The sequence below is a fragment of the Vipera berus genome (genome assembly GCF_964194415.1).
Source record: "Vipera berus genome assembly, chromosome: 2".
Classification (NCBI taxonomy): Eukaryota; Metazoa; Chordata; class Lepidosauria; order Squamata; family Viperidae; genus Vipera; species Vipera berus.
In genome coordinates this window covers 22,123,850-22,268,028 of record NC_138203.1, presented here as the reverse complement: position 1 = coordinate 22,268,028, position 144,179 = coordinate 22,123,850, and the positions used below count along the sequence as shown (strand labels likewise).

At 38.9% G+C, this 144,179-nt stretch overlaps 1 protein-coding gene across 1 annotated transcript; it reads right to left on the bottom strand.

The window, feature by feature from the left end:
• Positions 1–70,730: 70,730 nt before the first annotated feature.
• Positions 70,731–143,733, bottom strand: NNT (nicotinamide nucleotide transhydrogenase). The gene is made up of 22 exons (XM_081320814.1): positions 143,531–143,733; positions 139,582–139,783; positions 128,974–129,203; positions 124,646–124,863; positions 123,076–123,163; positions 121,060–121,148; positions 118,172–118,359; positions 117,293–117,426; positions 115,249–115,440; positions 111,723–111,876; positions 110,459–110,620; positions 107,414–107,524; positions 106,727–106,872; positions 103,792–103,987; positions 103,210–103,443; positions 101,945–102,105; positions 94,879–95,058; positions 90,845–91,004; positions 87,542–87,623; positions 76,608–76,726; positions 75,496–75,611; positions 70,731–72,757 (listed from the first exon to the last, which is right to left on the bottom strand). Exons 2-22 carry the CDS (start codon positions 139,730–139,732, stop codon positions 72,608–72,610), a joined length of 3,261 nt encoding a protein of 1,086 aa, XP_081176940.1. The 5' UTR covers positions 139,733–139,783; positions 143,531–143,733; the 3' UTR covers positions 70,731–72,607.
• Positions 143,734–144,179: the final 446 nt, after the last annotated feature.

Here is a 144,179-nt window from a genome sequence, read left to right as displayed (position 1 = left end):
GCCGAGAATGATGTTTTTGTTTCAGACAATGCCTGTGTTGACAACTGACAACAGACAAATGATGCACCATTTAAACAGCAGCAGAAAGATATATCTAAATTTGTGTGGTGGGAGAAAAACCATGAGTTAAATATAAAGTCTTACAAGATGCAAAGGAAAGAGAAATATTGCATCTACCTGATTTGAAATTGTATTTAGTAGCTTACTATAATAATAATAAGGTTGGAAGGGACCTTGGAGGTCATCTAGTCCAACCTCCTGCTCAGGCAGGAAACCCTATACCATTTCAGACAAATGGTTGTCCAGTCTCTTCTTAAAAACTTCTAGTGTTGGAGCATTCACAGCTTCTGGAAGCAGGTTGTTCCACTGATTAATTGTTCTGTCATTTATTGTCATTAATTGTGCTGTCATACTATTTGGTTTGGATGAAAAATGAGTGCTACTGAAAAGTAGAAGGCTCTTGAAAGATGTGATCTGAAATTTGGATGGTATGGATATTTGTGATACAACAAAGTCAAGATTAATGTAGAATTTTAAAATCATTATGTTAGAAATGCCCTATTGAGAATATGAAAGATATAAGCCCTGGTTGAACCACAAAATATCTTTGTGGCTGTCAGCACAAGAAGCATTTTATAGACAAGAAATAATAAGCAAACACAAATGGCTAACCCACTGTGAGATATTAGAATTTTGTCAAGAGGAATGTAAAATAAAATCAAGAGAAGAACTGGGGGAAGAAGGATATAGTTGTCAATTGTTCTCTTATTTACAGAAAGATTTAAAGTTGACAAAAGTATTTATGGTTTTGAATATTGTAGGACTGAGTTTGAACAGAATTGTGTACAAATAATGAACATGTAATTGCCAAAATGTATAATCCTTTATTGAAATTTGAAGCAGAAGAAGAATCTCTGATAAAGTGGACTAAAAATTATGGTTATAATATACAGATGGAACAATGGGAAAATATATGGTTGAAAGAACTTACATTTACAATATGTTATAATCTTAGAAAGAAATATTATACAATGATGTACCATTGGTATATGACACAAGAGAAATTGCCTAGAGCAGGGGTAGGCAACCTCAACTCTTTTATGACTCATGGACTTCAACTCCCAGAATTCCTGAGTCAGCATAGCTGACTCAGGAATTCTGGGAGTTGAAGTCCATGAGTCATAAAAGAGCCGAGGTTGCCTACCCCTGGCCTAGAGTGTTAAAAAAACACTTCAAATTTATGTTGGAAATGTGAACCACAAGAGGGGACATTTTGTGATGTTTGGTAGACCTGTACAAAATCTAAAAAAGTCTGATTTCAAAGACACACATTGATTCAGAGGATTTTAAAGATTACTATACAACTGAGATTAGTAGTTTTTCTTTTGGGATTGATGGACAAACATAGACAAAAATTATGGAAGGGGCCAGAGGTGGGGGGTTGTATATGATAAATGGACCAAGATGGAAAGATTTGACACTACCGACAATGGAGGAATGATTAGTGAAGATGATGTAATGGAGATGGTTAAATTGATTTCTTTGATCAGAGAAAAGACAGTATCTACATTTATGTCTGACTGGAAATCCTTTGTAAAGCAAGAAATAAGAGCTTATTGTTTATGATTTTGATAATTAAGTAGGATAGATTACAAAAAAAGAGAGAGAGAGTCATGTTGTAACCATAGAGCAAGAGGTAAATTTATGAGTGTTCTTGTAAGTGCTGTGAAGAAAATCAGAAGCCACTTCTTTGTATCTTTTTTCTTTTCTATTTTTCTTTTACTTTTTTAGAACATTTTTTCACTTTTAGCTTTCTCTTTGACTTCTTTCTATTTATTTTCTTTTTCTTACTTTATATTAGTCTGCATTAGTTTTATCTTCTTTTTAAAAAAACTAATAACATTGTTTAGAAATGATATCCTGTCCGACAATCTAATATATGCATATATATTTAAAGTACATTTAGATCACCATATACAATAGCCAGGCAATATATATGGGCCATATGAAATCCCTAAAACCTCTAGAATCTTCTAACATTGCTGAAATTCGGTAGCAAACCTTCAAATAACTAGCCACACAATAGTCTACTTCTTTAAAAAAGTGTGTCCACTAGTTCATCAATGCAAGAATGTCACAATTGGAAATATTCAGTACTTCTCACCTCTCTTTTATTGTTTCATTCCCATCTCATGTGCCTCCCTCCCTTCCTCCTTGTAACAACTGTTGCCCCAGGAATGTATTCCATGCCTATGATGAAGAAAATGGGTGGTTCACTAAAGCTTAAAAAAATCACAGATGTGTGTTTCTTAAGATACTACTAGAGCTCTGCGATTTTGTTACAAAAAAATCAACAGGTTTCACTCTGACATCATCTAGGTTCAATTTAGTTAGAAAGCTTTTGAAATCTGGCTTGAAATATATCTAGTATGACCCTTCCCTGACATAGTCCATATAAAACTCCCTTCTTGCTTGGAATAATCACTGTCTTATGAAATTGTTCACTTGAGACATGATTATATGCATATATGCTTGCTTGAATATTTTGGGGTGAGCAGAAATAAGTGCTAAATGTCTGGGCGAGGTGGCTCTTTTCTCTCTTTTGGGGGGGTCAGGGAGGTTTTAGAAAAAACAGCAGATAAGACTTACTAACTTCAGTTTCATCTTCCATGGAGAATGCTCTTTGTTAGTTTATTAAGGAACCCAGCTGGGATTTGAAACTTTCTTTGAAGAAAGCAATGTTTGGGAAAGGTATGAAATCCCATCTTGTCTTTGAGCTGTCACTCACGCTTTGAGCCTTTTGCCCGATGTTCTATTAGCCATTCTTACAATGGACTTCTGATATCTGATTCCTTTTCTGTAGTTTCCCATCTTTTGTCCGCCACTCTATTCCCTTTACAATAACACTATTCAGATAAGGTATGTCTTTGAATTGTCAGCTACTACTCTTTCTCTTCCCCACCCTTTGTAAAGATATCCTCGGCACTTTGGAGCATACAAAGCAGAGGTCCTTTATTGCTGAAATATTACAGATCACTTTTCAAAAAGAGTCCAGTGAGCTTTAGTTAGGAGATCTGTGTGTTACTGGGGTGTTGGTGTGTGAATGTTCTTTCTTTCTCTCTCTCTCTCTTTTTCTATTTTTTTCTTCCAGAGTTCACCTTGTTAATGATGAAAATCCTACTTTGATTAAACAAAAGAATGGAGCACAGCCACAGATAGAGCTGCTGTATTTTCTTGTGGATTACAGCACTAAAACGAAAAATGTGAAAGACTTATACAGAGATAAGACACCTTTTAAACATGCTTTTTGTGACTCATAACTCTTACAAATCCTCATTTGGTTCCATGCTGGAAAACTTTAAGAGTTCATAGAGAAAAATAAAAGAAGACTTGAATGGGGAGGAACAAGAAGTTGAGAAAATAATTTGTAAGAATAATAAATGTTTTTGAACAACAAAATCAACAACAAGAACCTCCTTCCAAGATATTTATTTTATATTTTATTTTATTCATCAAAGAAAAATTACAAATTAAGTGAAGAAAATAAGAAAATCAAAATGTGTTAGAGATGATTGGCACACCAATGCACTTACACATGTCCCTTTAGCAAGCCCTTAAATATCGAGTGAGGTCCACAGAAATTAAGTCAGAATTAAAACTGTGAAAGTTAATGGCTAAGACAACTAAATCAGGTAAGATATACTGGACTTTGACAATTCTGTTACAAAAATTGATTTTTTTACAATCGAGTTTAGAGTGGTCTACATTAAGTTTAAAGCATTTGTTTGCACTTGTTACATTACGATTAAAGCCCAAAAAGTCATTTACAGGTAAAGCATTACTGTGTACAATTTTGTATGCCATACTTAAGTCTGACCACAAGCATCGCAGTCTGGAAACTTGAAATATAAATAAACAGGGAGAAAAAAGTATGAAAAATATAAGAGCAATTGTAAGACAAAGATCACTTCCTTTGAAATTTACTCAAAAAACATTTCAATGACATTTTGTATGTTTGCCCGGTCAATTGATTTGGGGTTTGGGGTTTTAACATTGTTTTTAACTAACTTACTACATTGGGCACAATCATTTAACTTTAAATCTTGTATCCTGTATTCTTATTTTTATTGCCCTATACACCGCCCTGAGTCCTTCGGGAGAAGGGCGGTATATAAATCAAATAAATAAATAATAAATTGTGACAAAAAACAGTCAAAGAAACTGTACAGCCATGCAAAAAGAATAGCAATAGAATTGGTTTATAAACTGAAAGCAAGCCAAATTAAAAATCAGAAAACCTAACTGAAAATAAAATAAATCATTTTCAAGAAATATATTAGCATCCTACATAATTCAAAGCAATAAAAATTGAAAAATGAGTAAACTAAAGCAAATTTGAAAAAATAAAATAACCTAGACAGCAAAACAGTTACTGAAGTTATGAAAGAATTAAAGCAGCGAGTAGTTCAATCAAGCACTTTTAATGGAACAGGTCATTTGAAACATCAGTTTCTCTTTTTTTTTCAAAGCTTGACTGAAAATACAAATTGAATATCTTAAAAACAAGGAAGAAATGTTGGAATTCTGGGGAAAGGCCTAGAGCAGGGGTGTCAAACTCAATTTCATAGAGGGCCACATCAGCATTGCGGTTGCCCTCAAGGGGCCGGGTGGGTATGGCCAGGGTGGGTATGGCCTACTGGATGGGCGTGGCTAGAGTGCGTATAGCCTACTGGGTGGGCATGGCCAGCTCTACATCGACCACATCAAGGGTGCCTATGGGGGCCTGGGCAGGAGTGGGACAGATCTGAGGGTCTCTGGCAGGAGGAGGGTCTCTGGGCCAGGGCCAAGGCAGTGGGGGCCATTCCCTCACTGTTTCCAGGATGGCTTCGCGGGCCGCATGAAACCACTTCATGGGCCGGATCCGGCCCCCAGGCCTTGTGTTTGACATGTCTGGCCTAGAGTAACCAAATTAAGTGCAATGAAATAGCCAGGTGAACGTTTGAAATAGAAAAATAAATAAAATCTGAACAAATGGAAAATATTGTCCTAACAGATATTGTAAAAGAGCAAGCTAAGAAAGTGAAGAATTAGAATATACCAGGAAAAGGTTTTGAATCAAACATCTGCTCATTTTAAATTCTCATCTTACAAATAGTTCCAGACAATTGTTGCAGCAAGGAAAAATAGATAACTGGTTTATTATTGATGAAGGGCAAAACAAAAGAAAAAGCACCCAACAATTTTTGCCCAATTACTTGTTAATCTAAAACATTCAAGCTGTTACCACAATCATTGTTAAGTATATCTGCAAACACATGATTTCAAATTATTTGTAACTTGCAGAGCAAAACTGGAATTTCAAAAAATTAAGAAATATAAAAGATCAACTTTTGACTGACAGAACAATATTTAGGAAAACTGAAAGATGTAAAACAAACCTCTATATCACCTATACTCAGGGCTTTTTTCTAAAAAAAAAAAGTGCCGGAACTCTCATCTTGTTAATCTTTTATTTATATAATTTTATTTATATATTTATTTATATAATCAAACAATTATATATTCAATTCTTAACATACATTTAATTTATTGTATTTAAGGCAAATGTTCATAGAAAATTCCAAACTTTTGTCCAATTCTCATCTGGCAAATCTTCTTGACTCCTTTCCTTGCTCTTAGTATCTATGGCCAAATGTCGTCCTCTGGGTAACCACAGATCAATGTACTTTGAAGGATCAAAAAGTCTCAGAGGTAGTCCAACAAGTTTGATGAACAAAAGTGCTGAAATTGTCTTAGTCTTTAACGAAGCTCTTGTTGGGGTGGCAATTAGATTCATCTGTGAAAACCCACGTTCACATTCACTTGAAGAAATAGGAATGGTATTCAGAGTCTGTATTAAATGCAACAGTTTTTCTGGATATGTCTTTTCAAGAATGTATTCACGAAATCCATGAATCATTTCTCTTTCATTTAGTTGCAGTCTGATTGATAAGTTTCTAATTTCCACTTCTCCAAATGTCATTGAGTATTAACATCTTCAGACCAATGTTTTTGATCAAGTACGCAAGACCAATACGTTTTTGCTATCAAGTAATCTTTTTTCAATTGACTCTTTCAATTTTGTATAAAATATACTTGGGTCAATGGGAGGATCCTTTTTTGAATCTCTTTGGTGAAGTAAAACTCCATGAAAGCGAAGATCACTTACAGCAGCAACAGCACATTTATAATAGGGCCCAAAGTTCTGTCTTCTTTCTTCAAAAACTTGTACCAGTATTTTTATTTTCTTATTTATTTATTTATTTATTTATTTTATTACATTTCTATACCGCCCTTTCCCGGAGGACTCAGGGCGGTTTACAGGGTAATTAAAAACCAAAAATACAAAAGTTAAAAACCAAGTTTAAAAAAGATTAAATTTATCCCTGTATAATAAAACCCCCAATTAAAATAAATTAATCCTCAGCCTGGGCCAGAGAGCTCGAAGAGCCAGGTCTTCAGGCCCTGGCAGAATGAACGGAGGTCGGGGGCAGTCCTCAGCTCCACTGGCAGCTGGTTCCAAAGGGCGGGCGCCCCCACTGAGAAGGCCCTATCCCTGGGTGTTACCCGCCGGCAATCTCTTACCGGTGGCACCCTGAGAAGACCCTCCCTGTGGGAGCGCACAGGACGAAGGGAACTTGATGCCGGCAGCAGGTGTTCCCTCAGATATCCCGGACCCAAGCCATGTAGGGCTTTATAGGTCATCACCAGCACCTTGAATTTCACCCGGAGGGCAACCGGAAGCCAATGCAGCTCGCGGAGTAGAGGTGTTACATGGGAGTATCGGGAGACCCCCATCACAACTCGCGCGGCCGCATTCTGCACCAGTTGCCTTATAGAAGTCGATGTTGCAGTCCTGTAGATCCAAACTTAAATCTGACAATTCTTGGAGAGCGTCACACATCAATCCTAGGTCCAATAAAACTTCTCTAGATGTTATTTTTCTTTTCAAGCCATCATAAGTGCATTTATCATTTTTATCTCTTCTAGGATCATGCATTGCTTGTTCAAAATGATACACAAGGGATTCAAAATTATTCCATACAGCCAAAACTGTATGCAAACTAGATGACACCCATCGGGTACTTAAAATTCTTCGAATTTTCAGCAGCTCAGTCCCCAGTAATTCTGCACATGAATGCAACTCTCTGCTATTCTTTGATGAAGCATGGTATATGACATACAGTTTATCAATAAATGATTGGAATCTATTTATTCCTGAAGTTTCCTTGGCAGCATCACCTACTGATAAATCTAGTCTGTTGTTAGCACAATGTCAAACTTTAATAGAAGGAAAATGTTCTGACAGCAATTTTTTCACTCCACTTTTATATCCCATCATCACAGCAGCGCCATCGCATGCCAGAGAAATCAAATATTTTTTCAAATAATCTTCTATCATCCCATAAGAGTAAAGACATTGGAGTAACTTTTTCAAGTTCTACCAAGTCCAAAAACAAATTTACTGATGAATTCATTCCCATACCTTCGATACAGCATCGAACAAATACTATGAGAGTAAGGGTTTTTTGCTTATTGTGGTTGATTCGTCAATTATCAATGAAATTTTATTACTGGATCAAACAATTTCTTTAACCACAGTTTTTCTCATTTCTTCACCTATATGATTAACAATATAGAATCTTAAAAGGGCTTGCCATTGTGATAGAAGATTGCTACCACTGCTCCAGGGTTTGGCTAACTTAAATATGCATAGCATAATTAGATTTATTATTGCTGCTAAAGCTATGGATTACAGATTCACATTTCCCATGGATTGTCTTCTGTCCACGGGAGGGAAGCTTGGTAGATTCTAAATTTCATAATTTTAGTTATTCCTTTGTGGCAGGATATATATGAGAACAAGCTGCAAAGGTCTTTACAAACATGTTTCTCACATATTTATATTTTTGAATCATAAATATTAAATCTTTTTTCTTTTCAATGATCCAAACTAATGCTTTAGAAATATAATTTCCAGTAAAAGCTAAATTTAACGTTACTTGTTAAAGATATTTACTATATTTCAGAATTAGTATTCTTTCAGTCACAATCTTATTCCTATTCAATTTGGCTGATTTTAAAATGTGATGTAAAATCATAAGCACATAAAAAGAAAACAGCAGAAACAGCTGCAAATTAACTCAAAAGTTCTATGCTTAGCAACATTTCCATTTAATCCAAGTCCTTGCTCTTTCCAAATCTATTTCAAGGTTTACTTTCTATATACACAAACAATGGGAAATGAGTTTCTGGGCTGGTTCAAATTTTTTACACATTCCAAAAGTTTCAGGTAATGTATCTGTTCCATATAAATATAAAAGCATGATAGGCTCTGTATTTGTACAATGGCCGATTATCTCAGCGTACAGAAATAACTACAAACAGAAGTTGCAAGCCCTCTCCTTTACTTCAGAGTCATCCTGGTGAGATAGTTAGCATATAAATTTAATAAATAACATTTTTTTTCAAATGCCCCTATCAGGAATTGAATTTGAATGAAGTTTCAGAAAAGCAAATGTTCTGTGCTGGTGGTACTAAGCTCCCAAAGATCTAGCATGGGATAAATGAATTCTTCCTAATAAAAATAACTTCCTGCCTTTTTCTAATCATCATTTCTTCCCTACAGCAATTTGAAAAGTAAAACAAAGTGAAACAAACCACTACTCCCTCCATGCAGGGAAAATTTCCTTGAGTCATACTTGGATATCCTATTTGCAAATAATATCTTACTTACCTAGTTGAGATGGTGTAGTTGGGGAGCAGGGAGGAGTGCAAATTCCTGCCTTCGCTGCAACTTGCCTGTGCAACATTTGCCTGCCGGGTCTTTTGGTAAGCTCAGCAGCAATTCCAAAAGCCAATAGCATAGCTGACTCAGGAATTCTGGGAGTTGAAGTCCATGAGTCATAAAAGAGCAAAGCCTGCAATAGGCTTAAGCCAATAGCAGCACAGCTTGTGCAAAAGCTTTTTTATTTTTTGCAAAAAAGGTGCCGGAACGCTGTTCTGAGCGTTCTATGAGAAAAAAAGCCCTGCCTATACTGATTACAGAGAAGCATTTGACTCACCTACCTCACAGCATAATTTAAAAAAAATTGAAATTAATAAAGTGACACCATTTTAAACATCCCACTGAAAGCATGGATAATAATACCAATTATTTATCTATAAATAAACACTTCCTTTTTAGGAAATGTGAAGATGGCCTTTTTAAGGATTTGCATTTCTCACAACCATAAAACAATCAAGTAAGAGGAACTTCTTTTCAATTATCATTATCTCAGTTACCACAGTATCATATTCTATCATAGTATCATAGGCTAAATTTTAGATAGCATAGATCAGGGGTGTCAAACTGCCGGCCAGTGGGCTGGTTTCATCATACTGAAGCCGCAGCCACCCCATTGCTGGCAATGCAAAAAGAGTCACTATATGTTGCAACACGTCACGTGACGTGGTGAGTTTGACACCTGTGGCCTAGATGAATAACTCCTGGATCTCTCCATAAAACTATTGGTTACATTATATTTCTTAGGTTCAACATCACCCCTCAAATAGCCTTTTATATGGAATATTATGTGGAGTTTCAGATTTGCAGCCAATCTAGATCAGCCAACAGATTAGATAAGCAATCCTTCTGCTGAGTTGAGGTTAGCCCCTGACACAATGGCTTGTCCAAAACCTTCCATGTGTGTTACAATCATTCTCCACCAAATAGTGATCCTATTCAAGTAGAGATAAGTGCCTTTGCAGAATTTCAGAACAGCTTCTTCAGTTTGAATTTGGACAGGTCAGGAGAGCAGTGAAGAGATAACAAATTCAACTTTAATATAAGAGGAGAGGAGAGGAACCTTGAGAGATCCTTTACCAAAGCAAAAAGGACAAAAATGTGGTGTGAGCTGAACATGCAATCATGCAAATAGTAGGTGTAAATATCTTGGACAGACACCCTCTTATTCACATAAAGCATAATTAGACTTATAGTCCATCTTAATAAAAGTACTTTTAAACTTCTGTCAAGTTTATTTCTTTGTCTGGTCTACACTGTGGGGCTGACAACTAGTTACTCATGGCCTTATGAAAATCAGATTGTCTCATTGCTTCTAACATTACTCAAACATCTGGTGTGAGAGATGAATCAAATACCTTCATCTGAGTAGGTAATTTCAACATCGTAGACAAAAAAAATGTTGCAAAGCATGCATGGAGCAATGAAAGTTCATAGCTTTGCCATCGAATTGCTTTTAAAATTATTGGAAAGCTACTTAGATCCTTCCATAGTTTCTGCTTACAGAATCAAGCTTCCCATTTATAGTTATGGCAGGGTTCCCACTGACTTCTGTAGGGTAAGAATTTCACCCACAGCAATGTTTACTTGCAGATAAGGAAACTGGCATAAAGGACACATTTTTATTCATTTGTGATAATTGGGAGAATGTGATGGGGAAGTAAAAGATTTGCTCCCTTGGCTTTTGCTGCTCTGTTTCTCTTGACTTTTTGCAAGAAAGCTGATCTCAAATCTCAGTAAATTCAAGATACAAAAATGGAGTAAATAAGTTTTTTTGTTCATGTCCATTCCAAGAATTATTGTTGACTGTGCCTCAATCTTCATATTTGTCATTATTTGGACTGTTACATGATCCACCTTTGCTGCTTTACACTACATGTTTTTTCTAGCCTCTGAGTATTGCATATTTTTAATATTTGTAAATAAGATATATAAACTTAGAATGCAGCTCATTTTCCCCTTAAAAAAAAACTACCATGTGCACAATTGTTACTGTCCAAACTAAAAAGTCCACTAAAAATCACTATCACTTACCAACAAGATCCTAGCCATTTACAAGTGGGGATTCTAATAATAAATAATAAATAATAAACCTTTATTGTCAAAGTACTTTGAGAACAACTTAATAGATATCTTCTCATAAGCAAAGGAATAATACAGTTTCATGTAAACATTGGAAAAGAGGTATTGTATTGTGCAAACAGAACTGTATGCAATTATATATGTAAATTTTGATATTTCAGTTATCATGTTGAGAGGCACCTATGGGATCAAGGAGGGAATATGTGAACCAGAGTATTATTTTCACTGTAGACAATATTGGTGGCAAAGTAAGATGAGCAACAGAATGACGAGATCATAGTTCAGAAAAAAATACCTGGTCCAAGCCATTGTTCTCTACCTGAATTTTATCAGCTGAGGGAGACATAAGGTTTAGTTGAATCCAGAATGCTCAGTGGAACTCTGCTGCTATGATACCAATAGCCCTTAAACCTATATACCGCTTCAGAGTGCTTTATAGCCCTCTAAGTGGGTTAAAGAGTCAGCATATTGCCCCCAACAATCTGGGTCCTCATTTTACCAGCCTCGGAAGGATCAAAGACTGAGTGAGCAATGAGTTAGCCTGCAGTTCTGCATTCCACCACGGCTCTACCTGTAAGAGATACTTACAGGTACCAGTAGTTTTCAACTTATGATCATTATTTAGCAACCATTCAAACTGAAAATGTGCTGAAAAATGTGGCTGATGACCAGGCCCTGAACTTATGACTTTCACAGCATTTCTGCAGTTAGGTGATTGCCATTGGCAACTTTCCCAAATGGCTTTTGATAGGAAAAGACACTGATGAAGCTGGATTTGCTTAATAACTATGTAATTTGCTTAACAAACTGCACGATTCACTTAACAACCATGGCAAAAATGGTCATGAAATTGGTGTGACTTAATGATGGAAGTTCTGGCCCCAGTTGTGGCTATACATTGAGGAATATCTGTATACCAGTAGAACAGCATAATTACTGTGCTAAAAGTCTACCAATTCTGCATGTGAAGATCAGCCAACCCAAACCAACAGCTGAAACATGAAGCCATGGTTAATGGGATATGGGCAATACACAGAGAGAAAATACTGCTGCTGTATCCTAGACACTTACTGTTATAAATCTGTCAGAATAAAATTCATACAAATTTTGTATCTGGTGCAGAAAACTTCCATACTAGTTATTTCAGTGGAAGTATGAAAGAGATTCTGTCCCTTGTTTGTAACAAGTTTACCCAGTTCTTACTAAAGAAGATGAAAAAGAGCAAAAATAAAATTATGGTGTCAAATCATGTATTTTAAATAGAAAAGCACCAGCAACAGAAGAGACTATGATGCTTAATCTTACTTCTGCATCTGCTTAACATGGATCCATATACAACATCCATTAATGTTGTACTGTATAACATTAATATAAAAAAGGTGAAAATGTACAAGCCCAAGATTCTCTTTCATTCTCCTGTCACTAAAGTCACTTTCTGGAGATTCTATTGCATCTGTGCAAATTGTCTGAACCTGTCTGGAACTGTTCCCCATAATCAAACAGGATGAAACATCTAACTGCAAGTTCTTACCATGAGTGCTGGTCAGTGGACTGTAAGAGAAGGCCAATCCTAGCAAGCGTAATATCCCAGCCAATCCTTGCTCAAAGACATCCGTTAGTCTTTGTCTTTGGATATGCACTTACACAGAGAGAGAGAGACACAGACACACAGACACACACACAAAGAGAGAGAAAGAGGGAGGGAGGGAGGGAGGGAGGGAGGGAGGAAGTGTCTGGGTTATTGCCTAGTGATCTAGATGGTTCTCTCTGAACTCCTAGTTTCATCTGCTCATAGCTCATGTCTAATTAAGTGCAAGGGTGCACTGAGTCCATTATTAGAAAATCTGGGCACAATAACAAAGATATTCTTCACCTGTTAAAAAAAAGTATGCCACTTGAGCAGTTTTAAGTATAATGTTATCTAATCAGTTTTAATCGCAATATACTTCAGCCAAGGGGAAATGAAATTGGCTGCTAATAATGAAGCTCATGAGTGATAATGCAGATTTGCCACATAGTCAGCAGGAGAAAGAGAGAGAGAGCTGCATAACTCCTGCCAGCAAATGAACAGGAGTATATTAATCTGGACAGCATAGTTAGGAAATTATATTAAGGTCAACTCACCAAGTAAACTATTTTTGTATCTCACAAATGTCTTTAGATTCTCACCGCAGTTAATTAATTTGCTCTAGAGTAATGATAAGAGAAGAGGAAACTTGAATTTCCTTCCTAGAGTCTGACAGATCAGCTCAAAGGAATAATACTATATTTCATATGCTAACCAGTGAATGTGAGAAAAAATGCTTTCCAATAATGTTGTTTTTTTTCTTTTGCATTTGTTTATCAGCCTCATTCAATCTGATAAGCTGCTTTTGAGAAATTGTTTAAAAGGGGGGGAGGTGATATTTTATTGGATGTATGTCTGGTGTTCTTGCATTTATCTGATGAATGTATCTTGCACTTACCTTTGGAGATATCTCTGCAGCCTCCACAGCTTCTCATACTCAAAACTAAATCCCCAGAGATATCTTCAGAGTTGTTTTAGAAACAGGAAGCAGAGGTAATCAGGGGTGTTGCAGAATGATGATGCAGATGTGCAGTGAAAACAACATCTGTTATTACCTTGCAACAATAAGGTAAACTGAGAACACCACAAAAAGAGATTCTAGAGCACAGGGTTATCCATGGAGTCTTGACCGCACCATCATACCTGACTTTTTTTTCCTGACCATACCTTAAAGACAACCCTCCTATAGCACCCCTCCTACAGCTCTGAAAAATATAACAAAACATTACATGGGAATTGTGGGAAGAAAACTCAGGAAAAATATTTTGGCATATTAACCCAAACTATACAGTTCCTGACAATTGGTGAACCACTCATCCCCAAGCAGAGTCTTCTCAGTGAAAAATCTTCCAGGTCCAGATTGTTTCTTTTCACTGGAACTCTCTAAATATAAAGAAATTTAACTGGCTTCCTAAACTCCGGTATGCTCCTCTATCATTGGCTATCTTTTGGTTCTGACTTTTGCCTTAACTTCTTCCAGATTGTCCTTGGATTGTCCTTCGTTCTTAACTCTCTTTAAATTCTTTTGTTCTCAATTTCTTCCAGTTGGGTCAGATTTGGCTTCTGTTCACAGCCCAGACCTGACACCCTGGGCCAAAATATTTAATTCTGCAGCTTGGAACTCTATCCACTTTCCCTCTCCTATACACACAAACAATTTCATCAGAGTTTCTATATTACTTTCATTCTTCTTTCTGTCCCAAAGATCTCTCAGGAGAAATGTAGATGGCTGCAGGTCCATTGCTCTTTTTTTTTTAAAGTTACAAAATAGAGAAAAAGAACACACATTAATGCCATAGCATCATAAAAGAAGTTGGACAAATAGAAAAAATACACAGAATAAGCATCAGAAAATGAGGGAGATAGAGTGCCAAAAAGATTATTAAAAAGGGAAGCTAGAGAAATGGTAAGTCTAGAGTGTTTGGAATTATTTTCCCAATATGGTCCTGCATTGGTTCTACAAATTAGATTAGCACTGATTTGTAAACCATGATATATGATTTAGGACAGGATTTCATAACACTGGGTCCATGGTGTGAAGACTAGATTGGCCAGAAATAAAAGGACTGAGACAAGACAAGTCTGTTACACTAACAATGCACAGATATCAACCACTTCTCTCAGCCAAAAATAAATGTCCATAAAAAGTCAGAAAACAATGGAAAGTTTTAGATCTTGCATGTGCTATACTGTGGCTTCAATCTTACTGCTTGCAGTTGATGTTTTTTTAAAAAAAAACTAATTGAACACATTAAGAGAAAATATAGAAACAAATAAGAAGAAGAACAAAAAAGAAATAGAAGGCTAAAACATATAGTAAGTGAAAAATTGCAATCATAAAAGACCATTCTAAATGGTCAAAAGCTTTTTCTGCATCAAGAAACATCATGGCCAATTAGTTTTCTGATTTATTTTTTATTTATTAAATGCTGACCCTGCCTGATTTCTCGTGATTCTGGACAATTCATAGATAAAAACACAGAGTACAATAAAATAATACAAGAATAAAAGCAAAGAACAAAAATTGGCACAAACTGGCACAAGCAGCCCATGCCCAAAAAAGGACTTCACTCAGCCCCACCTCTATCTTCAATGTTCTCCAAAGTACCTTGGGGTGGGGGGGACTTAATTCCAGAGGGCAGGCACTTGCTAGTAATACACAAAATGTATGATAGATGTAGTTACCATATTTCTCTTTGAAATAAATATAATCTCATCAAATTATTAAAAATATTTTCTTCTGCTTTTGAGGATTGATACCAGGAAAAAAAATCTCTTCAATAATTACTAGTATTCCATAGTGTAGATAAAGAAACATCACAAGTTAAACTGATTTGAAGAAAGCTCTTTAGTTCTTTCACTTATAAAGTTTTTTATTTTATTTTTTTAACCTCTACATACATATGTTAGTTTTTCAAACAGCGTGCGATCTGGATTCATAAAACGCTAATACATAATCAAGTCCTATTCTTTGGTTCTCTTTTCTAACCATTTGTAGAATAAATTCCAGCTTTGGTAATATTCTGTTTCTTCTTTATCTTTCAGTCTCATAGTTAATCTGTCCATCTCTGCGCATTCCAGTATCTTTTTTATTACCTCTTCTTCTGAAGGTATTTGTTCATTTTTCCAACATTGCGCATAGCTTATTCTTGCTGCGGTTACAATATGTAAAACCAAGTATAAATTTTGCTTATTGATCATTTCTGGTACTATACCTAATAAAAAAAATCAGTATTAAAAACTACATGTTCTCCTAATATTTTTTCTAGCCAAGCATGTATTTTTTTCCAATAAGCCTTTACCTTGTCACATGTCCACCAGATATGATAATATGTACCTAAGTTATGTTTACATTTCCAACATTTACCTGATACATTTTTAAACATTTTTGCTAGTCTAGCTGGAGGTAAGTGCCATCTATAAAACATTTTATACAAATTTTCTTTATACGCAGTTGACATTGTCAATTTATGATTTCTCTTCCACAATTTTTGCCATTTTTCTAATTCTATATTATAACCAAACTTTTCCGCGCACCTTATCATTGTCCCTTTAATTTGTTCACTTTCCATCTCTAAAGTTAACAAAAAATAATACAATTTCTTAATTTCTCATCCGAAGTTTATTTTTATTTTTTTTTAATCCCATTTATATCCCGCCCTTCTCCGAAGACTCAGGGCGGCTTACAAGCTTAGCAGTAGCTTTCATTCTATGTATATGCCTGCTTGTTAGGGCTTTCACACACACCCCAAGCGGCATTATTACCAAGTCAGCTTAATTGCCCCCAACAATCTGGGTCCTCATTTTACCTACCTCGGAAGGATGGAAGGCTGAGTCGACCTTGAATAATATCTTATCAAACACATTTTGTTCTTTATAAAATGCATACATTTTCATATCTTTTTCATACCTATTTTGTATTTGTAAGCGTACCCACCATGACATGTTGATGCCCTGATGTTCCAGCTCTTGTTTCAATTTTAATGTCCCATCAGTATTTAAAATATCTCTATATGTCGAAGTTTTTTCAAAATCTAACAAATTTGTATGTGAAAAAGCTTCAATTGTTGATAACCACCCTGGAATTTTTACATCTTTAGTTCTTGATGGTACTTCAGCTTAGCCATGGTGGCGAACCTATGGCACGGGTGCCACAGGTGGCACGCAGAGGCCTCTCTGTGGGCATGCACGCCATTTGCCCCAGTCCTAGGCCTTCAACTGGGTTTTATAAAACTTTTTCACTTTAGGCATCCACCGCCATGTGCAAAAAAAAAGGTTCAATCAATCAATCAATTTCAACTTCTCGCGGGGGGAAAAAAGATCTCGGAAAGTTGGAATTGATTGATTAAACTTTTTAGTCCCACCCAGTCTGTCGTTACCACCGCAGCCATGCCCACCCAATGAGCCACACCTACCCAATGGGCCACGCCCACCCAGCACCCAACAATACATAAGTGGGTTTTGGGTTGCAGTTTGGGCACTCGGTCTCTAAAAGGTTCGCCATCACTGGCTTAATGTTTCCTTGTTATAATAAAAGCTTATTAAGTCTCCACCTTTTTTATCTGAAATGTCCTCTGTTTAATTTTAAAATTGCTACACTATGAACTGTGCATGTAGGAGCTGCCACTTTTACTTTGATAAGGTTGGTCAACGAATTAGAAATTTAACACATGCCTATTCTTTAATCAGTTTTATGAGCTGAAGAATAATAAATACTATTTCTCTTTGGGGGATATTTGTATCCCCATATATCAAAGCAAGATGGAAGTAACAAATAGTCTAAAACATTTTGAGGGAATTTACCAGCATTCCTCTTGAATGAAATAGTTTTTTCTGTGTATGAGGGGGGAATTTATTCACTTATTCAAGAACTAGAATATTTTGTTCTGCAATTTCTAGCAGTAATTGAAAAAAAATATTTCAGTTTATTATGTTGTCATTTGAAGTGTAAATTGAAGTAATGATTATTTTTCCAGATTCAGTATGAAAGCGTAATAATCTTCATTTCTCATCTTGGATTAGTTTCCGTTTCTTCTTACAAGAGCGATGTCAGTTATTTGACTTGTACTGCCCAATATGGAATCACTGCTGGTGGTGGTCAGGTGATCTATGAATGATCATTTTTCCAAGGATGGCTTTCCACTGAGTTTTCCCTAGCAATGGAGTCAGAGGCTGCCAGAGCAGAGTTGGATTATCACAAATAACAAGATCCTAGCAAATGTCTAATTACTTACATCATTAGTCTTAATGCTTCTGCCTTGATTTATAAAGCAAAAAAATAATTTATTATAATTTTCAAAAATGTTTGACTGGCCCATAAGGTACACTCTTTGACAACTGTTGCTCTAAGGACAAAGGCTTCATACTATCAGGTGATGATGGCAAGGCTTAAGGAAAAGAAGATATTCAGAGAAAAGACTTGCTATGTTGTTGAATTTTCTTTCTTTTAATAATAATTCATTCCATGTATCCTCTACATTAACTTTGAAGATCAGGATGAATCAAGACCCCCACAGCAGCCAGCAAAAGCCTTTCCTTTTTCTTTCTTCTCCATCCTGGCCTTTAAAATACCATGAGTAGCTGGACAAAATCTGTGTCCCAACCACTTTATAAAAGAAGGACTCCTTGGGACTTGCACGTGGTTTTCTATATTGAAAGAGGACATTGCTATTGTGTAAAAAGAACAAGGCAAGAGAAGGTTGCAAGTGACAGAGGAGGAGTCTGCTAAACGGAAACTGAACAGAATGCAGAAAGCCTGAAATTTACACCAACTCTTTCAGAAATGCCAACAACCAACAGCCTGCCAGCAGCAGGTAATGAATTTTTCCCCTCCCAGCCAAAGCATGAAAGATATGAGACACTAATGTCTCTGTGGAATTCTTGGTGCAACATATCCAAATAAACGGGGACCAGCACTAGACAAACAATGAGGCAAAAACAAATACTCTAATCAAATAACCATCAAGGAGGAAATTATATCCCCACCACAACTGGCAAGGCAAGCTACAGTATATAAACAGGAAGCAAATCACTCACGCTCATGCTGATGATGTTACCAAGTAAGCACAATGCTGCTGTCATGCTGTTCTTATACAGATCATATCAATATTCAGAAAATATATTTAATTCAGCCTGCAGGGATCATATAACTTCACAAAGAAGGCAGAGAAATGCATGCTTAAAAAGCAACAGTCACAACTACCTGTCGTATCTAATATCTGATGGAGAAAATGAGACCTACCCTAGTCCCACATCTTGGAGATTATGAATCTTAAGACTAGTAACATGTTTTCTTTGAAAAATGTGATAAGTACATTAATGTTTGTTGCAGTCAGATGCTTTTGTAAGTATGCACTTTAGCGCACAAATCTGTAAGTATTCGTGAAATTCGTATCTAAAGCAAAGTAGTTCATTGAAGCTTTAAAATTATATTGCAGTTTTATCCATTTCAAATGCAGCAGAGAAACTGTATGGGAAAAATATGACTTAAAATTCAATATATTTTTTCAGCCCCTTACATGTTCTATACCTGTCTAAGTCTTTGCATTTCTAATCCTTATTTTTAAGTAACCAAAATTTCTAAAGCAAATTGTTACTTAAAACTAAAATCAGGGATTTTTAAAGGAAAACTGTATTTTAAAACTTTTCAATAAAAAAAAACAAACTAAAATCAGGTCCTGCCAGTGCTGTTCACAACCAGAATTACTTCATATACCAAACATCACAGAAAGATAATCTGCTGTTTAGAAATAGACATAACTATGCTATCTATGTGAAATAAAGGCATAAACATTTCACTATCAACTCATCAGAAGTTCTTAAGCAAGCATAAAATATCTTCTTGGCACCAGGTAGTCATTGTATCCCTAGTGGAGCCTCTTTATCCTTAGCACCACAATCATGGATTCAATTTAAGATAGAAAAGAGATGCCTGTTTATATTCCCAGAGTTTTCTTTTCTTGATTGAACAGACAGTAGGTTTCGTCTATCTGACAAGATCATTTGCAAAACACTAGGAATATTTATAGGATCAATCACCCATAACAGTTACAGAACTACATAAATCAAATGGATAAATGGTTGCAGTTGGGTCTTGTTTTGAAATACAAGAAGAGTCGAAAAAATAATTTTCTAACATTTTTTGACAGTGATAGTGTCAGCCCTCCCAGGTAAACCAGACAGGAAAAAGGACTAGATGAATTAATTCTATTTTACTGTCAGGCTACAGTAACAGAATTTTGCAAGTCTGAAAGCAACAAATTTCCCACTCACCACTTTTAACTGCCTGATTCATTAGGGCAGGTCCTTTCTCAGTTCCTTTTTGGGACTATTAAGTGATTGCCAGCTCATGCTCCTCCTGCCTGATTGTTTCCTGGGCATAGTCTTCTTTTTTCTCAAGGCCACTAATACTTTACAAGATGGACGAGATGTTCAGATGTCATGGAATTTCCAAAGGTTTTCTGTGTTCAAAACTGCATTGTCACCAAAACAATTTTGAGCATTTTGCAAAGTTTGTGTTCTGTACCAGCCTGCTACCGGCCCTGCAGAAAAGGCAGGGACAACCCCTTTACAAACAGCAAGAGGCTGGAATTAAGCCTGCCAAATTTATTAACATAAAACAGAGCAAAACAAGACACCAACCATGAAACAGGAACTATGAAACAGGAACTATTCAAGCGGTTGCCTTCAGCAAACCAGCCCTCCCACGCATTCCCCTTTTATACAGTTCAGGGCGTAGCTTCTCTCTGCCTCCTTCCGAGGTGCCCCATTGCCTTCCTCTGTTTACTCCTGATTGACTGCCTCCTACGTTGGGCGTCCTTGGACAGGGCCAGCTGTGGGTCATCTTCATCCACGCTGTCAGGCTCACACAGCTGGGTCTCTGTCGTGACCAGGTGGGAGGGGCCTGGCTGAGGGCTCTCATCAGCAAGCTCTCCAACCCCCTCAGCAAGCTCTCCAACCCCCTCAGCAAGCTCTTCAACACCCCCCTCCTCCTCTGAGTTGTCTGACCCAACTGCCGAACCCACAGGCTGACCCTGAATCACAACAGTTTGTCTGGAAGAAAAATAAACATGTGCAGGACAATTTATCTTCAGCAGTATTTTACAATTTATCTTCAGCAGTATTTTACATTGTGTGGGCTGAATGATCAGTTTGGCCCAGCATGAGTGTGGGCCACCAACCTTGTACCAAGAATAGGAACACATAACATTGTCCTCAACTCATTTGGAAAGCAATCTCTGCTCAACTTTTTCTGTCACAGGCCAAACATTTTTTTTGTTTTATTATGTGACACCTCAAGTAGTGTTGTCCACTTCACCTACCACACTTCATTTTATTGTAGACAAACACCCTTGTCCTCTGGTCACTATTGCCCTTTTGCTACTTTTTGATCCCAAGTGACAGAACAAAAAAGCAAAACTGTGGTGTCAACTTTTTTTTTCTTTTTACTAGTCTAGGAGAGGTAAAGAAGCTGGGAAAGCCACCAAGAGCTATGATCAACATCAGGACACCACCATGACCAAAAGGGCAAAAGGAGTGGAAATCCAGAAATAATTTCTTTAGCTAGCTTCATTGTCAACTGATTTGTGCAGGGATAAACAAGCAGCTTAAGGTGGGTCTAGGATAACTTACTGTGGCCGACTCCCTCCAGCCAACTCACCACAGGACAACTTGCTGCAGGATAATTCAACACAGGATAACTCAAGAGAGAGATAAGTAAGTTGCAGCAGGCCTTTTCTTGCTTTAGGCTTGAGCTTTCTCAGGATTGAAGTCCTCAAGGCTGGGGTGAGCTGCAATTCCATTTGTTCCTCCTTTGAGGTATCCTGTGTCCTGTGGTGTGTTGGCTGTGGTGAATTGGCCAGAGGGAGTCAGGCATGGTGAGCTGGCCAGGATGAGTTGGCCATGGCAAGATGGCCATGGCAAGTCAGCTGGGGCAAATGAGCCATGGAGAGTTGTCCATTCCAGTTAAGGCTGCAATATGGACATGCCCATATGTGCTAGAAATTCATTTAGCAGGAGGAAAGTAACTGCACTAGGAGTGGGAGGGGGAGACAGAATGGAGCTAAGAAGCAGAATATCTGAATAAAATAAAAATATACATATTTGGGGAAAGAAGATACAGTGACAGGAAAGGTGGTTTGAGAAGAGGATTTATACAGGAACAGGAGTTCATTTGGACAAAAGGCAAAATAGCAGTATGAGGTCTAGTATTTTGAGTGTAATACCATTAATGACAAAAAGTAAAATAGCAGCATGAGGTCTAATATTTTGAGTGTTACACTAACAGTTTCAAAACCCAGATTCAAATATAATGCTGGCTATGAAATTCACTTAAACTTACCTACCTATAGATATACAATATTTTAGGACAGAAGAGGGGGAGAAACTTTTATGCTACCATGAGCACTTTAAAAGAAAAATAGAATAGAAGTGTGATAAATAACTTGTTCATTCTGAAGTAGGTTGCTTAATGACAATGGCAGTTTAGAGCAGGTAGACAAACTGATGTACTCTAAGTGTTTTGGTCTATAACTCCTGCAGACCCATGCTGTTAGCCATGTTGGCTAATTGAAATGGAACTGAAGGGAATTGAAATGCAAAGTATCTAGAGGCAGCAGTTTACCTGTTCCTGTCTTGAGTTAAATAGCCATTGAAAGCTAATGCACCAGGCTGAATACTGGGCCAACAGAAAACAAGAACATAGCAGATCAGGGGAATGTTTCAGGAATGTGCTATTGGTTAAAAATCAAAGGCAAAGAGATAGTGAATAGGAATTACGGGAAAAGCTAATTTCTAAGGAAACTAGTCAGAGAATAATCTGAGGCATATTTACCTGAAACAAGGGCAGTACAAGATGAAGGGAGACATAGGAACTGAAGATTGGAGAAGATAAAGAGTTGAGAAAAGGTGAAGAAAATGAAGATACAGTGAAATTTCAGACAAGGCATAAATATGGCAGCCAACAGAGTCCAACTGGGAGGGAATACATAAGCAAAGGGTGACAGACTCTATAAGCTAGACAACCACCGAAGTACAAATCCAAAGAGAAAATTGGTGGATTTTTATATTTTGTATAACATTGTATGTTTGATCTAACTTGTTAGTATTTGGCTGCAGGCCTCGAGTATCATATGTGTATTCCAAAATATTTATTAAATATACTTTAATCTGCACTTTTTCTGGCAGTTTTCATAGCTATGTGAAATTATATTGATTTTGGCCTTGCTTACTTAGTTATTCTCATAACTGGATCTCTGAATATATGCAGATTCATTTTCCCTCTAAGGGATTAAAATATGTTTTAGCATAAAGTGAAATTAAGTGAACTAACCTTGGTTATGCATGACAAGCCATGGGGAGCAGACTTTATTTATCTCAGTGAAAAAAATCAGGTCAGGATAATTAATATTCTCAGCATTCAATTTTTCAGGATTGCTTCCCTGAATTATAATGTTGGTTCATATATGCAATTTGCCTGATATTCATGACTATTATTGTAATTCAATATGCCATAGTTTGTTTAATTAATTCTTTAAGCACTGAAAAGAAATCTAGCATACCTGCATTTACCAGCACACATAAGAAACATCATTCCCAGTGACCAAACCAATCCTCAATAATTTCCAGGAACAACTAGGTGAGATACTCTTGAGATACTCAAAGAGTGCAAAGACCCTTTGTCCCTGTGTTCCTTGAATCTGGAATGGTAATCTGTGGTGAAACATGCCCCTGGAATTTTTTTTATATATTTGGAAAGATCAAGAATATATCACCTAGCTATACCCTATCACACAGGAGGAGGAAGAGGAGGAGGGAAGAGAGAGGCAGAAATGTTGTAGTAGTCTTAGGGGCTCATTTGGGCAGTTCAGAACATTTTCTCTGTGATCCAAACCAGAACTGGGCAAAATAACAAGCGGAGGTTGGTGGAGAGGGCTGGGGGGGAATGGCCAGGCACCACTTTCCTCCCAGACAGCAAAAGAATTTGGAGAGGGTAAGATGAAAGAGGCAGTGTGCATTTTTCCTTGGGCACTGCAGCTGGTGGGAGAAGTGCTTAATGAATGCTCTGGCAGAATGCCCACGTTGACCTGAACCAGCCTAAGCTGAGAAACGCAGCTTTGGGGAAACTCGTGTTTTAGTTTCAGCAAAATCAGCGTCGGCAAGGGATCTTTGCTTATTTCAAGCTCTGTGTTCGCATGTAAGAAACTACTGACTTCCTCCTCCCCACCGCTCTTTTTATTACATGGAGCTGACATACCATTGAGGATTAGACAGAAATACAAGAGGAATCTTACTCTTACTCTCAATTACTATGGTGAGATAATTCCTTTGGGTTTGTATCATATTCCATTTAATGCCCTCCATTTCCTGAAATTTCTTTTTTCTCCCACCTCAGCTCTCCCTTCCAGGACAGAAGGCCTCTCAACTGACATGCCAACAAGGTAGCCTTTCTGTCATGCCCCATAATGCTTGGCTGACAAGGTATCAGGTATACATTGTGACTGGGATTAACTAATGAACTTGCTAATTAAAGCTCAGTTTTCAACACTCTTGGAAGATTAACCAAACCAGACCTTGAGAAAATTGGGAAGATGGGGAAAGTTACTTTCAGTTTGGTGTACATTATTTGGTAAATAAAAGGCTTAATCATTTCAAAGGAAACAATGGCAATGGGAAGGAAAGGAAAAGAAAGGGAAAGGAAAGGAAAGGAAAGGAAAGGAAAGGAAAGGAAAGGAAAGGAAAGGAAAGGAAAGGAAAGGAAAGGAAAGGAAAGGAAAGGAAAGGAAAGGAAAGGAAAGGAAAGGAAAGGAAAGGAAAGGAAAGGAAAGGAAAGGGAAAAGGAAATTCTTCAAAGTGTTGTGTAAATGGCAACAAATTGTCCAACAGCATGGGAAGACTGAGTTTTTGTCTACAACTATTGAGTTATATGACTAAGGTGGTTCCACCAGCCACAGAAAAGAGGCATAAGTCTTTTTTAAGAGGATGGGACAGCAGTAACACTCCATTCCTAATTTCCATGCAGGCTCTCTTCCCTATGTCTTAGCCCTCTAAATCCTAACCTCCAGTCCATGGACCAGTACTGGTCCGCATCATGCTAGAAACCATTCCGTGTAAACAAGTGAAACCCCATCCATGGGATGCAGGGAGCATGCGAAACCAAACCCCTTCCAGTCTACAGGAAAACCTCTTTCCATGGAACCGGTCTCTGGTGCCCAAAAGGTTGGGGGCCACTGCCCTAAATGTTTTCTATCCCAGCTGAGAGGAGAAAACAATATCAACAAGGAGAGGTCTGCAAGAAATAAGCTTTAGTATTTTTTTTATTGAGATACTTATTATCCTTAAACACTGATGGAGTATTTTTTTTAAAAAACAGTATTTTTAAAAAATACTGTTCAGAGAACGAAAAAATATCCTTCTTTGTTCCTGTAGTTCTCTTTCTATTTGATGCAAGAGAATGTTCTTTTAGTCATCCATTTCCCACTCCCATTTCCCTCTCACTGTCCTCTCAGATGCTGCATCACAACCCAACTGACTAAGGAAGAGTTGGCAGCAGCTAAGATTTTGATGGAGAGAAAAAAATGCTTTTTGCAAGCTCTTGTCCAAGACATACTTCTGATTATTAGTTACAATGACAAGCAAATTCAAAACTAGAGCCAATTGGAGTTTGCTGGAGTTCTGCTTTTTGTTTTTCCTCCTAGAATGCCTCTTAATCCTAGCATTATTTTATTTATGAGGGAAGAGGAAATATTGGTTGCTCCAGAGGGCCTTCCGAGGCTCTGTGAGACTCAGCATTTGCCCAATGATGCCTCATGGTGGCCCCCGGACAGAATCAGACCATTTGCTTTCCCCTTGGTATTCCAAGCATTACAGCTGTTATTATAACAGGCATGAACTCCAGATGACACTTTGAAACTTTCCCCTGTGGCTAAGCTAAAAGAACAGTGATCCTGTCCAATAGCACTTATATCCTATTGTTTCTTTTATGGGTTTAATAATGGGAGCTCCCAAATGCTTCCCCTTCAGTTCCACCAAATATGAATGAATATGTTTGAGCTGGTTGGTGGCCTCACACTGATGAGTCTTAGTGATTTAATTATTTGGGGGCCCAGGAAATCTCTGCTTCCGATGGTTGCTCTGTACCAGACTTACAAAGCTGCATTAGACTGCCACTCCCCACACATGCAAATTTAGTGTCTGCAAAAAATAATAGATGAACAGCTGTGAGGGTGAGTTTCTCCCACAATAAATGATGTACACCCTCTCCCAGACTTCCTTACCATACATTTCTCTCTTTGTCAACCGTCTCATCTCTAACAATAGAGACCACCTGTATGGATGAGAATTTTGTGTAATCTTCTTCTCAGCTTTTTTATGGATACATCAAAATATACTGCCAATTAATGCCAGCTGGGACTGTTGGCCCAAGGCCACCATGCACTCACTTCACATACATGATAACCACTTTAGATCACACAAAAAATGAGGCTCTATTTCTGCTAAGAGGCTGCCATGAGGGGATTGATGAACTGATTTTGATTTCTACATCTTTAGTTATTGCTGCTCTTTCTCTTGGGTGAGGCGGATCAGTTCTAAAGCCCCTTTCACTGGAAGATGCTCTATAGCAGCATTTGGCAACTTTGGCAACTTTAAGCGCTTGTGGACTTCAACTCCCAGAATTCCCCAGCCACTGGGGGAATTCTGGGAGTTGAAGTCCACACAGCTTAAAGTTGCCAAGGTTGACAAACACTGTTCTAGAAGACTCTCAAAGATGCTTTTTCACGACACAACTGGACTTTCTTGTTTTTCTTTGAAGACGTTTTGCTTCTCATCCAAGAAGCTTCTTCAGCTCTGATTGGATGGTGGGGAATGGAAAGCTTTATATTCCTTGCACACAGCTAGTCATTTGCATTCTTTCAGAGAGTCATTGTGGCCACCTGGAGGTTTATCTGTGTCCTCAGTGATGGTGCAAATGGGTGTGGAGCTTTCTTGGAACTGCTGAAAGGACTGTATTGTAGACTGGAGATAGATGATGTCGTATCCCACCCCCTCTGTTGAGAGAGGGCTGTTCAGTTTTGACATAGATGGCTTCTTTGACCCCTCTTTCAAGCCAGCAGTCCTTTCTGTCCAAAATGGGGACTTTGTGGATGTGGATGAGAAGTAAAATGTCTTCAAAGAACAACAAGAAAGTCCAGTTGCCCCTTTAAAAAGCATCTTTGGGATAACTGTGATGTGGATGACTGAGAATCTCAATAGAAGCTCAATTAGCTTATAACTCTCTGTCAAGATGATGCTCTTCAGAAACATTGAGACGTTGGCTCGATTCAACTGTTCTGAAATGTTCTCTCTTGTCCCAAGGCTAGCAAGCAACCTTGCTACCTTAAATCTTGCCCTTACAGCACACCTGGAACAGAACAGAACACTGTGATGGATGGTTCTCTCAAATGAAATTTCAGCCTTGCTCAGCAGCATTCCCCTTAAACTCTTCTAAATAGCAGCCACAATTCTCTGACTGCTCAACATATTGTGATTTTTTTTATCCTATTGTACCATCCACCAAATAAACTTTTAAAAATTATTTCTCTGATTCAACCATTCAATCAATAGGCAGCAGCAAAGTGTTTTATAAGAATACAGTATAAAAAGGTCATTTCAATTACATTTCCAATTAAATGCCTAAGCTAGAAACAGTCTATTGATTGTTGAGACATTGCACTCTCTTTGATCCCCATTTTTAAAAAATGGAAATGGAAGCTGGGTTCCAGTCTCTCCCCCAAAAGAAAATTGAAGGTGGGAGAAGAGATCAGCCATCAGATGGAAATGGCCAGACAAACAGAAAGCAGGAGAACCAACTGAAATTCCATGTTTGTCAATATGGAGCTCTCCATTTCAGGTGGTCTCCTATGGTGGATTCTTCTTTAAACTGCACTCAATTAGCTTGACCCAGATTCAAGAGAGACACAACAGTACTGGATCCTAGACAGATGGTTTCTTTATATCTCCCTATGAGGCTTGGGAATATGTTTTGTTTTGTATAAAAGTAACATGTGAGTGCTTCCTATATTCTATTTTGTTTCTATCTCTATACTATTACTATGATATTTACATGCACGTCTCTACCCATCTCCTCATACACCTGTTTCAAGGTTGCAGCTTTATTGGCATCTCTGCAATGCTAATATTGAGGAGAAGATTCAAATGGAAGGGAAAGAAGGCCGTACAAGGCCCTGAAATTTTGCTAAGAGCCTGTTCTTCCACACCTCCCCCATGCACTTCAATGCAACTGGAGGTAGAATAGGAGAGAGAACACTCCTTCCAGAGCAGTTCAACAAAAGTTATACTTGCATTTCCTCAGTTGTGGGGGGGGGGGAATAGGCAGTGACATCCAGACATGTCCTTTAGAAATGGTTAGTGGACTTTCCTTGTGCCAGGCAGAGGATATATGAATTTAGCCTCTGAGTCCGAGATTTTCCACTGAAATTTAATACATCTGCAAGGCATTAGCCTGAAGAACAATAGGTTGGGGTTGGTCCCAGGCCAGCTTAGAGATGCTACAAATTGAAATAGAGCCTTTCTACATGTGCTTGCTGAGCTATGGTTAATTCCTTACTTATAAGACTTATATGATGAAATATTTTGCAGACATCTTAACTTCTCCAAAGTTGTGCTTTTTATTAACTGAGGAATTATCTCATTTATTTGTTATTTATTAATACATTGATTTTCCTTTAGCGCAATATTAGTTGGGAGCATCAATCATTCTTCACATTTAGTGTATTGCCTACCTTACATAGACTATTGATAGACATTAAAATATAAAATAAATAGATGTAGGGAAATTATTGCAGGCTGCAGAAGCGCAGCTGAAACAATTGTTTTTCAGTCTCCTGAAACAAGCCATGATAAACCACCTGTTCAGCACAAGGTAAATCAGCTAATTGTTGGCTATTAAGATACAGCTGACATAACCAAGCCAGGGGAGTATCTTGCAGGTTCAGAGCCAATGGGAAGTGGGATTCTTTGTTATACACGAGCTCAATCCAATGAGTGTGATTTCCTTGTGAATAAAAGGGAGCTTTGGACATTGCTCTGGGTTCTCATCCCGAGGCAGGAAAGACTCTGTCTTTTTTTCCATGAGAGACCACCACAAATAGATTATTAAGAGAATCTAAACTGTTAAAGATGTTAGTGATTTTTTTAACTCTTGGAGCACAGAAGCTATGCTAAATTCCCATGCATAAATAATCTGTCATAATGTGTATATCATATGACAACAGAAACCACACAAAAAATAAGAGGAGAAGAAAATATACAGTCCCTGCCTTGAATACTGTAGAGCATTTAAAGGCAAAGATGGGTCAGGATAATGTTTATGTGGGTTTATTTGCCCTGCCAGTGCATTGGAACTGTGGAGGATTGTGAGAGATTTCTAGACAGAGAATTAAAAGGGGGAATCTACTATTTTTGTTTTACTGTTATGCTGCATTATTATGCCTTCTAGACTTTATCTAAGGCTTCTAATATTGCACACTATAATTAATGAAATGTGAAAAAGGGGGGAATATTATGGATTTAAGCAATTCCACATCAACTAATATTGATAGCTTTATTACTAAGCTCTCTGTTTGCTAATCCTCTTTTCAGTCATGCAGATTTCTGGTCATTACCCCATCTTGTTGCAGCAGATCTCACAAGTTAGATGTGTGCTTTTATCTCTCTTGAATCTTTCGCTATTTAGCTTTGTTTCCATTTTGAGTAGAGAATGTCCTCTTACCCAATTCCTATGTCTTATAAATAATTTTTTTATTTATCTTTTTATTTTATAAAATGTATTGGCCTCCCATCTTACAATAGGGTAACTCTGGCTGGTTTATAGTCATAAAAATATATCTACATTAAAACATTAATAAATTAAAACCAAACATTAATATCTATGGATATTGGGGAGGATGGGGGTGGAATGGGGGGAAGTGTGATCTGTTCTTACTCAATCAGTCCCCTCCACTGTGCTGTTGCCCCATTGGGACCCCAGGCCAACTGACAGAGCCAGGTCTTTAGGCCCTTACAAAAGGATAGGAGGGTTATATATCTCAGTTATGTCTCATCTTAATTATTTTATTTTTATTTATTTATTAAATTTGTTTGCCGCCCATCTCACTGCAAGGCGACTCTGTTTTTGCTTTACAGGACCCTTAAAAAGCCTCCAGTGTTGCTGTTTTCTTCATAGGAGTATTGCTCCAATCTCAGGAACCTTTATCCTGAGCTGTTTGGGAACCTTAGGAGTTGGCTTCCTAGCATATCTGAAAGATAGGAGCTTAAAAAGAAGGTAACATCATAAATCCTAGTTATATCAGAAGGAATCTTCCGTGATATATCATATTTAGACATCTTTTTTCTCCATGAATTATTTTAGGTCCTTTTGAAAGTCATCTGACCTATTGACCATTGTTGCATCTTCTCCTGTTAACCATTAATTTTACATTCTATAAGCAAATATTTCCTTCACCCAATTCTATAAGAAACTGTGAAAAATCTGTCCTCCTGATAAAACTCTTACAAAATAAATATTGAGTAAATTGTATTTATTTGAAAGACGAGACTCAGAGGGGAAAAATGGTAGAAAAGTCTGGGAAAGATACTTCCATTCCTCCAATGGCAGCAAATGTTAAGGAAAATAATTAAGTGATTTGCTAGATAGAGGAGAAATGGAACTTTGCCCATTTTTGCAATATGGCATCTCACAACCATGAAAAACACACTATTTTATGTACTCAGCATAAAAGGGTCTATGTATTTCTGAAGTGTTGAAAAAGAATAACAGCATTTGGAAATTGCAAGAGAGAATCAACTTAATAATATGTGATAAGATAGGCCACAAGTGAGTAGGCAGAAGAGGTGTCAACTTTTTATTTCCTGATAATGTCCATGAAATAGCAAAAGAAACTAGCCTGTTCCATCCACTTTCTTTATCCCATACATACAAAAACAAGTATTCTGCACACACAGCTATAAGCTTGTATGATCATTTCCTTTCTTTCACATTCTGTATAGTTAAGACTTTCTATCTCATTTCTACAATTGATTCATTCATTTCCACCAACAGCAAGCGTTTAATGTTTCCACTTCCTTTCGGAAAGATGGTTGATAAGCGTAACTTAATTTATAGTTTTTATGGAGTGCTATTTCCATGACTTTATATTAGGAATGTAAAAGCGACAATGACAAAACAAAAGAAAGGGATTTTGGACTTGTAACCTGTCTGCACAATTATTATGCTACACAAATCAGCAATATCATTTAATTCTGTCAGAATATAAATAATCAAGCATAATAAGTACATCAAAGGCTGCAGAGTGTAGAGACAGCCAGTAAAGTCAGTTATTAATTATAGTCTGAAGATCTGAAATCCTACAAGATCTGCAAACCATCCCTGAATAAAAAAGGAGACAAACTGGAAGTGGTTCATTATGAGGATAGCAAGGATGGTCATCAGTAAGAACAAAGAAAGGTGGACCACTGAATAGTTTTATTTTGATAAGATGAGCAAAGAGGGGACATTATGTCATTCTTTGAATCCTTGAAAGGTCCTCACACATAAGATAGTATAGTCATTTTCTCTACTACCCTAGAGGAAGAGGTAGATCTCTTGAGTTGAAATTAACAAAAGACAGATTTTTAAAATTTCTAAGAAAGGTTAGAAATCTCTAGGTTCAAAGAATGTAAGCAGATCCTGTACCTGACGGATGAGCAAATTTGGAAAAAGTTTCTTAAACAGAGAAAGTTTGAAAGCTACGACCTTATTCCCTTAGGAGAAACAAAAGGTACTGTAAAGTAAAGCAAACACTGTCAGTTATTAAGTACTTCTGACTTAAAACCTTTACAAACGGGAAAATTGTGATGAAAACCAGGAATGAAGAAAAATGGATCAATTTAGGAAGTGCAGTTTTTGCAACAGTTATGTGAGAAAGACCTCAGACGTGGGCGAATGCTGTTTAAGGAGCAGTCAGATAAGGAAGTCTATAGCCCTCAGTTGGATAATGAGTGCAGCAAGACATTCAGCTCCTCTGAATGTAAACAAGACAGTGACAGATTTGTACTTTCAGACTTGCAAGATTGATGTCAGCCTTCCCAGGTAGACCAGACAGGAAATATGACCACATTACTAATTCTACTTTATTGTAAAGCTACATTAACAGATCTTGCAAGCAAAACAATAAAATTGGGGGGGGGGAAGGGAAAAGAAGAAGGAACCCAAAAAAAGTTATGGAAACTGGTGCCTTTATATTCTGTATAAGAAGTCAGACCGACGTGTGTGTGTGTGTGTGTGTGTGTGTGTGTGTGTGCGCGCGCTTTCAAGTCAGTTTTTCACTTCTGGTGGCTGCCTGGACAAGACCCTGCAGTATTTTTGACAAGATTTTGAAAGTGGTTTGCCATGGTCTCCTTCCTAAGGCTGAGAGAGAGTGACTAACCCAAGCTCTGTCAGCTGACTTTGTACCCTAAGGTGGGACTAGGACTCATGGTCTCCCAGGTTTCTAGCCTGTGGTGCCTTAACACTACACCAAGCTGACTCTGTCCATACTGATACTGTTGCTTTTAAGTCCAGCTCTTTACGTGGTGGTGGCATTCATAGAAGAAATCCATTCATAGTTTATAATTCTGTCTCTTTTTGTAGACTAGACTTTTCCAGGACTGGATGAATCTCCTTAACATAGGACCATTATTTATTTGATGGTTTATGTATTATTTATTTATTTGAACATGCAAACCTCCTGATTCACAACAATTCCCAGTGACTCACAACAATCAAACAAAGAAATTACAATAAGATCAATAAAAGAGCAACAGACCAGGTGGAAGGAAGACAAAGTTGGATTTACTTCACCCCAAATATATGCTTGATCAGTAATTTAATACTGTTCTTCCCTTCAGCATTAAGCATTGGAGCTGAATCACTTCTTACTATGCTCCAAAGCAAAGAATTAACTCAGCTTTTAGTGATGCTTCTCATTTCCATCAGTAAATCAATCGTAGCAGACATATTTTAGAGGCCCAGTTCTTCCCTATTTTTATGCCGCCCCTTGGGGAAGAAATGTATTAACTTAATCTCACACAATATTTATACTGCTGTCCCAGATTGCTTCCTTATCTTTTTTTTTAACACATTGACAGCTGCATTGTATAACTTTGCCATTTTGTGTACACATTTCAGCATTATCCTTTTCAAATATTTCACACTCACAAGAATTTCTTACAATACTCTCTTCCTTGGAAGTGTTCAGCTCAGAAAGGAAACAATCCTAAAAAGTGCTGAGCATTCAGGTTTCTTATTTTTAGCTATTAATTAAAATACTGCTCAATGGAGACAATAGAATATGGAAAAAAACTATTTTATATTATACACTGCCAAGAGCCCCTTTCTGAGTAAGATGGGAGGTTTGGAAAAAGAAGAAAGAAAGAAAGAAAGAAAGAAAGAAAGAAAGAAAGAAAGAAAGAAAGAGAGAGAGAGAGAGAGAGAAAGAAAGAAAGAAAGAAAGAAAGAAAGAAAGAAAGAAAGAAAGAAAGAAAGAAAGAAAGAAAGAAAGAAAGAAAGAAAGAAAGAAAGAAAGAGGGAGGGAGGGAGGGAGAGAGAGAGAGAGAATTTGTTCTGGCCTAGAGTCGCTTCCAAATAGGATACTAGTTATCACTATTATTGATAATTTATTGCTCATGGTTTCTGTCAAAGAAGATCTAAATCAGGCATGTCAAATTCGCAATATCACGTGATGTCACATGATGTATCGTGATTTTTTTTTCCCATTGCCAGCAATGGGATGGGCACGGTTTCAGTATGATACATCCATCCCATGGGTCGGCAGTTTGACATGCCTGATCTAAATGCTATATTCCTGGGCACTTAAAAATGAATAATTACAAAATAAGCACGTACAGCATGATATTGTAAATGTATGGCTCTCAAAACTCTGGATTCCTCCTGTTTATAAATCTATATTTCCAGCCTGTCCATTTGTGTTTGTCTAATATGAAAGAGAATCCAAGAATAGCTGAAAAAATCCGCTTTGCATATGGATTGGGTTATGTTCGTGTGGGTCTATTGTGTTGAGTCAGGCATCTATTGTCTCATTCACCTATTTAGGTCTTTATATATGGATGACCTGGTCCCAGTGATGTGAAAGTAATGCATTCTTTCTGAGACTGTATTAAAATGCATTCAGTCATCTGGATGTTTTGGCTAGAGATGGGTGATGGTAATGACTTGTGGTCTAATCAAAGCACATAGGACTCAATAGAGCAAATAAGGAGGCTAGTTCCTGAGTTAAGATCCTTACATTCCCATGCCGAGCAAGGAAAAAGAAAGCATAGAGGAGGAGAAAGAAGTGGTAGCACAACTGCGCACCATGGAATTGTACCTACAAGCAGTGGTGGGATTCAGCCAGTTTGCACCACTTCGGCAGAACTGGTAGCTACTTTTTTGTTTCCCAGGCCCGGAATGGACTTCTGGAAGTGGCATCCACACAGAGAACCGGTTGTTCACATGTTTGAATCCCACCACTGCCTACAGGTAGTCCTCAAATTAAGCCATAATTAGGACCAGGATTTCTATTGCCAAGCAAGGTGCTTATCAATGGTGCCTGATTTTGCCACCATTGTTAAATGAATCACTGCAGTTGTTAAGTGTATCATGGGATCATTAAGCAAAACTGGCTTCCCTCATTGACTTTGTCAGAGGTCAGCTGGGTGATCACATGACCAGCAGATGCCACAACTCTTGTTAACACAGGCCAAGTGCCCAAGTTGCTGTGATGATAATAAGTGTGAGAACCAGTTATAAGTCCCTTTTTTCAGTGCTGGTGTAATTTCCAATGGTCACTAAATGAATGGTTGTTAGTTCCCTATACACTAAAATAATCTAAGAACATGGGAGCTATGTTGGTCAAATCAAAATTCAATTACTCCATTTTGAGGTTGGCAAAGATTAGAAGATTACAAAAAGAGCTGATCGCATTTTGCTGCTATCTTTCTCCCCAGCATCTGTCAATCAAATATATGCTGCCTATGAATTTCAGTAAAAATACATAGATTTTCCCAGCTTTATGGCTATAAAATAAAACTATGCAAAGCCTCTGACAGAATTTATGTGCCCGTTCTTTCAGAAACCTAAAATAAATATTTTTAAAAATCCATATATATATATATATATATATATATATATATATATATATATATATATATATATATATATATATATATATATATATATATATATATATATGTATATGTATATGTATATGTATATGTATATGTATATGTATATGTATATGTATATGTATATGTATATGTATATGTATATGTATGTATATATATATATATATATATATAAAGGGACACGGTGGCTCAGTGGGTTAGGACGCTGAGCTTGTCGATCAGAAGGTTGGCAGTTTGGCGGGTCGAATCCCGAGTGACGTGTAGCAAAGTGAGTGCCTGTTACTCATCCCAGCTTCTGCTAACCTAGCAGTTCGAAAGCACGTAAAAATATAAGTAGAAAAATAGGGACCACTATGGTGGGAAGGTAACAGCATTCTGTGTGCCTTTGGCGTCTAGTCATGCCGGCCACATGACCACGGAGAAGTCCTTCAGTTTAATGGATTCCCAAGAACCTATGCACAATATTGCAGGCATACTAATTGTATAAGTAGGGATGCGTTGTGTATTGCTGCTGGTGGTATATGTTGTACGGGAAAACTGGCTGCAAATTTTTAGCAGTTCCTGGGGAACATCAGATGGTGCATACAATGATTAATGAAGTTGCATAATTCAAAAACTATACCAATAGTTGTATTGGTCAATACTGGGTGGAATTTGGTTCTCTGATTTGCAGAAAGAAATTCTGATTATTTGAAGAAATTCTGATTATTTGAAGAAATGTCGGATTACATTTCAGGACAAGATACTGAGCCAAATTCTAGTACTTTGTGGGAGCAATGCTGCGCTATAGGCATCTGGTGCAAACCACAACATTGGGGGAAAAACAATGAAATGTGATCATGACATTGCAGTGCAAACCCTTTCGTTTCATACTTCAGTCCTGACATTAATTACTTACATCATGTGGTTTGTGTCACAACATGGCAAAGTTATGTTTCAGCTCTTGGCCCCCCTTCCTTTCCACAAATGGCTATGCCTATGCCACATTGATTTCAATGAGATTCTAGTCCTGCTTCAGAAATTTCATTTTGGCTTGTGCCATATCACCAATAAATTTCAAAAGCCTTTTCTTATCATTCTCCCACAGGAATCAGTTAGGCCTGAAAAGTTCACATTTGGTTCAGAGTCTAATGTCTCCCTTTGCATGCCATTCCCAGGTTGGGCTGGTGGTCTCTTTGTATGCCACATGGCCTGTTTCTGCTGCTCTGGCTGCTAGGCATAGCTAATTCTATACAACTGATGAATGAGGAAAATATTTATGGAATTTGCAATGTACAGTGTATGCATTTTGTCTCTCAACTCTGAAAAATAATCTTTTAAAACAGAAGGTTTTAAAAAAACAGCAGAACCTATACCTGACTGTTTTTCTGCCAATTGTAGTCTGTTTACGTCAGAAACTGTCACAATGAGATTCAGATCAACATATCATCTCCATCCAAATATAAAATCGCATCTAAATACTTCACTGAATTTCACAAGATGGAAGTAATGTGAGAACCAACTAGCTGAAGTCTTTAATCTGGTAAGATCTTATTAGGTTTAATAAGTTGCTCCTATCAAAGTCAATAATTAAGAATTGCATGTTTCGGTAATTCTTAAAAAGATTCACACTGCTGACCTTCCATATATTTGGAAAATACAATAATCCAATCTGAGTGTCTAGCAGATGCATGAATGCAATGGAATTTCAGCTCCCCCAGCCTGGTCTCTTTAAATACTTTGCAGCTACAACGCTTAAAATGTCTGAGTGGAAAAAATTGAAAAATGAAATTATTAGAAGTATACAGTTTTCCAAGTTATGTTCCAATAGCTAAGGGGCTACCACAAACAAGAGGGGGTCAACCTATTCTCCAAAGCCTGAAGGCTTAAAGCACCTGAAGGAAGGACAAGAAGCAATGGATGGAAACTAATCAAGGAGAGAACCAATCTAGAACTAATGAGAAATTTTCTGACAGTTATAATAATTAACCAGTGGAATGATTTGCCTCCAGAAGTTGTAGGTGCTCCAACACTGGAGGTTTTTAAGAAGAGATTGGACAGCCAATTATCTGAAATGGTATATAGTTTCCTACTTGAGTAGGGTTTTGGACTAGAAGACCTCCAAAGTCACTCTGTTATTCTATTATTCTGTTAAATACCACAGCCACAAAATTCAGTGGATGATGCAAAATGGAAGAACCTTCTGTTGCCATTTCTAACACCACTCAAACTGTGTACTTCTAATAATTTCATTTTTCAATTTTTGATCTGCCTGATGTGGAGCTCACAGTAGAACATATTAATATTAACATATTAATATTAGGGGTGCCCATATTTTTTTCTGAGGTGGTGCCAATATTATAGAATTCCCTGCCCCCTGATATCCTATCAGCTCTTATCTTAGAAGACTTCAAGAAATTATTAAAACAGTACTGTTCAAAAGAGCTTCTGATTTATAGATGTTTCCATCTATTTTTATTGCTTTAGATGGCTTCTTTTATAATTTTATCTCTAGTTTAAATTATTTATAATGGTGTGAATATTGTTGAGATTGTAATACACCAGGGGTCTCTTAATATAGAAATAAATGCTAATGTGATCACAGAGGACATGGGTTAAAAAAAGGAATTAAAGAGGGAAGGAAACAATCAGAAAGTGAAAAAAAAGTTTATAATCATCCAGTTGAAGGGTATGATTGCACAGTAGTGGCTGACATCTTTATTTTTTTATTCTCTCTATATATATGTCCCTAGTCCATTTAGAAAGAAGAATGGGTAGTAATCTTTTAGAAATAATTGTCCAGTTGAAGTAGGTACCCTTGAAAATATGATTCAGTCTTTGAAATGACCAGAAGGATCAATGTTATTCCTAAAAAACACTAAAACTGGTCAGGTAAAATATAACCCTAGTAATTATTTGAACTTTAAGAGTCTCCACAAACTTCATTGACTTCAACAGATAAACAGACAGAAAAATAATTAATATTGACATAGGATGGAATGAGGAGAAAATTAAGCAGTGTTAAGCAGAATTAAGCAGAATTAAGCAGAAAGGATTTTCTGCTTCAAGAGTTCTCGAAGTCTTTTAACAGCCCTGAAGAGAAGAACCCAGAAGAGATTTATGGAGTGAAAAAAGAACCTGCAGATGGAGGATAAAATATTTAATACTTTGTGTTATAATGGAAACAAGTCTCGCCCTTGCAGCTGCTTTTTCTCCTACTTTCCTCTCCCACCCCTACAGTTATTCAGACAGCATTAAAATGAATTTTTAGGAATGACTTTAAATCCCTTTTTGGCTGTAAATGTTACAGGTAACCTCAGACCTGTAAAAATTGAGAGTCTACTGTGGCTTGATCAGATCTGGGTTTCTTCATGCAGAATACTACTTTATGTTGTTTTTACTGCTTTTTCAAAAAAACAAGTCACAGCACATCCTTTTAGTCATCAAAAAGCTGTGAATGTCTGGATTCAAATTCATCATTTTGCTATGAGACTTGAAAGGAATTTCAAAAACAATGTTTACTGGAAGTTAGCAGCTACTTGAAATTGAACTTTTCCTGTGTGTATACATTACCATGCTCTGATCCCACAGGAATTATACACAGATATCCAGCTTGACTGATGGAAAACATGATCAGGAACAGTTGGCAAACATCATCCAACTAGAATGACTTCAGTGCCAGAAAGTGTAAGGTTCTTTCCACATAAATTGGATGTTCTGCAGATGACATTCACTTGTGCTCAATCTGGACTCTCTGTGAAAGAACTTCACCCATCATTTCCCACTAGATCATCTCATCCTATTTTGAGTAGCCAATATAGATTGGGGGGAAAATACTATTTATTTTATTTTATTTTTTTATTTTTATTACATTTATATCCCACCCTTCTCCGAAGACTCAGGGCGGCTTACAAGCTTAGCAGTAGCCTTCATTCTATGTATATGCCTGCTTGTTAGGGCTTTCACACACACCCCAAGCGGCATTATTACAAAGTCAGCTTATTGCCCCCAACAATCTGGGTCCTCATTTTACCTACCTCGGAAGGATGGAAGGCTGAGTCAACCTTGAGCCTGGTGGGATGCGAACCTGCACTAATTGCAGGCAGCTGGTGTTACTTAAGGAGGCATTAGCCCACTGCTCCACCAAGGCTCTCTCTGTACTATCATTTACAGATAAGATCTTGAGATTATCCATTAAAGATCTTAATCTCAAACTCTGAGAACTCTTCTGTTTTGGTGTTGGTGAAAGTTATTGCAATTTTTAGCTATATATATTGCATTGGGATGTAATTCCCAACCTTTTTGGCCAGTGGGCACATTTAGAATATTGAGAGAACGGTTATGGGCACAACCATAAAATGGCTTCTACAGTGGGTAGGTCCAAAAGAGTGGTATGGTGGCCTAGTGGTGAAGATGCTCACCTCCCATTCAGAAGTTGACAGTTCAACCCTAGATAGTGGCAGCTGTTTCTCTCTTAGGGCACAAAGAAAAAAATGCTGCTGTGATTCCTGACACATAGGTATCAAGAAGGGCATCTGGGTAGTAAATGCTCAGTTTCATCCTATCCCTGCTCCCCGTCCCTGACTCTACCCTGAATTAAGAGACTACAGGGTTGTAAAAGAAAAAAAAGTGAGTGTGGCCAAATCTACCCATATTAGAGGCAGGCAAAGCACTGGGCTCACTTCCCCCACCTGCTATTAGTTTCTCATAATGCCTCTGGAAACTGTGTGGCCTAGAAGCATGCTTGAATTACCCCCTATGGCTGATGCTGATGTTGCAGTACATTATCTTCACCTGGATTTTTAATTTTTTTTAAAAAAAGTTTTCACTGGGGGTTTTTTTTTGTGTGTGTATGTTTTTTGTTCCTTTTTAGCAGGAAGTTTGGTAGGCACTAAATAAATATGCCAATGGAAACAATGGTGTCCTCAGTCCCATATGGGAAATTCAGGTCTAAGAAGGAAGAGTTGTTAGCTTGATAATAACTTACTCGATTTAAGACATTACTGAGGCATTCAAGTGGAACAGAAAATAGACAATTTTATGGAGGGATGTACTTAGGAAAATTATTGAGAAGTAAACATAATTTAAAATAAAACATGAGGTGAGAATGCAAAAAATGTTGCTTAAGCCTGCTTAAACTCCATGCCCAAATTTCCACAAACTCTGAAAGCTAAAAAAATAAATAAGTGCCAAGAGTGAAAAATGCAAAGTACAAGAATTTGGAATCAGAGTATTGCAATGGTCAGAATCCAAAAGGGAAGATAAGAATACCAAAGGAAAACAAGAATCTTTATAGAACCACCAGCAAATAATAGAATTACACTCAATGGAGCCTTGCTTTATTACTTGTAGCATCTAAGTTCACAAATCATGTAAAATCAGATCAATGGATTCAAATCCTGGGCTAAGCCAAAATCACATAAAATGTATTATGGCTTAATATGGGATGTGGATCTACTTAGTTTGTGGTCTGTCCTAATCTCTTGGAACCAATCATTCTGTCTGTTGGCCTACAGCTTGATAGAATCTTTATACATCAGCAGCCCCCAACCTTTGGGGCACTAGGGACCGGTTCCGTGGAGAGAGGTTTTTCTGTTGATTGATACATTTGGCTAGTATCAACAAAATTATGCCAAATATATCAGCTTTATAGTAAGTGCACAAAAATAAGTGTACTTAAGTTTATTAGTTTTGATACTTTGCTTTAGAAGAGGTCTTCTTTAATTTCAATATAGCATTATTTTCAAAGAAGTGTTTTCTTAGTACCATTTTACATAAAACAGACTTCTCTAGCCAGAGGAGAACCACAGTTTAACTATAACTCCCAGCAATCCCCATCAACATAGTAAAATGAACCCTTTAGAGAAACATAGATATGAAAAGGGCAATTTCATCTCCACCCCGAACCAACCCAGTGATGCCCTCGATGTGATGTCCCGTTGCCTGGAAGCGGTACAGATTTGGATGGGAAAGAACAGGCTCCGGCTCAACCCGGCCAAGACTGAGTGGCTTTACGTACCGACATTTCGTTTAGTCCAAGAAGTTCCATCTTTGATTATAGGAGGAGAGATGTTACCTCCCGTTGATAGAGCACGCAATCTAGGCGTCCTCCTGGATTCACGACTCAGTTTTGAAGATCATATTGGAGTCGTGGCTAGGGGGGCATTTGCCCAGATTCGCCTGGTACACCAGTTGCGCCCCTTTCTGGACCGAGATGCCCTACATACAGTCACCCACGTACTCGTTACCTCCCGTATAGACTACTGCAATGCTCTCTACATGGGACTGCCCTTGAAGACCACCCGGAGGCTTCAGCTGGTGCAGAGTGCGGCTGCACGGGTAGTGATGGGAGCACCCCGATACTCCCATATTACACCCCTCCTGCGTGAGCTGCATTGGTTACCGGTTGCCCTCCGGGTGAGATTTAAGGTGCTGGTACTTACCTTTAAAGCCCTACATGGCTTAGGCCCAGGATACTTGCAGGACCATCTGCTACCGGGAACGAATTCCCATCGTCCAGTACGCTCACACAGAGAGGGCTTCCTCAGGGTACTGTCAGCTAGACAATGTTGGCTGGCGACCCCCAGGGGAAGGGCCTTCTCTGTGGGAGCGCCAGCCCTGTGGAACCAGCTCCCCCCTGAGCTTCAGATGGCCCCAGATCTCCAGTCCTTTCGCCACGGCCTCAAAACACTCCTTTTTCAACTGGCTGACCTGGACTGACAGGGATTTAATTATGTTTAATTTTTATTTTAATTATGTTTACAATTTTTAACTCTAATTTTTAATTTATTTTAATTTTTAATTTTAATTTATTGTACAGAGGCCTTTAATTTTAATTTTATCTTAATTTCTGTATTTATTGTATATTATTGCTGTTAGCCACCCTGAGTCCTTCGGGAGATAGGGCAGGATATAAGCCCCATTAATAAATAAATAAATAAATAAATTAAGAGCATGTGGTGGTTCAAGACATAAATATGGATTATCAAGAGTGCAAGTGGATATTTGTAAGAAATTTCTCACTCGTACTGATGAAGTTGGAAATCCTCCTTGAGGGATGAAATGAGATTGTACTTGTAGGAGATAGCTGTAGGAGATGAGGCCAAGCCCGAGGGAGGGATCAAATGCGTCATAAGTCACGAGTCCCTGTGCGCCTGCGAGAGATCAGCCCACTTTGAATGCCTCTCTTATCTCCTGCTCATTTCCCTTAACCGTTAGTTGGTTAGATTTTTGCAGACAGCTTAAGCTTGTAATAAATCTTTATACTCATTTGAACTGCCTGAAATCTCCTAATTTCCCCAGTGCTTGACAGTACTATAGCAGTTAAAATTACATAAGCTGCAGCCAGAAGAGTCCTACAAATATCTCACATGGTAGATGTAAAAATCCAAATATCATGGTAGATATTGCTGACAAGACAGAGTTATGTTACACCCAGATTTCTGCATCACTTCCTTAAAAAGTGCTGGGAATAGAAATTCATACAATACCAATTTGATGCAGATGCTTATATTTCAATAGAAGATCTAGAAGGGGCAGATATGAAAATTCATCTTCATGTCTTCTTTTGAAGAACTCATACTCAATTGGTTAATGACATTTACATACATTTTTATTTTATTTTATTCATTCCATTTTATTTATTCATCAATATTTTATCATACCATAATTATTTATACATATGAATGGAGCTCATACCATAATGAGACTGAAGAATTATTCAGGGTTCCAGTTCACTGGAAGTGGTCTCATACACCCCTCAAATCTCCTTGCTGCAGAAAATTGTGCAGTCAGCATTAGACAGTGTCTTCCTTTAGCAGATTTCTGCAAAGAAGAAAAGATCTGGACTGTGTATTTCATATTTTGGACTGAACAGAAAAGTAAAACCCAAACAATGCTAAATGTCTATGGAAATTCTCATCCAGGTCATGGTTGTCCCAAAGGTACTTTTTCAAGAAGTAACTGGACTTTCTTGGTTTTATCTGAAGTTTCACTTCTGATAATCATAAATCCTTCCATTCCCCACCATCCAGTCAGAGCTGAAGAAGCTAGTATTTTGAATTAATAGAACCTCCAATTTCTTCATTAAAGAACCATTGTAGGTATTGACTAAAAATAAACACTGATAAGACTATAGTTTCACAAATTGAAATGGGGGTGTCTTTTTTTATCCTTTCTGGAGATGTTTTACAAATTCTCATTTCTCTCTATATTCTATAGTATATAAAACCTAGTGGTCAAAGAGAAATGTTTTTCAGACCTTTATTGTCTAAGCTGCAGGTATTCATGACTATTTATATTTCTATTTTCCCACACTCCTTCTGGTGCCTAGGGAGTCATTTGCAAAGCCTAATAATAGTATACATTATTACAGTGCCCTTAATGATTCCCTATGGCACCAGAAGAGCCTGGGAAAATGTAAACAGAAACTAAATTATACTAATACAAGTGCTCCATTTTGGCCTAACAAATCAGGGGCATATTAATTATGGAAGGGGATATACAGTTCTTAAGAGGAGGACAATATATTGAAATTCACATTGATTTTGGGGCAAAGAAACTCAACAGAACAAGTCAAAATACATGCTCACATTTCAAGGAAAGTTGGTTTCACATGGGGATCCTATCTCTCGTATCCCAAAAATGAAGAAGGAAGAGAAAACCAATGGATTTGTCTGAGAGGCAGATAAAATTAAAATTTCCTGTCCTTTCTTGTTTCTCCCTGATATTATCAAGTATCTTAAGCTGCTTTACCTGACTGCTATTTTTATACTAGTCCTTGGAGAGGAGTTGTTGTTGTTATTGTAGGGACAGCCTTGCATGGTTGCAGAGTTTATTGTTTTTCCACTGCGCTTACCTAATTCTCACAGTAAAGCTCTCAATACAGGATGTCACAAGGGAGCTTGTTTATCAAGTGGCTTGTTGCAGAGCCAGACAAAGATTAGGGGGCTAATAGTGAGTGATCCAAGGACATCTAGCTGACTTCCTTACATAAGAAAGACTAGATTCCTTAGCAACCACTTTAATCAATATGTTTATTATTTTATTTTATTAATATTAGATGCTGTCTATCTCACTGTCAAGCATCTCTGGGCAGATTCATTCATTTATATATCCATTCATTCATCATATTTAATAGCCATCCATCTCACAAAATGTGTCTCTGATGGGTGTATAATATAATAAAAAGCAAGCCATAAAATGAGCATTGAAAACATTCTACAATTAATAAAAACAATATTATTAAAAAACTATAAGAGAAAATATTCAGTTCTACAAGCAATGTAGCCATCTCACCAATTCACTATTTCCTTGAGATCCCCAAGCCTGTGGTCATGACCATATTTTGACAGATTTCTGGAAGTACATCAAGGAAAGGACCAATCTCACCGCAAAAGAAATCATGTTCCACAGGGCAGGTGCTCTAGATCCCCATATGCACACTTGTTTCAAAGTAAATTCCATTTAATTCACTGCTAAATTAACACATCCATTTTTACTACTGGATTGGGCGATCCACTACCTGTGGACCATATACAATCACAACCCCATATTTGCAGCTCTCAAGGTCTGCTGATTGTACAACTGAAATTTGTTAGCAAATGCCAAGGGGTTTGGAGGGCTTTCTAAAACAGGTGCATTAGCCTTCTGAAAGGCTTAATTCACTGTTGTGCCTTTAGGGGCAGAGTTGCTTTTCATACATTGAACCTCTCTGATAATTCTGGTATTATTTCTTGAAAGATGACACTAACCCTGAAGGAGCAGTACTACAATTTGGGGTGTCTTTCTGGATTTACGACTGCTGCTTTATGAGCAGGTGGAGGCCTCGAGGCCCAGCTGATATACCAGCTGCAACCCTTCCTCAATTGGGAGATCTTGTAACAGTGTTTCATGCTGGGTGTTTGATTCAATCTCTCTCTCCTCACCAACACCAAATGTTCCCAACCATACAGAAAAGAGAACCATGCATCTGAGCACCCCACTCCTACCTGCCCCTCAGAAAGTCCAGAAAGACACTACAGTCAATGACATTGAAAACTGCTCAGTGATCAAAGAGAGCCAAAGTGGGCATTGAAATAATGCCAGATGGTGGCAGGCAATGCATAAATAGCACGATATTGTTAACTGCATTAATGCAGGCATGCTGAAAGTCAACATACACCTGGACATTCTCTTTTCTTATGTTTAAAATAATAACAAAGTTATTTGCAAGTAAGTTAGTGTAAGGCACAGTAAGGTAAGGTGTGTGTGTGTGTGCATGTTTGCATGCGTGCGTGTGCATGTGTGAATCAAAAAGCATTCTCTGTAAATACATTAAATTCAAACTTTTTTAGTTGCACCATAGTATATCCTCAATGAATTGGTTAATCCATATTCCAGTTGTCAAGAGTAAATTATTATTAAAATATGTCAGAAGAGAAATAAACATAGATACATAGTCCACATAAAGGTAAAGGTAAAGGTTCCCCCGCACAAGCGTGCTAGTCATTTCCAACTCTAGGGGCCGGTGCTCATCTCCGTTTCAAAGCCGAAGAGCCAGCGTTTGTCTGAGGACATCTCCGTGGTCATGTGGCCAGCATGACGAAACACCAAAGGCGCATGGAACGCTGTTACCTTCCCACTGTAGTGGTCTTGCATTTTTACGTGCTTTCGAACTGCTAGGTTGGCAGAAGCTGGGACGAGTAACAGGTGCTCACTCTGTTATGTGGCACTCGGGATTTGACCCGCCAAACTGCCGACCTTCCGATCGACAAGCTCAGCGTCCTAACCCACTGAGCCACCACGTCCCTTATAGTCCACATAATTAGAAGTAAAACTTGTATAGCAGTGACCTCAAAACTGGATGTCCAATTCAGCTATCCAGGCTCTGACATTTGTGTAGATCTTATAGGGAACTAGAGAACACAAGTTGTGGGCAATCTTGCACAATATGTTTAATAGTTTGCATTATCAGCACCACATTTGCAGCAAGGGAAATCTTTCCTTGGGAGCAATAGTCACTCACATCCGTAGTATCCTTAACCTACAAGTGTTCCCTGAACAGTGCTATATGGGTGACAATGAACAGATGCAATCGTACTGCCCTTTTGGGCCTCAGGGCCATGACAAACAGAAGTGCATAAAATCAGATTAGTAAATTAATATTAGAATATACTATATAAACTACTAACTGGCCCTCAGTTGTAGTCTTTGGCAAAGAGCCTCATATCAAGATATAAGTCTGAATGTTCTATATATTTTTGATCATTAATAAAGCCAACAAGAAACAGATAAGCAATACAAATCACTTTTATTAAGGCTTATCAGTAACATTTTTTTTCAACTCTCTTATTATCTGTGCAGGATAATTTGTGCTTACATTCCACTGCCACAGAGAGTCAAAGTCAGAAGATGTACAGACAGCATATATAAAGATGATTCCTCCAATCAGGTTCCCCAGACCTGGGGGTGGCAACCCCTCCCTAATATGAAGTGTATACTCTTAAATAATGCCAGGGCATAATACCAGTGCCCTATTTCTGCAAGGGTATTAGAAATATTTGTAGACTAGCAATAACAACCCCAAATATTCTGAGAAAAGACCACTTAAAACAGTAGATTCCAGTAACAAAGAAGATTTTAAAAAAGTGGAAGCAGATTAAGAGGGAGAAAATATCTATGGATAAAACAAGACTGGAAAAATGGACACACAGATGGGGCAAAGAATGAAAACATCAGTTAGGAATCAGTTAGTGCCAAATGAAGCCCTAAACCAAAATAAAAAACAATAATCAATGGATTTTTCAGAGACCAGATTAACTGTAGAGGGAGGGGTGAGGTTTGTCTTCAAATCCACCACTTGTGATCCTTCAGTGTTTAAGTAAATAAAATCAGTAAAAGATTGAGTGGACTTTAATACAAAGAGAGAAATTTTATACTACCACTAACAAAAATAGTGAAATACCCTAAAATCTTGTGAGCTACACAATTTTAACATTATTTTAAGAAATACTGGCCTACTGAAGATTACTGAAATCTTGAAAGTTTGCATGATCCATCTGTGTCTGAAAATATTACCAGGTCCTGATTTAATCAGTTGTTAAAACAATCTAAGCTTTTGGATTGTTACAACGGCAGTGAATCCTGAAGATTAACTACTTCTTCACATTTAATCTCTCATCTACAGTATCTGTTAAGAGCTGACACTGAAGTAGTAGCACACATAATCGTATAATCTCTCAAAATCTAAAAGCATATGTGGACAAGCATTATATGATACAGTATATATTGAATTGATGGAACTGAAGCATTTCAAACTGCATGCAGTGAGAAGAAACCAATAATAAATGCTTCTTAATATATAATTCTCACTGTAGATGGAAAACCTATCTTTAAAAATGAAATTCTAGACTACCTTTAGCACTGGCATATTAATTCTGCACATGTCATATACATGTATAGGAATGTCCCAGAATCAGCAGAAAGATCACATCGCCAGCCTTTCTGGAATAAGATTCACCAACATTAATGATCTGGTGGGCATGTTTGGGAAATTTAGAACATGTTGTGATCAGTGGTGGGATTCAAATATGTGAACAACCAGTTCTCTGTGTGGATGCCACTTCTGGAAGTCCATTCTGGGCCTGAGCAACAAACAATTTGCTACCAGTTCTGCTGAAGTGGTGCGAACCAGCTGAATCCCATCACTGGTTGTGATGTTCTTACAAAATAACTCTTAAGAGTTGTTAAGTAGTGGGCTCTTAGGTGCAGGAATGAATACACAAGGCTGAGTACAGGATAACTCATACTTTATTTCTTGCTAGAACTGTACTGAAGCATGGGCTGTAACCAGCTGCAATATATAGTCTAGCCCCTAGGCGGCAGCCAATAGGTTTGAACCCACTCTTGCCACCTGGGGCTAGCCAATTGCAGGACAGGAGACGGTCTGGGTTGCTGAAGAGCCGTTAGCTGCTCCAGCAACCCACATGGTGTATCACCAAAAACCAGTACATAACACCCCTCCCCTCTTAGATTAAACTATGAGAACCACAATTAGTCTTGACAGTTGTTAAAACTTATTGATCAACGCACCCATAATAAATTGATAAATAATAAAAATAATAAACTAATATAATCACTGTGGACTACAATGAGATTAAACAACGTCTTAATGATCAGGCTTCCATTTACAGTAATAGGCACTTACACAAACACTAGTTTCTGTAGTTAGTGGCAACAAGCTTTACAACAAAATACATCACTTTATTTTACAATGTAATCTGTGAGGTACGCAGGAGGCTTGGATGGCCTAGAGGAACGTCTTGGAGTTCCCATCACTTTGTGGTCTGCCAGCTTACCTGGTGGGCTGGGTAGATTCATGTCCCTTTGTGCTTCTAAGTCAAGGGGATTCGAAACACTCTGGCTGGCCTCCCCAGGTTGGCCCAACCCAGAGTCAGTCTGTTCGGCAGAGTAGGCACAGCGGTTGCTGAAGCTTGGTTGGCTTGCTTTGTCAGGGGGTCCATGTTGCACCCCTGTGCTCCCCGATTCTCCCTCTGGTTTCATCTCAGCTGAGAAGAAAGAGTCCTGGTAGTCCATGTGAGGGCTGGCTTGGCTGCAAGTTTGAGGACCTTGGGAGGGACTTATGATGCAGTCCTCGCTTAGTGGCCATTCTGGAAACATTTTCCTGAGCTGATCAATGTGTCTTCTGACAACTCGCCCTCCCTCCAACCCCACTTCATAAGATAGGGGTCCAGATGCCTTGGTGATTTGACCAGGAACCCACAAATTCCCCTCACCATAGTTCCTGGCCCAAACCCAATCACCCATGTGCAGCCCGCTTGGGGGTTTTGGTTGAGAGGCTTCTGCTGCCACTCTGTCTGGATGCAACCTGTCCAGTTTAGTAATCAAATGTCTCCCCCAACGTAGTTCTGCAGGACTTTTACCTGTGGCCGTGCAGGGCGTAGAATGCTGGCAGAGTAAGAAATCTGCCAATCTGTGATCCAGTCACCTGTAACAATATGCTTGAATGCGTCCTTCGTTGTCCTCACCATGCGTTTGGCTTGACCATTAGAAGATGGATGAAACAGTGCAGATGTTGCATATCTGATGAGATTAGCTCTAAGGAAAGCCTGAAATTCAGCAGCAGTGAATTGGGCCCCATTGTCAGAAACTAAGACATCAGACAACCCATGTGTTGCAAAGAGTTTTCTCAGCACCTGGATGGTCCTAGCAGTAGTCATGTTAGGAACTGGAATTACTTCCAGCCATTTTGAGTGGCTATCCACTATTATCAGGAAGATTTGCCCCTGAAAAGGCCCAGCATAGTCTATGTGAATCCTAGACCAGGGAGTGTGTGTTTCCTCTCACCTGTGAACTGGGGCCTGTGGCATTTCAGGCCTAGATTACTGGCATGTATAACAACCATGGACTTGACCTTTGATGGCCTTATCAAGGCCAGGCCACCAAAGGTAGCTTCTAGCTAAGGCTTTCATTCTGACAATGCCTGGATGGCCTTCATGTACCGAGTGTAAGACCGTGTCTGTTAGGGAAGTGGGAATTATGACTCTGTTCCCCCATAAAATGCACCCTTTATGTGCAGACAACTCATGCCTCCTGACAAAATAACTTTGAAATTCAGAGCCTGGACGTTTTTCCAACCAGCCCATGTATACCCATGACAACACTCTACTAAATATTTTATCTGTGGCAGTTTCAGCAGCAATGTCCCCTGCATGGAGGGGAAATTCAGGTATGTTCTGTACGGACAATATTCTAGCAGCTGGAGCCGGATCTGGATCCATTAGTGGCAGTGGTAGTCTGTTGAGGCCATCAGCATGGCCCATTTCCTTTCCTGGTTTATGAATTAACTTAAAATTGTATGCAGACAGAAAAATAGACCATCTCATCATTCTTGGAGATAGTATGTGGGGGGTTTGTTTGTCTGTTGTGAACAGTCCCAACAGAGGTTTTTGGTCAGTGTAGACAGTGAAATCCCTGCCATATAAATAATCATGATTTTTTTAAATTCCAGCAACTATGGCCAGGGCCTCTTTGTCAATCTGGGCATAGTTGCGCTCAGCAGAGGACAAGGTCCTTCAGTAAAATGCTATAGGAACCTGTTTCCCATTTTTATAAGTGGCTTAAGACTGCCCCCACCCCATAGGGAGATGCATCACACGCAAGACATACAGGTTTAGACTCTATGTAATGAGTTACAGTGGACTTTTCTGACAGAAGTGCTTTCAAATCCTGGAAACTTTTTTCGTGTAAGTTAGTCCATTTCCAAGGAGCTTTTTTGTCAAGCAGCCTGTGGAGGGGCTCTGCTATTGCTGCCTTATAAGGTAGGAATGTGTGATAAAAATTTAGGAGACCCAAAAATGCTTGCAGCTCTCCTTTTGATTTGGGCCTAGGAGCCATTTTAATGGCCTTCACTTTAGAATCAGCGGGGTGAATGCCATTAGCATCAATGCGGAAACCCAAGAATTCTGTTGATGAAACCCCAATACTACACTTGTTCTTTTTTAATTTGAGGCCTGCTTCACGAAGCCTCTGCAAAACAGCCCTGAGCCTTCTGGCCAACACTTCTGGGGATTCCCCAGCAATAAGAACATCATCAAAATAAGGGCAGATGCCCTGGATACCCTTAAGTGTACATTCCATAATCCCTTGGAAAATACCCGGTGCAACACTGACTCCAAATTGTAAGCATTTGACTTTGAATGCCCCTCTATGAGTCACGATCATTTGTGCCGCGGCTGTGGCCTCATCAACCGGCAATTGCTGATAGGCCTGTGCTAAATCAAGTTTAGCAAAACTAGATCCCCCTTGCAAAGAGGCTAAAATATGGTTCACCACTGGAACCAGATAAGCATGCTGCTTGAGGGCTTTATTTAATGTGCATTTATAATCAGCACAAATGCGAATTTCCCTGTTGGCCTTAAGTGGAGTGACAGTAGGAGTTTCCCACTCCCCATCATCAACAGGCTGTAACATGCCTTGTTCTACAAGCTTATCAATTTCACAATCAATTTTATGTTTGAAAGCAAAGGGGACCCTGCAAGGTTTAACCCTGATTGGGACAACGTTGGGATCTAACTTAAAAGAAATAGGCAGGCCTGTGTATGTGCCTAGGGTTGAATCAAAAACATCTGCATATTCTTCGCACACTGACATGAGGTCTGCAGTTTGTGTCCGGTTTATGCCAGTAATCTGAATACCTAAGGCATCAAACCAATCAAGTCCAATGAGACTCGTTCTCTGGCCCCCTACTACTATTACATCCAGGTGCCCCCAAAACCCTTTAAATTTTACCAATACAGTGGCTTCACCCTTAACTTTAATGTGAGCATTTTGAAAATCCGTTAAAATGATATCTGAGGGTCTTAGTTTGGCCCAATTGTTACTGCGCCTACACACAAAGTTGAATGTGTCTTGCAAAATGATTGAGACTGCAGAGCCGGAGTCCAACTCCATCTTACATGGAACTCCTTGTAGCTCTACTAAGAGCTTAAGTTTGGGTTTGAGAGGGCGTCAAGCCCCAGTGCGGCATACGCTTCTCTGGCTTCTGAAGAATCCCACACTAACTGGACACTGGGCCCCAGTACCTTTCCTAGTCGGTTCCTGTTCTGTACCAGCCTGCTACCGGCCCTGCAGAAAAGGCAGGGACAACCCCTTTTACAAGAAGGCAAGAGGCTGGAACTAAGCCTGCCAAATTTATTAACATAAAAACATAAACAGAGCAAAGAGAGCAAAGAGAGCAAACACGAACCATGAAACAGGAGCTATTCAAATGGTTGCCTTCAGCAAACCAGCCCTCCCACGCATTCCCCTTTTAAACAGTTCAGGGCGTGGCTTCTCTCTGACTCCTTCAGAGGTGCCCCATTGCCTTCCTCTGTTTACTCCTGATTGACTGCCTCCTGCGTTGGGCGTCCTTGAACAGGGCCAGCTGTGGGTCATCTTCATCCATGCTGTCAGGCTCACACAGCTGGGTCTGCGTCGTGACCAGGTGGGAGGGGCCTGGCTGAGGGCTCTGTGGAGCCTCAATATTATTCTCAGCAAGCTCTCCAACACCCCCCTCCTCCTCCTACTGTTAAGTAGTGGGCTCTTAGGTGCAGGAATGAATACATGAGGCTGAGTACAGGATAACTCATACTTTATTTCATGCTAGAACTGTACTGAAGCTTGGGCTGCAACCAGCCACAATATATAGTCTAGCCCCTAGGTGGCATCCAATAGGTTTGAACCCACTCTTGCCGCCTGGGGTTAGCCAATTGCAGGACAGGAGACAGTTAGTCTGGGTTGCTGGAGAGCCGTTAGCTGCTCCAGCAACCCACGTGATGTATTACCAAAACCCAGTACATAACAAGAGTCATTCTCAAAACCACTGCCATGTTGGTTAGAACCAATTACTACAAATTTATCAGGATGGTCTTAGCCATGTCTGCCATATCACACCTCTTAATTTTGTCATTGTCTTGGGACACATATTTACAAGCAAAGAACCAGGCTGCAGTCACCATCAATGAAGTTTATTTGGAGTCTAGAAGCATTTTTGGAAATAGAGATGCTGCTTAGAGTCTTTCCTGTATGCCAGTTTCTGTTAATGATTGTAAAAGTTCAGCTGGGACAGGAAATCTGGTGAGTTCCCACAGAGGTGATGCTTGTATTGACATTTCTGAATTCTATACTATAGATCCAGGATCTGAAATACAGTACACAAAATATTTTTATCTAAGTTTTGTTACAAATGTTGAATTTAAATCTATATTTTTGAGTTCAAAATAGCCAATGCAAGAGTTTGTTCCAATCTGACATCTCCAGATGGGCAGCTTTCTAAAGTTGGGTATTGCAATTCCAATAAATTTGAAGAAAGCTAGACTGGGAAAGGATATTTTATGGCAATAACAACATATTTGATACTTTTAGCAGATACTACTGTTTTCTGTAAAAAACACTACTGTGCTCTGTTTTTTACCATTTGGAGTTTCTGCTTTCCATCTACCTGACATTTCATATTGGCGTGCACTCAGTTTAATACTCAACTGAAATATACAGTAAGACAAGAGTTTGCTTTGTAGTAGATACCTATGTCTCAATTCAAAACAGTCACTTAAATCCAGTTGGAACGAATCTATAGCAAAAAAGGGGGGGTCAAGGGAGATGGGGGAGACTTGCACCATAGAGTCAGGTAGTGTGAGAATGCAATTAAGATAATATATAGGTTAAAATCAGTAGGTTATCACTATACAGACTTTGGTATGACCTAAGGAAATGTTTCTCAGCCTGGTTTATATTTTGTAATCTGGTTATAAAATGCAGTATGGAGAGGAAGCTGTTTCTCAGTCTGATGCTCTCCTAATCTGTTAGTCTTTACTTCCCATAACTCTCAGACAACATAGCCTTTGAATTAGGGGGTCCAAAGACCAATATATATGCAGAGTGAATGCCCGTTCCAAACCTTTGGAAATTGGGTGCTGTACAATGTTTTTAGAAAGGTTAATAAGTGAAAATAATTGTGCAAAATGGATAAGATTGGTTCTACCAACAATTAAAACACACACATACGTGTACACACACACTTTTGGGGGGTTGGGATTTATCTTAACCACATGAAACTCATTTTAGGGCTTACACTGCAGTTTTCATGTGTTTACCCTTTTAAAACAGCAAAATATCTCTCCACTGATTTTTTGGCAAACTCCTCTTTGAAATTCTGGGATATAGTCAGGATATGTTGTAGGAACTGGGAGTTGGGGGAGGTGGCCATTTGCTCAGGGTGAGAAAACAATACATTATTAATTCTACCAGCAAAATTTCTTTTAATGTTACAAATGCTAAATCCAATAAACTCCAGATGTTATCACATAGTCACTGACAGTTCTATTTTTCTTCTCCTGACCTGCAGTATTATATTCTGACTACACTGTGTGCTTCCAACAGCAATATTTTTATGTCCATAATATAATTATATTATGTTGAACAGTTTAATACATTATTTATTTGCAGTATAGGAATCTAAAATTCCCTATGAAGCCCACAGTATCTGTTCTACACTGTTTCTAAATATTATAGCTCAAATTTACTAATTCCAAGAGCAGTTGTTTCAAGCCAAAGATAGAAGTTTGTCTTAAGAACTGAATACTGCACTAACATTTTTTGGAACTTTTCTTTTTTTGCTGTGAATTTTCCAATTTCCCTTCCCAAAATTTTACAACAAATAATAAAATGCACCCAATGACTTGTTAGCATTTACTTAAGCACATATAAGCAATATATTTGGCTTATTTTTGCCAAATCAGAATCCTGGTCTAATTTATATAGTTTACTTTGATAAACAATAGCTTTTCAAAATTTCAAGTAGGTCTTTTTTCCAGTTTAAAATAGAAATTCCAGTGGTTAAACTTGGATCCTCAGGCCTAATAAAACTGTGACCCTGTAGATTTGTTCTATGCGTTTACAACAAATGACATTTTACTATATGTTTACATTTTAAGAATATGAACAAATAAAATTCCTGCAAAATTCAGCTAAATTTAAAATTCCTTTAAGACATGTTAATTTATATCTTATAAATTATATCTTATATCTTATATCTCTTCAACTGAAACTAACAATATTACATTTTGGCTACAGTGACTGTGCTATCTAAAATGTCAAGCTCCTTGTCCTTAAAAAGCATCTTATGTTGTGCAGATTTTATAATCATTGGATCACACAATATATACAATTACTTATGGTGAATCATGGATACTTTGCTAGTTAAAAATGATCCAACTCACCAAGACAGGATTTAACAGATTGACAGCCAGTGTACTATAAGAGTTAAAGTAGGTGGTTTGGGATAGAAAACTAGGATCTGCATCCCCAAATGATTATGGAACTCATTGTATGACTGAGCTTATCATTCCCCTTCAGCCCAATCTTTTTGTGGAGAAAACAGAGGTAATATTCATGTATGCTCCAATCTCTGTAGAATACAAGTTACAAATGCAGTTGTGATGGAATTTGCACCTGGTGGAGTAGAAGGGTGGACTTTGACAACACATAGCTTTCCCAGAGATGGATGGGGGAGGATGGAAAATGTTCAGGGTTATTTTACCTTAGAATCTCTCAGGATATATATAATAGAGTGGAGAGTTATAGCTTTAGTTTGGCAAGATTCTGTCTGTTTGGTGTAAGCAAATAAAGGATTGGACATGATTGGATTTCACTGTGTTGTTTCTGGACAATCAATCAGAAAATTAATGGATGGATGAATGGATGAATGAATGAATGAATGAATGAATGAATGAATGAATGAATGAATGAATGTCCTAATCAGCTTTCCCCAACTTTCTGGCACCTTCTATGAATGAAATATGAATTAACATATTTCAGCCTGAGCACATAAAAGTCTAGGCCTGGAGTTTTCACCTCTAAAGCAGGCTCAATTTGTCCAGTAGTAATTAAAGGGTTATACTATTTAACACCCCTCCAAGTCATAAAATCTCACTGTATTTTTTTTAGGAAACCCTAACACCTGGATGTATATACATGGTACCTGGGTCCTCCACATCCAAGCCTAGAATATACATACTTCCAATCTAAGAACCTACACATCATATCCAATTTCTAATTCAGCATATTTATTAAAAGATCCATACAGCAGTCAGAAACAGAGATCTTGAAGTGTATTGGATGTATTACTCAAACTTATTACTCAAACCTATTACAAACTTTAAAGTCTGAGGATACTTAAAGGTCAGTTTCATGGGGTTTCTCAATAAAGTCTGGCCTTTAATTTCCTTGCCACTTATTCCGAGAAATGGGCTGCCATTGAAGAATTAGGTGAGATTTCCAGCACAAATCTAGTAGTCAACACAAATTTACCTATCAGGTGTTTTTTGTTTTGTTTTTAGGGCAGTAGGAGTAGCTTTCAAGGAGGTTGACTTGGCTGATCTAGTGGTTTCAAGATACTTCTTAGAGATTTTGTTTAGCATCAGGCTGAATCACAGGAAAATCAGCCTGTGAGGTAGACTCAGAACTGCTTTCATCTGGGCATGTCCTTTGTGTAGAACAGTGTTTTTCAACTTAAATCCACACATCTTAAATTTGCCAAGGAAGGTTGAGAAACACTGGTGTAGAGGAACAGTTTGGCAAGTGGGGAAAGGAAGCCAGGATCCATCACAGCTGTTCTTCATTGCAATTTAGGAAAATGATGGGAGAGAGAGGATGAAAGAGAGAGAGGATTCTGAAACTCATGGCAGCAGCATATAAGCTCCTAGACCACATGTGGTCCCCATAAGTTTTGGATTCAGACCCCAGAAAACTCAAAATGTTGTTATCAATTTGTTAAGTTAATGGGACAGAAGAGTAAATGTATTAAATGCTTGGCTGGAGATAAACATATGCTATATAATATATACTATAATTTTAATTCAATTTAAATGGAAATGAAATCAAATTTAATTTTGTCCTGATCCCACCCACTACTTTTTGGAGTGTAGCCCCCCTCCCCCCACCGGTCTGGAAGGAGTTGTATAATCCCAAACTACAGTTCTTTAGACTCATTACAAAGCCAATTGAAGTCTATGATCAAGTTGCTATTAAGCAATCTTTTTTTCAATTTTTTTCCAATTTTGGATAGTTTTTTTTCCTTTAGTTTTCGTTGTTGTTGTTCTGGAACCACCTGCGTATTATTGTCACATCTTGGGCTTTCCACAGAAATTGGAAGGCTGAGGCAGAAATTTGATTGGAAAGCTCAGAAACTGCTTACATAAAGAGAGGGGAGCAGGAAAGATACAAATGTTTCCAAGCTTTTTCATGGGGTGGGAGGGTCATTTAAACTTTGCATATTTGTACTGTGAAAAGGCCCTTTGTTTCTTTAGCTGGAAGGACTATGATACAAGACATCCCCTTGGCAGATCAACAGCTTGAACATGCTGGGAAAATGTGTAAACAATGTTTTTTCATCTGTAAAATTAGAAGTAAAACAAGCAGGCTTTTCTAAAGGTTAGAACACTCTCACCCACTTTCTCCAGCACGCATATCCACCTCTTCCCCGGAAATCCACACTTGACACTTTCAACCTCAGCTGCCCCTGCTTTCATTGTGCAACTGATGGAGTGTGTTGAATGTCAGTGGCAAGAGGGCGGATTGGACAAAAATAGCTGCCTATTCAGGTCCTGATATCTGATTCCGACTGCAACAAAGCAGTTTGTTTCTTTCACTTTCCTGAAAACTGGTTCAATCTGCACAGATTTTTTTTAATATCACATCAAATGAAAATATTCTAAACAACCATTGGTTGGTTATAAGGAAGTTTCTGAGTTGGAAATGTTTCTCAATTTGGTAGAATATTACTTTTCGTTACTATCTGCATCTGAAGTCTGCAGGCAGAGTGGTCAGCAATTGCACCATTTCATTGCTTGCCTAGAATCTCATACAGTTGCAATGTAGGAAAGCTATGATTAAATGTCCCTTCTTGTCCCTCATCACTCACACTCAAACGGTTGTGCTAAAGTTACAGACTGAGCAATATAAAGCTAAATCAGCACTGAATCCCCAAGTGTCCTGGCAGAGCACCGCAGCAATGAAGCCAAACAGTCATGTTTGAAAGTTAGTGGTTTAAATTACCTACAATGATACCACAAAGCCCTTTGACAAGTGCATTATGGGAAATTGAAGTGATGGCTCAAAGCCATCAGGCTGCCTTATTTCCTATGACACAGCTTAAGGACCCTTCAGGTATGTATCTGACTCTCCTTGGTCATAATATCAAGCAAAATCTTCATCATTTTAAGGGTTGAGGCAAATATAAAAAGCTTTCTTTCTTTCTTTCTTTCTGGCTGCCAATCTCACAAGAGTGACTCTGAGCAGCATACAATAAAACCAACAATAAAAACATTCTTCAAAATCCATTAAAACAGAAACAAGATCAAGAGAGAAAGATTCAATGTCTCTCATACGATCCAATCAACATGTGATCCTCCTCATATATTAGGAGGAATTATTTTCAAAGATACTTGCATCTGCCCTGCAATTTGGCTACTCAGAGTTACAACTGATCAATGGGGCTAATGTTCATTTTAATATTCTAATGGTGCACTTTATAAGAATCATTTGATCCCAGAGATGGATGCAATTATTATAAAAAATAAGAAGAGTTAGCTCTTTATGTATTAATGCAGAACATTGATTTTAATAGACGGGACTATGGAACTACAGTTGAGGGTTAATGAAACTTTTTCCGGTTTCCAGCATAAATTCACTTTTACCCATATCTGTGTCAGCTTGCACTTTTTTTAAAAAAAGTCATCCAATATGCATATTTTGCATCCATTATTTCCATATTCCTTTTTAAATCAATAGAATTTGTTCTTTTAATATATATTTGTTTTTCCATAAAGTGTGCTTTAGCTTATTACATTATATGCATTTTACATTTCTTTAGGGATACATTAAAATGTGCAAAACTGTTAATGTAAACTAAAATCATACTTCATATTAACATTAAATTGTCTGCTGAATAAATGATTACCTTTTCCTAACTAGGTTTATTCTCTAATCTCATCTATTCTTCACTACTAAAATGAAGATTCAGTCTGGCTTCTGAGGTTATTCTCATGGGATCAAATTACATAAGAGGCCAAGCTATGTTTTTCTTTTTCTTTAAAATCCATCTTGTGGTGTTAATTGCATCAGCAGTGGAAGACATGTATGTGTATGTCTGCATATTTGTCTGGTAGGCTTTTTTCCCATACCATTTTTCAGATCTAAGTTCCTCAAATTAGCATTTGTTCTGGTAGCAAATATGAATTTATGAATCTGCAAACTAAATGAATTGTACAGTGTGTTCAAAGTATATCATTTACACAGACCATAGAATTCATCATCTTTTTACAGAGGCATAGTTTGCCCAATTTTAGGATACCATCAATGAAAACCACAAGGTAGAGGGTTTGAAGTGAAGATTACCCGCCCCCCAATTAAGTATCCCATCAGCCATGGAAGTTTGTGGTGGCTTTGACCCAATTCACTTTTTTCAACATGGCCATTGTTAGAGTAAATTTGGAGAGAGAGGAACTTAGCAAGCTCTCACCTGGCTTCAATATTTAGATTATTAATACCAGCATTTTAGTTTTTGCACTGAACTCACTTTGAAACTTCTGGAAAAATGAACATCCATTCTTAATGCAAAAAAATGAATAGAAGTTTAGAATAGAATAGAATCTTAATCAGAATATTGCTGGAAGGGATCTTGGAGGTCTTCTAGTCCAACCACCTGCTCAAGCAGGAGACCCTATACCATTTCAGACAGATGGCTGTCCAGTCTTCTCTTAAAAACCTCCAGTGATGAAGCATCTACAACTTCTGAAGGCAAGCTGTTCCACTGGTTAATTGTTCTCATTGTTAGGAAGTTTCTCCTTAATTCCAGGTTGCTTCTCTCCTAGACTAGTTTCCATCCATTGTTTCTTTTCTTGCCTTCTGGTGCTTTGGAAAATAAATTAGCCCCCTCTTCTTTGTGGTGGCCCCTCAAATACTGAAATACTGCTATCATATCACCTCTAGTCCTTCTGTTCCCTAGCCTGGCCATACCCAATTCCAGCAACCATTCTTCATATATTTTAGTCTCCAGGCTTTTAATTATCTTAGTTGCTCTTCTTTGCACTTTTTCCAAATTCTCAACTTCTTTTTTGTAATGTGACTAAAACTGGATGCAGTATTCCAGGTGTGGTCTTACTAAGGATTTATAAAGCGATACTAATTATTTCATGTGATTTTGATTCTATGCCTCTGTTTATACAAACAAGGATTGTATTAGCTTTTTTGGCATCTTTAACTCCAAAAATTGCAAAGCTTTCTATTTTTTCTTACATTCTCTGCTAGCATGCTACTCTTAGCCAGGTTCTCAGATAAATTTGTGCTCCAGTACTGTGATTCATTGATTCTCATTCCTTCCTTTCCATCTCTTGAAAGTTATTACTGAATGTCTTTCAATCCCAAACCAGCTTCCCACTTCACTGTCATTTCTAATGAAATACAAAATTGGGGGGAGGGGTAAGTAAGATAAACGTCTATAAAAACTTCACTTATAACATCCAGACATTTCAGTCAGTATCCAACATTTAGCAATCATTTCCCCACTTTCTTAAGTGCTTGCATATGTCAAACAAAATTCCTTGTTTCTCTTTCCCCCTCATTATATTCATTATATACCCTGTTTTGGACTGTCCTCTTTTGTTCACATTTAAGCTATTATTAAAAAATACCTTTTTGGGTTCTTGCATATCCTGGATAGTGTTTTATTTGCCTTCTTTGACTGTTGTATATTGCTGTAATTTTTTTTTGTTTTGTTTACCACACACCTTAATTTGGAAGACCATGGCAGGATATCAAATACAGCTGTGCAGCATTTTAGTTTCAAAGGAGAAAAAGTTATTCAGAATGCTTGAGGGACATTTGCATAACACCTGTTGGCAATTCCTTAAGGCAGCTGCATCTTATCCTGGGACTGTGTGGGATGTCCTCCACACCTGTTTGGTTCATGGCAGGTGCTCCATACCCTAAAGACCAGCCCTGAAGCACTGTACAGCCCTAGTGTTAGACAAGGTTACCTTCTAACCATGCATCTTTAAAACTGTAAAGTTTTAAAACAGCCCAGATTCTGGAGCATTCTGAGTAATCTGTCACCATTATCAAATGATAATGAACAATGAATAATGATAATGATAATGATCAATGAACAGGGTGGAGTCTGGCTGGTAGGCAAAGTATGGCAGGAAGGAGAAGGGGATGGGTTTTATGTCTCACACTGACAACAAGCATAGGCCTGGAGTGGAAAGGTTTGGTGGTTTTTAAAAGTTCTGTTATGCAGAAATCAGGTGTGAGACTGTTTGAAATTGGGTTCCCTCTCTCTGCTATTCATCTTCTTCCTTGCCTGATCTGTTAGAGCCCATTACCAGCTTAGCACTGGGTTCTCTTAACCTGCTAATATTTGGGGAATTGACCTGGTCAGAGTCAAATTCTGTGGCAGCTCAGAGATTAATGGACGTTATGAATGTTCTAGATCCCATTGCTCAATGTCACTAGAGAGGATCAGGAAATGGGTCTTCACTATGACAGTTCCTGCCTTCTGGATCAGCCTCTCATCATGGTTATTTCTTTGAAAAACTGGTCTTTTCCCTCACACCTTGACAAGAGTGAGGGGGAGTCTCTTTTAGGATTGAATGTCTTCATTTGAATGTTATCTCTTGTTATATGTTACATTGATTCCTGATGTTTTTAATGTATAAACTCTCCAGAATCTTTATGGGAGCTGAGTGGTACCCTAATTCATATTTTGTAAATCATAAATTGTTAGTGTAACTTCAGAGCCAGCTTGGTGTGGTGATTAATGGATCAAGCTAGAAACCAAGAGACCGTGAGTTTTAGTCCTGCCTTGAGCATAAAACCAGCTGTATAACTTTGGGTCAGTCACTCAGCCCTTAAAAACAGGCAAAGGCAAGCCATTTCTGGAAAGCCTTGTTAGGAAAACTGCAGGGATTTGTCCAGATAGTTACCAGGAGTTAACATGGACTTGAAGGCACACATGGTATGGAGACAGAATATTTCTGGCACATACTTAAAATAATTTTCCTTGAGACACTTAGAAAAGAAAAGAATAAATGAAACCTTCCTCATTTAGATGCCATGCTCCCAATTTGGATTGGCCACCTGTAGTGATTTTTTTTTACTAAAAGAAATCTAAAAAATAAATAGGATGCTCATTTTCCCCCAAGCCAGCAGACAGAGGAAGCCAACTTAACCACATAAGGAAACCAATTCTGCTCATAAAATGTAAGGTGATGGTTCTACCACAACTTCATAATATTTGAACCAATCAGTGGTTAGTCCCATGAGCAGAATGATGAAAAGTTTACAGATTCAGTTGTGTAGGCTACTTAATTTATGCCCCATAAATGAGATAATTGCCCTCATAGATGTGGTAAAGGATGTTTGTGTCCCAGACATGGAATGGAGGAAGTGCCATTTTGTTCAACCAAAATAGGAAAAGGGCTCTTTTGTTTTGAATTCAAAGAGGGGAGGTTAAATTCAAGGCAGTTCAAATGCAAAATGTTTTGTACATCCCTATCAGAAAACTAAATAACCAGACTCATGTGTGTTGATGCATTCTGTCCATTAGAGCCTTTTAGTTACTGACTCACAGTAACTAAATAATCATAATAATCATAATAATCATAATAATCATAATAATCATAATAATCATAATAATCATAATAATCATAATAATCATAATAATACATCAAGAAATTGCAGCTTCCTGCAATTACTCCAACAAAGCTACAAAAAACCGCTACTTGGAACATCTTACATTTTAAGGAGATACCTAGTTGATACCTAGGATGCTGGCAGCAACCCGTGTCAACCATTAGTGCCAGCCAATTTGAGTGTTCAGTTGTCTGAGTTTCATGTTTTATGAATAAAAGTTTTATATAATAATAATAATAATAATAATAATAATAATAATAATAATAATAATAATAATAAAAAACATAACACCGCAGACTTAACAACTGTCAATAAGAAAGACAAAAAACTCTGGATAGTGGAGTCGCAGTGCCTGGAGACAGCAGAATAGACAAGAAAGAACTGGAAAAGATAACAAAATACAAAGACCTACAAATAGAAATAGAAAGACTGTGGCAAAGTCAAGCAAGGGTAGTACCAAAAGTAATAGGCACCTTGGGCAATCCCAAAACAACTGGAGCACCACTTGAACACCATTGGCATTGACAAATTCGCCAATAGTCAATTGCAAAAGGCGGCCTTACTAGGAACTGCTTCCATCCTGCGACAATATCTATAATACCATCAAACATCCACATCTGCTTATCCCAGGTCCTTGGTAAGGACTCAATAGGTAGACAAAAATGCCAAATCCAGTCTGAACATCTGGTTGACTGTGCAATGATTAATAATAATAATAATAATAATAATAATAATAATTATTATTATTATTATTATTATTATTATTATTATTATTATTATTATTATTATTATTATTATTATTATTATTATTATTTTAATTGTATACCGCCCTTCTCCCGAAGGACTCAGGGCGGTGAACAGGGCAAACATATAAAAATACAAGAATACAAATATTAAAAAAAGATTAAACAAGGTGCCCAAGACTAACAACAATAAATTAAAATACACTAAAAACAATGTTAAAATCCAAACCCATCACCCATCAGGCCAGGCCGGCTTGTTCAAACAAGTAAATCTTCAGATTGCGTCAGAAGGAGTGAAGGTCGGGCGCCATCCGGAGCTCAACCGGCAAACAGTTCCACAAATCCGGCATGCCCACAGAGAAGGACCTCCCCCTGGGGACCACCAGACGACATTCTCTGACCGGTGGCACCCTGAGGAGGCCCTCTCTGTGGGAGCGCACAGGGCGGAGGGAAGTTGATCCCGGCAGCAGGTGATTCCTAAGGTACGCCGGACCCATGCCATGTAGGGTTTTAAAGACCATTACCAGCACCTTGAATCTCACCCGGAAGACAACTGGGAGCCAATGCAGCTCACGGAGCAGAGGTGTAACGTGGGAGTATCGGGAAACTCCCAGCACAACTCTCGCGGCTGCATTCTGTACCAGTTGGAGCCTCCGAGTGGTCCTCAAGGGCAGCCCCATGTAATGATGATGATGATGATGATGATGATGATGATGATGATGGAAGGTACCTTGGAGGTCATCTAGTCCAACCCCCTGCTCAGGCAGGAAACCCTATACCACTTCAGACAAATGACTGTCCAGTCTCTTCTTAAAAACTTCCAGTGTTGGAGCATTCACCACTTCTGGAGGCAGGTTGTTCCACTGCTTGATTGTTCTAAATGTCAGTAAGTTTCTCCTTAGTTCTAGGTTGCTTCTCTCCTTGATTATTTTCCATACTATTGGTAGCTTAGCATGGAATTGGGATGTGGGCTTATTAATTTTTTTCCAAAGCTTGTAGGATCGTTGGCATGGCAATCCCTCTTCAAACACTCCTGTAACCTAAGCCACCCAGAGTTACTTGGATAATGAGATGGTTAGCATATGAATTTAACAATACCCAAACAAAACATTTCCAATTTCTTTAGCCACTTCATTAATTGAAAAGTAGCTAAATTACATGCATTAGGCATCTTGTATTTCTGTTCATAGAGTGTTCATAGAATGTTGCAATCTCTAATCTAAAACAGTGTCATCCAAAAATGCATGCTGTTGCTGCTGTTCTTAGAATTTGTCTCCTGTAGTGTTTGTTTTGTACTTTGCTCACCTATGTCTTACAGCAAATCTCATCCATGCATAATACAATGAGGGGAACTAGTTTTTCAGCCTGCTCATTGCAGAGCTTGAAACTGAGAGGAAGTCATTGGCCCAAGATCACCCAAACAGAAAGAAATAATCTTTTTCAGAACAGCCTTATCTTTCAGGTGTTATAGTATTCCTTTGATACATGTGATCTAGTCTTATAATATTTTATTGGTTTTCTAATTTTACAATTAAACATTTAAAAAGCAATGTGGTAGCTGGGTTAATCAATAATTCAATAATATACATAAATCTTTAGTACAAATCTCAAGTTACAACATCAGAAATTTCCTCTCTTTTTCCCTTAATATCTACTATCTCATATTAGGCTAATATAGTTCTTATTAATATCAACTACATAAAACCATCTTTGTTACATTTATCAATAATTGTTAGCTTATACATATCTTAATTGTGTTTGCATTCAATCCTTATATACAATCAATGTCCTGTTATTACTTTTTTCCCAAGCTTTAATTTCCCATCAATATTCAAATTAACATTTGGTATTTATAATTTCCAAGCTTTAGGTAACCAAAGTTTCCCTTATCTCAACTTCTTCTTTTTTCCCTTTTCATAACAAAATCTAATATTCTAAATACACATCTTATCTATTTGCTTATAGTCTTGTTCTGTTTTCTAAACATTATCTATTTTCCACCATATTAAACCAAAAGTCTATTAGTCTTGTTACACATCTTACCTATTTGATTATAATATTACTTTATTTTCTAAAAAAATCTATTTCCCACCATATTCAAACCTCTAATCAGTAATATGAAATCCCCTCTAATAAATCAAAACCCTAGTTTCCTTCAGCCTTACTCTGGCTTTCTTCCTTTGCCAACTGACCTTCCATGTCAGTGCTTCTGAATCATCAAGCAGTTCTCCCTCTCTATATATATTTTATATATATATTATTTGAAATAAGAAAGACCATTCGATTACAGTTTTTTGGAAGAACTAGCCCATTTGTATTCATTAGATTGCCTCCCTATTACTACAGTTTCCCACAATTGTCCTGATAGATTTATCTTCCATTCAATCTGTTCTTCTTCCTTTTCCTCAAATTTCTTCTGATTTATGTAAAACGTCTTTTCCATTTTCAATGTTGTCACTCCCTTTTCTGATTTTTCCATTGGCTGGATCTGTTGGTCAATTGGGTCCTCTGTCTTACTGTTGTTCCACTTCTGTTATTTTCTGCATGGTTAGTTCTTTGGCTGTAGTCAAGATCTGAGTTTGTATATCTAAGCTGGCATCTTGTTCCTTTATGTTGCATCTTATTTTGTCATAAGCTGAAAGAATGGTTGTATGTATTGATTTCAACATAGAAATGATTTTTCATGATCTTCATCCATATTCTCTTGATAATGTGTTAAGTTGAAGACTTTAAAATCAAACGTTAAAAATAGTTTTTTGTTTTTATAACTGGGTATGGCACATCTATTTCATGTGTTATAGGTAATATTTATAGTGAAAATTGTTTATCAAGTAAGAATTTATAGTCCAAAGTATTCCATCATCTCGTATAACAGATGCTTCTCATGTAAAGAAATAGGAAAGCAATTCCATACATATAACTCTGAAAATCAGTAAAGGTTTATATTCATAGTTCAAAAAGGCCAGATATGCTGCCCAGAAGTTCCTTTTTACAGCTGAGTTTTTCACAGGTGGTATCTGTCAAGGTCAAAAGAGTTTTTTTCTAGAGTCTGGGCTTCAAGCCAAGTCTCTTTTAGGCAATAACAAGTTGTAATACCATACTTTGCCACACAATGTCACCAATGCCATTTAAAGCTTTTTAAGTCCAAAGTTTTTATGATAGTTTTTCAAGGTTTATTTCTTTTTTTTAGATAAAAACAAATGTCTCCAGTAAGAATAGGAACTTTTAGTCCCCAGGTTTCAAAAGCATATGCATCCAATTAGATTAGAATTGTTCTTATAGTTGCTCTGTTTCCCCTGGGTAGTTAGTCGCCACTGTTCTTAGCCGGTAGGGTAGAAATTCCCTTCCCTCTCTCCTCACAGGGGAAAAAATACTTTGGGCAGCTTTTACAGGAAAAGATATTTAAAGTCTTAAAGAGAAGACCAGATCTCACCCAGTTTCATCCACGTTGCTTTAAAGGTGCTTGGTGGTGATTTTGACTTCAGCTGTCAGTAGCTTAGTGACAAGCCATATTTCTATGGCTGGTCTTTCCCCCACCAGTTTGGAGGCTGCCCCAGATCAAGCAGAAGGGCTGCCACCCTCCCACAATCAACCAGGGGGTCCCCTCCTTGCTTGTCGCCCCTACAGGGTGAACCTTGACCCTTTCCAGGGTCCCCCAGTGGGACGAATTCGAATGCAAAAGATGGAGCTCATCTTCCAGCATCCGCGGTGCCGCAATGGCAAACTGGAAGTTCTGATCTACTCTTAACTGTCTATTTTCAGGATCCCTCCCTTCATGTAACCTAAACAGCTTGTCATTTATTTCTTATCTTTCCCCAGGCAGTTTTCCTTGGAGACAGAGTTAGGAATGGTGGCCTTTAGAACTGAAGACAAACATTCCAGACAATTGTTAAGGAAGTTAAATATATCCGTGACCCAAAATAATTGCTGGTGGATAAAACTGAAATGGTATTCTGAAGGGGAAAAGAGACAAATTAATAGAAATGGCAAGCTAAATGTTTTAAAGAGTTTGTCTTCCTCATTCTTCATCATATCCACGCATGCCATTTTAAACCTGTGATTATTAGCATGAAAAAAACCATTCTCTAAATTTGCAACAGTGTTTTTGGTATAAACATATTTTTTGCAATTTAGCTAATTGTGGGTATACGGGTGGTAAAATGACCTAAATGACTGATTAACCTCATTACCCAGCTGTTGTGGTACATTCTACCTTCTCATTTAACAAGGATCACATGTTTGTAGACTGAAGCTCAAAGTAACAGAATTATTTGTTTCTCTTAAGAAACTTCAGACCAGCTGGATTATACAAGTCACTGCTAAAGGAGCAGAACGTTGGTCACTAGTCTACAATTGCTGGAACAGCAGCCAGTGAAAAAACAAGCAGCAAGAAGAGATCTGCATATTTAAACAAGAAGGGGTACCCTGACACATCATTCAAATTCTGCAATGCAGAAGTTTTCCTGGCAGCAGAAATGGCACAAAAGATGTAATTAACTCTGCTTTTGGCAGAACCTGTAGGATCGAAAGAGTTTAGACTTCTATTGATATGAGAGTTTCCACTTACAGAGCCAATCTGAACCTTGGCATTTAAGCTAGTTTGACCAATTCAATAAGCCAAAACCTATGGAGCCATAATATATAATGTAGTGTGTTGTATAAATTCAATCATTGATTTGTAAATAATGGTTAATGTTTGCTTATTTTGTAGAAATTAGGTAATTATTAAATAAACCCTAATTTGGTTAAAAAGGTTGGCATGGTATGTGAATTAAGATGCTTTTCTGAAAATACCATAAGGCAGGAGTGAAGTAAGCAGAATAAGAGTGTACTAGAGTAGGGATACATATATCTAGAGTGGGTTGCCCCAGGGCTCTGTTCTGGGCCAAGTGCTCTTCAACATCTTCGTCAATGATTTGGATGAGGGGATAGATGGGAAAACTCATCAAATTTGCAGATGACACCAAGCTGGCAGGAATAGCCAAAACTCCAGAAAATAAGCTTAAGATACAGGAGGTTCTGGACAGACTTGAACACTGGGCGTTATCTAACAAAATGAAATTCAATGGTGAAAAAAGTAAGGTTCTACATTTAGGCAAGAAAAACCAAATGCACAGGTATAGTGTAGTGTAGTGTAGTGTAGTGTAGTGTAGTGTAGTGTAGTGTAGTGTAGTGTAGTGTAGTGTAGTGTGTAGTGTAGTGTAGTGTAGTGTAGTGTAGTGTAGTGTAGTGTAGCTCAATAGTAGCAACTGTGAAAGGGATCTTGGAGTCCTAGTGGACAATCACTTAAATATGAGCCAGCAGTGTGCTGCAGCTGCCAAAAAAGCCAACACAGTGCTAGGCTGCATTAACAGAGGGATAGAATCAAGATCATGTGAAGTGTTAATACCACTTTACAATGCCTTGGTAAGGCCACACGTGGAATACTGCATTCAGTTTTGGTCACCACGATGTAACAAATATGTTGGGACTCTGTAAAGAGTACAGAGAAGAGCAACAAAGATGATCAGGGACTGGAGGCTAAAACATATAAGGAACGGTTGCTGGAATTGCGTATGTCTAGTTTAATGAAGAGAAGGACGAGGGGTGACACGATAGCAGTGTTCCAATATTTCAGGGGCTGCCACAAAGAGGGAGTCAAGTTATTCTCCAAAGCACCTGAAGTCAAGACAAGAAGTAACAGATAGAAACTAACCAAAGAGAAGAAACCTAGAACTAAGGAGAAATTTCCTGACAGAACAATCACTGGAACAACCTGCCTCCAGAAGTGGTGAATGCTCCAACACTGGAAGTTTTTAAGAAGAGACTGGACAGCCATTTGTCTGAAATTGTATAGGGTTTCCTGCCTGAGCAGGGGGTTGGACTAGATGACCTCCAAGGTCCTTTCCAACTTTATTATTGTTGTTTTTGTTATCTTGCTATGCTTCAGATTATGTACTACCAAGTTGATGTCATCTCTGATCATATAGGCCTTCTCCATGATGATTTAGTAGATTAGAACCACGTTTATATTTTTTATCCTGTGGATGGACAGACACAAGCAATTTGTAATTATCCACAATGCCCTAAATTCATAACAGGATTTTGTGGGAATTTGTGAATGATGGTAGATCTGTGATATAGAAAAGGGCACATGGAGGACACTTCATTAATGTTCCTCAAATCTAAAATCAACCAAATCTTAGAATGGAAAATATGCCAATTTAAAAATTGGCTTGGTGGAATTGCAATGAATGGCCATGTTTCCATGATCCTTGTCTACTCGAGTCCCCATGACAGAAGGTCCTACCAGATCAGGTTAATCAAATTGTTTTAGTGTCCGAGGCAAAAAAAAAATCTTACTTATACCTCTTGTGGACTAAAGTATCAGTAGTAAAATTTTCTCTTTCATTTAGAATCTGTTACCCATGGAAGCCACTTTAACTCTTCCTAAAGATGACAGTGATCCCAAGACATGTATCCATGTGATGCCTTCCAGATGTTCTGGATTTATCATACTGACCATGCACTGAATTCCATATAACTTTTCGAGAATATATCTAAATGTAATGGACAAATAATGGATAAAAGGAACCTACCCTGATTGCAAATTCCAGAACTCTTTCAGAGCAGCTTATTGCTTAAATTGCTAAACATATAAATACATTTTAGGAATGTAGCACTCTAATTTTAGGAAACTATCAAAAAAACAAGAAAGTGAGAAGTTTGGAAATTGCTGATGCATGCTGAATTAACAATTTACACTGTTAAGGAAAATCCAACTGGGACTTGCTTCAAATGCTCAAGGATGTAAACAAGGTACTATATAAACCATTATCTTCACGTTGAGGCTGGGCAGAATTTTCTATTCTCTTGTGCAGTAAATAAAGTTTAACTTATCATTATGAGTGTGGTTCTCCACTCACTAAAGGGTTTGAGGAATTTTCCCCAACAGTGGAAAGGTCAATCTACATTTATCTTCTATTACTGTCAAGGACTTGGGCCAAGATGTTTTGAAGCCTGAAATAAAGGAAATGCAATTTTTTTTGCTTCTGATGCTTAAAAGCCAACTGAGTTTTCAATCTTGAAAAATTTTACTTTTCAGTTTAGTAAAGGAGTGATGCAGTATGTGAGAGAAACAATTTAGTAAAGGAGTGATACAGTATGTGAGGGAAACAATATACATGAGAAAATGGCACATGCAGTACTCAAATGCAAGTGGTAATTATTTCCCTAGTAAAGACATTAGTTTTGGTATACAATACTGATCTTTTGGTGGATGCAGAATGTTCAAATAGCTCTTAGTTTTGAATCAGTAAACTCAGTCTACTACCCAGTTTAAGAGAACTAGTTTGGTCTAGTGTTTAGGAGACTTGAATTCCACCTTAGGCATAAAAGCTAGCTGGGTGACTTTGGCTCATTCACTATTTATTTATTTATTTATTTGATATTATATACCGCCCTATTCCCAAAGGACTCAGGGCGGTTTACAGGGCGAGTTAAAACAATACAAATAAGTACACTATCAATTCATATCAGGCTTGGGTGACAAGCCACAAGGTCAATTCCTGTCACAACCTCTTTATAAAACTGCTTAACTACTTTCACATCGATTCCCAATGAATTCCTGAACACCCACACATAGAAAGACATACAGATGATCCTACACAAAAGGTGCCAGGCTCTGAACAACCTCACTAGCAATGGACAATCATGAATAGGATTTGCACCCCAAATGATGTCTGCCAGAATTCACTGTATAAATGTATACCATAAATGTACACTGTATAAATGGAGTATAGCATCCTCCCCACAGTGTGACTACAGGGTTCCACCTCAAATCACATCATGACTGGCTATAAGCTGAGGTCGTATACAGATCCAATTTCTGATTTCTTTCAAATAAATGATGTGCTTCAATTATTAGAAGGCTAGACGTTGTTATATAAATATAGATCTTTTTTAACATTAATATTTTACTGTTTTTCTGATCTAAGTGGAATGTTAATATACATTGTAAGTTCATGTATGTTATGTCATATGATAAATACATAAACATGTAAAAAATTAACACTAGATGCCCACTAAAATCTACACCTTTATTTGAAAAAATAATCAGGCAGGCAGAAAATTTTGCAGAATAGATATTTTGTTCACTTTTTTATTTAAATAATTCTCTCCTGTTACATAATATAAACCCAATTCTAACATTGGCAATTGTAATTTGCATTTTCTTAGAAATGGTTTGCGTATCTTCAAATTAAAACAATATATTAAAACAAGACAAAGGCTACAGCTTTAAGGCAGCATTAAATAATCCAAGGTTAACTTCACTGATGCTCTTCTTCTAGGTCACATTCGCGTGCAGGCTGTACATAGAAATGTATAGCACCAACGCAATGAAAGTAAGGTCCCCAAACAAATCTTGCTAAAACAGAGCTGCCCTGTTGTGGCTCAAGTTTCCTTATACAGCAGAATAATCTACTGATGTTTCACTATTAGTTTTTTCTATGCAGCTAAAAAAGGACAGAATTAAAAAAGAGAAACACTGAACATCATCTAGCTGAGTGCTTTTTCTGAAAAGTTCTATTAAAACAAATGGAATTTCATTAAAAACATTTATTTTCTCTTGATTCTGTGGATCTGGAAGCTCAAACTGGATTTAGTTCACTGTTATAAGTTGATATTCCACATAGAGGAAGCTCAACATATGAAGACAGGAGGTAGCTAAATGGGTATAATTTTCATTTGCTATTAAATTAAGAGGTCATAAGCCCAATGATAAAATCAGGATTTATAAACAGTCAAGTTGGGCTAAGTTTAACTCACTTCATAGTAGGCTGTTTTGCCCAGATGTTAAGGCTTTCTAACACAGTTACAGCTATTTATTTTGCCTCTGTCAGTACAGATGCTTGCTACATCATTATGCAAACATAACAAATTCATTTCATTTACATCTGAGTTTCACTCAAGTGCACTAAACATATTCAAGACTGCGCTGGAAGCCACTAAAAAAATCTATTTATCACTATACTGCAGCTTCCAACAGTTGTATTATTTAAAGTAAAAAGACCAGTCATCTGAATTTTGTGTTTGAGATTGTGTACGTGTGTGTTTCTCAAAGCTGACTGCCTTAGCACATTTGTTCAAATAAATTATGAACTTAAAAGGTATTTCCAAGAGTCTGAAATTTCATTTTATACCAAACATATGTTTAACACCTTCTGTAAATGCATTAAATGTACTATAAATGTATCAAAATGGATTTCAAAAGTGGCCATCATCATCATTACCAACTTTATCATCATTTTTTTGTTTAGAATCATGTAAGTAGATGCTCATAAAATACTGTAGAGAATAAGGAAGATGGCTTTGACTGAGCTATGCAAAAGCCATTACTTAAGCAAAAGGGATTGAAGCATTTTTTTTTAAAGTCCACAAGAAGATAACATTCAAAAGTGGCTCAGGCAGATGCCTCCCTAATTCACTGAAGTGTAAGAAGGAAGAGGAGATGCAGCACAATCAGATACACAAGATTCTGTTATTACAGCCAAACTCAAAGTAGTCTTCCTGCAGAGCTAATTTCCAGGTCTGGTCTACGTAGTGGGGCTGATCAATATCCTGTTCAGGATCTGAAATCTTGATTAGCAAATTGTTTCCCTTATATCTTATGTCACATAAAATAGATTCTCCAAATTCCTGAGTCTCATTGTGTTAAATTGTGGTTGCCAAAGGAAAATTCCTCTAAAATAGACTGCATTCAGCTGTATGTATTCCAGGTTCTGATCTGCTCAAGAATGTTCACGTCAATGTTTCAATGTTTTGCTTTTTGTTTTTCCTGCTCTTTTGTAAAAAACAAAAATTCTCTGCATTTCTGGACCTTAATGTTCCTTTTTTTTTAGATCTTCATTTCAAGAACACTTGCTAACCTTTACCTTTTAACATGGATACATAACACTTTTTAGATATATTTTTTGTTCATACTGGCCAAAGAGTATATTTTAATATTTAATTCTGGTATAACTCCCTCATTTTGGCCTGCAGACCATCACAAGTCTTCTTAGCATCCCCTAGAAGCATAGCAGTGTTGGGCTTGTAAAAGATGGGGTTGTCAACGGCTGCATATCCAACACCTAGAGATCTCTTCATAACAATCACCTGAAACAAAGACTTTTGCGTTATATATACAGCATCTTTACAGACATTCATAAAATCAACATTAAGAAAAAGATGAACTAATATGTTAGGTTGTAGAAATCTGTTATTTGTTTATTAAATTTATATGCCATCCATCTCACTATCTAAACTGATTCTGGGTGGCTTACAATGCTATAAAAACATAAAAATAAAAACCTTAACATCAACAATAATTGAACAAAGGCTAAAAACCAAGAGGACAAAATGGTGCTGGGTTGGACTTTTATCCTTCTATCACTCGACCAATCATCTTCAGCCTAGTATGCCGCCATCTGAGCCCCAGGCCAACTGGCAGAGCCATGCTTTAAGGCCTTCCAAAAGGCCAGAAGAGTGGAGACAAATCTCACTTCCAGTGGCAAAGTGTTTCAGAGATGGAGGCCAAGACACAGACCATCCTAGCTCCATGGACCCTCAGGGTTTAGACAAAGTCTGTGTGTCCCCCCCCCCTGCCCCTCCAGGTACTGCAAAATGGCAGCACAACAAAATTTGGGTTGCCCAGGATGGAAATGTAAAAGCTAAATACCTCATTCTGTGGTATTGGATAATCTCAGCCAGCATTTTCATGTAGATGTTAAAAAGGAGCAGAGAGCGCACCATACTAATGGTACACCACAAAGGAGTGGCCATGTGCTGGAACTTTCATCTTCAGACTTATACAGTGCTATTTTAATACTGCCTTTGATTGATTTATAGGCATCTTATATACTGTTTTTTCTGATTGTTGTTAGCCACCCAGGGTTCATATGTAAGATGAGGCAGCAATATGTATTTTCTTAAATAAACAAATGTAGCCAGCTAATTAACTCTTTATCAAATGTAACTCAGAGATGATATGTATAGGGTAGATTTAATTATATCACACAATCACAGATACTATAAGTGGGATAGATTTAATTCCTTTACAAAACTAAGGATAGGACAGGCAATCTATAGGCTTTATAGAAACCTATTCCAATCTCAAAGATTGAGGGCAATAGAAGAAGGGGACGACAGAGAATGAGGTGGCTGGATGGAGTCACTGAAGCAGTAGGCGTGAGCTTAAATGGACTCCAGAAGATGGTAGAGGACAGGAAGGCCTGGAGGAACGTTGTCCATGGGGTCGCGATGGGTCGGACACGACTTCGCAACTAACAACAACAACAACAATTCCAATCTCTTGCTGAATTTAGAATCCACTAAATCTACAATAGGAGACATCCAGTATTTTTTTAAAACCCAGCAAGAGAGAACCCATCACTGTTCTAGAAAGACCATTTCACTGTTTTAATAGTTCTTGCCATCAAGAAACTCCTCATAATAATCATCATGTATTTTCCTTTCTTTTAATTTCAACCCATGGTACCCTAATCCTGTTCTTAGCTTTTAAGATATCTGTAGATGACTACCAGATGTGCATTCAGTCTTTTGTTTTACAAGCTAGTCCCTGGCTTCTTTAAAATTTCCTCTAGGTGGTTGGTTTTCAAACTCTTTATTATTCTGATAATTTCCTCTGAATCTACTCCAGCTTTAACTCCCAGAACTAGATAAATATTCCAAGTGTGATATAACCAGGACAAAGCACCATAGAGCCATTATCTGTCATAATCTGGGCACCATCCTTTCCTTAATACAGCCCAAGATGCCCTTGATCTTTTTAACTGCTGCATCACAGCAATGTTTTCACCACATGGGGTTCCCTGAAATTTTATGCTTCTGATTTTTATCTCTCCCTCTCATTACAATGAGTCTTAGGCTGTTATATTTTTCCAAAACATTCCAAAACGTATTATTTCTTCAAAACACCATAGAAAGGATTCTATTTGTTATGTAACATAATTTCTAAGGATTATCTATGGATTGTGGTGATAGAGGATATACAGAGCTCTGGCTGATAATTACTGGCCCTCATTTTTTAAAAAGCAAATATAAGGAAGAAACCTTTCGTCAATTACAACTAAGGAAAGCTAAAAGAGCCTTGGTGGAGCAGGGGGCTAATGCCTCCTTAAGTAACACCAGCTGCCAGCAATTAGTGCAGGTTCGAGCCCCACCAGGCTCAAGGTTGACTCAGCCTTCCATCCTTCCGAGGTAGGTAAAATGAGGACCCAGATTGTTGGGGGCAATTAAGCTGACTTTGTAATAATGCCGCTTGGGGGTGTGTGTGAAAGCCCTAATAAGCAGGCATATACATAGAATGAAGGCTACTGCTAAGCTTGTAAGCCGCCCTGAGTCTTCGGAGAAGGGCGGGATATAAATGGAATTAAAATAAAAAATAAAAAAATAAAATAAAAGGTCTTTTAAAAATAATTTTGATGGTATCCACTTTTTCCACCTATCAGTTCTTCAAAGTTTGAATGATCTCAAGACGATATGGGGTTCTTGACCAATGGATCAAAGAATGCAGCTGACAACACAATTGCTTTTCCCCATAAAAATCATGGTTTTAACTCTGTACTTTTAGTATACCCATCAGTCCACTAAAAATAGTGGGGTGAGGGGAAAAAGGGTGCTAATAGCACGGCCTCCAGTGGACAGTTTTCAAATAATTGTATTCTTTTCTTTTAACATCTTACGTACTCCTCTACACTTATTAGCATTTTGACTTAAGCTGTTCACAGCAAAAAAAGAAGAGCTGCGGGATATCAGCAGATCTCTGAATAAGTAAATGACTTTAAAGAATTCAATAAAGTGTGGAATTTCTACTATGATGTTTTGTCACTCACCTGCTTTGCCTTCCAAACTTCAAGAACAGGCATTCCAGCAATGATAGAATTTGGATCTTCTTGGGCAGCTGAATTAACCGTGTCATTAGCTCCAATGACAAGGACCAAATCCGTTTCTGCAATAAAAATAGAAGGGAAAAAACACATATTAATGAATAGAACTCCAATTATTATAAGTAACATCTTAAATTCTGGATTAGACATCTCGCCTTCGCCCAGGTTCGCCTGGTGCGCCAGTTGCGGCCCTATTTAGACCGGGATGCCTAACGTACGGTCACTCATGCGCTCGTGACCCCTCGTTTGGACTACTGCAATGCTCTCTACATGGGGCTGCCCTTGAAGACCACTCGGGGGCTCCAACTGGTACAGAATGCAGCCACGAGAGTTGTGCTGGGAGTTTCCCGATACTCCCATGTTACACCTCTGCTCCGCGAGCTGCATTGGCTTCCAGTTGTCTTCCGGGTGAGATTCAAGGTGCTGGTATTGACCTACAAAGCCCTACATGGCATGGGTCCGGAATACCTTGGGGAGCACCTGCGGCCGGCATCAACTTCCCTCCGCCCAGTACGCTCCCACAGAGAGGGCCTCCTCAGGGTGCCACCAGTCAAAGAATGCCGGCTAGTGGCCCCCAGGGGGAGGGCGTTCTCTGTGGGCGCGCCAGATTTATGGAACCGTCTTCCGGTTGAGCTCCGGATGGCGCCCGACCTGCGCTCCTTCCGGCGCGATCTAAAGACTTATCTCTTCGAACAAGCTGGCCTGGCCTGATGGGATGGGGTCGGGTTTTATTATTTTTAATGTGTTTTAACTTATTGTAAGAGCTGTGGGCATTTTGTTTAATCTCTTTTAATTTTTGTATTTTGTCTTTTAATATGTACTGCCCTGTTCACCACCCTGAGTTCTTCGGGAGAAGGGTGGTATACAAATAAAATTATTATTAATAATAATAATAATAATAATAATAATAATAATAATAATAATAATAATAATAATCCGAAGTCCCTCATCCCACTAAGAACTATGCATGGGCAAGAATGATACTCCCTAAAACTAGATCTTGGAACAAACAACACATTTGTTTTACAAAAATGCAACTGTTATCATCTTTCACTCACCTGGAAAATCTTCATTAATTTCATCCATTTCTAGAACAATGTCATATGGTACACCGGCTTCTGCAAGCAATACGTTCAGTTGACCAGGCATACGACCTGCCACAGGATGAATACCAAACCTAAGATGATGAAAGAATTGGTGGGCTCATTTACTGAATGTTCAAAAAACATCATAAGTGTGTTAGCCACTTTGTTATTCACTATCACAGCAAATTTTAATGGTATAAATCCACAGTTGAGAGACAGGAGCCTAAGCTTAAGAAAATAATTTATTCAATGTTACATCCAAGTAGAGTTCAATAGTTCAATATAGTTACCAAAGATCTAATTGATCATACTATCCAATACCCTCTCTTTCTGTCCCTCTCTTTCTGTCCAACCTACCTCCCTAGATATCCTGGGTTCATCTGGCCTTTGAATGGCATACAGAAGGGCATATTCCAAAAACTGTGCAAGATTACAGGAAATATTAAATCTGATGAAGTTTAAATTGTATTAATATAACAAGTAATATGATTGTTCCTAAAGAAATCAATATAGTTTGTCCTGTTGTATAAAGAATTATATTTTAATGACAGCTTTTGAAAGAGTAGCCTTTGGCTTATAGGTTATATATCTTTTGGTTAGCAGAATATAATATACTAGAATATTGGAACAGAGAATGAGTTATTCCGAAAAAGGAAATTTTCTTTTTATAACAAGTATGAAGCTTCTGTGTTATTTCAAATATAACAGTTCTTGACTTACAACCGTTCAGCAACTGAAATTATAATGAGGCTGAACAAAGGGACTTATGAGCTGTACCTGAAGTCATGGAATCTAGTCACATTTACAAAATTTTAGCATTTGGCAATCAGCCTGTCCTTAAAACTGACCACAAGAATGCTGCAGCCAGCTTCTCCCGCTTATCTTCTCAAACATCCCACCCCTTTAGGTACCTTGGGCCAACCCTCTCACCCAGCTGACTCTCTGCAGGTCTTGGCCCTGCTTCTCATAATGCAGGCTGGCCATTATGGTCGTAAATTGTGGTCATTAAGTGAGGCATCCATATGATCAACTTGCTTAATGATCATACCTCCTCCATGCCACCCCCCATCACATCTCGCTTTATTTGGGAAGGAGAAGATACCAATCTGCCAAGCAGCCTTCCTATACAGAGGCTGCATGCCACTGTCCCGGAAGCGGGTGCCACTTTGAAAAGTAGCCTTGATTTTCACAATCTGAGAATTGTGGCTGCTCCCAAAAATGATGCCCGCTTCCAGGATGGCACCACATGGCCTCTGTACAGGAAGACTGCATGATGACTTGGTAAGTGGATCAAAGGAGGAGGGTTGGGAAGCACACCTAAGGTCTGCAGGAACCCAGCCATGTGGGAGATAGTCCTAAGAGTGTGGGGCTCAGCGGAACAGGAAATGGAGCACAGGGTGCTTCACGGGGTGGGGGAGGCCCAGGTCTGGCCCACCTATGAGCTGGGGGAGCTGCTGCAGTGCTGCAGATATGCTCCCAGGGTGTATCCCATCTTCTGAGCCCCTCCCCCTGTTTAACAACCACAAGGAGGAAAGCAGAGATTATGATCATTAAGCAAGTTGATCATATGGATGCCTCACATAATGACCACAATTTACGACCATAATGGCCAGCCTGCATTATAGTCACAGGCTATGCCCTACCTCTACGAGTATTTTCTGTTTTCTGATTGTTCATGACCTTGTTAAGTGAATGGCTTATTTACTATGTTACATTTCCAACTGAGATTCCTTTTCAATTGCTTTTTGCCTTATAGATTAAAATGTACAGATGCTGCAACTATCTTCATAAGCACTTACACTGCGAATGGAGTAAAACAGCCATAAGGATGATGAGCATTTTGCTTACAAAAAACATTAGAAAACTGCACAGAGCCATGAGACAGAGAAAGGGCAAGGTGGGGGGAGAGGAAATATCTGCTATCATTCTACCGAAGACCAGATGTAGAATCAGATATACAACAGCGGACCAAATAGGGCAAAATATTAGGGAGCTTAAAGTTTCAGCCAGCCACTAAGTAACTCAAGCCATGTGAAACAATCCTGATTCTTTCCAGAAAATGTGAAGTGCAAGAGTTTTCAGAATTTCTGCACTGAAGTATATTAGAATTCAGGCAACTAATAACATTATATTTAAACAGTTTTTAATTATGGTGCATATTTGGATTTTATACACTATTAGCAATTCTGAAAGCAACATATCCTTTCTTGAAATCATGCCAAGTATTTTGAAAGAATATACACATCTGCAAATTGAGATCTATCAAGCCTTCAAAAGTAACTGCATTTTTTTTCAAGGCACAGGAGTTTTTGTTTACTTGAACTGTTGAAGTTCAGCCAAGAGAAACCCAGTGAGTCCAATAAAGATGTTCCTTAACAATAGGTCACTGGCAAGCTTCTAATTCAGGCTTCCACACTAGTCTGAGATACAAGGAGACTGTCAGTATCATCATAATAGATTATATTTCATTCAGATTTGCCTCTGTTATCAAGGACCGGATCAAGCCCTTAAAAATGCTCATCATCCTTATTTGGTTTTTAATTTTGCCATCAAGATACATCAAGATGGTGTCAACTCTTAGTAGCCACAAACACAGGTCTCCAAATTGATCTGTCCCCAATCTCACTCTTCAGGTCTTTCAACCGTGCACCAATTACCACTGTAATCAAGTCTATTCACCTTGCTGCTATCATTCTCTTATCTTTCTTATCATAGATGATTTCTCAAGACAGCTAGACTTTTCAACTCTTTGCATAATGTGTCCAAAGTAGGATTATTTGACTTATTTGTGCCTCAAGTGTTAGGTCTGAATTTATTTGTTCAATGATCCATTTGTTTCTTTTCCTAGCTGCTGATGGTATTATTATTATTATTGTTCTCAGGAGTCTTCCTAACATCAAAAAGGGTCGATATTGCTTCTTTAAAGTCCCACTTTCATTTTCAAAGAATGTCACAAGCGAAACTACTGCCTTCACAATTTTGTTCTCTGTACTGTACATCACAAATACCTCAACTCTTTTTATTTCCCTTTAAAGCAAGGGTGGAAAAACTGGAAGTCATATCATCACATGTGGCTCCTGACTGAGCCTTCCCCCCCCCCAGGTCCCTTCTAACCACTTATGCCAAAATTTGGCAGCAATATTTCCCATCAAATTGACGCTAGAAACACACAAAGCCTGAAACAGGTGTTACGTCATTTGGTCAATCATTTCCAACAAAAGCCCAAATAATAAAAAGCCTAAATTAAAAATAATCTAAAAAAAAAGTATCACAGCACTGTAATGAGGTCTTCAATTCTTGCTCCACAAGATTGCCCATCCATTCTTCACAATGCCTTGACTTCAAAGTCATGTGTTCCAGATAAGCCTTGCATGGTTAGTATGTTCTTAGGGTTTTTTTTAATCCATATTGTATTCCTGAAGCATAAAAAGTGTGTTTCCAAGAAAACTGGCAGCAGAGTTCAAACACAGAATGGAAAGAGAAAGGAGTGTGGCAGTATATGATGCAACAAACTTATAAAACTCTTCATAAAGATGAAAAATGTTATGAAAAAACAACTAGACATCAAGCAGATGTAGCTTACTAGCATCACTTGTGTCTCCAGAAATTTGGCAAAAGCTACAACAGTTATTTGCACATGGATTATTAATGAAATTATAGCAAACAAGTTCTGGGATAAGTTAGACATATGAGCTTGCATTGTGCCAATAATCACTGCGTATATTTTCCAGCTTTATGTAATAATGAATCTGGCTGCCTGCCAGCAGAACAATCTTGTGCACACAAACTGGACTGTCCTTCTATTCAGTATAGAAGACCCAATGTCCACTATGCCAGCTATATCTGTTATCAACAACAATAGCCATTTCCAGTGAATAAGGAAGGCACAGCAAAACTCATTCTGATCAGCAATATGGTCAGGTTTCAGGAAAAAAATGGCTGTAACTAAACAGTCACGAGGAGTCAAGTATAAACATCAAGTAAGCTTACTTGAAGTAAGTATTTCCCAACCTTTCCCAAGCATGGCTGGCTGACGAATTCTGGGAGTTGAAGTCCACACATTTTCAAGTGGCCAAATTTGTTCAACTCTAGTTTAAATTAACGTCCAAAGCAGAAGTTCTGCTTATTTTAAACTATGGTCTAGAGCAGGAGTAGGCAACCTTGGCTCTTTTATGACTCGTGGACTTCAACTCTTAGAATTCCTGAGCTGGAAGTCCACGAGTCATAAAAGAGCCAAGGTTGCCTACCCCTGCTCTAGAGAAACCAGCAAAGATTAATCACAGTTAAGATATTAAAACTGCTGTTATTTTAAGTAAGTGAAGGCTCTGAATTTTACAGTAATGCTAAGGCTGGAAAAGGCGATAGATCCCCAGGCTCAAAGTCTTATTTCCTTAATGCTAAACTATGGTTTATCTGAAAGGGACGCGGTGGCTCAGTGGGTTAGGACGCTGAGCTTGTCGATCGGAAGGTCGGCAGTTTGGCGGGTCGAATCCCGAGTGCCGCGTAGCAGAGTGAGCGCCTGTTACTCGTCCCAGCTTCTGCCAACCTAGCAGTTCAAAAGCACGTAAAAATGCAAGTAGAAAAATAGGGACCACTACGGTGGGAAGGTAACAGCGTTCCGTGCGCCTTTGGCGTCTAGTCATGCCGGCCACATGACCACGGAGATGTCCTCGGACAAGCGCTGGCTCTTCAGCTTTGAAACGGAGATGAGCACCGGCCCCTAGAGTCGGAAACGACTAGCACGCATGTGCGGGGGAAACTTTACCTTTACCTTACTATGGTTTATCATTACATCCAAAGCAGGCCAGTGTTATTTCTCCAATTTCATGGAATTGGGAAACACAGGTTAGACTATTATTATTATTCTAAGCAACGATAAGTTAGCCACACATAATTTTTTTTAGATCCATGGAAAACTGCAGAAAAAGCACTGTCAGTGTAAGAGCATTGAAGCTTGTCAGTAGTTTTGTGCTGACACAACGTTTGTATTGCACACACTGATCTCCTAATATACTGATACTGAAAAAATACTGAGCAGGCAGTATGAATAAAAAAAGGCTTGCGGGTCATATACAATGTCACATTGTATTGAATCTGAAAGAAATAATGAAAGAAGAAGCAAAGAACATAATTACATGATCGGCATTTTAAAATAATTCCAAATTGCTATTGTAAGAGTGCAGCTCTGCACATTTTTTCTATTTTCAAATTAAAATATATAGATCATTACTATTATCTTTATGTTATTTTGGAAACAAGATTTTAGAACATCTCAATACAAATTTAAATAGGGGTCAGGACACAGAATAAGGAAATTATGCAGCAATGTATTGAAATTTAGCAAATTTGAGTATATCTTATGCTCAAGGGAGATTACAATATAATTCTGAAAAACACAAGCATACAATTCTGGTCACAGCCTCCAAGTCACTCTTGGCTTATAAAGAAGAGAGGAGGGACAGAACATCACTCAATAAATTAAGTTTTACAAGTCCTTGAATGAGCATATAGAAATAGAAATTTACAGCGCCATGCAGATGTTTGTGATACCACTGAAAAGTAAGTCCAATGAATTATAAAATACAAAAGCATATCTAAGGATGCAAAAATCCTTTCTCAACCATAAGAAAGACAGAAATAGTGTTACTTTAGGCTCTCAGACTATAGCACAATAAACACTTTATTAACAGTTTGCTGTGTTTATATTTTATTAAGTGGGGATATATTTATACTTAACTCAGGGGGAAAATTCATTTTCTGCATTACTGGTTTATGTATGCTCCAACTGTTACATGAATTCTAAATTTTAAGATTGTGTTTAATACAATATATTACTGAAATAGCTCAGAATAACATTTTATGAAGAACATTCTATTGTTTTTAACAAATCAAAAGAGCATTCGGAGATCCAGAGTCTTAGTGCAGTTGAACTACTATAACATCACTGCTGGGAAATCTGATTTCATGACCAAATTCTATATACCCTTATTAGGGTGGTAGGGAGGAAGAAGCAAAAAGGAAACAACAAAAAAACATCTTTGCCAGGAATCAACACCTAGATAATCAGAGATTAACACTAAGATTAACACCAAGAAAAGATAATCAAAAAACAGATCTGCGAACAACTAGAAGCAAACAAAGTCATAACCAGGAGCCAGCACGGGTTTGTTAAAAACAGATCATGCCAAACCAATCTTATTTCATTCTTTGATAAAGTGACTAAACTAGTAGACCAGCGAAATGCTGTGGACTTAGTATACTTAGATTTCAGTAGGGCATTTGATAAAGTAGACCACAACCTATTCCTTGGTAATCTAGAAAAAGATGGAATAGACAACATCACCACCAGATGGATCTGTAGCTGGCTGACAACCCATACTCAACGACTAGTCCTCAATGGCACTACATCCAAATGGAGAGAAGTAAGCAGTGGGATACCACAAGGTTCCGTCTTAGCCCAGTACTCTTCAATATCTTCATAAATGACTTAGATGAAGGAATTTAAGAGGAACTCATCAAATTTGCAGATGATACCAAACTGACAGGAGTAGCCAACACCCCTGAAGACAAATTCATGATCCAAAAAGATCTAGAACAATGGACCCAATCCAACAAAATGAGTTTCAATGTGGAGAAAAGCAGTTTTACATTTAGGCAGGAAAAATCAAAGGTACAAGTACAGATTGGGTGAGACCTGGCTTAAAAACAGTAACTGTGAGAGGGACCTTGGAGTCCTAATGGACGGTCACTTGACTATGAGCCAGCAGTGTGCAGCAGCAACTGAAAAAGCTAATACTATCCTGGGTTGTATAAACAGAGGCATAGAATCAAGATTGCATGAACTATTAGTACCGCTTTATAAAAACCCTAGTAAGACCATACCTGGAATACTGCACCAATTTTGGTCACCATATCACAAAAAAGATGTTGAGAGTTTGGAAAAAATTCAGAGAAGAGCAACTAAGATGATCAAAGGCTTGGAGACTAAAACATAGGAAAAACGGCTGCAGGACTTGGGTTTGGCTAGTCTAAAGAAAAAAAGAAATAGGGGAGACACGATAGCAGTATTCCAGTATCTGAGGGGCTGCCTCAAGGAAGAAGGGGTCACTTTGTTCGCCAGAGCACCAGAGGGAAGGACAAGAAACAATGGTTGGAAACTGATCAAAGAGAGAAGCAACCTGGTATTAAGGAGAAACTTCCTGACAGTGAGGACAATAAACCAGTGGAACAGCTTGCCTCCAGAAATCGTGGGCACTCCATCACTGGATATTTTTAAGAAGAGACTAGACATTCACCTGTCTGAGATGGTATAGGTTCTCCTGCTTGATCAGCGGGCTGGACTAGAAGACCTCCAAGGTCCCTTCCTGCTCTATTCTATTCTATTAATGCTAGATAAACAATCAAGTAGTAAACCATATCTCAGTCAAGGAAGTATTAACTCAGACAAACAACCTAACAGTGAACAGCCTAATCAAGAAACCACCAAGAACATTCCCATGACACTGACAAGGCAAGCCACCACAGTAGTCCTCGATTTATAACCACAATGGAACCCAAAATTTCTGTTGCTAAGTGAGATAGTTGCTAAGTGATTTTTGCCCCATATTAGAACCTTTCTTGCCAGTTGTTAAGTGATTCACTGCAGTTGTTAGATTAGTAACACAGTTGTAAAGTGAATCTGGCTTTCCCATAGACTTTGCTTGTCAGAAGGTTACATGACTCCGGTTGCCAGATATCCTAATTTTAATCACGTGTCCATGGGAATGCTGCAATAGTCATAACTGTGAAAAATGGTCATAAATCATTTTTTCAGTGTTTTTGTAACTTCAAATGGTCACTAAACAAATGGATGTAAATCAAAGACTGCCCGTAGTATATAAACAGGGAGCAAACACTCTTCTCTTCTAGCACTGGTGTTACCTACTTGGGTAATGAAACATCTTCAAGAAAACAACCAAATTCAGAGGACCCCACTATCCACCCAAGTTTATGCTCCACTTATGGTTTCCTTGACTTGGAAACTCAAACTGAGGGGCTTCATCCGGAAGGTTATTAGCTTTTGGAGTTTATAAGCAATCAACCATTTGAGGTCCACTCAGTAAGCACAGAAGATGCAGGAGGGAGCAGATATTTCCAAGACAGCACCCAGCCCTACGACATACTGAGACCAAAGACATGAACACGTCACTAAACCATGTCTGCATCTAGTCCTATGTCCTTGCTTCTTGTTCTGTCTTTTGTTTCTTCAACTCAAATTGGCTGGCTAACATATTTGGATTTTGACTCCTGGACCATTGTGGATTAACCCTCTTAAATTTGACTTTGGACTGAGTCCAGCAAGACTTCTGCACAGCTGGCCTTTATGTCTGACTGCTTGCTACTTGCCAGTAAGCCAGTTCAAATCAAGTTGGCATACATATGCTCAGTCTGGAACAGTACATCATTGTTGTATGCTAAGATTTAATCTTGGTTATTTGTTATTTTTCAATTAAAACACCAACTGATGAAAATAAATATTGGTGAGAATATACAGTATACTATACAGAGTTTTCCCATACTCTCTGTCAGCTTTCAAGTATGGTTGTTCCTACATTCACCTGAAAGTTACTCAGCCAAGACTTCAAGGAAAAATAACATTTTTTAGAAGAACATACTGCATCCATTTACAAGGCGCCTATTATATGAAGTAAGATAGTAGGAATTGAGAAGAAGGGAGAGAAGTAGAAAAAAAGTATACACACACACACATAATTTTTGACTGAATTTATTAATACATCAAAGATGGAATTTGCTATGGAGAACTTTATGATAAATGGTGAGGTTAGGAAATATTTTAATAAATTCAGGCAGGCTTTACCTCTACCCTGGCATCTTTCTGAATCAGAAAATTTGGCACAAGTACTAATAAACCACAACTGTATTCCATTCAGAACATGCTATAGCTGTGGAGAAGTTTTGCCAAAAAAGCAGTGCCTTGCCATCAGGCAACCTGTCAGGCAGTGTGACAGACACTGTCTTCCTTACCAGCACACAGATATTATGCACTGATGACAACTGTGTGTCCATGCTGGCATTTTATCTGTCACAGATATGTAAATATGTCATTACATCTGGATGCAAAGTGGGCAGAGACCTAAGGCTCCATGGGCCTACGGGAAGGAGAGGGTGAACAGCTGCACTCAATAAACACCATGATGAAAGACCCAACTTACCACAAACAGAAAATACAGATTTCTTTCATTAAAGCCCTCTAGGTAATGGTTGTGGCAAACGCTTGCCAAAACGGGCTTTAAGAACTAATGCAGTTACATCAAAAAGTTCCAGTCTCTCCAGCACAAAGCTCTGATATACAAAAGCTGAGGCTTTTATGCTTTCTGTCACAGAGTAAAAATAAAATCAAAGTGAAAAACTAGCCCACACAGGAGCCAAAAAGAAAAAAAAAGATTAAGGGAGGGACAAGGAAAAGGGCAGTCAAATTCTGTTTGGCTGGTGGGTTAATTCCTGCTATAAGAAGCAAAGTGATGGTTTCTTAGATCCAACCACAAGTATGTTCACACTAGAATTTAACTGCTAGAATTATCCTTGAGTAACTCACACAATAGCAGCATTCATATTTTCAGTAGTAGAAAACTCAATTCGAGTGTTGAAAGACCTAAGACCAGTTCAAAGATTCAGAGTGTTAAATAGGAAATATGAACAGATCTGGCATTTTAAGTCAGTACTCCTGTTCACATGAAAAGGAGAAACATGTCCTTAGTTGCCTCCATTCTAATGGGGTACATAACAAACTTTCCCCAACCTGGTGTTCTCCAGATGTGCTGAGTGGGAGGTAGGAAACATCAAGTTGGAGAAAAATAGTTCAAAAGACCCAATCTTGGCTTTAAAGTGGGTAAAGGAAAGGTGAAGTATAAGAGGCAAAGAAGCTCTATTCTGAATGAAGCATGAAACTGATCACAACGCAAATGTTCACAGTTAGAGCCTGTTCACAGTTAGAGCCTATTGCAAGACAGGCAAGGTATGGCAGCAAGACAAGCAAGGTATGGCAGCAGAACATACTGAACAAGACTCACAGCAGATATTTTCATACCTCAGTTGTGTGTATTACCTTATTAATTTACCAAGCATCAATGTGCATTATAAAAAAATCTGCTTCCTGATATGCTTTTAATTTAGTTTTGTAATCTTAGGACAGAGTATGGGGGACTCTAAAGGTAGTCTTCAACTTACAATCATTTGTTTAATGACTGTTCAAAGTTACAATGGCACTGAAAAAAGTGAATTATGACTGTTTTTTACATTTACGATCCCCATGGTCATGTGATCAACGTTCAAATAGTCGGCAATTGGTTCATATTTGATGATGATTGCAATGTCCCAGGGTCATGTGATCATTTTTTGTGATCTTCTGACAAGTCAATGGGGAAGCCAGATTCACTTAACAATCGTGTTACTAATTTAACAGCTTTGGAGATTCACTTAACAACTATGACAAGAAAGATTGTAAAACGGTGCAAAACTCACTTAACAACTGTGTTGCTTAGCAACAGAACTTTTGGGCTCAATTGTGATCATAAATCGAGGACTATCTGTATTTGAATTTTTGGTCACATTGGTTACCTTACATATTTTATGGTTAAAAAATGAGGTTAAAAAACATAAATTAAAGGAAATGGCTTTTTACCAACTTTTGAGAATACTTGCCTTACTTTTTACTGTAAGTAAGCAAGCCACCTTGAGAGATATCAGCATTTAAAAGATGACACCATTAGAAAAGCTCTCAAATAGATTATATAAATTTTGTATTTATCAGAAATCAAAAATAAGAAAAAGAGAAATTCTGCCAAAATAGTGAGCCCTTAAAACAGACAAGGGCATTATAAAAACCACCATCCTTGTTATCCACTGACCTGACTTTCTTGCCTCCTTCCCTCAGCATTTTCACTAAATCAGCAATTGGATACTGAGCCTTTGCTGCACATAGGCCATAACCTGCAGAAATGAGGAAAAGATCCGATAAATGATGTCTTTGAATAAAGCTCTAATTCTCCCAAAATTTAAACCCACAACTTTCATGTTCTGACTATAAAGATACAATTTGCAATAAATGATTGGTGCATATTCTTAGTTAAGCACCTCTTGGTGAGTACGCTAACACATTGGTCCCAAACCTTTCCAGCTCCATGTACCAGCAGCGATGGTGGCCAGGGGAAGGGGATGGTTATGTACGTGCGCCCATCGCTTGGAACTTCACATCTTGTCTGCCGCTTATGCGGCCCGGTTCACAATGGGCCACAGCCCCGTACTAGGCCAAGAACTGGGGGTTGGGGATCCCTCTTCTATTGTCTTTTTGTTTTCTCTTGCAGTACAGCATGGTCCAGATCCCATTAACTCAATAGTATTGTCTTGTGAAACCCAGGAAATATGTTTGCTCTGTTGCAGCATGTGCCTGCTGAAATGTTATTCCCCCACCCCAAAGAACCCAGATAATTCCCATCCTGGTGGCTTGCAGGAATCTATTAAAATCCTGATTATTCTCCCATGTTTGGGAGCAAAGTGAAGGTTGAACGCTACTTGATTTTTTTTTTAATTACGTATCGGTTTAGCGGATTTCATAATCCCCTTTCATCAGTTTGTATTTCTAATTGTAAGCCACTCAGAGTCAGTGGAAGTCAAGTGGCCCCAAACCTTTGTAAATAAAATAAATCTCATGGCCAATTTTCCCATGGTGTACTGGTTTAAGTCTGCCTTCACCCATGGAAGCTCAGTGGATTATTTTGGGGCCACAATCCATCAATCAATTAATCACCTTACCCCATGAAGTTATTTTGGGAAAATAACTTTTTACTTTTATTTTAGAATAGAATAGAGCTGGAAGGGACCTTCGAGGTCTTCTAGTCCAGCCCCCTGCTCAAGTAGGAGAACCTATACCATCTCAGACAAGTGACTGTCTAGTCTCTTCTTAAAACTATCCAGTGATGGAGCGCCCACGATTTCTGAATTGGTTGGTTGTCCTCACTGTCAGGAACTTTCTCCTTAATTCCAGGTTGCTTCTCTCTTTGATCAGTTTCCAACCATTGTTTCTTGTTCTGCCCTCTGTGCTTTGGTGAACAACCTGGCTCCCTCTGCCTTGTGGCAGCCCCTCAGATACTGGAATACTACTAAATTTTGTTTACTCTCCAGCAATAACTTGGCTATAACTTGAAATATCATATAATGTTTGCACAGATTCAGTCAACCTACCACACAGTACTTTTTTAGGAAACAGTTCTATGAGCATACAATTGTTGCTACATAGAATGCAATTATCAGAAGCAATGTCAAAAGTAAGATGGGAGAAAGTCAAGATAAGGACTTTGGGTTACAACAGAGGTCCCCAACCCCCAGTCCATGGACCAGCACTGGTCCACAGCATGCTGTGTAAACAAGCAAAGCCCACAGCATGCTGTGTAAACAAGCAAAGCCCCATCTGCGGGATGCAGGCAGCACACAAAAACATGGCCCCTTCTGGTCTGCAGGAAAACCTCTTTCTACAGAACCATTCCATTGCCCAAAAGGTTGGGGGCGGCTGGGTTATAGGACTCCAAACATAATTTATACTGCAGACTAGGAGTCAGGCAGCATACAGGTTTACGTTATTACTGTAGTTTCTTACACAGTCAGCTAGATGTTTGAACAGTATTTGGCATTTTTACCAACCCAATGAGCCTTTCCCAAGAACCTGGGACAGGCTGTTGTTCTTTGATTATCATAAAGGTATCATTGTAGCATAAGCTGTTCCCAGTAAAGCTGCCCTCTATATTGTTGACAAATGCAAACAAATGGGTTTTCCTTCTCATTTCCCCTATGTTAAGTTGGCATGGATCTCAATTTGTCCCTTTGGAATCAGGCAGCAAAACTGGGCATTTATTTCATTTATAATCTGGGCTACATCATCAAACAAAGTCATGCAAAGATGTGGCTGGATAGGTGCACCATTCCCCTTTTCAACCCTTAAGCTAACTCATTTAAACTTTGCTGTGATATGATTCTCTAATATTGCATTTTATTTATTAGATTAGCATCTTATAGAAATTTCAGATGGTATATACACCACTCTATCATCCAAATTTTCATCACAATAGCACCAGAGGTAAGTTTGGGTTAAAGACAATGAATGGTGAACTTCCACTGCTGACTGCAAACTTGAACCTGAGTCTACAGCACACCAGAGGAGCAGGTATAATTCAATAGTGTTCCTCAACATACAAGCGGAGGAGAGGCCATAATGAATAATTCAGTCCTCAAACACTACACGCTGACGTAGTTGTTCTGCCGGCAGCAAGAGCTGACTGCTGGCACACCAATGGATTCTTTTGCAAATCGGGTCTGTTTACAAAGGAGGCAGAGGAGGAGAGGTACCAGGGCTTTTGAAGCGAAGGAACTGGAGGAGGCTGTCGGCAGGCCCAGAGGAAGGGAGAGGGGCGTTTGGAGGAGTTGGAGGCAGCGGCAGCATGCTCCAGGAGCGGAAAAAGGAGTAAGGTCCCTTTAAGGAAAAGGTGGAGGAGACAGGATCAGAAAAAGGAGAGGAGGCAAGGTTGTCATGCAGGAATACAAGCTGATTTGAGGGCTAATCCACACGGAGCTCAATTTCCATCTGTCCTTTTTGCCACTGTTCACTCCCTAGAGACTAAAATGGACGATCTGAAACTTGAGCTGGCCAAGAACAAGGAGTGTATATCAGAGGTGGTGGCCCTTTGAGAGCTGTATGCAACAAATTTTCATTTTGATGTGTGCTGATTGATGTACATTTAAAGTGACAATAAAGTTTATTTTTATTATTGTTTTGTTGTTGTTATTAGTTCTCCTTTTGAGTTCTGTATGTTCTACATTAAAATCCGAAGGAAGAAGTCTTTTGACATACCCTTGTATACTCTTTAACAAGAAGCCCAAGAGTATAAGGGATTTTTTTTTCTATCTGTTAGACTAATTGCCTCTTGATGTAATCCCTACAATCTTACTTTTACGTGCTCTGTTATGAGATGTATGCTACTGAGAATTCAGAGGAGAAAGGAGCTTAAAACTCACACGAATGTAGCTATTTTTAACAAACTGCGGGCATAAAGTTAGTTTAATGACAGCCTCTTGCTGGCCTCTAGGCTCCAACAATTTGTACACTTGGAAATGCTCAGTTTACATTCAACAGTTACAAAATATGGGCAGCCCAATTTCACCTGGAGTGATTATGATGTTATTGGCTTCCTTTATCATATCAACTGCACTGTCCATATTCACTTCTGTATGAGTGCCAGTAATTTCCATTGGCTTCCCACCAGCAGTTGAAGTAGTACCATATCCTCCAAGAATCACATTAGCAAGAGAGCGATTCATAGCCTAAGGGAGCAAAAATAAAGCATAACTGGGTGTTTTGAATAAGTTGACATTTAAAACTAAGCACAATGGACACAATTCCACAAAACAATTATTTCAGCAAAGTGTGTTTTTTGGTAATGTCCACCCTTCATCCCACTCCAAGTTTTGATTTCCCATAATATTCCAACCTCAAGATGATGCAATTATGCAAATACCAAACATGATTCTACCTAAAGGCACTGGAAGATATCAAAGGTCTTTCTTTGGAGAAATATGAAAAAAGAAAAGAAGGCAGAACAGACTCGAATAGATAAAAAAAATTAAGAGGATTACTGAAAAAAGCATTAAGGTCAATGCATTTACTGTTTTCATGATATAAAAATAATAAAATATTATTTTAAAAAAATATTTATTTAAAAAGGAGGGGAAGAGAAAGCAGTACCATCATCACGTAGAGATTATTTTACTAGGCATTTTGTTTCTAGGAACTCATTTATGTAGATTTATCGACATCTAGTGGCCGTCAGTTGAAAGAAAACTGTAAGTTAAAAGGTGAAACTTTTTAGCAACTTGTCTACAAGAAACAGCCTGTGTTTATGTGTAATTCACAGATATCATGTTTCCAACATTGTTTTAACCTATATGTGTGTCTTGTTATCAAATGTGTAATCAGAAAATGTAAGCAGGAACACAGAAAATTCACACTTTAGATACTGACATGAATACATCCAGTATTAGACAGTTTAGGGGGGAAAAGTACAGCAGCTGAGGAATAACAATGTTATACTAACAATTCCCCAAATTTCTAATATTATAGTATTTAATCAAACTGCTGCCCAGTTTATTTTTATGCTCAGGAAACAGAATTGACTCAGATGTTATTAGATAGTGACGTGAACATACAGTATGTGCTATCTAATAACATTTCAATCAGCTGTTTCCTAAGAAAATATAGAAATACTAGAGTGTTATGGTATTGCTTGAACCCATGTGAACTGATTCACTGAACAAATCGTTTAGATGAGGTAAAATCAAACTAGTCAAGGGCTACCATCTGCCAAACAACCCAATAGTGGAGTAGTTTTTCTGCCATCAGGAAGAAGACCTAATACAGCTTCTTTCCGATTGCTACTTCTGCTTTAGCACCCATTCATATTCACTCCCAATCTTGCACCACCATCACTTAAGCTCCTACTCTTGTGCTTTATCACTTGCAATCATTTCTTAAACTACAATGTGTTTTTGGGGTCAATATGAGGCAGGGGAAGCTTCTATCTCAAGTACCTATGAGACTTCAGACCTAGAAGACTTCAGTATTCCATATATTTAGTTTGGATGCCCCATTCCTCTGCTGGAATGGCCTTAAATATCTTCCTTCTCATTTGCAGAAACCTGGCCCAAACAGAGAAAGCGAAACACATGCAAACGCTGCCATATAAAAATTGAAAAGCAGCAAAATAACAAGAAACAAGATAACCTAAATCTCACAATACTAAAAACACACTCCTATTAAACCATTTTTTTTAACTTACCTTAACTTACCAGGCAACTGCATAAAATGTCTGGCTGGCCTCTTGTCCCAGCCCTCTTTATCCATCCTACCATTCCTACCACCTATGCCAGGCTTTTACCCAGTGACTGCACCAGCATCCTCACTACCACTCAAAGCCTAGCAAAAGAGAGAAGCCTTTCGCTTCTCAAAGGAGCAAACCAGAAAGGCAAAGTTATTTGGTGCCCTTCCTTGAAGATCAACACACTGTGGAATTGGCCTGGAACCTGCTTTTGGTTTGGACTAAATTTCCACCCAATCTTTCAAAGGCCTGAGCAAGGGCTTTTATTTATCAGGTCTCTGATGAAAATGATTTAATGACTTGTTTGTTTACGACAATACAATTTTTCAACTAACAGATAGAATTTTGTGATGATGATGACAACAATATTGGTGATAAGAAAGAAACTGTGTAGACTTTCTGTGAATATATTACAATAACAGATTGTTAATAAGAGTCCTTTGAAATTTAATTGTTTAACCTGTTAAATATTTTTTTATTTTATTTTCATATATGTAAGGTATGGCAGGTCAATTGGGTTGCAAATAGATGTACAAGCTCGTAAATGTTGGACCTACTTTGCAAAGGGGGAAGCTATTGTTACTGCAATAGATTTGTCAGTGACCAATTAAGGGGGGATAATATGTGTTTTTGCCTGTTGTTTTTTTAAATTCCCTTTTTTAATGTTTTTGTCTAGCTTTGTTTTGTCCCTATTTTTTATTTTGGATTGTATATTTTAATGTTTTGAATAAAATAAAATTGCAAGGAATTTTGTGAAGATAGATGGTTGCCAAAGGTCAACATCTCCATCCTTCCTGATAATCCACCTACTAGAAACCAATGCATTTTCCAGCTTGCGTATACTTAGTAGCTTATTTCCACAAGCATTGATGTGAGGTTTCTGTCTTCTGTATGGATTTTCCCCTATGTGGAAAACACAAATACTAACACTATACCAACAAATTAATACTTTCCTGCATAACATCACAAGCTCTTTCAAGAGGCTGCTTAATATTATCTTCTAAAAGAGGCTTCCAAGGGAGCTAAATAGATTTCAATGATAAAGTGGGATTCCTAAGAATAAGGGAACATTCTGGAGATCCCTAGAATGTTCTGTTTCAAAAAAAAAATTCACCTACCTAAACCATTGCTTGGTTTATGCTCATTTATATTTTGGCAAATTTTGGCTTAAAGCATTCTGTGTGCTGAATTTGAATGATAACATTTAACTGTAGCAAGGAATGGAAGCTTCATTTGAAAACTCCAAATCTTCTGAAGAAGCTGAAGGTGGGCAAGCGAAGATTTTAACCAGCTCTTCTGGTTGATTGTGACATGTAAACAATCTTAAAAACAAATGAAATCTTTATCACTACTTACTCCCCACTTTCCACAGCTGAGCAAACTAGCACCCAAAGCAATATATTGTACTAACCATCGAATTAATTCTAAATGAAATATGCTGATTTAAAACAATTTAATTGGGTTCCAAAAGTTAAACTTTTTGATATTTTCATCTGTTGAGTTGAGCTGAATCGAAACGAGCCCCTGCCCAATTACAGCTGAAGAAGGAACAAAACTTAGACTTGTTTATTCAAACATTTGCATTGTTTAACTAATTAACTATTATAATTATTTTAAAATATATTGCTTAATTGCTCTGATAATGTGTTTAGGTTTGTTTGTCATTATTTTTTGTTAAGTCATCTTGGACTGTGTGGAAATGGACAGCACAATAATGATATAAATAAATAAAATGAATAAGTACAAGTCTGATTTCAGTCTACATAGTATTTAAAAACTTACAAGTATAAAAAAACTTCTGAAACAGACAAACAGACAAGTTGCTATTCCTGCTATGACACCCAATCCCAAAACTTCAGGAATGCAACTTTCTTTCACAAAATAATCCTCTTCCTCCAGATACCTGTCTTACTCAACCTTTAAAAGCTTTAAAAGCTGCAAAGAGGATTTTCATTCTACTGAGTATTTTTAAAGTATCTACTTAAGTTTCTGTTCTGCACCAATCTTCCTATTTCCCTCCTCTCCCTGTTCAAATCTGATTAAATTACCTGTGTAGTTTTATTTATATGATATTGTTACCATTGAACATCAGATAGTCACATGGAAAAAACATAATTTTGTCTTACATCTAAACTGGTTTTTGACATTCACGAGGGTACCAATACTAGTCAAAAGATATACATGCAAAAATGAGGAGAGGGAACAAAGGAGAAAAGGATAAAACGTCCAGAAAAAGAACAAAATATACAATAAAAATATTTTCTCACAGACAGGGAAAGAATAACAAAACAGTGCTGGAATGGACATTTCCAAAATCTCCTTACCACACACATGATATGAGACAGGATGGCACCAGAAAAACCAATTAGGGCACCCACAATGGTTAATAAATTGTTGTTAAGCAGGAATCCTTCAGCACAGAGTGCCCAGCCGGAATAGCTGTTTAAGACAGTAATAACAACAGGCATGTCAGCTCCCCCAATGGCTGCTGTCAGAGTAACTCCCTGCGGAAAGGAAACAAAAGACAGAATTGAAAAATTAATGCAGACAGTATTATTAGCTCAAAACATTTCTAAATAGAATCCGGAGTCAACAGACATACTCTTACTTTAAAACAAAATCCACAGAAATGTTTAGATGTACCAAATGTGCCATCAAAACAAAACAAAATTTAGATGATTATACAGACAATGCTCTACTTATCAACAGGTGGTATTCCAAGAGACAGTTTGTAAGTCCATGAAGCATAAAAAAAAACATGCACAGTAAAATTCTTACTTTATTTATTTATTTATTTATTTTATTACATTTATATACTGCCCTTTCCCGAAGGAGTCAGGGCAGTTTACAGGGTAATTAAAACCAAAATACAAAAGTTAAAAACAAGTTTAAAAAAAAATTAAATTGTCCCTGTATAAGTAAAACCCCAGATTAAAATAAGATTAATCCTCAGCCTGGGCCAGAGAGCTCGAAGAGCCAGGTCTTCAGGTCCCGGCGGAATGAACGGAGGTCGGGGGCAGTCCTCAGCTCCACTGGCAGCTGGTTCCAAAGGGCAGGCGCCCCCACTGAGAAGGCCCTATCCCTGGGTGTCGTCCGCTGGCAATCTCTTACCGGTGGCACCCTGAGAAGACCCTCCCTGTGGGAGCGCACTGGACGAAGGGAACTTGATGCCGGCAGCAGGTGTTCCCTCAGATATCCCGGACCCAAGCCATGTAGGGCTTTATAGGTCATCACCAGCACCTTGAATCTCACCCAGAGGGCAACCGGAAGCCAATGCAGCTCGCAGAGTAGAGGTGTTACTTTACAGTATGCAAGCGGATCTGGAGAAGGCAAGAAAGGATTAGGTTCCAGCACACTGCTTACATTAGCAGTGTGCCAGAAACTAACTCCTTTCTATCTTCTACTGACTTCCAGGGCCTTCTAGGTTAGAGCTGTGGACAGGTTTGTTCATACTGGCAAAAGTTTGTAACTTGGAAGTTCATAAGATAAGTCTGTATATCTCTGAAAGTCTGTATATCTTTTCATTAATACAGAAATTCCTTGACTTATGACCTCAGTAGGGACCAGAAAATTCATCGTAAAGCAGTGCGGTCTTTAAGTAAGACATCACCTTACCACAACTTGTGACATCTCCTATCAGTTTCTCCAATGACTTTGCATGTTGGAAGCCAGTTGAGAAAGTTACAAATGGTAATCAATGTGAGAGTGGGATAAACACATAAACGCACAATGATTGTCAAGTGTGTTGATCAAGTGTCTACAGGGATGCTGCAACAGTCATTAAGTGTAAGGACTAATTGTAAGTCATTGTTTTCAGTACTGCTGTAACTCTGAACACTCACTAAACAAGTGTCAAAATCATAAATGATCATAAGTTGAGGATTCTCTGTATTCATAATTAGGCTTTTAATATATCCATGAGGGGAGCCTAAAAGAATTCCACCTAACATTATTCAATACTTTCTCTCCTTATAAAGAACTCAGCATAAACTCTGTGTATCCTTGAAGCCAGTTCTAACCTCAAAAGGAAGCCTCCAGAACTGGAACTTCCCCAATAAATTCCCAGCTTTAAACAGATTAAGTTTTTCTTAATCAGTAATTGAAAATTTTCTTTAATGATGACTTTCATTTCCTTTCTCTATCAATATCTGGTCCCTGTTACATAAGCTTTGTTTTCCATAGTTTTGTTTCCCATATTATTTCTGCTATCATTCTCTGAAATGATTTCTAATTTTATATATATTTATATTTATACACACTAACACAAAAGTCTTTAAAAATGTCTCCACTGAAGATGTATCATCTTAATTCTTATTTATGTCTCCTTTTCATTAAAAAGCTCTTTAGAATTCTCTGTACTCAAAAGGATTGATCAGGTTATTTACCATACCCAGTGAAAATTTGGAATATCTCTGTTTGGTTCGGATAGACGAGGACCCAGAGTGGTTTAACAATGAACGAGTTTATTGAATACACAAAGTCAACTGTCAACTGTCAAATGTTGCAACCTTTTATAGGGGTAGTGTTTGAACTGTAACCAATCAATGGAGCTTATTTTCCCGCTCCTAGGTTATTGCAACCAATGATTGCACCTGGATCTCCCGCTCAAAACCCTGCTATTCTGCAATCAGCTAATTCCCTTATTAATAACTATTTACATACACAACACCCCTTACCCCCCAGTTGTTGTTATTTCTTTACAAAGTCCTTTAAATATTTTGGTGGCCTATGTATTCTAGAAGGGTATCTATTGCTCTGGCTGCTAGGGACCTCTTTTCCTGATTGACTGCTTGGCTGCTTGTCAGTGTTGGACCTAGGCTCTGGGTTACTAGACTCTGATGTTTCCCTGTTGCAGTTTTGTGCATTGGTTTGTGTTTGATTCTCAGTAGTCACTGGCCTACCTCGCAGGGGTACCTCCCAGTCTATTTGGCTAGATTGTTGTTGTTGTTGTTGTGGGGTAGCAGGGGAAGAGATGTTTTGCCATTCCTCTACCACACTCTCTGGCATGTTGTTATTACTGAACCTGGATGTACTTTTTTCCCCAAATGTGCTTTGGCCCCCCTCTACAGGCAAGCACCCACTGGATCTCTTCCTCAACTGATCTGTGTGTCTTTTACAGATCCTATTCCCTTCCGCCTCAATAGTGTACGACAGGGGGCCTAAAATTTCAGTCACCACCCCTGGAACCCATTTGTCCCCTTGGGCGTAGTTCCTGGCCCAGATCAAATCCCCCACTTTAAATGTTCTGTTAGGAATGTCCAATTCAGCGCTTGGTAGAAGTCTGTCAGGGTGTAATCTGTCCAATTTGGTGGTTAGTCTCCTTCCCCACCTCATTTCAGCTGGACTTTTCCCTGTAGCAGAACATGGGGTCGTATGTTGGGCCAACAAGAACTCGGCCAGTCTCTGATGCCAGTCACCTCGAATGATTCTTTTTAAGGCGTCCTTCGTGGTCCTCACATTCCGTTCAGCCAAGCCGTTGGTGGATGGGTGCTGATGTCCTGTGCTTAATCGAGTTGGCCTTGAGGAAATCCTGAAATTCAATAGATGTGAATTGTGGCCCATTATCAGACACGATTAAATCCGGCAACCCATGAGTGGCAAAGAGGCCCCTTAATGCCTGTATGGTTCTACCTGAGGTTGCTGCACTGACTGGTACTACCTCTAGCCATCTAGAGAAGCTGTCAACCACTACCAGAAATGTTAACCCTTGGAAAGGCCCAGCAAAGTCAATATGAATCCTGGACCAAGGATTTCTAGCTAACTCCCATTTATGCGTACGGATGTGTTGTTGTTCAGGCCTAGAGCGTTGGCACAGATGGCAATTGGCAACACATTCCTCAATGTCCTTGTCCAGTCCTGGCCACCACAAGTGACTCCTAGCCAACGCCTTCATCCGTACTATTCCAGGGTGTCCTTCATGCAATTCTAGTAAAATGGCTGATTTGTGGAGTCCTGGAATAACCACACGATTTCCCCAGAGTAAACATCCCAAATGAACTGACAGTTCATCTTTCCTTCTAAAATAGGGAATGTATTTTTCATCCGGGTTGGCGTTTGGCCACCCACTCAGGACCCAGTCCATTACCCTCTTTAAAGTGTGGTCCTTATTTGTTGCCTCAGCTATGTCTTTAGCAGTTAGGGGCCAATCTGGAATATCCTGTAGGGACATTATTTGTCCCACAGGTGCAGGGTCTTCCTCTGTTATGTTTAGGGGCAATCTACTAAGGGCGTCAGCATGTCCCATGTCCTTGCCCGGTCTGTATTGGAGGGAGAATGAGTATGCTGAGAGGAAAATGGACCACCTCAGCATTCTAGGCGACATTATTTGGGGAGTCTGTTTATCCGTGGTAAACAGTCCCAACAGGGGCTTGTGGTCTGTCAGTATAGTAAAGTTCCTACCATAAAGGTAGTCGTGGAACTTTTTTACTCCTGCCACTATTGCTAATGCCTCCCTGTCTATCTGAGCGTAATTCCGCTCTGCTTTGGTTAGTGTGCGTGAATAATATGCAATTGGTCTTTGTATTCCATGTTTGTCTAAGTGGCTGATTACAGCCCCTACACCATAAGGCGAAGCATCGCACGCCAGGTAAATTGGTTTGTTTTCTATAAAGTGGGTTACAGTTGATTTACTGGACAGAATGTCCTTTAAAGTTTGGAAACTTACTCTGTGTTTGTTCAGCCATTGCCAAGGAGTCTTCTTATTTAAGAGTCTGTGTAGGGGTTCTGCAATGGCAGCCTTGTGGGGCACAAACGTGTGGTAAAAGTTTACCAAGCCAAGGAAGGCCTGTAGTTCCGCCTTATTCCTTGGTTCTGGGGCCCATTTAATTGCTTTAATTTTGTCAGGGGTAGGGTGGATTCCATTTTTGTCAATCCTAAACCCCAAAAAATCAGTGGATTTAACCCCTATGCTACATTTTTCCCTTTTTAGTTTCAATCCAGCCCTCCTCAATCTACCCAGTACCTGTTCCAGCCGCTCTACTAACATTTCCTCATCTTTTCCAGCTATCAGGACATCATCAAAGTAAGGGCATACTCCAGGTATGCCCTTTAAGGTCCTCTCCATCACTTCTTGGAAGATGCCTGGAGCTGCTGCAATACCAAATTGCAGTCTGTGGACTCGGAACGCCCCCTTGTGGGTAACAATTGTCTGTGCCTCTGCAGCCTCTTTAGAAACAGTCAACTGTAAGTACGCATGCGCCAAGTCTAGCTTGGCAAACATGGCGCCGTCCTGGATCGTGGCGAGGACCTGCTTCACCGTCGGGACCGGGTAAGCATGCTTTTTCATTCCAATGTTCAGGGTGGCCTTGTAGTCAGCGCAGATTCTCACATCCCCATTGGGTTTGAGGGGTGTGACAATCGGCGTTTCCCACAAACCACCCTCAACAGGTTCTAATACCCCTTGGCCTACAAGCCTGTCGAGCTCGGCCTCGATTTTTTCCTTTAGGGCGAAAGGTACCCTTCGGGCCTTAAGCCTGATTGGTTTTACAGAGGGGTCTAGGTTAAATTTAATTGGGGGCCCTTTGTACCTACCCAAAGACCCATCGAATACGTCTGCAAATTCATTGCAGACTGATTCGAGGGTCTTATTTTTAATTACTGAATTTATCCCCCCAATCCAAATGCCCAGGGCAGGGAACCAGTTAACCCCTATTAAGCTAGTCCTATGTCCCTCCGTAACTATTAATTCTAAGACCCCCTTAAATCCCTTAAATTTAACGCTAAGGCTGATCTTTCCTTTTATTTTTATGGGGCTTTTTTGGAAATCAGTTAATTGAATATTTGTTGAATTAAGTGGAATTTTCCTTCCACTTATTTGTTCGATCCTCTCAAGGGTTTCAGTGGAAATTATTGACACTGAAGCCCCTGAGTCTATTTCCATTCTGCAAGGGACCCCTTGCAGGTGGACTGTGATTTTTAATTTTCCTCCAGGAAAATTGTAACCTTTTCCCTGTCTCCTCTGGCTGACACGCGCCACCTCCCCTAGATTTGGAATTTTAACCCAGGGTTTAGGGGTCTCCTTGCCACTGAAACAAGGGGTTACCTTACCCTCGGCCCACACATCGACTTCGTGAAGGCGGTTGTCACGAACACGGCTCCTACAGATGGCCTGGATGTGGCCGATCTTGCCGCATGCCCTGCACTTTGCGGTACGGAATCGGCAAGATGCGCGGGGATGGTTGCCTCCGCAGCTGCCACACCGGTTCTGGTTGTCCATGTCGCGCGGTCTGGTTGTGGTGTCCCGCCAGGGTCGTTGTGTCGCCGTCGCTTGTCTTTGTGGAGTTGCGGTTTGTTGACGACAGGCAGGTTCAGGCCCTTCACTTCTGGGTTGTCTTGGCGCCATTTTTCCGAACCGCCTGGAGATTTCGGCTATATCTTCTTCCCACTGCTGGTCCGCCTCCCCGCAGTCCACATAGCCCTCTTGATTGATCTCGGACGCCGCTGCCATGCTGCTGCGGGGGGGGTCGCGATACCCGGTGGACTCGTACGTTAGAAGTTCGTCAATCACTTCCTGCAGATCGCCAGTGGGTTTGGCGATTATTCTGTTTTGAAGCTGCTCATCACGCAAGCCCAGTACTACACGGTCCCGAATTCTTATTTCTAAATTATCGTATTTACATCGTACTGCGGCTTCCCTGACGGCAGCGACAAATTTTTGTATGGATTCTCCCGGTCTCTGGTTTCTCTTCTCAAAGATGCGCCGCCAGAAGAGTTCGGACCTCCTTGGTGTAAAGTGGACCTTTAGTTTGGCTAGGAGGTCGGCGTAAGGCACGCTTGAGACTGGTTGCGGTTGACACAGTCCGACAGCGCTTCTGTAGACCGGTGTGCCACAAATCGTCAATAGCGCTGCCGCTTTTTTACGGTCGTCTGTGATTCCGTTCACTAACAGGAACCCTTCGACTTGCCCTATGTATTCTTCCCAATCCTCGGGAAAGTTTGGGTCGAATTCCTTCAATGACCCAATTTGCGCCATTCGGAGAATTTTCTTTTCTGCCGCGGCCGCTCGGTTGACTGTGACTCGTTCTGACTCTGCCGCCTTTGCGCGACGATTCCGCCAATTCTCTGGTCTTCTGTCAATCCCACCCTCGTCGCCAATTGTTTGGTTCGGATAGACGAGGACCCAGAGTGGTTTAACAATGAACGAGTTTATTGAATACACAAAGTCAACTGTCAACTGTCAAATGTTGCAACCTTTTATAGGGGTAGTGTTTGAACTGTAACCAATCAATGGAGCTTATTTTCCCGCTCCTAGGTTATTGCAACCAATGATTGCACCTGGATCTCCCGCTCAAAACCCTGCTATTCTGCAATCAGCTAATTCCCTTATTAATAACTATTTACATACACAACAATCTCACTCACTATTTATGAGTTATTAGAATTCATGCTTACCATTACAGCAGACAGGGCAGACACAGATCCTAAGCAAGTCAACCCTGTTGTGTAACTTGGATCCATCATGTACGGAACCATTCCACCTATGCTTAATGTTAACAAACCAGCATTCAGTAAATGTCGTCCTGGTAAGAGGAGTGGGGCAGAATTCAGGATACCTATAAATATGAAAATAATTTAATTTAAATTCTGGAACTAATCAGACACAGCAAAACAAGTCAGGATGAATCCCACAGACCCAATATTGGGTCTCTTTTTTCCTCTGTCATATTAACAAAACTACATCTTATACTTAACAATTCACTATAGATTGTTGTCCACGTGGACCAGATACTTGGCTAAACATTTTTTTCTACTATTTATAATTCCATGATTTCAGTGATATGGGCCTTATAAAACAGAATACAAAGCTGCTAAGAGGCTCAACCAAAACAGCTGAACTTAGGACCAACCTTTATTTATTTACTAGATTTATATCTTCCAGGAGCTCAACGTATGTTTTCCTTCCATTTTAGCCCCCCAATAATCCTACTCAGTATTGTAGGCAGAGAGCATGAGATTGGAAAGTGTCTACAGGCTCAGAAGACTGCCCTCCCAAAGAAATCTAAAATCTTGTAGTTTAATTAAAACAAATGCTAGGACTTGGAGTACCATAGGTATTGCCTGCATTAATACTTTGTATTTTGCACAAATGCATAAGATAAACTTTCCCAAGTATTTCTGTTCAATTTTACCTTGCAGATGTTTCTCAGATGATCAGCATAATGCTCACTGTGTAAGTAAGTTACATCTGGCCTCTACCCCATCTAGTTCTACCTTGTCAATTATTAAGCAAAACATGGTTCTATCTGACATATTAGTTTTCCATATGCAGCACATTTTGAAGCATGTGAAGGAACAACAGAATTCATACCTGACACCATAAAGCCCATATATGGACCAATTACAGTTTTTTCCTATGGAATGATCTTCACACACTCTAATGTTGGCAGATAATTACAGTATTTGAAATCTAATGTCACCAAGCTGTGAAAGATTAACATCTTAGCACAATTTTGTTGTTGTTAGCTGCGAAGTCATGTCCAACCCATCGCGACCCTATGGACAATGTTCCTCCAGGCCTTCCTGTCCTCTACCATCTTCTGGAGTCCATTTAAGCTCACAATTAAAGCACAATTTAAGCCAAACTAAATAGATACTGAATACATGTCACATAAACGTATGAAAAAAGAGCACACTATGGGGGAAAAAGGAGAAATTACCCTGTAGTTTTCCATAAGCAACAAGAGAGCCACTAAAGGTTACACCTCCTATGTATGTGCCAAGATAGGCCACAATTTTTGTGAGGCCTGCAGCTGGATCAGTTGCAAAATGGGGAAATTCAATCATGTACTCTGCTACACAAGTGAGAACAGCAGCCAAGCCAACCAAGCTATGGAAAGCAGCCACTAGCTGAGGTAAATCTGAAATCTGGATACGTTTAGCAATTGTCAGACCTGCAAAAACAAAAAACACTTGCATGTTAACTGTGAAAGGGGATAACATCGCTCAATACTTCAGATCAGAGTACATACCATAAGAACAACTGCTTCTTCAACATCACCATGACTTGTGATCTCTGTGACTGGCATTTTGTGCTTTAATTATATTATATATTTAATCAGAAATATATTTTGAGGAATATCAGGATCTAAACACAAAAAGCTAAAGAGCAGGTTTACATGACATTCTAACAGTCCTATAACTTCTTCCAAGTAGATCTACTTTCCCATCACCTAACTGCAGATGTACAAGAGAATTAGATAAGTCTTTCAAATCATGCATTCCTTTTGCTTTGCACTTACCTATGGTGCCACCAAGGGCCATCGCACCCGACATCTGGGCCAGAAGCTCAACTGATGGTTTTAGACTTCCCAGGGTAGCTGCCAAACCTCCAGCAACACCTATCATACCCAAAGCATTGCCAAGTCGAGCTGTTCCTTGGGTAGAAAGGCCAGCCAGAGCACCAACACAGCACAATCCTGAACCCAGGTACATCATCTTTAAAAGATGAAAATAATATAGACATATTTTTTACATTGGACTTAAAATTGTTGATTTGATGAGGATACAAAGCACTGTTTAGTTAGGTTTCAAAATCCACACAGCAGACACTGCCCATGCTGTTTTCTCTACAAATATATATCTGCCCAACTGAGATTTTGAGAAAATCTGGCAGTTTGCAATGGAGTGGGCTCATGCCGAAAGGAAATTTGTTCTGCCTGTTCAAAATTGTTGCAATATCATCACCACCAAGAAAAGGCAGAACTGATTATATAATTTATATAGAAGATCTGGAGGCTAAAACATATAGGGAACGGTTGCTGGAATTGGGTATGTGTAGTTTAACGAAGAGAAGGGTATATGGTTTCCTGCCTTAGCAGGGGGTTGGACTAGATGACCTCCAAGGTCCCTTCCAACTTATTATTGTTGTTGTTATTACCTCTGGAAATAATAATAATAATAATAATAATAATAATAATAATAATAATAATAATAAGAAGAAGAAGAAGAAGAAGAAGAAGAAGAAGAAGAAGAAGAAGAAGAAGAAGAAGAAGAAGAAGAAGAAGAAGAAGAAGAAGAAGAACAACAACAACAACAACAACAATTAAAAACACCATCAAACATCCAGGTCTGCCAATCCCAGGTCCTTGGTAAGGACTCAGTAGGTGGACAAAAATGTAAAATCCAGTCTGAACATCTGGCTGATTGTGCTATTATTGTTGTTGTTGTTGTTGTTGTTGTTAGATGATGATGATGATGATGGTGTATTATTAATGGTAATGGTAACGATAATGATAATAATAACCATTAAACATCAAACATCCAGATCAATAGGTAGACAAAAATGTCAAATCCAGTCAGAACATCAGGCTGACTGTGCGATTGATAATGATAATAGAGTTAGAAGGTCTTCTAGCCCAACCCCCTGCTCAGACAGGAAACCCTATACCAGGGGTCTTCAAACCTGGCCCTTTTAAGACTTGTGGACTTTAACTCCAAATTCTGGGAGTTGAAGTTCACAAGTCATAAAAGGGCCAAGTTTGAAGACCCCTGCCCTATACTATTTCAGACAAATTAATATAATAAAATTTACATAAGGATTGGCTACAAAGGAAAAGAAATATATTCGTTAGTGATCACAGCTTTTTTATAATATCAATACAGTTTTTGCCTTTGCTAGAAGATCAGGCAACTGAAAAAGAGTATGCTCTGCTCAATCGATGCTGTCACTGGGATAGTGCAGATGTTAATTTTTTGGGGGGGATAAAGAAATAAACTAGGAAATGCATACTTCCTTCTCTACAACTTCACTTTCAAGCCAGGTTCCTATCTAAAACAACACAAACCATGGTTAAGGTTAACCAAGATTTCCTTTGAACCTGAAAATCTTCTCTAAAGATGATTTCTGATATTCAGGCATAGTAACAGCAGTCTTCTGAAACAGGACTGGAATTGCTACAAGGAGTATAAGAACTTTTGAGGCTACCAACTTCCAGTTCTGTCAAATGAGGTCATTATCATTCCAGTCTAAAGGATCACATTAACATAGGAAATGAAGTTTTTGAAAATAAATATATTCTTAAAATAGCTTTCTTCTTTCTTCCTACCAAGATTATACCAAGAAGTTATATTTCGCTAGCTATATCATTGTGGCTTGGCTACTAATTGTGTAACTATTATATTGGACACTACCATTTCTAATTTCATCGCAGCAAAGAAAACAATAGCTGGTCTTAAGTAAAATGCTATTTAGTGTTTTACTTAAAACACATATCAAAACAAAACACACAAATTATCATCATCCTCCAATCCATTTGCAAGGATACGGTTCTTGCAAGTCCTCAACTTACAACTACAATTGGCACCAGGACTTCTGTCACTAAGCAAGGTGATCATTAAATTGATTTAAGTGATTTTGCAAGCTTTTTGTTGTAGTCATTAAGTGAATCACATGGTCATTAAGTAATTCTGGCTTTCCCCACTGATTGCCTGTAAATCTGTCTGTGAGTTTTGCAAATAAAGATCAAATATCTCTCTCTCTCTCTCTCTCTCTCTCTCTCTCTCTCTCTCTCTCTTTCTCTCTCTCTCTCTCTCTCTCTCTCTCTCTCTCACACACACACACACACACACACACACACACAGACACACCAGAGCACTGCAACCATCATAAATACATGCCAGTTGCCAAGTGCCTAAATTTTTATAATGTGATTTTGGGGATGCTACAATGGCTGGAAATGTGAAAACAGGTTGTAACTTAGAAATGGGAAAGTCTGGAAAAAAAACTGGAAAAATTAGGGGGGGGAAACAGGCTTTTTCCAATTTTTCTAGTTTTTTCCAGGCCTTTCGCCCAAAAAACTTTTTTTCTGTTGTTTTCCAAATAGCTTTGGGGGGAAGGGGGGGGAGGGGAAACAAATCCCTGTTTTTTCCCCCAAATTTTTCCAGGTTTTTTCCAGGCCTTCCCATCTCTAGTTGTAAGTCACTTGTTTCAGCACTACTGTAACTTTGAATGTTTACTTTTTAAGTCAAGGACTTATGAGGTACTATAAATGTTGTTTTTCCTCCACAAGTGCTAGACTCCCTTTTCATCCTAGAGAGCATAGAAAGACTTCAGACAAAAGTAAGATAGACTACATCTTAGCAAATCGGCATCATGTGGCCTTTAATAACCTGTTCACAAGACTGTAGACTTGTATGAAAAAAATGGATCTATGGATGCCTGAGCAATCTTCGTACCTGTTCAATGTTATAACCACTTTGCAGTGCTGCCCCATATCCTCCTATAAACAAAGCAGCAGGCAACAAATATAAATAATTGAATTCAGGAGGGTCAGTAGGGCGCTTGAACATATCCAGCATTCTCTGAGTGACCAGGAAACCACCTATGCCACAAAAATAATAAAAAATAATAATAATTAGGTTCTGAAAACTAAGAAGTGTTATAGTGAATCCACAGATTCAATTAACTAGGAAATTGTCAGTCTTTTCTATGAAGGTTTATTATCTGGCTATGCAACATTTTGATTCAGGCAAGAAAAGCAAGGAATAATGCAGAACAATTACTATTATTGGAACATTTGAGGTATACCATCAATTACATCAAAATACTGAAGTAGCTCTGGCTTCAAGAAACCTTTAAGCTGAGAATTATTGGAAAACCTTGTGGCACTGGCCAGAAATTATACAAAAAAACATCCAAAGAAGCCAGGTCAGATCCAGAAGGGAAGATATTCCATTTACAACATCTGATGGATTTTGTTGCTATCGCCCAAAAGCTTTAAACTCACTTTGTTTGCTAGACTCTCTCAAGCAAACCAAGCACCCAAGAAAATTGTACCTTTTGAGTTACTCTACTCAGCACCACTTTTGAAGATAGGAAGGTTTTCAAGATAGGAAGTAGGAAAGCTAGGAGCTGCTTGGTACCTGCAATGTTGACAGAGGAAATAAAAGCAGCAAGAACAGCAAGGCCCTGAGGTAGAGTTCCAGGTAAGTATTCCCCTCCCATCAGTGATAATCCGCCAACAGCAGTCAGTCCTATTGAAAAAGAAAAAACATCAACAGCACTGAGATCCTTGTAGCAAAAGAGAAGCGCTTCTGTTTGCAAGATGTAATTCTGATTATCCTGACTAATTAGTACCAGCATATCCTCCACAAAATGCATTTTAAGTCTTTAATTACATAGGTAGACCCCCTCATGGAACTGATGCCAAAGTATGTTCTTTCGTTTCCTCAGTCCTCTTCTCATGATTTGTAGCCTCTCTCCTTTGCTTTCCATTCCTGTTATAAAACTAGTTCTTGTACTTTTTTCATTTTTTTGGGGGGGGGAGCTTTGTGGGATCTACTGCTGTCCCAACGGATCAAAAGAACCCTCCCCAAAGCATTACTAAATTCGGCCTTAACCTCACTTTAACCATATCCTTTATAAAGACTATATAAAATTCAATGTAATTGAACAAAGAATGCCTAGATCAAAATCATTTCTTTGCATGCAGTTATTTGCTATATTCAGGTAGTCCTTGACTTACAACCATTCGTTTACAGTTGGTTCAAAGTTACAATGACACTGAAAAGAGGGACTGACAAACCAGTCTTTCCACCTACGTCTGTCACAACATCCCCTCGGTCACATGATCAAAATTTGGCTGCTTGGATGTTTGCAGCATCCAGCTGCCATCTGATCTGATCGTCATCTGCAATCTTCCCAGTCGCCTTCTGACAAGCAAAGCCAATGGGGGAAGCCGTATTTGCCTAACGACTGCACAATTCACTTAACAATTACAGTGATTCACTAAATGAGCCCTTCTGTGGCAAAAAGATCATAAAACCAGACACAACTCACTTAACAACCTACTTGCTTAGCAACAGGAATACTGCTGCCAATTCTGGTTACAGGTCAAGGACTACCTGTATTTATTTGCTATACATAGTCTAAAGACTTAAAATTTTGTAATTTCAGATCTTTTCACGGATTAGGAACATACAACAGACTTTTCTCTACCACACCTTTCTTTTTAAGAATGCCTGCAGCTAGTCAACAAAGGTTATCAAATTAAGAAATGTGTGGCATACAAACATCTACCCAATGCATTCTTTATTATGGAAATCTATGCTGTATTGCTACATAGAGCAAAACAGAAAGGTCCTTGGACAAAATATGCAGAGGCTATTAGCAAGAGATGAACTCGGTCCAGGAAAGTCAAACAAAATGAGAAAGAAGTTAAAACTGCCTGGGTTTTAGGAGGGAGAGAAAACATTGTTACCTTTTTAAAGATTCTGACATTTCTTATTCTGTCTTTATTTTTATATATATAAATAATTCAAGGCAGCAAACATATATACTCCTTCTATTCCTCCTTCTATTTTCCACACATCAATGGGCTGAGCTGAGAGTGATTGGCCCAAAGTCACCCAGCCAGTTTTCATATCTAAGCCAGGACTAGAACTCACAGTCCGTTTCCATGCCCGGCCTACTCAAAGGGATGATAATTCAAAAGTTGCCATGATGTTTTGTCAACATCTTGGCCAATCAGAAGTTGGAACTTGGCATAGTCCTTCAACATTAAATATGACTCAGGAGCAACCACAGGTGGAATGCAGAGTTAGAAGCTTATTAGTAAATTTGGCAATCCATCTTTTGGACTAAATAAGGACTGGTACAAAGCTTTTAGTCTATTTGGTCTGCTTCTCAAGTGATAATCTTTGCCATAAACAGTGCAAAAATTAACTTTGGGAGACTTTAAGACTTCTAGGAGATAGGCTTTGAAAGTTCTGCAGTACTTCTACACATACTTAGGAACTATATTTATAGCTTTTGTTCATTACTGGTTGACTACAAGAGCAAATAAAAGATAAGATGAAGTAGGTCTAGATTATTCTTTTCCATCCTGATGTACTCCAGGTGTTTTGGACTTTGATTCTAGTATGTCTGGCAACATGCGTAGCGGCAGTGCTAGAATGAATATAGAAGTTAAAGCCCAACATCTGGATGCTCCAGGTTGGAAAACACTGTAATAACTGTAATATGTAATAAAGTATATATAAAATATATAACCTATATTTTGAAGACATTATAGCACTCGCTCTAATGGCAAAAATAGGTAAGGAAAGCTTTGAGCTTCAGAATACAGAAAGTATGAACTGCCATCAACTGCACTCTCAAATAGACAATCATAATTAACACATAACTCAGATACACACTAGTTCCATTCACATATTTTCATTTTTAATGTATAAAATTTCTCCCCAATCACAGGAGAGTAAGAACAGAACTATTAATGTTCAAAAGAAGTATTTGCACCAAACATACCTGCTCCTGGATCAGGAGGTCCTTCAGACCCATATGTGCTAGCCACCTCATCTTTTATATCGTAATGCACTGTGTGTGGAGCTGCCCTTGAGTTCAGAAACTTCAACGGATTCAGAATGCAGCACAGCAAATTATGCCTTGATATACCCCTGTGAGATTTCTGTTCTACAAGCTATACAGGTTGCCAGCTTGGTTCCAGATGTGATTCAAGGGGTTGGTTATGGCCCATAAAGCCCTACATGGCATAGGGCCCATTACTTGAGGGACTACCTATCTGCCAAAATATTTGTCCAATTAATTTCAGCTGACAGGGTTGGTATACTCCAGGTTCTTTCGATTAATCAGACCCAGGAAGCATGTCTTCTCATTCCAGTGCCTGCCCTCTGGAATGATTCCCTCTGAAATCCATGTAGGTTTTACCCTGTTGGCATCTAGAGGGATAAAAGATCTGGTTGATATCCCAAGCATTGGCCTAGGCTGGCTGAACACCCTGCTGCCCATTGGAACTTGTGGAATGTTTGGGTCGTTACTGAATTTTCCAGCTTCTTCTTTGCTAGGTCTTGTTTTTCTTATACAGTATGTCTGTCTTTATTCTAGCCACCCAGAATCTCCTCAGTCGGATAGTACCAAACTGAATAAAATAAATAAAGTTATAGTTGTACCTGAGATGGCATTAGTCACTGACATGAGTGGTGAATGGAGTGCAGGAGTCACACCCCATACAGTATGGTATCCAACAATCCCAGCCAAACCAAAGGTTGTCACCATCTGAGTGAAAGCTGAATTGGGAGAGGCAATACCCAGCCCAAGCACGCTAGCAATTCCTGCAAAACAAAACAAAAATCAGTCTTTTGGAATACTGTCATCACCTCCCTGTGAATGGAGGCTAAGGTGACCATGGTTTGTTTCAGGTAGGCAGTGATCGAGGCAGAATGTATATACTAACTGGCTGGCAATTTATGGAAAACAGCTCCCTTAAACCGTTAATTGTGTGTTCTCATTAGAGACAGCCCATTCAATTTTGAATCGGTTTCCATAGCCTCGTCTAACACAGCCCTGAATAACTGAGGTCACCACACAAGTAAGAGCACCAATGGTGTGACTCTAAAGGAGTTTACCCCATTAGACACTTGTTAGAAAAGCATCTAGGTGAAGGGCACCCCCTTAAATCTTTACTTATGCTAGAAGAAGTCTGGAGACAGGGATCTGAACTACAATGGCCTAATGTTAAGAACTGTCCCAGGAAAATGTAGGTGAATGGAAAAGAAAAAATGGCCAGGGAGCAAACACTGAAGCAAGAAAGAGCAGAGGGACATACGGTGCAACTTAGCAGTTACAAGGAGAAAAATGGCAGTTTGTAGTATAGTTAGAAAATGATAGCATAAAAGACATTCCCTTGTACCTTGTAAAATTCCACCTACGTCAACACCTATGATCTAGGAGTTAATCCTGGATGAAAATGCTGATATACTGTAAATCACTAAGTCTTGGCTGAACTAACATATAGGAGAAGAGACAATCTCTCTCTGCCAAGATTCTGTCTGCCAAGATTAGATGGTAAAGAGTGTGGTCTACAGGAATTCTATATTGCTCAACAGATGTCCCATTTGACAGTTTACCAGCTTTAAGGTCATGCTACTGGATTTGAATGACTGAGTCTGTCATCTTGGATTGTCTAACTCAGGCATGTCAAAAATCACAATACGTCGTGCAACGTCACATGACGTCACGGGTTTCACATGCCTGGTCTAACTCCAAGAATTCTCCAGCCAACATGATCTATGAAAAAAATTCTGAGAATTGATATCCACACATCTGAACAATGGCAAAAATAAAGTAAGTTGCATTTTCTTGGATTGGGCAAGTCCAGCCCTTAACTGTGTCAGCAAATTCCAGAAAAGCCGAAGAGTGGCACTCATTTCTCACCTGCTGTATAGGCAGAAGCAGAGGTCAACGTTTTTCTAAAAGGTGTAATAGTAGCAGCTTTCTCTGCTTCTAGCTCTGCCACTGTCTTCTGCTTCACAGGTGCTGCCTGAGGAATGTTCTTAGGAGGTGGTGCTGGGAAAATCACTTTCCCATCCTAAGAAGAAAGAAGAACTAAAGGCTTAATTAAAAGATCAAGTGATTTACATTAATGATTCAAAAACCACAGTCTCTGAGTCAACAAAACCTTCAAAGTTGCAATAGAAAAACAAAAAGGGAAATATAAAGGGAGCGGTGACTTTGATATCTAGACAGGTTTTCTTCTTTTTGATTAAGTTAAAGTAGTCTTTGGCAACAGGGCACCCTGAAAATGCTTCAGCTCCCATACTCCTTCAAAACTACTGACTAGGATAGTCTGATTTGCAATCCTAATGCATCAGGAAACACCTGGCTGAATAAATTAAGGCAGACATGTCAAACACAAGGCCCGGGGGCCGGATGCGGCCCGCGAAGTGGTTTCATGTGGCCCGCAAAGCCATCCTGGAAACAGTGAGGGAACGGCCCCCACTGCCTTGGCCCTGGCCCAGAGACCCTCCTTCTGCCAGAGACCCTCAGATCTGTCCCACTCCTGCCCAGGCCCCCATAGGCACCCTTGATGCCAACGATGTAGAGCTGGCCACGCCCACCCAGTAGGCCATACACAGTCTAGCCACGCCCACCCAGTAGGCCACACCCACCCTGGCCATACCCACCCGGCCCCTTGAGGGCAACCGCAATGCTGATGCGGCCCTCAATGAAATTGAGTTTGACACCCCTGAATTAAGGTAACGGACAAAGCAATAGACAAGGTAATTTGTCTTTTGGGAAGGAATTCCAAAGTACATTTGCGGAAGACAATACATGGACTCCTAGTCTGTTGAATCTGGTTGGCAGAAAGTAAATCAACTTCACGGTTGTAGCAAATTCAGGCTGATGTTATGGGGGTGTCACAGGAAGGAAGAGACTTTGGATCCAGGGCCTTCAATGTACATTTTTCCCACCATTACTAGTGGCAGCTTCTCATGGATATTTCAGTAGTATTTAGTATTTAGTATTCATTCGCGCTGGTGAATGATCTCTGGAGGGCTAGGGACAGGGGTTGCTCCTCTGTCCTGGTCCTATTAGATCTCTCAGCGGCGTTCGATACCATCGACCATGGTATCTTACTGCGGCGTCTCAGGGGGCTGGGAGTGGGAGGCACCGTTTTACGGTGGTTCTCCTCCTACCTCCAGGGCCGCTCGCAGTCGGTGTTGACAGGAGGGCAGAGATCCGCCCCGAGGTCTCTCATTTGTGGAGTCCCTCAGGGGTCGGTTCTCTCGCCTCTCCTGTTCAACATCTATATGAAGCCGCTGGGCGAGATCATTCGTGGTTTTGGGGTGGGGTATCATCAGTACGCTGATGATACCCAACTTTTTCTTTCCACCCCGAACCAAAACCCAGTGATGCCCTCTCCGTGATGTCCCAGTGCCTGGAGGCGATTCAGGTCTGGATGGGGAGAAACAGGCTTCGTCTCAATCCCGCCAAGACTGAGTGGCTGTGCATATCGGCATCTCGGGTTAACCAAGTTATTCCATCCTTAATGATGGGGGGTGAGGTGTTACCCCCCGTCGATAGGGCTCGCAACTTGGGCGTCCTCCTGGATTCACGGCTCAATTTCGAAGACCATATAGGAGCCGTGACCAGGGGGGCTTTTGCCCAGGTTCGCCTGGTGCGCCAGTTGCGTCCCTATCTGGACCGAGACGCCCTACGCACAGTTACTCATGCGCTTGTGACCTCCCGTTTGGACTACTGTAACGCTCTCTACATGGGGCTGCCCTTGAAGACCACTCGGAGGCTTCAACTGGTGCAGAATGCGGCCGCGCGAGTTGTAATGGGGGTTTCCCGATACTCCCATGTAACACCTCTACTCCGTGAGCTGCATTGGCTTCCGGTTGCCCTCCGGGTGAAATTCAAGGTGCTGGTTATCACCTATAAAGCCCTACATGGCCTGGGTCCGGGATATCTGAGGGAACACCTGCTGCCGGCATCAAATGCCCTTCGCCCAGTGCGCTCCCACAGGGAGGGTCTGCTCAGGGTCCCGCCGGTAAGAGACTGCCGGCGGGTGACACCCAGGGATAAGGCCTTCTCGGTGGGAGCGCCTGCCCTCTGGAACCAGCTGCCGGTGGAGCTGAGAACTGCCCCCGACCTTCGATCATTCCGCCGGGGCCTGAAGACCTGGCTCTTCGAGCTCTCGGGCCCAGACTGAAGAGGAATTTTTAATTTGGGGTTCTTTTTAACTGACTACAGGGTTAATTTAATATTTTTTAATTTGGTTCTTAATTTTTGTATTTTGGATTTTTAATTCCCTGTAAACCGCCCTGAGTCCTCAGGGAATAGGGCGGTATATAAATATAACTAAATAAATAAATAAAATAAAATAAATAAAATTATATTTGTATACCGCCCTTCTCCCGAAGGACTCAGGGCGGTGAACAGGGCAGATATAAAAATACAGAATACAAAAATTAAAAAAGAATTAAATAGGAGCCCGAGCTAAAACAATAGATGGTAATAAAAAATCCACAATAAAAACCCCAACACATCCCCCATCAGGCCAGGCCGGCTTGTTCAAATAGATAGGTCTTCAGACCGCGTCGGAAGGAGCAAAGGTCAGGTGCCATCCAGAGCTCAACCGGCAGCTGATTCCATAAAGCCGGGGCGCCCACAGAGAAGGCCCTCCCCCTGGGGGCCACCAGCCGACATTCTCTGACCGGTGGCACCCTGAGGAGGCCCTCTCTGTGGGAACGCACCGGGCGGAGGGAAGACTGTCAATATTATAGGTTTCATACTTGGGCACCCTAAAGATCTTCCTCTCCATGGGCAGAGGGGCACTTAGGTTTCCCAATTAAACTTTAACCACTTTCATCATAGCAGCCATATATTTTTCTCATTAATTTTGTCTAATACCCAGATGCACACAGATTTTCTTTGCCTTCCGTGTCCGAACTCTTTATGCCGGTCATATCCTTGGGCCTTCCTTTTCTTATTCAATTGAGTTAAAAGGGAAGGAGAAATATGTAACCAAAGATGTTGAATGGGAAGTTCCCTGTCACCAATTTTACTTGGTCATCATGTATATTTATTGTTTTATTTTTACATATTTACAGTGTATGCTGCCAAAAGTCATTTGAGATGTGTGGCTACAGAAATCAAATAAATAAATAAAAGTTATAATGACCACCTCAAAGGGATTTTTCAAGCATAAAACCTAGCAATCCACATTTTAATCCTTCTGAAGTCAAGGATCCTAACCAAATAGCATATCAACAACATTTCTTAATAATATTAATTTTAAATAGTAAATGAAAAATAAGCTACTTTCCTTGCAAAATACATTTCAAAATGGGAATGACTGTATTTCACTCACAGGAAATTCAAATGCAGAGACATAAACAACATTACTTAAATAAAATATACATCCTCAGCTTCAGAAAAAAAAGAGCCCCTTTACCTTCATTACCACTGTTCCTCTAACAACGTGGTCAAGAGTACCATAATCAAATTCATCCTTTACGTTAAAGTAAAAGTTTTCTTTGTCTGGGCTGATGGCTTTTAGGAGCTTTGTGATGTTATTTGAATACAAGGTACTAGCTTGAGTTGCCATTCTGCTGGGCAGGTCTGTGTAACCTATATGTGTGATTCCCTGTAGACAACAAAAATACAGATGAAAGAACATAAGAAAGTGCTTTATGCCAAGTCAGATTCTTTATCTACCTTGTCCAATATTGTTGCTGCTACCTGGGGCCAATTTTTCAGGGTTACAGGCCTAACATATCTAACTTTTCCAGAAGATACTAAAGTTCTACATGCCCTTTTGTCATATATTTGTACATATGATTAAATAAACTTAGAAATAATTTGTGGGAAGAAAAGGAAAAAGAAAATCCATTTCTTCAAAATCTAAATCTAGTCATGACAGTAAATATTAACATAAATAAAGCAACTGTTTTCCTATTAACTTTTTGAAAGCAATTTCTGAGTTTATATGGGGCATCTTCCATGATGATAGGCTGACCCTGATTAACAAATATAAGGGTTAGAGTGAGAAGTAGTGATTCTTAGGATGAAGGTGACTGTTAAGTAAACACAGTGCAACTTGGTTTCAAGGCCTCCAAGAACAACAAGTATCTATTGTTTCAGAAAACCAGGAGGAAGAAGCTATTAAGTTGAAATACTGAAGCTATAAAAGGAATTTATATCTTCAGGCAATTAACTGTTGTGAATAGCTTTATTGCTTACAATCAAGATTATAATCTAGCCATGTCTGAAAGTCTTCTATCAAATCTAGTTTAGGAGCTCAATTAGGATACCTTGACCTGTTTTTTTTAAACAAAAGAATTATTCGTTAAATTAGAAAAACCTGAATTAACATACTTCGTGCTTTCATATTTTTATTTTATCTATTTTCATGGGCCTATTTATTTATAGCACAATTTGAAAAAAAAGTACAAGGAAATAAGGGTAGCCCTCAACTTATAATGGCAATTGGTACCACAATTTCCATAGCTAAGCTTTATGCCATCATAAAGCATGACCGAATCGCTTAGTGAAGGTAACTGCTGCAGTCCCAGCTGTTGTTGTTAACTGACTCCCACAGTCCATTAGGTGAGGCAACTTTCTGCTGGCTTCCCACAATCAAATTGAGAAGGAAAGCCAGCTGGAAACTGCAAGTCCCAGACTGGTGGGTGCCAAGTGGAGGAGGAAGCAAAATGGTGCATGGAGATGCAGTGTGGCTCAGAGGGTGAGATGAGAATTAGGGAGTGTGTGGTGTGGGTTGGAGAGGGTGCCCAAGAGTACGCTAAAAAGATGCATCACAGAAGGTAGGCAAGGATGCAGCAAAGGTCAGCAAAGCTATGAGAGAGGTGGGCTGGGGACAGAGATATGCAAGTGGCCAGCATTGTGTAAGTGCTGAGGAGCTGGGGGAGGAGGAATGGATTGGGGAAACTTAGCCCAGCAACCTGCAACTTCCCTGTTGACTTTCCCACTGACATTCTGGGGAAGCCGGAAAGGAAGGTTGCAAATGGTAATCATCTGATCACAGGGCACTGCAACCAATCATAAGAGTGAATCGATGACCATAGTGTGCTGGGACAGCTGGAACTCCAAGGACTGATCATAACCACCATTCACTATCATAACTTTGAAAGATTGCTGAATGTAATGGTCATAGATTGAGGACAACTTGTTATCAAACCCAAGTAGTTGGTATATTGCATGTGTCTGCCCATGGAACACTAAATATATTAAACATTTTACCAATATTGACTAAAACAAATCTGTTGCACATTTGTTCCACTTAGCTGTGAGTAAACAAAGTAAGGAAACTTACTAAGTTTAAGTATGAGATAACTACCATATTCAGAACCCTAAATATTTTGGAGACAAGAAATACCAGGAAATAACCACTTCACAGAGCACTATGCTGGGAGAGTTAGGTTAGAAACTCCTTACTTTATACTTAAAAAGTACAGCTATAAAGAACCTGACAAAGTTACCTTGTGAACATAGAGTTCCTCTGGCTTTGTAGTTTCAATATTTCCCCCTGCTTCAGCAGCTAGATCTACAACCACTGACCCTTCCTTCATCAATTCAATCATATCTTTTCGAAAGAGGATCGGAGCTTTTTTACCTGAAAAGAACAATATTCTAAAGTTGTAAGCTGTACTTAATAACCCGTTCTATCATTTTTCTCTAGATAAAAAGAACACTTAAGCTTTTTCAGTTCTGGAAATTTCCAGAGAATCAGTCTTACTTACAGAAACTTACAGGTAGTCCTTGACTTACAACTGGTCACTTAGTAACCATTCCAAGCTTCGAAAAACCTACCTGAGAGGTACTTTATGGATTCAATGTGCCAACAGACAGTCCCCACCAGTCACGTGACCTTATTTTGGGCATGGGACAGCCAGGCTGCATGTTACAGCATCCCAAATTATTGCATTTTATGACGGTTTTCTGGAAATTGGTATTTAGTTCTGCTTTTCAGTAATACAGTACCCATAGCAAACCATTGGTTTGCTTAACAACCGCAGTGTTTGGTTAATGAGAGCAAGTTCACTTAGTGATTGTGGTGATTAATAACTGTAAAAAAAACAACTCGCTTTATGACTGTCGTGAGTTACGACTGTGATAGGCAGGCTCCATTATGTCATAACTTATGGACTACCTGTATAAACATGGAAGGGGCCATTTGGACCACAAACTTGCTGCATAGTGCAAAACTCACCACCTTGTCGAGTACCTAGGTCATGTCAGTCACCATTCCAGAAGTACAGACAATAAATTCCTGGCCTTTAACTTACTTTCTTCAATATGAGTTGGAGCAAAGATTATTACTCCAATCAAACATTCTAGAGAAAAATGAATGTATGTACCGGGAATAAGTGCTGTTGTAATAATGATATCAACTTCTTCACATTGTTTAGCAAAGAGTTTCATTTCAGCTTCAATAAACTCTTTGGACATCTCTTTTGCATAACCTCCTTGGCCTTCCCCAGATTCCTTCATGTCAACTTCCAGAGGCTCAGCACCCAACGATTTAAATTGTTCTAATGCAGCAGCTCTGCCAAGTAGAAAATAAAGCAAACTCTTAATAACAAGGAAAAGGGCAAATAATATACAGAACATTAATACCAGAAATAATTCTATACAGGTGTCTTCAAACTAGAAAATCATATTCTCCCTTAAAAATGACCTCCAATAGAAGCTTGGGATGAATTCAGGTGTGTAGGTAAAGTGATGATGAGTTTGTCACATAAGAATTATTTCAGTACAGAGAAAATGCCTGAATTACTTGTTTTCTTAATCTCACAGGGATGTAATAAAACTTGAAATTTTCAGGAAGCCTGACAAAGAATGTTCACATAGCGATCCTTCATTTTTCTATGAAATGAGCAGCTATGTAAATATGATGAATGAACAAATGAATGAATATCCCTACCTGTTTACTAAACAAACTTTATTTTATTTGCTGTATTTTATTGTTTTTAGTGTCTTGACATTATGATTAAAGATTTTATTGTTGATAACTCTCATCGTAGGTTTTGTTGTTTCGCTGTGGCCTGTTGTGACTCAGGGCCAGCCTGTGGGTCCGACAGCCGGCTCCGATGTATCGGATGACTCAGATGAGGGGGAGGAGGGAAACGAACCGGCTGATGACGGTTTGGAGGCTTTGCAGAGCCCTCAGCCGGGGACCTCTTCTCAGCTGCGTGAGCCCGAGAGTGCGGAGGAAGATGACCCACAGCTGGCCCTGTTCAAGGACGCCCGACGCAGGAGGCAGTCGAGCAGGAACAAACAAAGAAAGGCTGCGGGACTCCTCGGGAGGAGGCACAGGGAGACCACGCCCTGAGCTCTCTATAAAAGGAGTGTTTGGGGAGGGGCTGGTTGCTGAAAGCAACTTTTCCGCTTGAGAAGACAAGCTCTAGTGTTTTTGTTAACTGCGTAATAAATCTTGGCAGATGCCTTTTAGCCTTGGACGCTCTCCAGTCTCTTCTTTCTGAATAGGGGTTTGCCTTATTGCAAGGCCAGAAGAGGGCTGGTTCAGAACATGGCCTTGTTTATGAGGAGAAGGAGAATAAGAACAAAATAATAATATAAACACTCAAGGTAATGATGGGGATAGGGATACCGCACTGAATGGCCTGAAAATAAGAAGAGAATCAATCAAATTTGAGACTACAGTTCCAAATACAGGTAGTCCTCATTCAGTGGCCACTTGTTCAGCAACCATTCAAAGTTAAGACAGCAACAAACAAGGAGACTTGCAACGAGTCATCATAGTTGCAACCATCCCAGAATTCCTAGTCACATGATGGTGATTTGGGCACTTGGCATTTGGCCCATGAATCACAGGCTTCCAAGAAGCAAAGTCAATAGGGAGGCCAGCTAGAGGCTACAAATAATAAAATGGTGACCACCTAATCTTTTGCCTAATGACTGGAAATAGCCATTGTAGGCCAGTGTGGTCGCATGATGGCATGCTTTATGACCGCAATCAAGTTAGAGATGGAATTGCTGGTCCCAATTTAGTTAAGTGAGAACTGCCATTATGTTCAAGCTTTACAGATATAGAATCCCTTTTCATTTCTTCATCTTCATGACAAACGAATGGCTAAAATGCACCCTGCTTGTCCTTTCTATGTATTCCTGAATACATTAAGAGAAATAGCTGAAAAGAGCCATTGGGAGCAACTTGTGACTTTGGCCATGGAAAGCCATTAGGGAAGGTTACAAATGGCAATTACATGACTATGGAACATTGCAACCATCATAATTGCAAACTAGTTGCTAACGGCCCAAATCATGATTATGTGAACCATGGGGCTCTGAGACAGCTGAAACATCAAGGATTAGTTGTAAATACCACTTGTTCAGTGCCGTCACAACTTCAACAGTTGCTGAACAAGTAGTTGGTAACTGAGGACTAGCTGTATAGCAACAATGCAGTACTATGTATTATCCCATACTTTCTAATATACAAATATTAAAATGGATTTAATTCTTTGAGAGAAATATTATAATAATCCCCAAAAGAAATTCAAAGAAACCTGAGTGAATTGTCTAAGCAGGTAGCTTCTCAGAAGGGGTTGGAGCTAATTAATAACTTGAGAAGCCCTCAGGAAGCTCCAGAATTATAAGCAACTTTGTGACATCAATAATAATAATAATAATGAAACAAAATAGTAGCAACCCATACGTGAATGAGTTTGTATTTCAAAAAAAAGTAAGTCAAGATGATATTCCTTTACTCCAAAACCTTATGTGAATTATTAAGGTGAATCTCAGAAAAATTTAAAAGCTTGAATTATTCCTTACACCATGTAGTACAGTGGTACTCAGTCATGCAGCCTACTTGGGCTACTCAATAATTCTGAAAAAAAGCCACAAAAGCCACAAAGTTATTTTAAGAAGAAATGGAAATAAACTATTTGCAAGCTGTTCTGATTGTTCTTGAGGAACAACAGAATGCAAATGAATTATTAACTAATAAAATTTGAGAACCATTTTGATGTAGTGGTTAAGAAACCAGGCTAGAAACTGGGAAATTGTGAGTTCTAATCCCACTTTGGGCACAAAAGCAGCTGGATAATCTTTGGCTAGTGACACCTTCTCAGACCTTCTGCAGAAGGTATCAACTGCAAACCACTTCTGAAAAACCTTGCCAAGAAAATTGCAGGGATTAATCCAAACAGTTGCCAGGAATCAACAGTGACAGGAAGGATCAAAATAAGTAAATAAATCTTTAAAATTCATATATGTCTACCTGGTGTCAAACCCACGAACTATAGCTCCCATTGATTTAGCTGCTCCTGCAGATGCTAATCCAGCAACTCCACCTCCAATGATCAGAACCTACATCCAAGCAAAGAATTATAATAACTTATACCAATCTAAATTGCAAATACTAAATGGCTGGCATGAATCAACATAGAATGAAGATATAGGATGGTTTTAAGTGGCACCCAACAGCAGATGTTTGCCTAAGAACATAAAGCTTCTTGAAAAGGAAAATAATAGCCAATCAATAGTATTGAATATCAGTTATCCAACCCTTAAGGATTTTGCTGGGGGGAAAATTAGCAATCAATACAAGTACTGTTGAATTCTCCCATAGTGGAATGTCTGATTTCCAGTTGATAAGCCAGCTTCAGAAAACTTGAATAGGTATTTAAAAATAAAGATTTCTGGAACAGTCATATGCCTCATTCTTTTGATTCCATACATACAAACAATAAATAGCACTGGTTTAAAAATCTAATTTCTTCAGTCACATCTAGAAATGGCCTCAACAATTTCCATTGTGCTTTTGTCAACTGCAAAGAATCAGGACCACACATTAAGTTCCAGTTGACTTATTGCTCATGCCTATACACCAGAATCTACTCAACTAACTGTCAGCACTAAATTGGCATTTGGCAAGAGTCAATGAGATTCCAGAGGAATTGGACTTGGAGCATTTGTGGACATGTAACAATTCTAGGCTGAGTTGTCTCTTGACTACACCTCCAGGTTCTGTCTCTTCTCTTACAGCTTTGCTTGAAACACAAACAGCTAGTCAGGTGCGTGACTATATTAGTATCATTATAAACACAGAATTACTGGGTTACACAATAAAAAAATGCAAGCATTCTTACAGGAACCACAATTTTTTCAAAATTACAAACATGTATTTAAAAAAGAATTTAATGGAGGAAAACCTTTAAAAAAGCCCAGTGCAGTTTGCAATTGTGGAACAATAATTAGGAGGCAAAAAAAACAGAAAAGTAATCATACTGAATTGCTTTAATTCTGTAGAACATCACATCATGCTACATTTCATTGTAACCCTGTATGCCTAATTTATCCTCCTCCTGACACAGAAAGAAAACATCACTTTTGATTGGGCTTATCTTTAGATGAAAGAGGTTTTGCCAGACATTTTTTTTTACAAATCTGAAGTTTATTTATCATCATTGTAAAGAATGAAAGCTTGACTTCAAAAGATTCTATTGGATCCTGAGTCATGCTTTCTATACTTGTATGCAAGAAACTAATTGTGAAACCTGGAGAAGAATTTTCAGCATTCTTGGCAAGAATTATGTTATCATTGACAGACACCAGATAGCTGCGAAGAACGGAATTTACTCTTCCTCCTTCAGAAGAATTTAGTGCTACTGTCTGTACTTTTATAGCAATACTGAAGAACAGAGCAGCACATGAGAAAATCATTTAATATTTTAAAACATAGTCCAGAATGGATGTAATTGTCTTCCACTTTGGAAGAGATAATGTAAGAAATCCATTATTAGCAGATTATATTTGCATTGCAGTAATAGAACATAAATGTTACAAAAGATTGCATGTCTCTGTACAGGACTGCAATGAAACGTATCACTTTAGAAAGTTATTTCAGCTATGATGCTAATGACTGGACCAGTCATGTTATTTAGCCTGAAGTCAAGATTAAAATTACAGTTCACCAGACAAAGTTATTAACATGTGGAAATGACAGACATTTTACTATTTTCCAGCAGCAGTAAACCAGATTTTACATTAATTTTGTAATCTGCATATCTTAAGCTTTAGTTTGAGAGACATTTGTAAATTACTCAGTATTCATTACAATTCAACAAATCACTGCAAACATCAAAAGAAATTACCTTTGATTTTCGAGGGAAAGGTTAAACAGAGTCTCTGGAGAAGAAAACTCACTAAAAGAGATTGTAATCAGCATATGAAGGCACAAAGAGCATTGTTACCTGCTTATGACTGATTCATTACCCATTTTTCCCACACATACCTTAGCTGGAGGAACTTTGCCCGCTGCCGTGATCTGACCAGTGAAAAATCGACCAAAATGATTAGCTGCAAGTACAACTGCCTTGTAACTGTTAAAAGAAGGAAGACCAACCATCAGTATTATTGCATTTTCATTTTTCCATTGATGTAGTATGGTTTCTGTGTGTGGCTTCAGAGAGTAGCATTTGCTGATCTACCCATCTATCCTCTGTTCCCATTCACACAACCAACATAGCATAAAAAAGGGGTCCCCAACCCCCGGTCCATGGACCGGTACCAGGCCACAGCATGCCAACAAACTGTCCACACAAACAAGCAAAGCCCCATCTATGGGATGCAGGCAGCACACAATACCACACACTCTCTGGTCCATGGAAAAACCTTTCTCCACAGAACCAGTCCCTGGTGCCCAAAAGGTTGGGGACCTCTGGTATAAAGGATAATTCAAATGAATCTGGTAACTGAAAGAATGGGTCACAACTGGTCATCAGAAAGCTGGACACAATGCAAATCATGGAATCATGCTCTAGCACAGCTACTACTAGTGAAAAATAAGTTGTCATTGACACAATTTTATCAAGCTGTTTGCCATCAATTTTGTATGCTTCAATTGCTCCAGATATCAAAATATGAGTCCTGCTTCAGTCAGCCTGACAAAGCAGTTCACATACAGAGAAGTTAAGTCCATGGAAACACATATCAGCTACAGAAGCTAACAGCAAAACCTCAGGCTAACTGCTATTTTGAGCCCAACTTCAAATGGTGGTTATGAGGAAATGCTGAGAAGCCACCTTGAACTCCTGGAGGACAAGATGGATGTTAATCTAACATAAACAGATTCATTTACAGCACTGCACCATTTTCACTTTTCTGCTTCTCTTGTAGCATGTCTCCTTCTTCAGTTTCAGATTTCCTGATCACAGAGAAGTCCTTCTTCAACTAGTGGATATGAGAAACTTGTGAGGTGGGACACTATATAAATTTGATTAATAAATAATAAATAATGGCTTCAAATTTTTGTTCTTTCTTTGAACTAAAATACAGATAGTCCTTGACATACAACCATTCTTTAGTGACCATTCAAAGTTACAACAGCAATGAAAAAAGTAACTTATGACCATTTTTCACATTTATGACTGTTGTAGCATCCCCAGTCAAGTGATCAAAATTCAGATGCTTGGCAATTGGATGTAATCGTGACGATTGCAGTGTCCTGGGATCATATGATCACAAGCAAAGTCAACGGAGAAGCCAAACTCAATGATTCACTTCACAACTGTGGCAAGAAAGTTCATAAAATGGGCAAAGCTCTCTTAAATGTTTTGCTTAGCAACAGAAACTTTGGGCTCAGTTGTGGTCGTATGTTGAGGATTACCTGTAGGCCTTACTTTCTGAGAACTTTCCAATTGTTAGAAACTGGAATTTCTTTCTTCTTTGCCAGCTTAAGAGCAATGAATTTGTTCACTGAAGAGGAAAGCACACATTTGTCTGAAATATGAATTCCACTCCATTTCAAATTCTTTATTAGTAGAATTCTGCAAATGAGTAAAAAAAAATATGTGGCATCATACCCAGCAATGTTGGCCATAGAGCTGAGAGCATCATATCCCTGAGCAATGGTCACACGTGGAACCTGATCCATAGCCAAGACCGTGGTGTTTTTTTCTGCTAATTTGTTCAGCAGATCTGGGTTTTGAGCTGGATAGATAAAACTGATCAGAGTACCATGTGATTTTAAAAGCTCAATCTCGTGGACACCAAGTACAGAATTAAACATCGGAGCCCTCACCTAGAGAGGAGTAGAAAAAGAGTAAATCACAAAAACTCATAACGCAAGAATGATAATAAAGTTTATAAAAAATCAATATTCTAATATATTAATTTTTAAAAGCATTTCATGCTTTCTTCTAACTGCTGTATTTATTTTGTGAACTCCAAGTGGAATAGGCCTACAAACATGGTAAACAAATAAATAAAATGCTATTTAATAATTTTGTGCTTAATAGTTACATTATTACATATAATTTATTAACAATACCCGTTTATAATCCTAGAGGAGATCAACCCTGACTGCTCTTTAGAAGGCCAGATCCTGAGGCTAAAACTCAAATACTTTGGCCACCTGATGAGAAGGAAGGACTCACTGGAGAAGAGCCTAATGCTGGGAAAGATTGAGGGCAAGAGAAGAAGGGGACGACAGAGAATGAGGTGGCTGGATGGAGTCACTGAAGCAGTAGGCGTGAGCTTAAATGGACTCCAGAAGATGGTAGAGGACAGGAAGGCCTGGAGGAACATTGTCCATAGGGTCGCGATGAGTCGGACATGACTTCGCAGCTAACAACAACAACAACCAGTTTATAAATTATTATATTAAGACATGTAAGTCCTAAATGGGACTAAGATTCAAAATAGCAACTGGCTATTTGTTTAAAAAAGAAACAGCATAAGAACTGGCACTGGATAAGGGGACAAAGGGGAGGACAGAGAATTTTTAATTCTTTCTTCCTATATTGCAGGCCCATCTCAGCTGGATGGGGCTGCAATGTCTGCCAATTGTACTGGGGGGGAAAGCCCTATTTAGGTTACCTAGAAATGTTCTACCAATGCAAAAAGGTATTGGAAAAGAAGAATCCAGAATCTACACAGTTGCTAATGGTGTGGAAGATTTGATTTTTCCTTTCTTTACAATAGGAAATTCCTTTAGTTAATGGTACATAAGTTTTTAGTTTTAGTTAATAATTAGTTAATTATTATTTAGTTAATAAGTTTTAGTTAATAATTCATGGTTCATTCTGAACTCTCCCCTTAGGGCTATAAGTCTCTCACAAAATATTTCAGAAATGACCTTGTAATGTTTTGGAGAACATCAGCAGCTGGACAAGGACAATGTCTTGCATATTTTTTTAAGTTGGGACATCCTAGTTGCCAAGTCATGCTTTATAATGCCTCTTCCCGAAAACTCTGCTGTTGGTTAATGTAACACCTGCTGTGTCATGATAACAAAAGATGAAGAGTTCCATTCCTGAGATCACCTAATAATCACCTAATCACCTGAAAAAATATCTTAACAAAATTCCTGGGCGGATTTTGCCCACCAGTGTAAGTCAGTGGCTCTAAACTGTTTGACCCAATTATCAATCTCCCAGTCTTGAATAGCATCACTAACATCAACCTCCCCGCCCCCCCCCAAAAAAATCACACTGCTGTTTTACAAAAACAACTTACAAACTGGATCCTCAGCGACAAACAAGCAATTACAAAGTGCTCCACTACCATTAGGATACGCTCAAATTATCCTTGCAGTAATTACCCCTACTTTAAGAAGAATTGGTCTAGTTGAGTATTTCTCAAGGTCATTTCTCATCAGGAATGCTGGTTTTAAGAGAAAATAGATGATTCAAAACAAGGAAGAGTCAGATTGGTGAAAGTTAGTTAATTAGCTAGTTTATTACTTTATTTGATTTTTTTTTAGATTAGTGTTTCTCAACTTAAACTAATTTAAGATGGGTGAACTTCAACTCCCAGAGTTCCCCAGCCACCTATGCTGGCTAGATAATATAATATAAAATAATAAATTATCTAATTATATAGCTTTCACCAACTTTACTCCTCCTTGGTTTGAATCATTTATTTTCACTCAAAACCAGCATCCCTACTGTCAGTGGAGACAGAAGAGTGGGGAAGGACAATTAATCATCATTAAAGTTTCAGTCTACGGAAATAGAATGTTAACACAGTGTTGCCACACAAAAGTAACAGCAAAATGGACTTTGCTCAGTCAACAGTTTGCCTAATAACTGCATCTGCTCTTCAGCAACTGAAGTTTGCTCTCTGTAAGACAAAGCTTTATCTGATGTGCTTTGTCCTAGTTCCAAAGAAACCTGTGTTAGAATTTCTAATGTTTTTAGAATGGATTGCTGGTGAAAGATTTCAAATAATAAATCTAGCTAGTAAAAGTGACTGAATTTTATAACTCACACACTATGATTTATACCACCATAGATCAAAATACACTGTGTACTATGCAAATAGTATTTTAAGATGATGTTTGAAGAATTAGGACAGGCCCACAGTTCCCAATAGCTAGCAGCATAGCAAGTCCTATATGAGGATGCATACCGATTATGTAGCAATTCTCTTACATAGAGAGCCATTACGGTGTGGTGGTTAAAGCGCTGGCCTAGAAACCAGGAGATTCTGAATTCTAGTCCCACCTTAAGTGTGAAAGATGGCTGAGTGACTGGGGACCAATCACTCTTTCTCAGCCCAACCTACCTCATAGGGTAGTTGTGAGGAAAAAAAGAAGCAGGAGCATTAGGTATGTTTGCCACCTTGGTATGTGCAATTTTTCAAAACCCAACTTTTGAATTCAACATGCCTACTTCCTGAGTTCAAAATGGCTCTGGATATTTGAAACTGTTGCTTCCCATTTGAAATGGCTATTTCCAACACTTGGGAGATGTTTTGAGCTGGAAATGCTTCCAAAATGATCAGAACGATTAATTTCAAATGCAAATCAACTTCTTTGAACTTAATTATTTTAACAATTTGAATTCAAAAAGCTTTCCATAATGCATATATACAGGTAATCCTCACTTAACAACCACAACTAGATCCCATTGTTAAGCAAGACATCATGTGATCATGATCTGTGATTTTACTGCTTGCTTCTCCACTAACTTTGCACATCCGAAGCCTGCTGTGAAGCACACAAATGGCAATCGCTTGACTAAGGGAATATTACAATGGTTGTAAGTGTGACAACCAGTTATAAATTTACTTTTTCAATGTCATCATAACTTTGAATGGTCAATAAAGTGAGGACTGCCTGTATATACTTAAATTTGTTTTGACAGACTTCATGCATTTTCATTGTCAGACAGGTTCCCTGTTATTTATTCCATGTTGATTGACCAGCACCTTAAGGATAAACTGATGACAGAGTCACACTGGCTTCCTTTAATATTTCTTATCCCAGACATGTCAAACCTGCAACGTCACGTGATGCCGCGAGACATATCAGGACTATTTTGCCATTGCCGGCAATGGGGTGGGCATGGCTTCCGGATGACGCATCCGGCCAGTGGGCCGGCAGTTTGACACCCCTACCTTATCCCATAGGTCTACTGTATATGCAGGCTCTCTGAATTCAAATGAGTTTTCTTGAAATTCCTCTTTCACATGTCTGGTTTTTACATTAAACACCTGTAGCCTTCTATCTACTTGCATTTAGGAAGCTGATACTGCTTTGTCTCCTACTAGTGCCTGTGTGTCCCTACCAATTCCAAAAATGTGGTCGAAATATCTATGAGATAAATCTGTCCCACATAATCTTTCATTAATAAAGATTTATCCTGTTTCCTTAAATAAGCCTCTTATAGATAAGCAATACCTGACCACAATGATTTTAAATATGCTAGGATTATGTTTCTAGGATCCCTGCAACTTTTTTACATGAAGACAAACTTCTATAAATTTTACTCATTTTGAATTTGAAATTTTTGTGTGCATCCTTATTAGTCTTCAAAATTTATTTTTTATTTATTTAAGAAAATGTATATGACTGCCCAACCCATTCTCAGTGACTCAGACAGCTTACATCAGACATGTCAAACTTGCAACGTCACGTGACGTCATGCAACGTATTGGGAGAGTTTTGCCATTGTCGGCAATGGGGTGGGCACGGCTTCCGGATGACGCATCCGGCCCGCAGGCCAGCAGTTTGACACCCCTGACTTACATGGATAAAAACATACTATAAAAACAATAAAAGAGCAATAACCCTCAACCCTCTGACAACAACAAAGTGGAGAAACACTTCTTCTTGGAGAAAAACTTAAAGAGTAGTAAATAGTAATAGTAATACTACTAATAGTAGTAGTAAAAAGATAATTATTACCTTGAGAACTATGTCAGAAGCCAATACTTCCTTGGTGCCCTGGATCTGTGCCCCAGCCAGCCTATAGTGGTCATCAGAGAACTTAGAATTCTCTCCTGCATTTGATTCCACAATAACATTAAAACCCTGCTTAACCAGTGCTTGAACTCCAGCTGGTGACAAGGCAATCCTTTTCTCGTTTTGAAAGATCTCCTTTGGAACACCTATAGTCAGTTCCTTATATGGAATACCTATAAAGGCAGAAATATAAACAGCAACTGAACTAACAGTTAAAAGCCTGAACATATTATAATCTCCTATGCAAAAGTATTATTTGCATGTATCGTAAATCAATTTTTAATAAGCATTTAAAGCATTCTTATTTTAATCACAATAAATTTTAGGAACATCATGCACAAAGCTAAAAATAATATTTTACCTGACAAATTCAAATGTACTGGATCTCCAACTCCTATAATTCTCAAATTTGAAGTAGGATGCTACTCCAGAAAGGGTTACAAAGAAAGCATGTCTCCAAGGTCCTATAAGGTGACCACACTTAAGGGAAGGGACCTACAGCATGCAATGTTTCATCTGAGAGTCTATCAACATCAATGTAGCCCCAAATACTGTGAAAGCTATTCTTGACTCACATACATGAAAATAGCCCTAGGGTCAGGAAGCCAGCATGGACAATTATTTAGTAGCTGAGAGTTTCATTTATTTTGCGGGGGGTGGAGTGGGGAAGATACCAGAGAGGGAGGAGGAAAAGGTACCATAATGCGTGATGTGAGCAAAGTCAGGATTTTGTTTTATAACTAGGGTTGATAGTTTGGGGTTTTTTTTTAGTTTACGCTCCAATATTCCATCTTTGCCATCTCAAGATGTCAGTTTTGAGCATAAAGTCAAGAGGTTCTGGGAACCACAAAAAAGGGGGCTTTAGAGACATTAGTCTCTTGCTTGCTATAAAGATTCTCTTTTATGTACAACTCTGTGAAAGTTCAAGTTAATTTGTGGTAGTAAAGTGATACATATTAAAATTCTTCGGTATACACACTGTGGAATTAACCCTTATGAGTATGAGAGGTTAAGCATGCCTTGAAGACAGCAGATCCATCAAATAATCCAACTACATATACATGATTAAAGGTGAGGAATGAATGGTTGTGAATCGACATCTACTTATTAGCTCTGCTGACTGAACGCTAATTCCTGTTCTGTCACCTTTGAAAGAGCAGATGCAAAATGTATGGTGATATTTAACAATAATTGGTTCTGTTGAAGAAGCAAGTGCACAGTGTCCCTGACTCCTATATCTTTTATCAAAAGGAAAGTCCCAGCACAAATTTTGTGCTGGATAAGCATAAGCAGAATAGAAAACAACAGTGGGAACTGTAGCTATCACCGATGGAGGGATCCTGCCTACAATATGGGTGCCATCACAGAGTACTACGTGCTTATAGAAGATACAGTAATCCTCAACTTACAATGTTTTGTTTAGTGACCTTCCAAAGTTACAACAGCACTGAAAAAGTGACTTATGACCATTTTTAACACTTACAATGATTGCAGCATATTCATGGTCACATGATTAAAATTTAGAAGCTTGGCAACTGGCATGTATTTATGACAGTTGCACTACGTTGGGGGTCATGTGATCACCATTTATAACCTTCCCACTGGTCAATGGGGGAAACCAGATTCACTTAACCACCACGATTCACTTAAGAACCCTCATGAGTCACTTAACAACTGCAGTGCTTTGCTTAACAGCTGTGGCAAAAAAGGTCATATAAAGGGCCACCTGCTTAACAACTGTCATAATTTTGAAGGGTCACTAACTAACCAATCATAAGTCAAGGACTACCTGTAATTAATCAAGGCAACAAGAAATGACTACATCTTAGGAAGACGTTCTAATTTCTTAAGGGCTCTATCTTAAGCATGCATTTATTAGTATAGCTGAAAAAGCACACACAAGTCCGCTTTCCCACACAATTTAATTTTATTCCAAAATTCAAGCAGCAATGTACATACTAAGGATATTACTATGAAGATTCTTAATACTCTCTATGGATATTTTTCTTGGTATGGAAAAATTTCTGGAAGATACCTGTTGGAGAAGACAACTATGTAATACAAGTGTTCTATGTAGATAATGAAATTTAAGTATTCCATATTCCTAATATTTTCTCAAAAATATGTTTGATGCATACTTTTATCAGTTTTTTCCTATTATATTCCATTCCAGCTTGTGCATAACAAAGAATTAGATTCAGTCCTACAGACAAAATAAATTGAACTCATAACATATTTTATAGTCAATCAAATTTTCTATTCAACTACATACTTCACTTCTTCTCTCCTATCAGGAAAAGAAAAAGACAGAAATATGTTTCTCTGAAGGCAGAATAAGCAGCAAAGGCAATACTTCTCGTATATAACAAGCCAAAAAAAGATATGGGAAGTTATTCCCGTTTGGTTCATCAGGAACCCCCTTTAACTGTGTTGCATTATTTACAAAGCTAATTATTGTTAAAGTGATATAAAAACCACAGCTATTAAAAATAAAGATAAAAACATTTTTTTCTGGGAATCAGTCCAATTAATAAACCTCAGTTACTCTTAAAAATCTCACAATTAAGCAGAAATACCGAACTGAAAGAAGGCTGGCAAGTACAGGTAGTTCTCGACTTACAACAGTTCATTTACTGACTGTTCAAAGTTACAACCGCACTGAAAAAAGTGACTTATCACTGTTTTTCAAAAGTTACAACCATTGTAGCATCCCCATGGTCATGTGATCGAAATTCAGATGCTTGGCAACTGGTTCATACTTATGACCATTGCTGTGTCCCAAAGCAGTCACGTGATCCCCTTTTGCAATATTTGGACAAGTAAAGTCAACGGGGAAGTCAGATTCACTTAACAACCAGGTTACCAACTTATCAACTTTCAGTGATTCATTTAAAAATGGTGGTCATAAAATGAGGTAAAAGTCACTTAACAAATGTCGCATTTAACAACAGAAATTTTGGGCTCAATTATGGTCGTAAGCCAAGGACTACCTGTAGCTGGCTTTGTTGACCTTCATCGTGACTCCTTTAGTGGTCTTCCACAAGAGAAAAATAAGAGAGACTAACCAATCACAGCCACTTATATTAGTAATGAAAATTCTAAACTAGGAGTTCTATAAAAGAAATTGTTGTAAAGATTACTCGCTAATGCTAAGGTGGGGAATAAAACTGCAAAATGTGTACCTCATAATTGGTTTACTATACCAACAGCTCTAGAAGCTGCTCGCCTTTATTCAGAGTTCTGCAGGAAGAGAAGGAAATAGCCTAATAAAGCAAAATGAAATGAAGATAAAAGAATGCAATGAATAACATGGAGGAAACAGATATCCTTGCAATCAAATTTACCTATAGTTCAAAGGAAAACAGACCTATTAAAAATACACAATATAGATATATTTTCAATATAGATATATTACCTTAAAGAGCTGAAGCAACATAAAAGAAATACAAAAATGAAAGGAAAGAAAGGAAAAAAATTAAGCTGTGAAGGCTGGCAATCAGCCACTGGATGAATGGTAGGCTTAGATAAATTCCAAAAGTAATCACAGATCCTGAAGGGTATGTAAGAACTGAAGGTCAGGTGCTACAGGTAACAAATAAAAATGGATTTCATGCATTGATTTATTAGAAGACTAATTTTAGCCACAGTTCCTCCAACACAATAACTTTCAGGTGAGCCAGAATGCAACTCTCATTATCCCAGGCAATAGAGCCATTGATTTTTTTTCTGATTCGACTTACAACCAAAATTGAGCCCAAAATTTCTGTTGTTAAGTGAGACAGTGAAGTGAATTTTACCCCATTTTACAAGCTTTCTTGCCGCAGTTGTTAAGTGAACTATTGCCATTAAGTGAATCTGGCTTCCCCATTGACTGCTTGTCAGAAGGTTCACCAAAGTTGATCACATGACCCTGGGACACTGCAACTGTCATAAATATGAATTTTGATTACATGACCATGGGGATATTCTAACAGTGGTAAGGGTGAAAATAGTGACACATCACTTTTTTCATTGCCATTGTAACTTCGGTCACTAAATGGACTGTTGTAAGCTGAGGACTACCCAGCCTGTCCTGGACCCGGCGATTTTGAACAACTATCATCCGGTCTCCAACCTTCGCTTTTTGGCGAAGGTTGTTGAGAGTGTGGTGGCGCATCAGCTTCCTCTGTTCCTGGAGGAAACTGATTATCTTGACCCGTACCAATCGGGTTTCAGGCCCGGGTACAGCACGGAGACAGCATTGGTCGCGCTGGTGAATGATCTCTGGCAGGCTCGGGACAGGGGGTGTTCCTCTGTCCTAGTCCTATTAGACCTCTCAGTGGCTTTTGATACCATCGACCATGGTATCCTACTGCGGCGTCTCAGGGGGTTGGGAGTGGGAGGCACTGTCTTGCGGTGGTTCTCCTCCTACCTCCTGGGCCGTTCGCAGTCGGTGTTGACGGGAGGGCAGAGATCCGCCCCACGGTCTCTCGTTTGTGGAGTTCCTCAGGGGTCGGTCCTCTCTCCCCTCTTGTTCAACATCTATATGAAGCCGCTGGGTGAGCTCATTTGTGGTTTCGGGGTGGGGTATCATCAGTATGCTGATGATACCCAACTTTTTCTTTCCACCCCGAACCAACCCAGTGACGCCCTCAACGTGATGTCCCGTTGCCTGGAGGTGGTCCAGGTTTGGATGGGGAGAAACAGGCTTCGTCTCAATCCTGCCAAGACTGAGTGGCTATGCATACCGGCATCTCGGGTTAACCAGGTTGTTCCATCGTTAATAATGGGGGGTGAGGTGTAACCCCCCGTTGATAGGGCTTGCAACTTGGGCGTCCTCCTGGATTCACGGCTCAGTTTTGAAGATCATATACTGTAGGAGCCATGGCCAGGGGGGCTTTTGCCCAGGTTTGCCTGGTGCGCCAGTTGCAGCCCTATCTGGACTGAGATGCCCTACGCACAGTCACCCATGCGCTCGTGACCTCCCGGCTAGACTACTGCAACGCTCTCTACATGGGGCTGCCCTTAAGGACCACTCGGAGGCTTCAGCTGGTGCAGAATGCAGCCGCGCGAGTTGTGATGGGAGTTTCTCAATACTCCCATGTAACACCTCTTCTCCGCAAGCTGGATTGGCTTCCAGTTGCCCACCGGGTGAGATTCAAGGTGCTGGTGATGACCTATAAAGCCCTAAATGGCTTGGGTCCGGATTATTTGAGGGAACACCTGCTGCTGGCATCAACTCCCCATTGTCTTGTGCGCTCCCGCAGGGAGGACCTTCTTAGGGTACCGCCGAAGGACTGCTGGCGGGTGACTCCCAGAGAGAGGGCCTTCTCTGCGGGTGCACCTGCCCTTTGGAACCAACTTCCTATGGAACTTAGGATTGCCCCTGACCTCCGTTCGTTCCGCCAGGACCTTAAAACTTGGCTCTTTGAGCTGTCTGGCCTAGACTGAGGGGTTTTTAATTGGGTTTTAAAGTTTTAATTTTGGGGCTTAAATTTAATTACTTGTTTTAAATTTGTTTTAACTTTTGTATTGTATGGTTTTAATTGCCCTGTAAACTGCCTTGAGTCCTACAAGAATAGGGCAGTATAAAAGTCAAATAAATAAATAAATAAATAAATAAATAAATAAATAAATAAATAAATAATCAATCTCTTAACTGAAAAAAGATATAAGTGAAAGCTAGTATTCTAAGGACAGAGGATTACTTTCTGGCAACATATTTATTTGTGAAATGCCCTTGAGTCCCATAGCAGGAGCAATGGAACAGGAGAAAGAAATTAGCAAGATCTTGTTTAAGATCCAAGAAGTCTTTTTCTGACTGCACTGGTCATTCTAGACTTACAAACATGCATTAAATGTTCAAATTTATAACAGTGTTGTCAAAAGTGATTTATGACCAGTCCTGACATTTATAACCATTGCAGCATCCCCAGAGTCATGTGATCACAATTCAGGCACTTGGCAACCAGCATATATTTGCATCCTGGGTTCCCATGATTGCCATTCTGATCTTCCCGGAGGGCTTCCGGCAAGCAAAGTCAATGTGGGAATCCAGATTTGCTTAACTGTGTGATTCGCTTAAAGACCATGGTTTTTTTAAAAAAAAGGTAATAAAATCTGGTGCAATTCACTTAACCACACCGCTTAGTAACGGAGGTTGCAATTTTTTTATTTTTTTTTAATTCTATTTATATCCCGCCCTTCTCCGAAGACTCAGGGCGGCTTACAAGCTTAGCAGTAGCCTTCATTCTATGTATATGCCTGCTTATTAGGGCTTTCACACACACTCCCAAGCGGCATTATTACAAAGTCAGCTTAATTGCCCCCAACAATCCCAATTGTGGTCGTAAATCGAGGATTACTTGTACCCACCAAATGCTCTCAAAATTCTAAATGAAACTTTTAGTGTAAAAAGGGGTGGGGGTGGGGGGTTGTATGCAGATAATTCACTTTCTTGATCTTAAACTTTTCATATTAGCCACTGGCAAAAATTAAGTATTAATACTTAATACTGCACCATTAAATTACTGAAAACCCTGGGTTTCTCAATTTTTTTACTTAAAAAAAAAGCAGAGGATCCATTTCAAAAGACTAGTATACCATTAATTTTCACTTTCGCTTTATTCTCCAAGCCTTTTATTTGAGCTAGCCTTAGTCATTGAGAGCCACCATTCCACCTCCCCCTGCTGCCATGTGCCAAACTTCAAGGAAGTGAATCTCCAGACAGGCATCTTTCAGGCATTCTAAGCATGTGTATAAACATGTCTTTCAGTGATTTAATCAGAAGAAAATACCACCCATTGGTGGTATGTAAATGTAAATACTATTCAAAGAAAACAATTTCCTTTAACAAAGCAAATATGCTCCAGTGACTGAAATTGCTATTATAGTTATAAAATTTTGTACTGAGTAATTAAAAGTGGGTTTTGCTGACTCTTTTTTCTGGAATTCTGCATTTATCTGCTGGTACTCAATAGCAAATCATACCGCAGCAATTTCACCAGCTCAGCATTTTTTAGGATTACATGTTGCACTCCTTATTGCACCATAACTAGGAAAACATCCTGACTCTTCATTAATATGGTTTCTTCTGAGTTCGTTTTTTCATAAAAACATCATTTTTAAACACACTCTTTATCAGTCTGCCAAGATTCCTCAGCATTATTTTCTGCAGAAAACATCACCAATGTCTCAGTTTGGGGTGGGGGCGAGTCTTTTTTTGCAGGTTACATAAGTACTACCACAATTTTCTGTTCCTTCTATTCCTGGATTATGTTGCCTACTTATGGCAAACCAATCGACTTTTACTCATGGAATTATTATGTATTTTATACTAAAAGGCAAAAAAACAGAAGTGAAATTCTATGACAATCAAGTACAGTAATTATCATCTATGCTTTAGCCTCATGGATGAACCAAACACACATGTCTATGCAGATGCACATTAATGGAAGTTTGAAATTTTCACTTGGACAAGTTTGGTTTTGTCACCATGGCCAAAACAAAATCATTCTTACAGACTGAAAAATGATTTTGAAACTAAAATAATGACTTTCGGCCACATAGAAAGTTACCCAGCCCAACTCCACACAATGTCCAAAATTCCTTAGCTAACCTCTGGCTTCCTTAAAAAGTGAATTATAATTATATTATATTATATTATATTATATTATATTATATTATATTATATTATATTATATTATATTATATTGTCCACTAGGAGTCCGAGATCCCTCTCACAGTTACTACTATTGAGCAAGGTACCACCTATGCTATACCTGTGCATTTGATTTTTCCTGTCTAAATGTAGAACCTTACTTTTTTCACCATTGAATTTCATTTTGTTAGATAGTGCCCAGTGTTCAAGTCTGTCCAGATCCTCCTGTATCTTAAGCCTATCTTCTGGAGTATTGGCTATTCCTGCCAGCTTGGTGTCATCTGCAAATTTGATGAGTTCCCCATCTATCCCCATCTATTTCATATGGAGTTCCTATTATTTTAAAAATGCCAAGGAAATATTTCTTAGTACATTACTGAATATATTCTGTACTGGGGAAAAATGTAATCTCTTAAGGCATCAGTGATTTAATAAACTTGTTGACAGCTTGCAATTTAGTTAGCATGAAGTTTTCATAGCCGAGAGGCAAACCTCCACATTCAAGACAGCTTTCACCATTCCTTCCCATTTACTATCTCAGAAAAGAGCACAGTAATAAAAACAGTGATCCCTATAATTTTTCATATGTGCATTCAGACTGGATATATTAATATATCCCCATATTATTTCATTAACAGACTATTCAAACACTGTAAGAGTACTTACGGAATTATAGTATATAAACAAAAATGTCATACTTCCTATTGCAAAATAGAGATGGGAAAAAACCTAAAGCCACACATTAGTTGTTCAGGTAGTCCTCAACATATGACCACAATTTGGAACAGAATTCCTGTTATTAATCAACATGGTTAACATCAACGCTGCTAACATCGGATGATCTTGCTTTGACAACAGATGGAAATGCAGCCATTTTCTCTATTGCTTTTAGACTTAGTTGCTGCTGGGAGGGGGAATAGGGATGAGTGTCCAGTTAGTCATAACAATAAATAACTTAGTCGTGGGAACCCAAGGACATTGGGCCCAGAGTTGATAAGAGTTTTGGCGGGCTGGAGAGCTGGGGAGAAAGCCCAAGCTTCAAACTAATTGGGGAATGTGATTTATGACTGTTTATTGGAGGAGGGAATTGTACTTTGTTACTTTGTATCCAGGGGAGAAGAATTTAGTTTCTGGTTTCAGCTATGTAGTGCCGATACTGTGTTTCTCAAATAAAAAAGTCTTTAAGGTAAACAGTGCCTCAAAGTTCTTTTGAAGAGTTTCATCTGTCGGAACCATGACAGTGAAGTGAATCATGCCCAATTTTATGATTTTTGACACGGTTACATGAATCATGCAGTCATTAAGCAAATCTGTCGTCTTCCATTGACTTTGCTTGTTAGAAGCCAGCTGGGAAGATCACAATCACTTGACCTTAGGATGCTGCATAAATGCAAAGTCCAGCATCTCATTTCCACTGTTGTTGTAACTTTCAACAGTCACTAAATGAATGATTATAAATCAAGGACTATGGTACCATTTCTCTTTGAATCCCAAGCAAACAATGAGAGCTACAGTTGCAATACATATGGGACTAAACTGGGGAAAGCAATAAACAACAGTAGAAAAATGAATGAATGCTTTTCTAGATCCCATGCCAAACTATATAAATCACTTTAAAACACATAAGTGGAAAAATGTGCTCTGTGAAATTCTGCCACTGCAGATTAAATTATAAAACATGCAAGGACACATTCCCATTACATTAATACAGTCTATCATTTCTCCAGTTTGTAATAAGACTGTATTGTGTAAGGTATCTAACAACCCATTCATCTAGGAACTGTTCTAGATAATTGGCTAACTAATAGATTAGTTAATTCACATACACATTTCTGAAGCACAATTCCATACTTTCAAGGAGAACCATTGTCTTTGTTAACAAAGTATCAATTGTTACAATCAAAGAACAAGAGCTTATGTAGTAGAAAGAACCTCTGAAAGACATATATTAATGTGGACAGGACACTTGAATAAGTTCTACATGCTAATTCTGAAATGCAGTGTTTTGTTTTCCTCTGAAAGTACATCACTGCTAAAATCGAAAAGAGTATATGCACACACCCAGTTTATATCCTCCAAGCCAGACCTAGGAATTTGACATCCCTGGGGCCATATCTGGCCCTTTGGCTGTTCTGTCCAGCCACCATAAGGTCAATCAGAAATTAAAAATCAAACATTAATAAATGTACATAACACACACAATACAACTGCTTTGCCCTTATTCTGATTCACATATATGCATGTGTACATGCCTAGGCACCTTCACACCCCTATTGGTTCAGTCCTCCACAACAATCCAAATTCCTCATGGCCCCTTGGGAAAATTAATTGCCCACCCTTGCTCCAAGGTAACCTTCTGAATGGAGATATGGTGAAGGAGCACTGCAGATTACTATTGCCTATTATTCAATTATTTGAGTTCAAGTTCCATCTTAGCCACAAAAGCCAGTTGGGTGATCTTGGGTCAGCCATTCTCTCTCAGTCTAACCCTATCTCACAGGGTTGTTCTTGTGAGGGAAAAGAGGAAGAGGAAGGTGTGGTGGATATCTTTGCCTCCTTATTTGTAAAAATAATAAATATTAAATACATTTCTGCAGTTGGCTTCTGCAGATGGAATACAAAAAAGTTGTCTTTCTCTTTAGGATGTAAATGTCTAGGCCTTTCACATCCTACACTTCCAGTGCAATGAGTGAACCAAGTTTCAGAAACTCTATTAAAACATAGCCAAAGTCTGCTGCTTATCTTTAAAGGAACGATGATTCCTGTAGAATACAGTTGAATCCTGGATTCTTTTTATTATATTATTAGTGTGATAGATGCTGGAAGGCCAGAAAAATATATTGGAAGTGGATTTCGTATGTTTTAACCCCTGATAGAATTAAACTAAAATTCTGAGAACTAAGTTGACATACCTGGTTTGATAGCTGCTTTACACCAGAGAACCTGGTGGGTAAGGAATGTCCGCAAGCTTGGCACCTTCGCAATCTTCACCTTATGGCATATCACATTGTTGAAAAGGGGTACAGAGAAATTAGTAACAACTGTACGCAGGATGCCTGCCATATTGCCCAAATCCAGCAAGCAAGATCACACGTTAGGAAGTTGCACAGCTGCCTGTATACAAAAAAAAATCAATTTAGCAAATAACAACACATGAAACTTGAAACGTATGGGTCATTGCTAAAAAAAAAAGCCCAGTTTAAGGTTACAAAATAGATTTGGACTTTAAAATCTGTTTGGAAAATTTTACAAGACAAATAAATCTTTTCTCCATAAATACGTATGATTTAGTAATTGTTTTAAATACACACCTTGAGAAAGTGTACAGAACATGACTGCCAAAGCACAACAAAGACTGCATTTCATCATGACTTAACACTGTTAAAATTTAAGCTAATATATACACAATTATTAGTGTAATTCCATCTAATTTCAATAGGAGAGTTGATACACGTTCTTCAAGTACAAAGTACGGAGTTCAAAGTACCATTGCCAAATAAAAGTAGGAAAGAGTAGTATCTGAACCCTTTGAAATTTCCTCCTAATTTTCAGTAAGAGAAACCAAGAGTGATTCATGATAATTTAAATGTGTGTATGTGTGCATGCACGTAAAGTTATGCTACTTCAGAGATTAGGACTGAATTTTTGTATTTAAATTACTTAAACAGGGGCACCTCGAAAGCAAGTGCAATATTTTAAAGTATCTAAAGAGTACTTCTTGGTTTAGTTGCAATAAATACAATATGGAAAAAGTGGAATAGCACATAATCAACTAGTGACATATGTATTTCAAATCATGAATTTTATCTATGCTAGGAAAGGGATGAAATTTCATCCCTTTATTAACCTTCAGCTGTGTATTTTTCGTTATCTACATGGACCGCATACAACCCAAAACATGGAGATTAAACAAATTACAACCATGAAAACAAAGGCTGATAAAGAACAAGGAAGAATTTTCAAAAAACCACAAACTGTACATAGCTGGTACCCAATAGCACAGATCTGTCGAGCTATTCTAAAGTATGTTTTATACAACTGCCAATGCAAGCACTTTATACTAGGTACAGTAATTATAATCTTCATCATTGGAATAGTTAACATATAACTCTAACCATACATTCAAAAGATTTTAAAGTGGAGTCTAGCATTCCAGTGTACTCATACCCACAAGACATTCAAGTAATACACAAGCCAGCATGATAACGAATAAAAGTTTTGATTTGGGGATAACTTACATATCAACAACTACTGCATATTTAGCAATATACAACATGCACCTACCACATCTATTTCCAAATTTATTAAAAATCCTAATAAAAATGCTTGAGCATTAAAAATGCATAATTATTCTAAGCTTCCAAAATAAATCAAATCATGGACAACATTTTCATTTAAAAAATAAGTTCACTGTAAGCTGGCTAACATTATATAGCTACCCAACAATGAGATACAGTAATAGTATTTCAACTAGAAATACATGTGTAACCATTTCCAACACCAACATGGACAGTTTCTAAGGAAACTGCTATAAATAGAAAACACTGACACTGAAAAACAGACTTCTGCCACGTACTCACACATTCAGAACACATTTTCTTTCCAGCAAAGAAAAAATTAACATCATTTGTAGTCCTCTCTGCCCTCAAGAGTGACATACTGGCAGATAAAAGAATTCCCTTAAATCAATAACCTACATTAGTGTCCTGACTAATGAGGCATTACCAAACCTTCAGCAAATGCAGGAAGCTGAATTCTTCATTCAAAGGAAACTCCAATTACAGGTCTGCTAAAGACAAGGATGTGTGTGCATAATCTGCCTAGGCACAGATGACTGGATACAGCTCCTGTCAATCTCCACCAAGTATCAAGTTCATTCTTTGACTTGTAAAAGCTGCCTTAGCTTGTGAACTTTTAACTTAGACCATCTACAGTCACTGTCCAATCTGTTTCAAGTCCCCCAACTTTTTAAACAGAAGCTTGAAACAGAAGTTTCAGCATGCCTTAATCTTTAAACCATCCAAAGATATTTTATATATATATATATATATATATATATATATTCTGTCACTGTTTTTGGAGTTATTTGGAATGCACTTGCAAATTTAGAATTAGTTTTTCATTTATGGGTTCTAAATATGTAATGCATTCTGTTTACTTCAAAAGCTTACTTCCAGTTAGAAGTACCATCTAAAGTTCATCTTCATGAATTTTTGAACAGTATTTTTAAAAAGTTGATAAGCTTTAGGACAACATTTTTTGTACTTTTTTTATTCTGAACATTGCAGTTAACAGATGGGGATAGAGACAGCAATTAGTGTACATTTTTAGGTCACTAATTCCTGGTTATCCACTAAGAATTACTAGAAGAAATACACCCTATTACACTTTTCCTATCTACATTTCCGATAGCATGAAGGCACATATTTCCTTTTCCTGATTTGCTAGGGTGCAGGACTGCCTACACTAGCTCTGAATACCAGAAATATCTACGTTCAATCCAAGACACACTCACAGTTCTACAAAGCCACCCACCAAAGCTTTATGCATGGAGGTACAGCCCAACTAAACCTTTTAACATCTTCCAAGACATTTTGAGAGTTCTGCCCCTTTTGAAGTCAAGACATTTTCACAGATAGTATTCATTAAAGTGAAATTTAAAAAGAGGTCCTCCTAATCATGTAATGGCCACCCTCCAGCATTTGTCTCAAAACTTAAAAGGGTGTGACTCTCTAAACTCAAAAGCTGTTGAAGAATCCTAAGTCCTTTTCAAACCTCTTCCCACTGCCCCTTCTACTCATTGTGCTTAAAAGCCTCACTACATATTGGTTGATAAATGTCCGAGACTCAACCAAGGTCATCGCCACCATTCCCACTGCACGTTTGACCTCCACGTAACAGAAACACGACCGTGTTTGACTTTAGTTCCCCTTTGTCCTCGAGAAAAAGTAATGACTTTCTCTTCCAAGGGTGGGGTGTTCTTGTTTTGCAACCTGCAGCATTCCCCGATCCAAACTGCATAAAGACAGATTCCTGCTACCTGGTTTTTCTTCCCCCACTTCCTAACTACTGAAATAAATATTCTCCTTTAGTGGTACCGAAATGACTGCTTTCCTCAGAAGGCACCCCGATTTTTATATTTCTGATGGCTGCCCGCGCACATTCCTACTTTATGCACGGGCCGTGGGGATGGAGGCCAGACCTTCCCACCCTGCAGCCCAGCTGCGAGGCCAGACGCGCCCCAGAGATTCCCCACCGAGGTTTTGTTTTTTTCCACGGGGCTTAGCAGGCAGGACACGCTCCACTTCTTGCACCGTAAAAGGAGCCTCCTCGCGAGAAGACCGGTCCCGGATTCCGTCCGCAAGCATCCAACAAGAGGGCAGCTTGGGAAGCAGCTATTTTACCTCTTTCTGCAACTTGGAGGAGGAGGAGGGGGGGTAAAGTCACAGCAAGTTGTGACCCCCCCTCCTTTGCCCAAACCTGCGTTGCTATGCGCATGAACGACAACTGGCTCGGGAACGGGACAACTACCCTCTTTGTCCTGCGCTCGATCAGTCAGGAGACAGCTGAGGTTTTCCTGCGATCGCTTCCCCCCACCACCCCTCCAGTTACTTCTCTGGCGGGCGCTCGGCTGCACCGGGGCGGGGGGGGGGAGAGATGCAACGACTACAAGGAAAATCCTCCAGAAAACCTCCGGGCTGCTTGCCGGCGGGATGGCCCTCGCGCGGGGGATTAAAGGGCGAACCGCTTTCGTCCCCACCCCAGGGCATCCTTAGCGAGCAACGATCTGCCCCAGGCCGGCCTCTCCTTCCCCGAGGCGTAAAAGCAGGGAGAGAGAGAGACGAGAGCAAGGCTACCTACCGCCTCGGCGCCCAGCCTTGCAAAACGCGGCGGCAGCTGCGCCGACCTCCCCGGCTCGCCCTAGCCCGGCTCGACGAGACGGGAAGCCGAGAACCGCCGCCGCCGCCGCGGCCCGCGGGAGGTCCGAGCCAAGAGGGCGGGGCGGCCGGGCGAGCACGAGCCTCCAGTCCGGCGACGAGAGAGGCTGGAGCGGAGCCTAACCTCGGCCAAGCGAGTTAGGGAAGGGACGGGTGGCGACGTCACGCTCTTTCAAAGCGAAGGGGCGGCAAAGGGTCTGAGGGCACGTGACGGCGCGGCTTGCTTTTCCGTTTTGCGCCCGCCCGAGTGCGCATGGGCTCGCTCTGCGGTTCACGCAGCGAAAGGGAAGAGAAGCGTTTTAGGTCTGTCGCCGTCTTTGCGGTAGAGTTCGGGGAAGACTTAAAGGAGGAGGAGGAAGACTTCTCTGGGCAAAGCAGGAGGGGGCGGGGAAATCACTCCCCTTTTCTTCCTGCAGAAGAAATTTATTTATTTTAATTCCATTTATATCCCGCCCTTCTCCGAAGACTCAGGGCGGCTTACAAGCTTAGCAGTAGCCTTCATTCTATGTATATGCCTGCTTGTTAGGGCTTTCACACACACCCCAAGCGGCATTATTACAAAGTCACTTAAT

Excerpts from the sequence above, each read along its gene's own strand:
- NNT (XM_081320814.1), bottom strand. The coding sequence starts at position 139,732 with ATGGCAGGCATCCTGCGTACAGTTGTTACTAATTTCTCTGTACCCCTT. Across the intron at positions 121,149-123,075 it reads GCAAAGTTCCTCCAGCTAAG|GTTCTGATCATTGGAGGTGG; the intron begins GTATGTGTGGGA and ends GCTTGGATGTAG. Across the intron at positions 110,621-111,722 it reads TGCTTCTGCCTATACAGCAG|GAATTGCTAGCGTGCTTGGG; the intron begins GTGAGAAATGAG and ends TTTGTTTTGCAG.